The 142,214-nt window shown below is 44.3% G+C and overlaps 1 protein-coding gene across 1 annotated transcript; it reads right to left on the bottom strand.

Moving 5' to 3' along the window:
- Positions 1 to 28,680: 28,680 nt before the first annotated feature.
- Positions 28,681 to 92,646, bottom strand: LOC308673066 (telomere-associated protein RIF1-like; the record flags this gene model as incomplete). The annotated part of the gene is given in 31 exon segments (XM_081336446.1): positions 28,681 to 28,685; positions 35,273 to 35,685; positions 35,687 to 37,326; positions 37,895 to 37,952; positions 38,032 to 38,121; positions 38,974 to 39,119; positions 39,401 to 39,532; positions 39,679 to 39,778; positions 41,244 to 41,446; positions 42,590 to 42,632; positions 44,155 to 44,419; positions 44,921 to 45,020; positions 45,104 to 45,235; positions 45,314 to 45,418; positions 53,238 to 53,418; positions 53,695 to 53,768; positions 55,504 to 55,590; positions 56,252 to 56,352; positions 56,621 to 56,683; positions 57,426 to 57,536; positions 57,647 to 57,820; positions 58,409 to 58,526; positions 58,902 to 59,053; positions 65,465 to 65,603; positions 65,679 to 65,771; positions 70,081 to 70,267; positions 72,711 to 72,802; positions 72,883 to 73,004; positions 74,299 to 74,395; positions 86,520 to 86,613; positions 92,543 to 92,646. Coding segments are annotated over 31 exon segments (5,421 nt in total).
- Positions 92,647 to 142,214: the final 49,568 nt, after the last annotated feature.

The following is a 142,214-nucleotide window of genomic DNA, read 5'->3' as shown; positions in this document are numbered from 1 at the left end:
CCCTAACCCTAACCCTAACCCTAACCCTAACCCTAACCCTAACCCTAACCCTAACCCTAACCCTAACCCTAACCCTAACCCTAACCCTAACCCTAACCCTAACCCTAACCCTAACCCTAACCCTAACCCTAACCCTAACCCTAACCCTAACCCTAACCCTAACCCTAACCCTAACCCTAACCCTAACCCTAACCCTAACCCTAACCCTAACCCTAACCCTAACCCTAACCCTAACCCTAACCCTAACCCTAACCCTAACCCTAACCCTAACCCTAACCCTAACCCTAACCCTAACCCTAACCCTAACCCTAACCTAACCCTAACCCTAACCCTAACCCTAACCCTAACCCTAACCCTAACCCTAACCCTAACCCTAACCCTAACCCTAACCCTAACCCTAACCCTAACCCTAACCCTAACCCTAACCCTAACCCTAACCCTAACCCTAACCCTAACCCTAACCCTAACCCTAACCCTAACCCTAACCCTAACCCTAACCCTAACCCTAACCCTACCCTAACCCTAACCCTAACCCTAACCCTAACCCTAACCCTAACCCTAACCCTAACCCTAACCCTAACCCTAACCCTAACCCTAACCCTAACCCTAACCCTAACCCTAACCCTAACCCTAACCCTAACCCTAACCCTAACCCTAACCCCTAACCCTAACCCTAACCCTAACCCTAACCCTAACCCTAACCCTAACCCTAACCCTAACCCTAACCCTAACCCTAACCCTAACCCTAACCCTAACCCTAACCCTAACCCTAACCCTAACCCTAACCCTAACCCTAACCCTAACCCTAACCCTAACCCTAACCCTAACCCTAACCCTAACCCTAACCCTAACCCTAACCCTAACCCTAACCCTAACCCTAACCCTAACCCTAACCCTAACCCTAACCCTAACCCTAACCCTAACCCTAACCCTAACCCTAACCCTAACCCTAACCCTAACCCTAACCCTAACCCTAACCCTAACCCTAACCCTAACCCTAACCCTAACCCTAACCCTAACCCTAACCCTAACCCTAACCCTAACCCTAACCCTAACCCTAACCCTAACCCTAACCCTAACCCTAACCCTAACCCTAACCCTAACCCTAACCCTAACCCTAACCCTAACCCTAACCCTAACCCTAACCCTAACCCTAACCCTAACCCTAACCCTAACCCTAACCCTAACCCTAACCCTAACCCTAACCCTAACCCTAACCCTAACCCTAACCCTAACCCTAACCCTAACCCTAACCCTAACCCTAACCCTAACCCTAACCCTAACCCTAACCCTAACCCTAACCCTAACCCTAACCCTAACCCTAACCCTAACCCTAACCCTAACCCTAACCCTAACCCTAACCCTAACCCTAACCCTAACCCTAACCCTAACCCTAACCCTAACCCTAACCCTAACCCTAACCCTAACCCTAACCCTAACCCTAACCCTAACCCTAACCCTAACCCTAACCCTAACCCTAACCCTAACCCTAACCCTAACCCTAACCCTAACCCTAACCCTAACCCTAACCCTAACCCTAACCCTAACCCTAACCCTAACCCTAACCCTAACCCTAACCCTAACCCTAACCCTAACCCTAACCCTAACCCTAACCCTAACCCTAACCCTAACCCTAACCCTAACCCTAACCCTAACCCTAACCCTAACCCTAACCCTAACCCTAACCCTAACCCTAACCCTAACCCTAACCCTAACCCTAACCCTAACCCTAACCCTAACCCTAACCCTAACCCTAACCCTAACCCTAACCCTAACCCTAACCCTAACCCTAACCCTAACCCTAACCCTAACCCTAACCCTAACCCTAACCCTAACCCTAACCCTAACCCTAACCCTAACCCTAACCCTAACCCTAACCCTAACCCTAACCCTAACCCTAACCCTAACCCTAACCCTAACCCTAACCCTAACCCTAACCCTAACCCTAACCCTAACCCTAACCCTAACCCTAACCCTAACCCTAACCCTAACCCTAACCCTAACCCTAACCCTAACCCTAACCCTAACCCTAACCCTAACCCTAACCCTAACCCTAACCCTAACCCTAACCCTAACCCTAACCCTAACCCTAACCCTAACCCTAACCCTAACCCTAACCCTAACCCTAACCCTAACCCTAACCCTAACCCTAACCCTAACCCTAACCCTAACCCTAACCCTAACCCTAACCCTAACCCTAACCCTAACCCTAACCCTAACCCTAACCCTAACCCTAACCCTAACCCTAACCCTAACCCTAACCCTAACCCTAACCCTAACCCTAACCCTAACCCTAACCCTAACCCTAACCCTAACCCTAACCCTAACCCTAACCCTAACCCTAACCCTAACCCTAACCCTAACCCTAACCCTAACCCTAACCCTAACCCTAACCCTAACCCTAACCCTAACCCTAACCCTAACCCTAACCCTAACCCTAACCCTAACCCTAACCCTAACCCTAACCCTAACCCTAACCCTAACCCTAACCCTAACCCTAACCCTAACCCTAACCCTAACCCTAACCCTAACCCTAACCCTAACCCTAACCCTAACCCTAACCCTAACCCTAACCCTAACCCTAACCCTAACCCTAACCCTAACCCTAACCCTAACCCTAACCCTAACCCTAACCCTAACCCTAACCCTAACCCTAACCCTAACCCTAACCCTAACCCTAACCCTAACCCTAACCCTAACCCTAACCCTAACCCTAACCCTAACCCTAACCCTAACCCTAACCCTAACCCTAACCCTAACCCTAACCCTAACCCTAACCCTAACCCTAACCCTAACCCTAACCCTAACCCTAACCCTAACCCTAACCCTAACCCTAACCCTAACCCTAACCCTAACCCTAACCCTAACCCTAACCCTAACCCTAACCCTAACCCTAACCCTAACCCTAACCCTAACCCTAACCCTAACCCTAACCCTAACCCTAACCCTAACCCTAACCCTAACCCTAACCCTAACCCTAACCCTAACCCTAACCCTAACCCTAACCCTAACCCTAACCCTAACCCTAACCCTAACCCTAACCCTAACCCTAACCCTAACCCTAACCCTAACCCTAACCCTAACCCTAACCCTAACCCTAACCCTAACCCTAACCCTAACCCTAACCCTAACCCTAACCCTAACCCTAACCCTAACCCTAACCCTAACCCTAACCCTAACCCTAACCCTAACCCTAACCCTAACCCTAACCCTAACCCTAACCCTAACCCTAACCCTAACCCTAACCCTAACCCTAACCCTAACCCTAACCCTAACCCTAACCCTAACCCTAACCCTAACCCTAACCCTAACCCTAACCCTAACCCTAACCCTAACCCTAACCCTAACCCTAACCCTAACCCTAACCCTAACCCTAACCCTAACCCTAACCCTAACCCTAACCCTAACCCTAACCCTAACCCTAACCCTAACCCTAACCCTAACCCTAACCCTAACCCTAACCCTAACCCTAACCCTAACCCTAACCCTAACCCTAACCCTAACCCTAACCCTAACCCTAACCCTAACCCTAACCCTAACCCTAACCCTAACCCTAACCCTAACCCTAACCCTAACCCTAACCCTAACCCTAACCCTAACCCTAACCCTAACCCTAACCCTAACCCTAACCCTAACCCTAACCCTAACCCTAACCCTAACCCTAACCCTAACCCTAACCCTAACCCTAACCCTAACCCTAACCCTAACCCTAACCCTAACCCTAACCCTAACCCTAACCCTAACCCTAACCCTAACCCTAACCCTAACCCTAACCCTAACCCTAACCCTAACCCTAACCCTAACCCTAACCCTAACCCTAACCCTAACCCTAACCCTAACCCTAACCCTAACCCTAACCCTAACCCTAACCCTAACCCTAACCCTAACCCTAACCCTAACCCTAACCCTAACCCTAACCCTAACCCTAACCCTAACCCTAACCCTAACCCTAACCCTAACCCTAACCCTAACCCTAACCCTAACCCTAACCCTAACCCTAACCCTAACCCTAACCCTAACCCTAACCCTAACCCTAACCCTAACCCTAACCCTAACCCTAACCCTAACCCTAACCCTAACCCTAACCCTAACCCTAACCCTAACCCTAACCCTAACCCTAACCCTAACCCTAACCCTAACCCTAACCCTAACCCTAACCCTAACCCTAACCCTAACCCTAACCCTAACCCTAACCCTAACCCTAACCCTAACCCTAACCCTAACCCTAACCCTAACCCTAACCCTAACCCTAACCCTAACCCTAACCCTAACCCTAACCCTAACCCTAACCCTAACCCTAACCCTAACCCTAACCCTAACCCTAACCCTAACCCTAACCCTAACCCTAACCCTAACCCTAACCCTAACCCTAACCCTAACCCTAACCCTAACCCTAACCCTAACCCTAACCCTAACCCTAACCCTAACCCTAACCCTAACCCTAACCCTAACCCTAACCCTAACCCTAACCCTAACCCTAACCCTAACCCTAACCCTAACCCTAACCCTAACCCTAACCCTAACCCTAACCCTAACCCTAACCCTAACCCTAACCCTAACCCTAACCCTAACCCTAACCCTAACCCTAACCCTAACCCTAACCCTAACCCTAACCCTAACCCTAACCCTAACCCTAACCCTAACCCTAACCCTAACCCTAACCCTAACCCTAACCCTAACCCTAACCCTAACCCTAACCCTAACCCTAACCCTAACCCTAACCCTAACCCTAACCCTAACCCTAACCCTAACCCTAACCCTAACCCTAACCCTAACCCTAACCCTAACCCTAACCCTAACCCTAACCCTAACCCTAACCCTAACCCTAACCCTAACCCTAACCCTAACCCTAACCCTAACCCTAACCCTAACCCTAACCCTAACCCTAACCCTAACCCTAACCCTAACCCTAACCCTAACCCTAACCCTAACCCTAACCCTAACCCTAACCCTAACCCTAACCCTAACCCTAACCCTAACCCTAACCCTAACCCTAACCCTAACCCTAACCCTAACCCTAACCCTAACCCTAACCCTAACCCTAACCCTAACCCTAACCCTAACCCTAACCCTAACCCTAACCCTAACCCTAACCCTAACCCTAACCCTAACCCTAACCCTAACCCTAACCCTAACCCTAACCCTAACCCTAACCCTAACCCTAACCCTAACCCTAACCCTAACCCTAACCCTAACCCTAACCCTAACCCTAACCCTAACCCTAACCCTAACCCTAACCCTAACCCTAACCCTAACCCTAACCCTAACCCTAACCCTAACCCTAACCCTAACCCTAACCCTAACCCTAACCCTAACCCTAACCCTAACCCTAACCCTAACCCTAACCCTAACCCTAACCCTAACCCTAACCCTAACCCTAACCCTAACCCTAACCCTAACCCTAACCCTAACCCTAACCCTAACCCTAACCCTAACCCTAACCCTAACCCTAACCCTAACCCTAACCCTAACCCTAACCCTAACCCTAACCCTAACCCTAACCCTAACCCTAACCCTAACCCTAACCCTAACCCTAACCCTAACCCTAACCCTAACCCTAACCCTAACCCTAACCCTAACCCTAACCCTAACCCTAACCCTAACCCTAACCCTAACCCTAACCCTAACCCTAACCCTAACCCTAACCCTAACCCTAACCCTAACCCTAACCCTAACCCTAACCCTAACCCTAACCCTAACCCTAACCCTAACCCTAACCCTAACCCTAACCCTAACCCTAACCCTAACCCTAACCCTAACCCTAACCCTAACCCTAACCCTAACCCTAACCCTAACCCTAACCCTAACCCTAACCCTAACCCTAACCCTAACCCTAACCCTAACCCTAACCCTAACCCTAACCCTAACCCTAACCCTAACCCCTAACCCCTAACCCTAACCCTAACCCTAACCCTAACCCTAACCCTAACCCTAACCCTAACCCTAACCCTAACCCTAACCCTAACCCTAACCCTAACCCTAACCCTAACCCTAACCCTAACCCTAACCCTAACCCTAACCCTAACCCTAACCCTAACCCTAACCCTAACCCTAACCCTAACCCTAACCCTAACCCTAACCCTAACCCTAACCCTAACCCTAACCCTAACCCTAACCCTAACCCTAACCCTAACCCTAACCCTAACCCTAACCCTAACCCTAACCCTAACCCTAACCCTAACCCTAACCCTAACCCTAACCCTAACCCTAACCCTAACCCTAACCCTAACCCTAACCCTAACCCTAACCCTAACCCTAACCCTAACCCTAACCCTAACCCTAACCCTAACCCTAACCCTAACCCTAACCCTAACCCTAACCCTAACCCTAACCCTAACCCTAACCCTAACCCTAACCCTAACCCTAACCCTAACCCTAACCCTAACCCTAACCCTAACCCTAACCCTAACCCTAACCCTAACCCTAACCCTAACCCTAACCCTAACCCTAACCCTAACCCTAACCCTAACCCTAACCCTAACCCTAACCCTAACCCTAACCCTAACCCTAACCCTAACCCTAACCCTAACCCTAACCCTAACCCTAACCCTAACCCTAACCCTAACCCTAACCCTAACCCTAACCCTAACCCTAACCCTAACCCTAACCCTAACCCTAACCCTAACCCTAACCCTAACCCTAACCCTAACCCTAACCCTAACCCTAACCCTAACCCTAACCCTAACCCTAACCCTAACCCTAACCCCTGTTCTTGAGAACATATAACTGCCAAAATTTATTTAATGTACAATATCAGAGTGATTCTTTTCGTTTCTTTTTTTGTAAAAGTTTTATTGGTTTTTTACAATAACGTTAGTGCGTGTTGTCTTGATTCATAATTTTTTTAGAAAAAAATATACAATTAATAATTAATAAACAATCAATAGTAATTAATTTTTATATTTCCATAACTATATCAATTGAAAATATATTTCCTTGATCTTCTCTTCACCCAATAGTATTCTCCATCTATAATATTAAACAAATATAATTTCTAATATTTGACATTTTGCATATTTAAATGATTAAATAAAACATTTTCTTCTATATTTATACCAACAATAGTAGCGTCCATATATAGCATTTTTTATCAGCTTATGTTATATAGTCAACAATGCCAGCAAAGACTGTGATGTGGATGCCATTGTACTAATGATCTGTCCCAAAACGATGTACAGAATGATTTCCAGAGCTTGGGGCAGGAACTCAGCAGAATAGGCTGTAGGCTTACTTTTTCAGAGGTTATACTAGTGTATAAGGAGCAAAATGGAAAAGCAGAATTTAATATGTGGCTAAAGGAGTGGTGTAAAGGAGAAGGCTTTGGTTATATAAGTCACGATGTCTGTAGCTGGTCCAATGAAAAAATGTACAAAAGAGATGGTCTGCATCCATCCAAGAAAGGGACTGAGTTACTTGGCAATAAATTCACAGCTTTTCTGGAGGAACATTTAAATTAAACAACGGGGACAGTGAGTTAATTGATACAGAACATCACTGTCCCCGGCAATCTAAGAAAATAGGGGAAGCCAGGCACCACACAAGTTATGCAGCAAGTAAACACAGGGTCAGTCATAAAGGACTCAAATGTCTATACACCAATGCACAGAGTATGAACAGTAAGCAGGGTGAACTAGAAATTCAGGTAAATGAGGGCGGATATGATATTGTTGCCATTACGGAAACATGGTGGGACAAAACCCACAAATGGAACACACAGCTAGAGGGATTTAAATTATTTAAAAGAAACAGACTAAACAAAAGAGGAGGTGGAGTTGCTCTCTCTATAAGAAATAACTTTACAGAAATAGAGCACAACAATGATGAAAACAGTAAACTTGAATGTATTTGGGTCAATATAAAAGGGGAAAAAATGACATTGCCATAGGTGTATACTATAGGCCGCCCTCATTGCGTCCGCAGATAATTGCCCGGCCGCCCTGTTCAGGGTGACCCGCTCCCTCCTCAATCAGGAGGTGAGGGAGGAGCACTTGCAGGGTTGTGCCGAGGAGTTTAGCCAACATCTGGAGGACAAAATCGCTCAGATTCAGGCTGGTCTGGACTCCGACTGGGCAGTCTGACGGAGGTGACATGAGCAGTCTTGGTGATGTTATCTGGGAAGAGTTCGACCCTGTGACTCTGGAAGATGTGGACAGGATCATGGGGAAGCTGAGCTCCACCATGTGTTTATTGGACCCTCCTGGCTGGTCTATGCGGCTCGGGAGGGGACACGAGGCTGGCTCCAGGCCTCACTTCTTTGAGTGAGGGTACCTTTCCTGCTGCCCTGAAGGAGGCGGTGGTGAGGCCCCTCCTCAAGAAGCCTGCCCTGGACCCGGCTATTTTAGATAACTATCGTCCGGTCTCCAACCTTCGCTTTCTTGCGAAGGTTGTTGAGAGTGTGGTGGCGGATCAGCTCCCTCTGTTCCTGGAGGAAGCTGATTATCTGGACCCATACCAAATGGGCTTTAGGCCCGGGTACAGCATGGAGACGGTGAATGATCTCTGGAGGGCTCGGGACAGGGGTTGTTCCTCTGTCCTAGTCGTATTAGACCTCTCAGCAGCTTTCAATACCATCGACCATGGTATCTTACTGCGGCGTCTCAGGGGGTTGGGAGTGGGGGGCACTGTTCTCCAGTGGTTCTCCTCCTACCTCCTGGGACATTTGCAGTCGGTGCTGACAGGAGGGCAGAGGTCGGCCCAGAGGCCTCTCGTTTGTGGAGTTCCTCAGGGGTCGGTCCTCTCGCCTCTCCTGTTCAACATCTATATGAAGCCGCTGGGTGAGATTATTCGTAGTTTTGGAGTGGGGTATTATCAGTACACTGATGCTACCCAGTTTTTCATCTCTACCCCAAACCACCCCAGTGATGCCCTCAATGTGATGTCCCGTTGCCTAGAGACGGTTCGGGTCTGGATGGGGAGGAACAGTTTTCGGCTCAATCCCGACAAGACTGAGTGGTTGTACGTTCTGGCATCTTGGGAAATTCGGTCCATTCCATCTTTAACCATGGGGGGTGAGGTGTTACCCCCTGTAGATAGGGCTTGCAACTTGGGTGTCACAGCTCAGTTTGGAAGACCATGTAGGAGCTGTGACCAGGGGGGCTTTTGCCCAGGTTCGCCTGGTGCACCAGTTGCGACCCTATCTGGACCAGGATGCCCTGCGTACAGTCACTCATGCGCTCGTGACCTCTCGTATAGACTACTGCAATGCTCTGTACATGGGGCTGCCCTTGAGGACCACTCGGAGGCTACAGCTGGTGCAGAATGCGGCTGCGCGAGTTGTGATTGGGGTCTCCCTTTACTCCCATGTAACACCTCTTCTCCGTGAGCTGCATTGGCTTCCAGTTGCCCTCTGGGTGAGATTCAAGGTGCTGGTGATTACCTATAAAGCCCTAAATGGCATGGGTCTGGATTACTTACGGGAGCACCTGCTGCCGGCGTCATCTTCCCTTCGTCCTGTGCGCTCCCACAGAGAGGGCCTCCTCAGGGTGCCGTCGGTCAGAGAGTGTCGGCTTGCGGCCCCCAGGGGGAGAGCATTCTCTGTGGGCGTGCCAGCCCTTTGGAATAAATTACCGGTTGAGCTCCGGATGGCTCCCGACCTTCGCTCTTTCCGCCGTGATCTGAAAACCTATTTATTTGAACAGGCCGGCCTGGTTTAAGGGTTTGGGGTATTTTTAATTATTTATTGTTAGGGCTTAAATTAATTTAATATTACTTTTAACTTTTGTATGTAGTGCTTTTATTGCCCTGCACATCGCCCTGAGTCCTTCGGGAGAAGGGCGGTATAGAAATTCAATTAAATAAAATAAATAAAATTAGTATTAGTATTAGTATTAGTATTATTAACTTGTAGAAAGGAAAGGCCCACACTGATAAATTAAAAATCTTTGTGATCTGCAAAGGAATGCTGGTGGGCTAATCAATGATTTGGTGACTAGAGGAGCATCTACAGTGTTGGAGCTTGTGGTCATGGTAAGCCATGGAGGCACTAGGCAACATGACTTTCAGGGCAGTGGTGGTGATTTTATTACTTTAAAAAAAAAGTCTGTGCTCTGTCCAAGGGTGCTTGGTAGGCTGCATGTACAGGCCTGGTCTAGAATTTATTTTGGAGCATTCAACTATCTAGAGCAGGCATGTCAAACTCATTTTGTTTGAGGCAACTTTTTATAAAAGAATTGCCATTAATTTGTTTTAATAAAATAATTTAAATCAATTTTTCACTTGATTTCAAATTAAATGAATGAGATTTTTTTAGTACAATTGCCAAATGCAATAAACTGGTTTTAGGTATATGTTACTGGAAGGAAAAAGCAATCGCTGTTGCGTTACTGATCCCAGAGAAACATTTGCATGTATGCAGGTATCCTTAGGGTGCCATAGTTATGGATGAGAAATATTGGTTGCAAAGTTGGCATTTCTGGATGTAATACAGATATTTTGGACTTATTTTTGTTTCTTTGCATGTTTGATATTTTTAAAAAGGCATATGCTACTTGTCCAAAATTTTACTATACAGATAATACCCCCAGAAATTATTTTAGCCTTTGTAATAAATGTTGTTATTGATGTTAAGCTCACCAGGGAAAACATTATGTATATACTAGGTTAATTATTTAAAGACTGAAGTGCAACATAACTAGATTCTAAATAATCTATTTTTCAAAACACACAACAGTCCAAACAGTAAAAGTAAAGTCCAAATTAAGAATATTTCATTCTTAATTGTTTAGATTCAAAATAGTTTTCAAGAGTGTACAAAAGATACTATTTTTTTCTAGAATCAGCTAAATTAGACATATTACATTGAGAAAAATGTTTCTCATTTCTTTCCTGTTACCTTTGATTTCATTGCAGAGATGTTAACATAAGAAATAGATTATTTTGTTATCTAATTTTACCTTCCAAAAGACAGAAGCAGATGAAAAATGTGAGGTTCTTTCCTGTTGGCTTTTCTGAATTAGCTGTTTTAGATTCTAAAAGTTTAGTTCCTAAAGAAGTAATCCTGTAAATAATTTTAATGTCCTCCTCTAGTGCAGGCTCTTTTATGACTCAAGGACTTCAACTCCCAGAATTCCTGAGCCAGCATGGCTCAGCTTGGAAACCTCTCCCTTTCCCCTCAGCATGGCTGGCTCAGGATTTCTGGGAGTTGAAGTCCACAAGTCATAAAAAAGAGCCAAGATTGCTAGCCCTGCAATAGGCTTAGGAAAACCAATAAGGGAGCTGGGTTGTTGTTGTTGTTGTTGTTGTTGTTGTTTTGCAAAAAAAAAAGTTCCAGAATGCCGTTCTGAGCGTTCTATGAGAAAAAAAGCCCTGCTTATATTCTAGAGATACCATACTACTTATCTATCATAACATCTATCCATAACATCTTTCTAGTCAGATTATATTTCACTTCTATTTGTAGAAATTAGTTAAATCACTATACAGCCTTTTTTCAGAATTCTTATTAAACCTAATTTCCCCTCAATATTTCAATCTTTCCTTAATCCTAAATCTTTTCAAACTTAATTTGTCTTTAAAATTCAAACTTTCCCTTCACTTACTAATATTTTTACATTTTGTACCTTATCAAAAATACTATATTACTTATGTCTCTTATCCAACTTATTATAAAGTGCTTTTGTGAGCAAAGTTGTTAATTTATTTAGCCATATTCAAACAGGTGTTTACTCATATAGTATTCCATGTGGTAGGGCAAATCCAGTCTCTTCAGCCCTATTCAGAGTGATTCTTTTCAATCAATAAATGCAACAAAACCCTTGTATGCCAAAAAGAAAAAGAAAAAACATGTTACTACCATCTCTGTGGGCAGATATTGTTTTACCATTTTTTTTACAAAGAGATGTTCTAACAATGCATACATCAGTGCTAGAGGTAATGTATAGCCCAACTACTAACAAAATTTAAAAACATACCCAGTGTTCAAGCACCATTTAACTGTATTTTGAAAATATACCAGGTTTTTGTTGTTGTTGTGTTTGCTTCTTCTGATATATTTCAACTTCGTTTCCTTCCTTAGTGGATTACAAACATGCAAAAACTGTAGAGCTGCCACAACAAAGATCATCTTCTGTTGTGACTCAACAGACTACAGTATCTTCCATCCCCTCTCATCCGTCCACTGCAGGGGTAAGCAAAACTATCCATCAAAAGTATCTATAAAAATGAAGTTTTCTGTTGGCAGAGGGTATTTCTGAATGGAGCCTGTGTACAGGTGAGTCTGACCTCATCAAAATGGTGGAACCTGGTTCATGACATCAAGCTTTGCTCCTTACATGCTTACATGGTCCGATCATTATCTCCTGTGGCTGGTCTTCCACTATGTCACCCCCCGCTGCTGGGCTGCGGAACCGACCAGGTGGTTCCACCCCAGGCGCCTAATGGACCCTGATCGGTTCCAGATGGCGCTTGGGTCTGTTCCTATCTCCCTCACTGACAGCTCGGCCGACGCCTTAGTGGATGCCTGGGAAAGGGCTGCCACTGAGGCGCTCGACCATGTTGTCCCCTTGCGACCCCTAACCCGACGCAGATCCCGGTGGGCTCCATGGTTTTCTTCAGAGCTCTGGGAGATGAAACGTCGGAGATGGGGTCTAGAGTGCTGTTGGAGATCCAGCCGATCTGAGCCTGACCGATTGCGACTAAGAGCCTTTACAAGGTCTTATCTCGCTGCAATGAGGACGGCGAAGTCTAATTACTTCGCTACCCTCATCGCATCCACAGATAATCGCCCAGCCGCCCTGTTTCGGGTTACTCGCTCCCTCCTTCATCGGGAGGAGAGGGAGGATCCCTTGCAGTGACAGGCCAAGGAGTTCAGTTGTCATCTTGCGGATAAAATTGCTCAGATTCGGGCTGGCTTGGACTCTGACTGGACAGAATCTGACAGGGAGGATTCAAGTGGTCTTGAAAGTGTTATCTGGACTGAGTTCGATCCTATGACCCCCCGATGAGGTGGACAGGATCATGAGGAGGCTGAGCTCTACCACCTGTTTATTGGACCCATGCCCCTCCTGGCTGGTTTATGCAGCCCGGGAGAAAACACGAGGCTGGTTCCAGGCAGTAATAACTGCTTCTTTGAGCAAGGGTGTTTTCCCTTCTGCCTTGAAAGAGGCAGTGGTGAGGCCCCTCCTCAAGAAGCCCACCCTGGACTCGGCGATTTTGAATAACTATCGTCCTGTCTCCAACCTTCGCTTTTTGGTGAAGGTTGTTGAGAGTGTGGTAGCGCATCAGCTTCCTCTGTTCCTGGAGGAAACTGATTATCTCGACCTGTACCAATCGGGTTTCAGACCTGGGCATAGCACAGAGACGGCATTGGTCGCACTGGTGAATGATCTCTGGCGGGCTCGGGACAGGGGTTGTTCCTCTGTCCTAGTTCTATTAGACCTTTCAGTGGCTTTTGATACCATCGACCATGGTATCCTGCTGCAGCGTCTCAGGGGACTGGGAGTGGGAGGCACCGTTTTTACAGTGGTTCTCCTCCTACCTCCTGGGCCGCTCGCAGTTGGTGTTGACAGGAGGACAGAGGTCCACCCTGAGATCTCTCGTTTGTGGAGTCCCTCAGGGGTCGGTCCTCTCTCCCCTCCTGTTCAACATCTACATGAAGCCGCTGGGTGAGCTCATTCGTGGTTTCGGGGTGGGGTATCACCAGTACGCTGATGATACCCAACTTTTTCTTTCCACCCTGACCCAACCCAGTGATGCCCTCACTGTGATGTTCCGTTGCCTGGAAGCGGTCTGGGTTTGGATGGGGAGAAACAGGCTTCGTCTCAATCCTGACAAGACTGAGTGGCTGTTCATACTGGCATCTCGGGCTGACCAGCCTTCTCCATCATTAACAATAGGGGATGAGGTTGTTAGATGATTAGTGCCAGCCATGGCAGTTCCCCAAAAAGGTCATCAGATGGGAGCAAAGAGGCTTCTTTGCTTCCACTGATGAGCCAAGGGTCTCAGACCCCGACAGCCCCATTGGCGAGAGAGTTTTATGGTCAGGGAGGGACCAAGACCCCCCATAAATACCTCTGCACGAGGGGCTGCTCTTTGTCTTAAGATTCTCTTCAGCTTAGTTCTTGTTCTGTTCCAGTTATGCTATGCTAGCTTTCTTTCTTTCTTTTGTTCTCTCTCACATGCAGGCATGAATGCCTTCATGCCAAGTATTTCTTTCTCTTTAATCTATCAATGAATAAAGCTTATATGATTGCATCTCTGCGTGATGCTTTTTACTTGGAAGCACCTTAACGATCCATCGACCTCGTGAGATCATCTCACAAGTTGGTAGCAAGAGCATGGTTTAAAGGAACGCTTCCAAGCCAGCCAAGTACTATACTACAAGATGTCTTGGAGATCCAGCACAAATCCATTTATAACAGATGGCAGGATCTCCCCCATCGTGACCAGGAGTCATCGATCAAAGACGGCATCCCTGCCTACAGCCAAGCCTTCAGCCCCTGAAGCAATCTCCGCTGCAGGTGAGAGCACAGATGACCTCCATCCCGTCAGAGGATCCAGCAGAGCATCTAGGACCCCTTCGCATGCCTCTCTACCCCTGAACGCCACAGAGGAAAGCATAGAAGGCTTGCAGACTGCCCAAGACTGCTCAGATGCTGCAGAAACGGACCTGGCTGAAGCCAAATGCCGCGTGAGCAAGATGACAGAACAGGAACGTGAAGAGCTGCTTGTAAAGCTACTTGCAACGAAAAAGAGGAGGACACCAGCGCAGAAAGCCTCTAAACACCTGGTGAGTCTTTCCCTAGCGACCACGAGGCCTCCAAATATGGCGCCCGCCACCCTTAGTGACCCCGGGACCCCAGGGCTTTTGGCGCAACCTGTCAAGGTAAAAATCACCTTTGTAGAGGGCGACGGACCGTGCTTCAGAGAATGCATGATGTGCATGCAGGAAGGCAAGAAAAACACGACGCATAATCTTACTAAATACCTTTTACTTACAAAAATATAAAAACTAAATATATATTATACAGAGAGCTGGCTAGCTACATCCTAACATAACAGACAGTAACAGCAAAGAGAATAAAACAATAAGAAAATAACTGGGAACTTTTTCTAGACATGCGCACTAAACAGACTGAAACCATAACATAACTAGTCATATGGGATTCACTATGGTTACCAGATAAGTTATCACAACAGGTGCAGAGAGCAGGGGAAAATGTACAGTTAGAAATGAACTTTTCTGACGAACAAAAAAACGTGCAGTGACATTCCCCTTCTTTCGTCCGCAAAGTGAAGACTCAAGTAAGGCACATCTTCTCACGCAGATACTCATGCTGGGCTGTAGGAAGTGGTTTGTTCAGCATGTCAGCAATTTGATCACGTGTAGGCACATACTGTAACGTCACAAAACCTTGTTTAACCAGTTGCCTTATGTTTTGATATCGGATGTCAATGTGTCTGGACCTTGAACCTGTAAAACGTGTTTCAGAAATATAAACCACAGATTCATTATCTTCCATCACTGTGATCGGTCGAATCGGATGTGTCCAGATATCTGTGACTAAAGCATCAAACCAGGTTAAAAAATTGCATGCATCAGACACACAAGCATACTCAGCTTCTGTAGAGGAACAAGAAACAAAATTCTGTTTACGCACATGCCAGTTAACAGGACATCCATTCAAAAACATCATATAACCTGATGTATTTTTCCGTGACTTCTTATCACTCGCCCAATCTGAATCTGCAAAACGACATAACTCTGCATAGTCAGTATGTGTGGGTTCCAACAACAACTTCATGTCTTTGGTGTGTTTTAGATACCTCAATAACTTTTTAACACATGTCCAATGAAACTGTTTTGCCTTGCCTACGTGTCGTGATAAAAGATTAACACTAAGTGCAATGTCAGGTCTAGTCCAACTACTAATATATAGCAGTGACCCAATGACTGAGCGATATAGTGTTTGATCTTCGAACTCAGGACTTGGTTCATGTGCCAAAATGTGAAAGTCGGTTTGCATGGGTATACTCACAGGCTTAGCGTCCTCCATGTTACAGTGATGTAACAGTTGTTCAATCTTCTCTTCTTGTGTGAGACTAAACCCCTTCTGAGTTTTGGCAATTTGAACACCTAAATAAGTGTTAATACATCCTAAAGACTTCAATGTGAAAAACTTTTGTAAAGCTTTAGCAAAAACCTCACTCATCTGCTTATTTGGACCAATATAAACAATATCATCGACATAAACAAGAATTATCTCATACCTATTACCGGATCTTTTCGTAAACACGCATTCATCTGTTTCGGACTTAATAAAGCCCATTGAATTTAGTTTGTCAGAAAGACATAAGTACCACATTAAACCAGACTGTTTCAGACCATAAAGACTTTTGTGTAGAAACCAGGTATCTCCTTCTTGCTGTCTGAAACCTGGAGGACCTTTCACGTAGATGTCCTCGTCAAGATCAGCGTGTAGATAAGCCGTTTCAACGTCGAACTGGAAAACCTCTAGGCCAAGGATAGTTGCAGTGGCTAAAGCAATTTTCACACTTTCAGTCCGCACTGTGGGTGAGTATGTATTTGTATAGTCCTCAGGATAACGTTGAGCGAAACCCTGGGGTACGAGTCTGGCCTTGTACAACGACTCACCATTTGGCTTCTTTTTGATCCTGTAGACCCATCGAGTACCAATAACTTTCTTGTTTGCTGGAGGGCTTGCAGGCGTAAACACTTGAAGTTTCTTTAGACTGTCCATTTCAGCCTGCATCGCCTCAAACCATTTATCTTGTTCTGATTCAGGAAGATGTTTGATCTGTGTGAACTTCTCAGGTGGAAGTGTAACATTACAAATCAAAGGTACAGGTGTTTTTGTTACTTGCCACGAATACCGATTTGGAGGGATTCCCTTTGTGGTCCTCTTGGAACGTCTCGGGCCAACCGTCCATTCTTCTTCCGTGTCGTCCTCGTCTTCATCATCGTCGCCAGCAGCAACATCGGCGGCTTGCGAAGACGGAACAGTAGGTTGAGAAGAACTCGTGGAAGGAACATTATCCTGTGAATCTTGATCATCAGGTTGTGTGGCATCAGCAACATCATCTCTAGGAAAATAAACTCCAGGATCGTTAGAATGAATCCTGGACCAGTCAGCATCTTCCTCAAAAGTAGCAGATTGTGAAACCACAATAACATGATGAGAGTCAATGTATTTGCTCCATTTTGAATTATCATCAATGCCCATAAATCTCATCCTTTTTATTGCAGGACCACCTTTCTTTCTTTGGGCTAAAGGAATATTCACCATAGCATATGAACCAAAAATATGGAGATGTGAGAGATCAGGCTTGTGTCCATACAACATGAAATAAGGGGTCTGATTTATCACACTACTCCAAGTGCGGTTGATGATATGGTTAGCATATTTGATAGCTTCACCCCAGTATTGAAGACTGAGGTTAGCATCTTCAAGAAGGCAACGCATCATGGTTTGCAGAACTCCATTTCTGCGTTCTGCCACTCCATTCTGAGCTGGAGTGTAAGGAGCTGAGGTCTGGTGTAGTATCCCACTCTTACGCATCCAGTCCTGGAAATGCTGAGACATGAATTCAGCACCGCGATCACTCTGGATTCTGGCAATGTTGACCTCGAATTGGGTATAGACAAGACTAGCAAAGTCTTTAAAGATCTGAAAGGTCTCAGATTTTTCTTTCATAGGATATACATATCCATATCTAGAATAATTATCAACGATTGGCAAGAAATATCTTTTACCACCAAGTGTTGGTGCAAAAGGACCAACTATGTCAGTGTGTACCAAATCAAAAATGCGTGTTGACAGGCGTGTAGCGTGTTTTGGAATTGCTGCTGCCTTGGATTTGGCTTTCTTGCAGACAGCACAGTCCAAAAACACCTTACACCCCTTTAGATCCAAACCTCTTGCGAACTCTGGCATCTTCTTCAGAACACGGAAACTGGCATGACCCAATCTTCTGTGCCACTTATGGATACACCTGGAATGCAAAGGTTTACCTGTTAGTGAATTCTCAACATTAGCATTTTTATTAGGAACCCCAGGCTTGCTGTGAGCAACCTGTGTCTTTTTTGTATTTTTATCATTATTAGGAACCTTTGGAGTAGCAACAGGATCTCTCTCTGGGACGTCTCTCTCTGGGCCTGTGCTTTTTGGAACGTGTATACTTGCCTGCTCTTGCTGCTTAGACTTTGGTTTTAAGTAATAAACACCACCAATCAACATGGTTTCAGCAACAATATCTCCGTCTTTGACTATATAACTTGCTTTTTCAAGATGGTGGACCTGAAAATGAGAAAACCTAGACAAATGACTCTGACTAAGCAAATTACTACTGGCAGACGGAACATAATAAACGTTTGGAATGAGAGCACCGAGCTCTTCAATGTAGACAGTTCCTTTTCCCATGACCTGAACAGGATGATTGGAAAAAGAATAAAGTTCACGAAGTTCAGGTTCAGGCTCGTGCATCTCTGTGTAAAGCTCTTTTCTGTAGGTAACATGTAATGCTGCTCCGCTGTCCAAAGTCCAAAGAAGTCGTCTGTCATACTCTGGTTGAGGCTGTGGATCGTTGGTCACAACCAATGTGAAAAGTGGAGCTTGTGGATGACGCCTGGAACCACGACCACGACCTTGTCGTCCGCCTCTACCTCTGCCTCCTCTGGAATCTGTTCCTCTGGGCTGGTATGTGACGGGCGCTGGAACTCGTTGGGGACAATCCCGGGTGGCATGTCCCACACGATTGCAGATGTAGCATCTTGGCATCCCTGGAACGTAGGTCCTTCCACGGAAGGCACGCCTCGCTGAAGCTCTTGATGCAGGTGGTTCCCTTAAATGTGGCGCAGCTTGCATAAGTGCCTCTTCTTTGGCTAAAATTCTGCATACATGATCCACTGTGCGTTGAGCAATAGGCACTTGATTGATCTTGGAAATAGCATCTTTCCACTCATGATTCAAAGAATTGATGATAATGCTGATCATTTGAAAATCATCGATAGCCTTGTTCACCCAGTTCTTTTCTAATACCTTTCATTTTAGTCAAATGTGCTCCAATATGTTCACCAGGTTTTAATCTGGAACCATGGAACTCAGACAAAAGCAAACATGTAGACTCAATTGATGTAGGCCGATAACATGTCTCTAACTGAGTCCAAATTTGTTGGGCAGTTGCATCTTGTGAAAACGTGAGCTGCAATTCAGTGTCCATTGACATCAATAATGTTGTGCATGCTCTAGTATCCAAGTCCCATATGTCAGGAGTCCATGGCTGGGCAGGAGGATTAAACACCATCATGTGAGTACCTTCTCTGCGTAGCAAAAGTCCAACCTCACTGACCCATGCCCTGTAATTCTGTCCTGACTTCTTTAATTTTGAATCACCAGCCAGTGGTACAATGGAAGGTGTTTGATGAGGAATATACAATTGAGGTACTGGCTGTGCAGGTTGTGCAATCTGACCATAACCTGCAGGGGGCACCAGTGGCGTCTGTGCCTGTGCCTGGACATGCGGCAGTTGCATTGAAGCTGCCGGTAGTCTTGGTGCTGGCTGTGACTGTCTTTGAGCTGCTATTCCACCCTGGCCAGCAGGAGGCGCTGGCGCTGGGGCTGGTGCATTAGCATAATCTGCAGATGACACTGGCCTTCGCATATAAGAACCCGGTGGCAATCGCATGTGGGTTAAATATGGCTGTGTTCTGCCAGGTAGAGGGGCTTGCATAGAAGCAATATTAACAGGAGAAGCAATAGTAACAGGAATCCTAGCACCATCAGGGACTGGAGCCTCAGATAACGGCAGAAATCTTGTATCTCTGAGCAAAGACTCCTCCATAGACAATTGCGAGAGTGAGAGCTCCAATTCATGCCTTAATGCAGCTTCACCAGTAGATGGTGCTATAACATTTGCTTCAGGCATCACTGTGGCTCTGTATGTCCTTTGGGACAGCCCATAATCATGTGACATAGGAGCCTCCGGTTCCCATTCGTCTTGCATGACACTCAATGATGGGCGTGACTTTGGCTTTGGGGAAGAAGGAAGCAATATGGCTTCTCCTTGTGGGTGTGGCAATATGGCCGGATCATGCTCATAATTCCTCTCATATTGCTGAACCATTGACACATATTCCTTTGCCTGCTGCAAATGCCTTTCAAAAACCCCAATTTGTTCACAGTAGCCTTGCATAGCCCTATCTCGCATAGTTTGCTTGGGGCTTGAAGGAGCGGAAGGAATATTCTTCGGCTGAACTTTAGGTTTCGCTCCAAGCCTTTGCAATTCATCTTGAGCCCCTGGAGTGTGAACATTTCCAAAAACAGCTGCCAGGGAGCTTGGAAAAGTAGAAAAAGGAGTGACTGACCTTGCATCGTCGACAGGAGCAGGTGCGTCTTCTCCAAGGCGTGTGGCCGAAGCTATCGAAGGGAGCTGCCCCACAGAAAGACTCCTTTTCAGCCGTGGCTTCCTTCCTGACATGTTTCAGCAGTTAATCACCGCTGCCTCACTAGCACTAACTAACTGATAACAGCCGCAGAAACATGCATCTCCAAAAACATAAATCAAACCATCCTCTGCTACCAAAATGTCAAGGTAAAAATCACCTTTGTAGAGGGCGACGGACCGTGCTTCAGAGAATGCATGATGTGCATGCAGGAAGGCAAGAAAAACACGACGCATAATCTTACTAAATACCTTTTACTTACAAAAATATAAAAACTAAATATATATTATACAGAGAGCTGGCTAGCTACATCCTAACATAACAGACAGTAACAGCAAAGAGAATAAAACAATAAGAAAATAACTGGGAACTTTTTCTAGACATGCGCACTAAACAGACTGAAACCATAACATAACTAGTCATATGGGATTCACTATGGTTACCAGATAAGTTATCACAACAGGTGCAGAGAGCAGGGGAAAATGTACAGTTAGAAATGAACTTTTCTGACGAACAAAAAAACGTGCAGTGACACAACCCCCCCCACCCAGCTGTGAGCTACAGCTTCCTGGGGCAAGCAAAAACAAGATGGCTCCTCCCACAGCGCCCACATGGTCTGGCACAGGAAACAAGATGGCGGCCCCCAGTAACCCCACACGGTCTAACAAAGACAAGCCTCAATTAAGCCTGGAAGGCCAGAAATCCCTGGCATCCAGCCGAAATAGCATGCAATCCCTGACATCCAGCCGAAATGGCATGCAATCCCTGGCATCCGGCCAAAGTAGCATGCAAATTTCTGGGTCCTCCCCACCACAAAGCCTAAAGTCCTATGATGACAATGAGGTCTGCCCAGCCGAGACTAATACAAATACAGAAGCAATTGAAACAGCCATCCAGGTCCTAACTGCACCCCTGGAGGCCAAAAAGACATTGAGAGCGACCAGCCTCCCTCCAAGGCCTCCTACCCTCTCCCCAGGGCCCAACTGCCGGGGGGGGTCCAGCCTGGAGCCTCCCAACAATCAACCCCCGCGGCCTCCCACCTTCTCTTCAGGTCTTCAGGACCAGCGATGGGCTTCTCAAGGCAAATCAGGCAATTCAGGCAATCCATGTGCTTGCAATCCTCAGGAGGAATCAATGCAGGCCGGCAAATCTGGGCTCCGCCCCCCCCATGCCTCACGGGAAGAAGGGAAAAATCCTGAACAACGCCCTCCCCCGGATCACATGGTTTCCGGGCACGCCCATTTAGATTTAATAAATAATCAAGGAAAAATCCCCTCCTCGACCACTAGAGGGATTCCTTTCCCTTTACCTTTTATGTCGATGGACACCTCTGAGATGTATGCTAATGGGAGGGACTGAGAGGGACTTTTACCCAGCAACCAATCTTCCGAGTGACTTTAAAAAGCTGCAACTTGGGGGGGAGAATTACAACAGTTGGAGTAGAGATATACAGGTATATCTCTTAAAGAATGGGACTCTAGAAATGGTTCAGAAACCTCCTTCTCTCCCGTGGGGACCCCGAGAAGAATGGAGGCACCTGCAGGCTTACTCCACTCTGCTCAGTTTTCTGGATAATAACCTATTCTCCAGCATTCCAGTAGGACTCAGAGCTGGTGAAGTTTGGCAGTTATTATACAATTTATTCAACAGCGATACCATTGGTTCCATCACCAGACATACAACTGAGTTTTATACAACCAGACTGAGGTTTGGTGCCAGCATGCCTGAACATCTTGCAAAATTAAAGGCACTCAGGGCAGAATTGATGTCCAGAAATTACCCAGTAACTGATGCGAACATGGTCGCGGTCATTATTGCTTCCCTGGACAGGAGTTGGAGCAATTTCATTGTTTCACTCGAAGCGGCCAGGAGGGACGACATAAATCTGTCCTACCTCACAGGGAGACTCATCGAGGAAGATAGAAGGAGACGAGATGCAGGAGAATACGCCAGAGTCACCACTCAGCAAGCCAGAAGGGGGCGCCACAACTCAGAGCAAATTAATGCTCTACTTAAGTGTTTCATCTGTGGCTCTGAGGAGCACCTCAAGAAAGACTGCCCCCATCAACAACAAGCCCCCAAACGTGGTCCCAATCAAGTAAGGGGCAAGGGGCAAGGAAGGGGGCGTGGCAGGGGCAAAGGAAATTTTCTGCATACTTGTTCCCTCACCCCCACAACAAAGGCTGATAGCTCCACTGACTTATGGTTACTGGACTCTGGAGCTTCTTCTCACATTACTAATATGAGTCAAGGTTTTAAAAGGTTAAAGAAAATTAACTCATCTGTCAAAGTGGCAAATGGTGATAAGGCTTTAGTTGTTGGCGAGGGCTTTGTTTCTGTACCTGGACTTGGAAAAGTTGAAGGTGTTTTACATGCCCCCTCCATTACCAACAACCTATTAAGCATTATCAAATTATGTGACGATGACAAGGTGGAAGTTTTATTTCGAAAGGGGGGAGGTCATGTCACCCGGAACCAGAGGGTCATTGGAAATATCGCCATCATAAATGGCTTACCATATTTTTCTCCTGAGAGCCCACCCACCTCAGAAGGGGCCCCAAGGCTTTCCAAGGGCAGTGTGGGCAAGGAACCTGAATCTCAGCAGGCACCTACAGCACCACTCAAAGCAACTAGAGCCAAGAGGGTGTCAGTGGGGAAGCCGCTCCACGATAAGTGTGCCCATATATTACACAGAAGATTAGGTCATGTGAGCTTCCCTGTAGTTAAAAAGATGGGAGAATTTGTTGAGGGAGTCCAGCTCAAAGATTGCGACGTGTTTCTGGACTGTGCCATTTGCAAGAAAACAAAGTGGAAGGCTGCCCCTACCCCAAAGGTGTCATTGCGTAAGGCTCAATACCCGTACCAACTAGTACATGTTGATCTGGTTGGGCCTTTTACACCATCCCTAGGAAAGAAAAAGTATTTTCTCACTGCCGTTGATGATTTTTCACGATACGGCCACGTGTATACCCTCACAGAAAAATCCGAAGCCTTTGACGCCATAAAGTCACTGTACAACTTTATAGAGACCCAGTATAAGACCAAGATCGCACAATTGCAGAGCGATCGCGGGGCTGAGTTCATGTCCCGAAAGTTCCAGGACTGGGTAAGGCATAAGGGCATCCGCCATTTTCTGACTGCACCTTTCACCCCCGCTCAGAATGGCGTAGCTGAGAAAAGAAATGGAATCCTGCAAACCATGATGCATAGTCTGATTGCAGACGCTGGAGTCGCAGAATCATACTGGGGGGAGGCAGTCCACTACACCAATTACACCTTAAACCGCACCTGGAGCAGTGTTGTGAACCAGACCCCATATTTCCTGGTTCACGGTAGGAAACCAAATCTGGGACATTTGCGTGTTTTTGGTTCCTACGCATGGGTGCACATCCCCAAGCAGCTGCGGAAGAAGGGGAGATCTGTCTCCCAGAGACTAAGGTTCTTGGGCTATGCTCCTGGCTCCAAGGCCTATCGTTTCCTGGGAGAAGGGGGCAGGCCTGTGACCTCCCAATCTGCCTCTTTCGAAGAGGACTCCAATTGGACCCAGATCCACTCCAGTTTCTGATCCCAATTGTAGTCATTATGTGGTGACTATCTGTAGCAAATGAGGGTTGTTATAAATTTAGCACATCTTTGACAAACATACAGATACTGGAATTTCAAAAACTTAACTGAAACATTACACTTCATTAATTTTATTCATTTGAATCTTTAAATAAAGCCCTGACAAAACTGCAGATACCAGTAGAGAGAAACAAAATACTATTTAAGTATGTAAACTCTATATGTAAACCAATATTCACTAACAATGGTGTCAACTGAAGGTATATTTTTATATAACCAAATCCATTAAAGAACTAAATTATTTGGGGTTATGTCCAATGCATTGTTGTTTGAGTGCCATTAGCACTTCATATAGTCTCTGCATGAATTACTTTAAATGCCCAATGTAGTGTATGCGACTAAAAGCATACACAGGATGTCAGCACAGCGGGGGGCTGGACAGCTCTAGGCTATAACCGTTTTTGGCGGGAAAGCCTGAATGGAGAAAAGCCTGACAGCTCCGAGGCATGGTCAGCTCTGGCGGGAAGCCAGGGTTTAAATCTATTGGCCACCTGCACTGGCGGGAAGCCCAGGTTTGAATCCATTGGATGGTATTCACCTGGGCAGGTATAAAGATACGCCAGGTAAACCCTTTTCCCCAGCTTCGTTCCTGACCTCAATAAAGAAGTTACTACCCAGCTTAGTGTCCATCTCTCTGTGCGACCACGCGACATTGCACTGGCGACGAGGATGGGATCCTGCACTGGACATCACTAGCCGTGGACGAACCCCCATTGTCCAGCACGCAGGACGACCCGAGACAGCGGAATGGCACAACTGGGTCAGTACCCCCTTTTTAATAGTAACCGCCCCGAAGAGTGGGAAGCCTTCGTGGGACAGCTCGAGTGCTACCTAAGGGCGAACGGGGTTAAAGATGACCGGCAGAGAGCGGCGGCGCTACTCTGCAGCTGCAGGATGGAAACGTACCAGCTGGCGGTCAGTCTCTGCTCACCTGACGACGTCAACACCATCGGGTACAGCGAGCTGCTGGCGAAGCTCACCGAGCACTTCAGGCCAGAAACGTCCGAGATCGCGTGGAGGTATCGTTTCGAGAAACGGGACCAATGGCCGGGTGAGTCTGCCAAACAATACATGGCCGCCCTAAGGCAAGTAGCCCATCTCTGCAATTTTGAGAATTTAGAGATCAGGCTATGGGATTGGATCGTCTGTGGGTTGCGGGATCGGAAGCTGTGGCAGAAGATATTCGTGAAGCAAAAGCTAACCCTGAGACACGTCCAAGAGGAATTCCTAGCCTGGGACGTGGCTGAGGAGTCCGACGCGAGGGAGGGCGGCACCATCCACCAGCTGAGTGGGGCAGAAGAGTCAGCATGCGAAGTATTATTTATTTATTATTTATTAATTTAATTTGTATACCGCCCTTCTCCCGAAGGACTCAGGGCGGTGAACAGGGCAATACATAATAAAAAGCAAGATACAAAAATTAAAAAGTAATTAAATAGCAATGCCCGTAATAAATTAATACAGATTAAAAAGGTTAAGATCAGTTTATAAAACCCAACCCCATCCCATCAGGCCAGGCCAGCTTGTTCAAAGAGGTAGGTTTTAAGATCGCGCCGGAAGGAGCGGAGATCAGGCACCATCCAGAGCTCGACCGGAAGATGGTTCCATAAATCCGGCACGCCCACAGAGAATGCCCTCCCCCTGGGGGCCACCAGTCGGCATTCTTTGACCGGTGGCACCCTGAGGAGGCCCTCTCTGTGGGAGCGTACTGGGCGGAGGGAAGTTGACGCCGGCCGCAGGTGCTCCCCAAGGTATTCCAGACCCATGCCATGTAGGGCTTTGTAGGTCATTACTAACACCTTGAATCTCACCCGGAAGACAACTGGAAGCCAATGCAGCTCACGGAGCAGAGGTGTGACATGGGAGTGTCAGGAAACTCCCAACACAACTCTTGCGGCTGCATTCTGTACCAGTTGGAACCTCCGAGTGGTCTTCAAGGTAGCCCCATGTAGAGAGCGTTGCAGTAGTCAAGACGAGAGGTCACGAGCGTGTGAGTGACCGTACGTAGGGCATCCCGGTCTAGATAGGGCCGCAACTGGTGCACCAGGCGAACCTGGGCGAAGGCCCCCCTAGTCACAGCTATTATATTGTCTTCTAGGGAAAGCTGTGAGTCTAGGAGGACTCCCAAGTTGCGAGCCCTATCTACGGGGGGTAATAACTCACCCCCCATGGCAAGGGGTGGAATATCCTGGATATCCCGAGATGCCGGTACGCACAGCCACTCAGTCTTGTCAGGGTTGAGTCGAAGCCTGTTCCTCCCCATCCAGACCCGAACCGCCTCCAGGCAACGGGACATCATGTCGAGGGCATCACGTCGAGGGTCGAAATGAAAAGCTGGGTATCATCAGCATACTGATGGTACCCAACTCCAAAACCACGAATGATCTCACCCAGCGGTTTCATGTAGATGTTGAACAGGAGAGGCGAGAGGACCGACCCCTGAGGGACCCCACAAACGAGAGGCATCGAGGTCGACCTCTGCCCCCCTGCCAACACCAACTGCAAACGTCCCAGGAGATAGGAGGAGAACCACTGCAAAACCGTGCCTCCCACTCCCAATCCCCTGAGGCGCCGCAGCAGGATACCATGGTCGATGGTATCGAAAGCCGCTGAGAGGTCTAATAGGACTAGGACAGAGGAATATCCCCTGTCCCAAGCCCTCCAGAGATCATTCACCAGCGCGACCAAGTAGACGCTATACACCGGACCCCTCAACAATTCACCACAACCCGAGGCAACTCGAGAGAGCCAGGACCAGCCGCGACGGACCTGAAGTGCCAGGAGTGCAGGTGCAGAGGAAACACACCCCCGGGCTACCCAACTCCCTGGTTACGGTGCGGACCGGCCCCGGTCTACCCAGCACGGTGGCTGCAGACAACCCCAGTCTACCCAGTGCTCCGGCTGCCGCGCGAACGGCTCCCGCTGTGCGAGTTGCGGAGGACAGCATCCCCGATCTACCTGCCGGTTCAAATCGGTGAAGTGCCGGGTGTGTGGGAAGACCGGGCACATCGCCTCGGTCTGCAGGAGCAAGCAACGGGACAGCCTGCACGAAGTGGGAGCAGAGTTCCAGTCTGCTACAGGTACTGGGGAGCGGTTGCAGAGACTGACGGTCAGCCACACGGAGGGACGGGCAGCTGTTTGCTCAACAGGGGGACCCCTGACACTCACCCCAAAAATAAAATTAAGGGTGAAACTGCAAGGAATCCCCTGCACGATGGAGCTGGACTCAGGGTCAGCCGTGTCAATCATCTCCGCCAGAACGTTTAAAGAAATTTGCGGGCGGAGCGGCCAACGGGTTCCCTTACTCCAGGACCCTATCAGCTGCAGAAAGAAATTACGCACAGATAGATAAGGAGGCGCGGGCAGTGGTTGCAGGAGTAAAGAAATTTCATGACTACCTATATGGTAGGGAATTCCTAATATATACGGACCATACGCCATTGTTGGGGCTGTTTACAACGGAGAAGCAGACACCACAAATCCTGTCACCCAGGATGCTACGCTGGTCCATCTTTCTGTCAGCATACACATGCAAGTTGGTACACAGGCCAGGCAGGGAGATGGGGCACGCAGATGGCCTCAGCAGACTTCCTTTAAGGGACACGGAGCCAGACCCTGCTCCTGCTGTCCAAATATTGGCAATGCAGGAGCTGCCAGAATGCCCCCTCAACGCTAAGGACGTAGCCACAGAGACCCCCAAGGACAAAGTCCTGAGCAGGGTACAATCGTGGGTGAGCAGTGGGTGGCAGGACAAATCACCAGGGCAAGAGTTCATTGCATATTTCTCCAGGAGGCATGAACTGTCAACACACAAGTGGTGCCTGTTGTGGGGGAGTAGAGTAATAATTCCACAGGGTCTAAGAGGAAGGGTCCTGAAATCACTGCATGAGGGCCACCCAGGGGTCGTAAGGATGAAAGCTCTGGCAAGGAGCTACCTGTGGTGGCCAGGGTTAGACAAGGAAATAGAAGGGTTAGTCGCTGTATGCTACACATGCCAAAGGTCATGACCAGAACAACCACATGCACCAGTACACAAGTGGGAGGAAACACACACCCCATGGTCCAGGGTGCATATAGATTATGCGGGGCCATTCCAGGGACACACATTCTTAGTAGCGGTAGACAGCCACTCTAAGTGGTTGGAGGTGGTGCCCGTAGGTAACATGACTTCAGCAGGAACCATTCAGGCATTAAGGGGGTTGTTTGCAACACATGGTCTGCCAGATGTAATTGTGTCGGATAACGGAATGCAATTTACTTCATCGGATTTCCAGGTGTTCCTGAGGACCTTGGTGATTAGACACGCCACCTCAGCCCCTTTCCACCCGGCCAGTAATGGGTTGGCAGAACGATTTGTGCGAACAACAAAGGACGCCCTCAAGCGCATAGTTCAGGGGGAATGGAAGCAAAGACTGGCCACCTTCCTCCTTCACCAACACTCAACACCCTGCTCTGCCACAGGCAAAAGCCCAGCGGAACTCAGATGGAGCAGACGCCTGATAACAACACTGGACAGGCTCCACCCAGACAGAGTAGCAGCAGACGCCGGGACCCCAAATATCAAAACAGTTTTTAACATGGGGGACCCTATCTGGGCAAGGAACTATAGCTCAGGTCACCCATGGGTGCCAGGGGACATACTAGATCAAACAGGACCCCTATCCTACAAGGTAAGGGTGGAGGGGGGACTTCTGTGGAAAAGGCACCTGGACCAGCTAAGGTCCTGGCTCCTGAAAGGGTTTTTGAGGACACACTGGGGGCTGAGGAGGAAGAGGCAACACTAACACAAGCATCCAGGAGGGTTACCAGACGGTCACAGAGGCAACCCTACTCCAGGCAGGAAACTAACAGGGGAAACACGCAATCACTGGACCCAAGCGAAGGAAGGACACAGCTATACCATCGAGGCACTCAACCAAAGTCCAGCATAACACAAACCCCAGGCACCTCAGCACACACACACACACACACCACAATCCACCACAACAACCACAACAAGCAAGAGAGACTAGAGACAGCACCACACCACCGGGGGAACCAGTCCCAAGGAGGTCAAGCAGGCCCCACAAGGCTCCAAGCTATCTCGCTGACTATGTGCGTTCTTAAGGGGGGGTGGAAGGTGGAAGAGTAACTACAGAAATAAGCAAATAAAAGTATTGTATATATATGTTAATAGTGTATATAGTTAGGGAGATGGAATGAACAGAGCTTAACCCCTCACTATGGGGGAAGGGGTGTAGTGTATGCGACTAAAAGCATACACAGGATGTCAGCACAGCAGGGGGCTGGACAGCTCCAGGCTATAACCGTTTTTGGCAGGAAAGCCTGAATGGAGAAAAGCCTGACAGCTTCGGGGCATGGTCAGCTCTGGCGGGAAGCCAGGGTTTAAATCTATTGGCCACCTGCACTGGCGGGAATCCCAGGTTTGAATCCATTGGATGGTATTCACCTGGGCAGGTATAAAGATACGCCAGGTAAACCCTTTTCCCCAGCTTCGTTCCTGACCTCAATAAAGAAGTTACTACCCAGCTTAGTGTCCGTCTCTCTGTGCGACCACGCGACATTGCACCCAACATCAGGCATAAGAAATAATTTGATGAATAAAAAAATATGTAAGTAGGATATAAATGTTCAAGTGGCTATATACAATTACATTAATATAATGTAACCTGTAAGCCAACCAAGATATGAAGACAACATTTCAGTGCTGATCAAAACATCTCCCTTCATCCAACAATATTGCTTCAGGCATGCCACATAGACTTTAATAGCTTAAGAGGCTGGCAAATTGTGGATTTAATATGGCCAAGAAGCTGAACATATATTTAGGGTTTCAAGGAGCTTGTGTAATTTGCAAATAATCACATGTAGAATGGCACAAATTGCTTAAAAATACCTTGTTTGGAGGTGAAGATAAATCAAGTTCCGTTTTTATTACTCTTTTTAGAATGCTAGTCGAAGGAGAAGTTGTTGGGGACCACAGACAGCGAGTCTGTGTCCCAGGACTTTCAGCGACCTTGGCTAAAGAGAGAATATCAATCTCTTTAAATTTTGGTGGAGAATCCAAGACTAAGGTTGGAGGTTCATTTGGTGCGTATGCTGCATTATCTTCTGCACCTTCTTCATTCATCTCATTTTCCTGCATCTCTGCTACCTCAATTGCAGATGTTACCCTCGTTTCTCCTACAGTGTTCTGAACGACCTTTGCATGAGGCTCCGTTCCCATAATTTGGATAATTTTGAACTCTGTATCAGTTTTGCTTTCCAACTGACCATTCTGGTTGCTACTGCCTTTCATTACATCCTCTGCTTCTACATCTGGTTCTTGTTAGGCATATGGTGTTAGCCTACAATGTTGGGTTGAAAATATATTAACCATAATGCTATGTCTTTAAGAAGTTAATTGGCCAATGGGTGTGTAAGTGTTCTCATGGCCATAAGAGGAAGCTAGGAACGTAGCTTCTTTCTCTCTCTGAATTCACTGATCTCCACTATTACTGATTTTGCTCTGCTGTTGGTTTACTACTGTTGTAAACCTGAACTGTGTATTGACCTCTGGATCGGTAAGAAGACTTTGTAGTTTGGATTGCTACTTGGACTGTTGCTATTGTTTATGACCTGGACTGTTTATTTTTTGACTGTGCATTTTTGTTTTTAAACCACCTCAAAAGTAAACTACTTTTTGTTTTTATAACTCAGTGTATTCTTGTGTGACTTTTACTGCTCTCAGTGCCCTTCCTTGTCTGTGCAACTCTTTGGTAGCACAAGGAGACCTCTGCACAACAAATTCTTTAACACTGGTTATGGGCCCAGGCCTGTACTGAGAGTAAGTACACACAGTATTCCTAGCTGAGTTTGTGTTAGCTTTTTGGTGTAAAATGGCACAGGAACTGTTGTCAGGCATCTCCTGGATAACCCGGTTGGATGGGACAAACTATGTTTCCTGGTCCACGAAATGCTGATTGCTTTTGCGCAAGGAAGGACTATGGACTGTTGTAAATAACCCACCAGATACTACTGCTTGGGATCCAGATGACGAAGAGGATGCAAAGAAGATAGATGACTTTAAACGTAGCAATGAGAAAGCTCTTTGCATTATTGGACTAACACTGAATGACCAGCAGCTTGTCCATATTCGTGGTGAGGAGTCTGCTGCTAGGTGTTGGGGCGTTTTGCGAAGGCTTTATGTTCGAGACAGTGTGGGTGCACATATACACCTTACACGTAAGCTGTTTAGGGCTCGTTTGCAGAAGAATGGAGATATGCTGACCCATTTAAACTACATGAAGGCAACTTTTCAAGAGCTTCATGAAAAGGAGCTGATTTTTTCAGAGTTGCATCAGGTCTACATTATTCTGTCATCTTTGGATGAGAGTTATGATGGGTATGTTTCTTCTTTGGAAGTCCTGACCAGAGAGGAACTGACATTGACTAACATTACTGGGAGACTGCTGGAAGAGTCCAGAAGGAGGCGTGACAGAGACCAGCTGAGAGAGACACAGCCACGAGAGGAGCAGCCATTTACCACTGCTTACAACGTCAAGAAATGTTATTCTTGTGGGGCTAGAGGGCATATAGCCAAGTTCTGTAGAAAGGGTAAAAAACAGATTGTGAATAGCAGTGGGAAGGCTAAAAAGGGCATTGGTTTGGCTATTTCTGGTGAACCAACATCTAGAAATAATGAATTGTGGGTTGTTGATAGTGGGGCTTCACAATGCATTACCAAAGTGAAAAAGAGGTTTGTTAATATGAAAAACAGCAACCAATATGTTTCACTAGCAAACGGTTGGAGGATGAAGGCCTCTGGTGAAGGTAATTCCTATTGTCCATGCATAGATGAACAGTTACCTATGTTATATATACCTAAACTAAGATTCAACCTGTTATTTGTAAGGGAATTGGTTAAAGTTGGGTTTGTGGTAACATTCAGAGGGGAGCAATGCACTATTGAGAGGAATGGAACCTGTGTAACTGCTAATTTGAAAAATGGTTTATTCTTTCTCACAAGTAACCAGGTTAGTACAGTTAAAGCTAACTCGATATGTGAGAACAAGAAGCCACATGATGAGTGTATACATTTATTGCATAGGCGGTTAGGGCATGTAAACTTTAACTCACTACGTAAAACAGTTGAGTTAGTAGAAGGAATTAAACTGAAGCCATGTAGTAAGTATTTGAACTGCAATGCCTGTAATCAGGAAAATAGTAAGGCAACTCCTGCAAACAGGTTAAACGGCTTCAAAACAACTGTACCTTTGGAAGTTGTGTTTGCTGATTTAATTGGACCCATGAAACCAAGTTTAGGAGGATCTTGTTATATTTTAAGTATCCTTGACCACTACTCTAGATATGGTTTTTGTTATCTGCTTAAGTCAAAGGCAGACACTTTCCAACAATTTGCAAACTGGCTGAAGTTTGTGGAGAGAAAAACAAAGAGAAAGGTTCAGTGCATAATTACTGATAATGGCACTGAATTTACAAACAAGCGTTTTGTTGATATGTTAGAATCTGCTGGCATTGAGCATAAACGTTCAGCCCCTTATAGGCCTCAACATAATGCATTTGTTGAGAGACGTGGGCAAACGTTACAAGCCATGATGAGAACCATGTTAAAAGATTCTGGCTTAACAGATAGACTGTGGGGGGAGGCAGCAAAATGTGCAAACCATGTTCTGAATATAGTTGTTAATACTTCTACTGGTAAAATACCATATACTATATGGCATGGTAGAAGACCAAACCTTGATTACCTGCACACATTTGGCACCCCAGCTTGGGTCCACATTCCTGCACAACTCAGGAGTAAAGGCCAACATAGGGCTAGGCAATTATACTTCGTAGGTTACGAAGCTAACCATAGATCCTATCGTTTCTGGGAACGAGGCACAACTAATGTATATAACAGTTCTAGTGCAAAATTCCTTGAGCATGTTGGTTGGGATAGGTTAGAGCAAGAAACTGTTAATACTGATCCTCTAGTGTTTGAGGACTCTTCTGATAACGTAACTAGTAATGATAATACATTTCCTGTAAATATAAAAGATGAAGAGGAGATAGGGGAGATAAAAGATGAATCAGAGAAAGAGGAAGAAAAGGAGTCAGAAATTCAAAGCCCTGTAATTCCTTGGCGTTCAATGCGCATCAGACGTCCACCTGATCGCTATGAAGCAAGTGTAATATGTCAAGTTAGTGTAGAACCTTCTAACTATGATGAGATCAGGATGTATCCTGAAAAGGAACAGGCATCATGGAAAGCTGCAATGAACAGGGAGTTGAAGTCTTTGCAGGATCTTAAGGTCTATGAGAAAGCAAAACTGCCACCTGGTGAGCAAGCTATAGTTTGTAAATGGATATATAAAATAAAGAAGGGTGTAGATGGAACTATAACCCATAAGGCACGTTTGGTTGCACAAGGTTTTGCCCAAACTACTGAGGATTATGACGAGTTGTTTGCACCCAGTCTGAGGGCAACTACTTTAAGAGCAGCTTTAGTATGGGCAGCTAAAAACCAATATATGGTTACCCATGTAGATGTTGAAACTGCATACCTATATGCTCCATTGCAACATACTATTTATTTAAGAATACCACCAGGAGTGACCAATGATAGAGACCATGATTGTTGGGAATTAAAGAAAAGCCTCTATGGATTGAAACAATCAGGCTATGAGTGGAATAAATGTATAGTTAATGAGTTGAGTGCATTAGGTTTTGTAGCCAGTAATGCTGATCCTTGTTTGTTTAGAAGAGATCACAACGGAGCATTATCTTTTCTTTTATTATTCACAGATGATATTGCAATAATAACAAAAACTGAGTTAGAAGCACAAACTATCATTTCAAGATTGCAAAATAAATTCACAATTAGAAATCTTGGAGGAATAAGCCACTATTTGGGGTTAGATATTGTGAAAACGAATAGGGGTTTTAAGGTTTCGCAAGCCAGTAAAATATCTCAGTTATTAAAGAGATACAATATGGAAATGTGTAAACCAGCAAAAATTCCGATGGCTATGGATTTCAAGGACACTAATGTTGAGAGTCCTGTATTTGATAAGACTATGTACCAATCTTTGATAGGAAGCCTTATGTATCTTAGTAATTGGACTAGACCTGATATTTCTTACTGTGTAAACCAATTGGCTAGGTACAACAATAATCCAACTGTTAGACACTGGCAATCAGCTAAACGAGTATTAAGGTATTTGAAGCAGACTATTCACTACTCGTTATATCTAGAGCCAAATCATGAGTTAATCCTTACTGCATATGCAGATGCGAGTTTTGCATCTGATACAAACACTCGTAAATCTACTTCAGGATTGGCTGTTATGTTGGGTGATTCTTTGATTGGATGGAAGTCCATTAGACAAAAACACATAAGCTTGTCTACAATGGAGGCTGAATTTTCATGTCTATCAGTGTTATGTACAGAACTGCTAGTGTACAAACAATTATTGTTAGATATGGGTTTAAATGTAAATGATCCATTCATTGTATATGAGGACAATCAAGCTGCGATAAAGATGGCTAATAATGCTGCAGTAAGAACAAGATCTAAACATACTGATCTTTGTTATTTAAATGTCAGACAATGTATCAAGGATAAATTAATATAGCTAGAGTATTGTTCATCTGATGTAAATATTGCAGACCATTTTATGAAGGTACAAAGTGCTGTGAAACACAATGCTAATTGTGAAAGAATGTGCATAAGATTGTAAGAGTTATATATTATTCTACCCAAAGGGGAGAATGTTAGGCATATGGTGTTAGCCTACAATGTTGGGTTGAAAATATATTAACCATAATGCTATGTCTTTAAGAAGTTAATTGGCCAATGGGTGTGTAAGTGTTCTCATGGCCATAAGAGGAAGCTAGGAACGTAGCTTCTTTCTCTCTCTGAATTCACTGATCTCCACTATTACTGTTTTTGCTCTGCTGTTGGTTTACTACTGTTGTAAACCTGAACTGTGTATTGACCTCTGGATCGGTAAGAAGACTTTGTAGTTTGGATTGCTACTTGGACTGTTGCTATTGTTTATGACCTGGACTGTTTATTTTTGACTGTGCATTTTTGTTTTTAAACCACCTCAAAAGTAAACTACTTTTTGTTTTTATAACTCAGTGTATTCTTGTGTGACTTTTACTGCTCTCAGTGCCCTTCCTTGTCTGTGCAACACTTTGGTAGCACAAGGAGACCTCTGCACAACAAATTCCTTAACAGTTCTAAATCCTGATCCTGAGCACTGAGCTCTTCTAAAGGAGAATCCTTTGAAGCTGATTCTAAACCCTGATCCTGAGCACTGAGCTCTTCTAAATGAGAATCCTTTGAAGCTGATTCTAAACCCTGATCCTGAGCACTGAGCTCTTCTAAATGAGAATCCACTGAACTTGGTTCTGAATACTGATCCTGAGGACTGACTTCTGAATGAGAATCCATTGACCTTGGTTCTGAAAAATGATCCTCAGCACTGACATCTTCGGAATGAGAATCCACTGAACTGGATTCTGAAATTGTTTCAGAGGAAGGAAGATCTAGAATCCCTGCAACTGGCTGGTCCCATTGAGTTTGGACCCATGCTAATTTCTCCAGTTCAGCATTGGGCGCACTGTCTCTTGGTATGCCACTGACATATTCAGAAACAGTGCTGGCCTCTTTCACCATCCTCAACGAAAGGCAGCAGGGTGCTTGTGGCACAAGGCACTGCGCTCGGCCTCTCTGCCAAATGAATCTCATCGGCATTAGGAATCAAGGTCAGGGCCACGGTTCCTTTGCTAAGGACCTTCTTTTGTTCTTTTAACTTTGGTTCTGGAGCGCTTGCCTTTTTCGGCTCAGGGGACAACTTTTCCACTTGGGGAGACAGTTTTTCATCACAGCATTCGCAGCTCCTGGATTTCCTTGCCTGCTTGCTTCTTTTGTGCTGGCATTCAGACAGATCTAGAAATGTCTTGGGTGAAGTAAAGGCACTGACAGCAGTAGAAGCAGCATCGTCTTCTGAAACGCCACTTGGGTTGTTAGGTACCACAGAACGTGTATCAAGAGTACTAGGTTCCTGCCTGTTTTCCAAAATAGGCTCCGAAGTGGATTTTCTCCTGTTAGCAGGCTTTCTTCTCCCTGTATCTGAAGAGGCTCTAGGATGTGAAGGGCCTGCATCTTCCTTAAGGTCCACACGGGGACTTATTGGGAGAGTACTTTTTTCTTCCTTTGTACCGATTTCCTTTGTATTACTACACATGGAAGGCATTTCTGTCTCTCTGCCAGGAGGCATTTTCTGTTGTCCTACTGACCTGGTTTGGATTTCTACTGCAGCTTGGGAACAAAGCTCTTGGCTCTCTGGCTCTTCCTTAACTTGGTTCCCAGGGGAATCGTATTTTCTCAGTTTCCCAAACCTTTTCCTCTTCGCTCCTTCCTCTCTTGTTTCACCGCTATCAGATCCAGACTTTTCCAAATTGGTCAGTAATCCTTGTGAAGCTGCTCTTCTTGTATGATAACGTGGAAATACTTTTAGTTTCTCCACGGGCACATCGCGGCCTGATTCTTCAAGGTTCTGAGACTGATTATCTAGCAAATGTTCTACTGCTTGCGTGTCCACAGATAATTCATGCTTATCCTCGCAATGGGTGTCAGAAATCTGAATTTTTTCCTCTTGATCCGACGGCATTTGTTCTGAGGTTTTGTCTTCTGAAGTTTTATTTTGTCCAAGGCTTGACTTCTTTATCTCAACTGTGTCGACAGACTCCTGTTTTGGCTCCGCAGTGTTTTCTTCTTTACTTCTTTTTGCTTTGACACACATCTCTAGAGCATTTAAGATTTCTGAGCGTGACCTCTTTGTGCCAGTGACGGGTTTTCTTGCTCTGAGTTTTAAGCCACTTTTATTCTCCAGGTCTGGCTTTCCTTTCGGAGAGACATCGGAAACAACCGTGCTTTCCTTCTGGATAAAGGGGCTTGTTAATGTTACAGAAATATTGCTGGAAACCGAAGGACCAAAAGGTCCGTTGTGGAAGTCATCAATTTTTTCCAGAGTTACAAAAGCCTGCCTTCTGTTCACCACTACCTGTGGTGTGGCTGAAATTATATCACTGGAAGCTGAGGAGTTGCTGCTGCCATTAGGGGGTTTTTCATTCAAAGTGGAATCTGATGTTGATTGTAGTGGAATACCGACATCCAGCTCCTCATTTTTCTGATCCAGCTTCTCTTTCTTAAGGGTATCAGAAATACTTTTCTCCTGAGATACATTTGATTTGTAATGTCCAGTTACTGCATGTGGAATGAAAAGCTGATGACTTCTTGCCTCTTTTTTCTGCAATTAAACAGTTTGCAACATTAAATATTATGAGTTTTCTGCTTGCATTGTTAATACACCACCCTCCCTACAAAATGATGACATTAAGCATTCTGCGAGATTTCTAGTCACCCATCCATGTATCTGTTTAACAAGATTATAATACTGTAATAACTTGAGAAGACATTGGTTTTGGTAAAAAAATTTCTATCCCGTCTCTAAACGTGTTCAGTATTGCTTTAATGAAAATGATAAGAACACAATGACATTAAATTGCTCTATCAAGAATGGAATGAATTTTTCTCCAATTGAACATCGAAAACCACAGGATTACCAAACACAATCTATGCACGCCTAAATAATTCTACTTGTATCTTACTATGTTATAAGCTCAAATATAATGCTATGTTTCTTCCACAATATTTCAGAAAGCCTGCTTTATTGCTTAAGTTTTGTAAAAGAAAACAAAACAAAAAAAATTAACAGATTTATTTCTGGTAATATCCTTTCATACAAATCCTTTATCAAGAAAGCTCTAAAAATGCCATTACCCCAAACACAAATAACATTAAACGTAGAAATATACCTGGGCTGTTAATTTGTCCTCTTTCTCTTCATGTTCTTCCTTTATGATTGGTTTCTCCCTACAACAAAAATCACTGGTTAAGATGCAGTAAAAATACAAAACCCTTTTAGAATTCTCTTCTGGTACTTATTACTTACAAAGAATCCTCCTGGTGCTCAGTGTCTTGGGAAAACAGTACAGCATCTTGAGATTTATCCAAATTATTATACATGACAGGTATATCATCCCTAAAAAAATGTACAGAAAGAAACACACAATAAACCAAACTTTTATTTCTGAAGATACTCTTCAGAAATAAAAGTTTGGTTTATTGTGTGTTTCTTTCTGTACATTTTTTTAGGGATGATATACCTGTCATGTATAATAATTTGGATAAATCTCAAGATGCTGTACTGTTTTGGAGGAAATTGGAGGAAATTGAATTCTTTCTTTTTCAAAGCACCAGAGTGCAGGACAAGAAACAATGGTTGAAAACTGATCAAAGAGAGAAGCAACCTGAAATTAAGGAAAGACTTTCTGTGTGAGGACAATTAACCAGTGGAACAGCTTTGCCTCCAGAAATTGTGGACTGGAGATTTTTAAGAAGAGGGTAGACAGTCACTTGTCTGAGATGGTATAAGTCCTCCTGCTTGAGCAGGGGGCTGGACTAGAAGACCTCCAAGGTCCCTTCCAGTTCTGTTCTATTTTGTTCTGTTCTATTCTCCATCCTTTTAAAAAATAATTCTAGCTGAGAATTCTGGAAAATTTCTAGATCCAAAACCTCTAGAGGACACCATGTGGAGAAGGGTGTTTTATGGTAAATTCTTTTTTACACAAAAGTCTGGTTTAGAAAGCCCCTTGCTAGTTATGGAGAGGATATGCAGAAAAAAAGTATGGGAAACTATATTTTTAGTTCCTTCGAGGCCATGAAAGCAGAACCTCCTTCAAGTATTTCCTGGCCACAAAAAAGTAAATTTTAAAGTCAGAAGCTGGCTGGCAAAATAGAATGGGTGTTACGACTCCTAAACATAAAAGGGGGGGGGAGGGAGGGAGAAAATACAGACAGAAACTGTTAATATGATGAATAAAATTTTACAAACCTTTTAGTTCTCAGAACTTCTTTTTGGTGCTCTGTTAAGACTCTTTCTTTTGTTTCTAGAGGAACGCACACAAAATCCATAGTGTTTTCTTCTTCCAAAGGAATGTTTTTGGGATTTGATTTTGACCCTGAGAATTCTAGTTTTATCTTATATGAGGAAAAAATATCAAAAAGAGATTAGCATGGAGTCTGTATCTTGGGCATAACACAAGAAAAAAATGATGCCCACCCTGTCTACAGATGAGGAGACCTTTCTGTTCATGAGAAGGAGAACAAGTTTAAATTCTAAATTTAACCACAATTTTAAATGAAAGGCCCCATATCTAGACTACCATGATATGCCTGTGTCTCCTCATTGATACTTCCTGTAACTACTAGAGATACAACTGCCAAAACTGTAATTTGATCAGTAAACTTCTATGACTTACTTTTTTAGGTGCAATGTGAAAATTAACACTTTCTTCCTCTGGCTCATTGATTTGGGCGAGGAAGGAGTCCCTTTTTCCATTAGGATTTACAGTCATCCCACTGATGTTTGCATCCCACTGGGAATTCTCTGTCTGTTTTAACATATTTAAGCATAACTTAATAAAAATAAATTAAAATATCAATAATGCAGCTTAAGTAAAGTTATATAAGTTGGTATTTACTCAAAGAAAACTGCTAATAAAATTCCAAAATGGAATTTTAAAAAATCAGAACTTACACAATCGGAATATGCAGTACTACATCCCTCCATTATCTCACAGCTTTCAAAAGCAGGCAGTAAGAGTATGAATTTTTGTTTTGCTATATATAAAACAGACCTGCAAGGAAGCATAAGATAGCAGTGAAAATTTGGAAATTGTGGTGATATTTAAAAATGTGTTTTTGTCACAATGCTGATAGTTGAAGTTTAAAAAGCAGAATTACACTTTTTCGTTAGTATTTATTCCACATCTTCAATTTCTGCTACCTAATATTCATATTAAAATAAAAAAGTACTAATACAAATGGAAAACCTGCCTGTTTTGCCTGAATGATAAAGTAATATAATAATGTATATATTGCTCATATAAATTTGTAATTTTGGAGATTTATCCAAGTAAATATGTTATTAAGAATAGATTTACTACATTGAGTAAATCTATGTTGAGATACAGTATTACTGCAATTCCAGGCCAGATGATATTTCAATAAAATATGCTCAGAATTCAAACAGAGGTTATCTTTCACATATACTTTTCTCAAATAAGTACACCTAGCTAAAGGAGTGGCTGCTGAAGCAGTTTTGTGGTGAAGGAGAGGCACATGGGTGGCTGCTCTGGCATGGTGCACGTATGGCCAGGAGCACACGCTGCAAACGGCATGCAAATAGTTGCTGTGGTGAGACTATGGCCAGGTGGCTGCTGCAGCCTGGTGTTCACATGACAAGGCACTATCGAATATGAATGGGGGAATGCTGCAGACATACACAGCATGGAGAACTACATCCCCGGGACCTCGTACCCCATAGCAGGGCTCCTCAGGAGGAAAAATATCGGGACCAGGAGTGACTGACAGGAGCGATTTGTGACCCTTGCTGCTGACTTTGCTTGCAAAAAACTGGCAGGGAAGATTGCAAATGGCAATGATGTGATGGTGGGATGCAGCAACTGTCTTAAATGCAAGTTGGCTGCCAAGTGATTACATAACTGTCGGGGTCCTGAGATAGCCAGAATTTCAAGGACTATTATGAGTACCAACAGTTCAGCACTGTTGAAACTTTGAATGGTCACTGAATGAGTCTGGTTGAAATATTAGAAAAAGTGATGTTATGGAAATGGTTTGTACTTGTTGAAGAGGAAAATCATTTCTTTATATATCCTTTTTCTTATTCTTTCATTTCTCTCTCTCTCTCTTCTTTCTCTCCCCCTTTTCTCTGCACATTTTTTCACTTTATATTTTATATATCTTATATTTTTCTTGGATCCATATTAGTTTTTAATTTTTGCATTTTTAAACTTTAATAAAATTATTGATAAAACCAAGATGTGATCCATCCTTCCTATCAGTTTTGGCTCCTGGGTGCTCAATTGAATGAAGCAACTGGCAGAAATAATAATGAATTTCTTCTTTCTTGTACTGCATCTTTGCACATGACTACAGAGGGATGCATCAAGCACAGGAGAAACTTACTGTGTCATAAATATAAGGAATGTCTAAATTCAAATTATGCCGTGTTATGTGATGGCATGTCTGTTTCCAGGTTGCAAAATGTTATAATAAGCACAAGAATAAAAGATGTCTTACTTTAATTCTTCAGGGTATGTCAGGGTTACCGCTTTCCCAAATGTTGCATTCCAAAACCGAGCAGCATGGCTACGTATCTGTTTATTCTTATTTAAAAACATTAAGGTTAATAATGGAGAAAGCTCTTCCAAGAGCTCACTGTTAAAGGATCCAGTATAGTTTGACTGCACACAAGTAAGGCTGTCTGCCAGTAACTTTTCACACTGAAAGCAAAAATGGTGCAAGAAACATTATTAATTTAAATATACATATGATGTATTAATCTCATTTGTATTTACATAACAAACATATTGCACTTTCTAATTTATATCCCACTCTGATTACATTTATAACAATTAAAACCCAAAACAAGTTATTTTCCAAAAGCAATTAGGCAATCGGCAACTTGGTAGAATTGTGACAGCTAGATGGACACACCTGTGCAGTGTGATTTATTTACTTACTTATTTACAAACCATATATGCAATAAGCCTAGGTGGTTCATTGCATCACCAGTAGAAATAACAATAAAAACAGCTCACCCATATATGAAGCAGCACATTTCCCATCATGTCACTATAGTGGACCCCCAGCAATTGGCCCTTCCCCATCCTATCCTGATGCCTTTGTAAAAATAAGGAGATAGTTTGTCATTGCATAAACCTATAGGACCTTGAGTTCTCAGTCTTACTCAATTAGCAGGAGAATAACCATCGACTGAACCTTCCCAAGGCAGAGATTTGCATGCATGAAGGAAGGTATTACGCTTATCCCTAACTATATAGAATATCTCCTCCAGAGTTGGAGATGCAGATCTGGCCTTATCATCCCCATTTGGAATGGATATAGAAAGCCACTGGTAACCAGGGCAGCCCTTGAAGGACTTGTAACCATCCTGCCTGTAAAAATCTACTTCAAAGCATTTTCTGCTGCCTAACCCAACTGCAATTTCTGAAGGCCGTTCAAATGGCAATAATTTTGTTTTGACAAAACTTGACCACGCTATTGATTAATCAAGGTAAAAAGATGACAATCTGATATTGTTGTCAGTATTGTTGTCTGTGCAAGTGTATGCTAAGCTAGAAATGCCACTGCAGTCTGCAGTACTCTCCCAGCCAAATCTGCATTTCTATTCCAGAATGTGTCTGAATTGGGAATAACCCTCATAAAGAAATGTGATATCTATCTATCTATCTATCTATCTATCTATCTATCTATCTATCTATCTATCTATCTATCTATCTATCTATCTAATGTTTCTTATATGTATTAATACTGTATTTATTCTAAAAATTGCTCCAGAACAGGATATTGAATATTGTTAGCATCTAAAAGACAGAAAAATAGTTTTTCCAGAAATAAAGTACCTTGCTATCGAGTCCATAACTCATTCCAGATGGATTAGCAGACCTTGTAGAAAAAAATTATTTTCATGTAAGTATTTATTCATCAATAAAGTAACAACTGCAGTTCGATTACAATCTTAAGCTGAAATACTGCAAAGATATACAGGAGATACTGGTTTAGTTAATAGGATATCCTAAATATATTAAGGAAAGGCTACACTGAATACATTAAGAAATTATCTAAGTGCTGAGCACCAGTACTATTCAACTATGATATATATTTTATATCCTGCCTTTTTATCCCAAATGTTCGTCAAGGTAACACCAAAAATGAAAATAAAAACAGAATTACAACACTAAGCTACCCAAGTCCATTAAAAAACAGCAAAGAGCATCCCAGGAAAGTAAAGCACATCTCAATGAATGAATGGAAAATGCTTTTTCATTTTTTTTAGAAAGCAAAACAAAATTCTTTGCTTGCTGTCAGAAGGTAACAGGGACAGTGGGGGAATAGTCACTGAGAATGCCTTCCTGTACCAAATATGTTTGTGATGGCAAAAAGATCAAGAGTAGGGACTCACCTAAAGAAGTTAAAAATTAATGTTTCTGTATAAAACTTCACAGTGCTTTGACAGTCACATAAAAACAGGTTGCTAGACAGCTTATCTTTGTTATGAAAGTTACTTATTGTCTGTAACCCCCCAATCAAGAATCTGGACTGATATCTTCAACTGGCTGAGCCTTCTAAACAATTTTTAAAGGCAGCCCAGCACTTTCAAATGAGATGCAGCTAGGGTAAATATAATTATGTCCATATTGAATGGGCCAATATAATTAAAAAGAATCCTTAGAGAAGAGTTAAAATTAAATTGTAGTCTTGTACATACTTCCAGTCTGTAGCAATTAAGAAAGCTGCAAAATCCTGCAATTTTTTTAACAGATCTGTTAATGAGCATATGAGTAAAAAAAACTGCAATCAACACCCCCAAATCACATTTCTGTTTTAAGACAAAGTATTTCTGTAATGTAATTGTCTTTCCTTTCTTAGCAGAAAAATGAGCAGTTTTCCTTGGTGAAGCTTTCATATTGTGGTTGTAATAAATGCTTGATTATAAAGCTACTTGGTTCAAGTAATTTAAAAATTGATATAAAACTGGATTTAAAATGTGATGTTTTAATTACAGAGCTTTAAATTAGGATTCCACCAATTAAGTATATCTAGAAAGTTAAGAGCAGTAGTAGTCAAGGGGTTTCCCATGATTGTGATTACATGCTCTCAAATCATTGTCACCTGTTAGGAACCACAGATATGCATTTTCTCTGGAATGATCTTTCACTAACTTGGTCCTTCAAGAGGTTTCCCAAGGGTGCATGTATCACCCCTGTACCTTGTCCACCCTGTCCACCCATCTTTAATCTGCTCTTGACCTCTTAATTTGCGGCCTTTATGAAAGGCCATTCAAAGCCACATGGATAACCTTCCACAATTACTTCAAATTACTTGTATGAAACAATTTCATCACAGTAACATCGGCGTGCAACTGCTGCGTCAGCGAAACCCAACCCTATAATGTACAAATGCTTACGTTATTTTTTCATATAATGCCTCTAAGGGTTTTGCAATAAATCCAAAGACAGATCTGATGACAGAAGGCAAAGAGATGTGGCCGATGATACTTTGAAGGACATTGACAATCACAAAACCCACACGGGCTAATTCTTCAAAACCAGATTGCTCAGATGCAAGCCTCTGAAGAGAGTTTGTCAATATTATCAGAAGTTTAATTAAAGAGGACAGCTTGACAAGAGGATCTTTCTTCTTTTTGGCCCAGTCCATTTGTGTCTGTGGAGCTAAAGAACAATTTGACATTAATTTTGTTTGAAACATAAAAATGTAGTAGCATTTTAAAATGAAAAGTTATTCAGATTCCATCATACCTCAATATCTACTAGTTGCAATATCATTTGTTGAGGGCAAAAGGCCATGCTTCTCTGTAACCTTGTTCCAAAGCCTAGCTTGTTTTTATTAAAAGCACAAGTTTATGAGCAATGGGGGACTGGAAGGAGTAAAGCATGTAATCCTGGGGTCATGTGATTGCCATTTGTGACCTTTCCAGCCAGCTTCTGACAAGCAAAGTTAATAGGAGAATTTGGATTTTGGCAAAAAGGGCACAAAATTGGTTCAGGGCCATGTGATAGCTCAATAACTGCATTGCTGAGCATCAGATATACTGGTTGCAACCGTGGTTGTAAGGTTGTGGAAGGTTGTGGAAGAGGTGAAAAAAATATAAAAGGAAGAGAAAAAGAGCTAGTCCATTCAATATTGCAACATTTCATACTAGCAAATCTTACATCTATTTGCTGGCTGATATTTCTTATCATAAGGTGCAAAATTGATACATTCAACCATGACTTCAGTAATGTAAGAGAGCGCATCCAACATAGATTGATTCTGAAATAGAAATAAAATATTGTCAAGACAACATAAAAAGAGACAAAGAAATACATGTATACTGGATAAGGGCCTCCACTTACAAGATGTGCTTCATCTTCTAATCCAGATATTATTTTGGCACAGAGATAATCACAACATACGTTATCTTCTGCACAACGGGCAAATGCTTTATACAGTTCTGACCAGGAATGCAATAGTATTTTCACTGTAGACTGTAGCAAAACAAATTACATTTTAACAAATCAGATTCTAAACGGCAAGTACTACTAAAGATATTCAAAGTTTCCTACCTGTGGAAGTTCAGATGAAAATATACAGTTTACTGGTAGCAACAGTGCACTGTAAATTGCATTGAAATTATGCTCCAAAGCATCACCTTGATTTACATCATTAGTCTAAGGGGGGAAAAAGTAGTTCAAGTTGAAAAATCTTCAAAATTTTTAACATTCAAAGTATTTGAAACATTGTAGACACATTTCGCTTTCGCTGTGTCCCTGCACAACAGATACAGTGCCCTTTCTGACCTTAATAGGGACATTAAGGAGACAGGTAAAGGTATCTGTGATAATAACTCAAATAAGCAGGGGATCGTGGTCCAAGATGAAAAACTTGTTTTTGACAGGGAGAAGTGTGAATCTGGTATTACACACCAGTCATGCAAGAACAGAAAGGCATCCAAAAAGAGAAGGAGGTCAGGTGTCTTCCAGGTGCTACTGCCAGTAGGGACAAGAAGCGTATTTCTAAAATAATCAAGAATGCCAGCAAGGACTGTGATGTGGATGCTATTGTACATGCTATTGCTCAAAAGAAACCAGCATGGCTGCATAAAGAACTCTGATAAACTGAAACATAAAAAGGACAAGTATAAGAATTGGAAAGAGGGGCACATAACTAAGTCAGAATATCAGCAAACAGCCCGTGCCTGCAAAGATGAAGTGAGGAAAGCTAAGGTTCAAAATGAACTAAGGCTTGCGACCAAAGTCAAAAATAACAAAAAATGCTTCTTTCAACATATAAAAAACAAGAAAAAAGTTAAGGAAATGATTGGTCCATTAGTGGGGGAAAGTGGCAAGAAGGTGACAAGCAATAGGGAGAAAGCAGAACTATTTAACTCGTTTTTTGCATCTGTCTTTACACAAAGGGGAAAAACAGTCCAACCTACCAAAACCAGTGCCATAAAAAACAGAATAGAAATGCAAGTTAAGATAGGCAAAAAAATGGTAAGTGAACACCTGTCCAGCCTAGATGAGTTCAAATCCCCAGGACCAGATGGATTACACCCCAAAGTTCTCAAGGAACTGGCAGACGTGATCTCAGAACCACTGAACTATATTTTTCAAAGGTCCTGGAGCACTGGGGAACTACCAGAGGACTGGAAGAGAGCTGATGTAGTTCCCATCTTCAAAAAAGGGAAAAAAATAGATCCAGAAAACTACAGACCTATCAGCCTGACCTCAATACCTGGGAAGATTCTGGAAAAGATAATCAAACAACAAATCAGCGAACACCTTGATGCAAACAAAGTCATCACTAAAAGTCAACATGGGTTTGTCAAAAACAGATCATGCCAGACAAATCTTATTATATTCTTTGACCAAGTGACAAAATTAGTGGACCAGAGGAATGCTGTAGATATAATTTACCCTAATAAGCAGGCATATACCTAGAATGAAGGCTACTGCTAAGCTTGTAAGCCGCCCTGAGTCTTCAGAGAAGGGCGGGATATAAATGGAATTAAAATAAAAAAATACTTGGACCTCAGTAAGGCATTTGATAAAGTAGATCACAACCTACTACTTGATAGGATAGAAAAATGTGGGTTAGATTGCTATCTAACCCACATGGATTCACCACCAGATGGATTCGTAGCTGGCTGACAGGCTGTACTCAATGTGTGGTCCTCAATGGAACTGCATCTACATGGAAGGAAGTGTGTAGTGGGGTGCCCCAGCGCTCTGTTCTGAGCCCAGTGCTCTTCAATATCTTTATTAACGATTTGGATGAGGGGATAGATGGGGAACTCATCAAATTTGCAGATGACACCAAGCTGGCAGGAATAGCCAATACTCCAGAAGATAGGCTTAAAATACAGGAGGATCTGGACAGACTCGAACACTGGGCGCTATCTAACAAAATGAAATTCAATGGTGAAAAAAGGAAGGTTCTACATTTAGGCAGGAAAAATCAAATGCAAAGGTATAGTATAGGTGGTACCTTGCTCAACAGTAGTAACTGTGAGAGGGATCTCGGAGTCCTAGTAGACAATCACTTCAATATGAGCCACCAGTGTGCTGCAGCTGCCAAAAAAGCCAACACAGTGCTTGAAGTAGCCGAAGGACCACTCGGGACGACAGGCTAATAACAACAGATTTATTTAAGAGCAAGGCAAACAAAGAATAACTTGTCCGGCTTTTATAGCCGGCAGCTGGTAGCGAGGACCAATCAGCGGTGTCCATTTTGGCGCCCTGTCAGGCAGGGACCAATCCGCGTCGTCTTTTGTTGACAGCTCCGGCTTCCGCGTGTCTTAGTGTTTTGACAGCCGCGAGCTGTCAGTGGTTGCGCCTGCGCTGTACGGTGGACGCTTTGACAGCTCAGGCTTCTTCGTAGTCCGGCGTTTGACAGCCGCGAGCTGTCAGTGGTGGCGCCTGCGCGGTGCGGGGAACTTTGACAGCTGTCAAAGTTCCCGCGTGTTTTCCTGTCAGGCTGCGTTTAGTCTATACGCTTGCTGCTGCCGCTTTGATTGAACAGTTAACATATATACATCATATCAAGGGATTGTTTACATATATAACACACCCCTTACCCCTCCCCTGGTGCGTTTCTGCCGTCTTGGATGTTTGAACCTGCCCACTGATAGTCTTTTAGGTAGGTGGGTGGTCTCCGATTCCTGGTTGAGCGGCGAAGGGGTGGAGGGTGCTCAGGTTCCGGGTCTTCGTTTTGGTGTTCTTCTTCCTGGTTTGGAATAGGCAGCATTTCCGGTGGGAGCTGTATGCTGGCATTGGTTGGTTGCCCAGAAGTGTGTGGTGGTTGTCTGGGTCTGAGCTGATCAATATGGCGGCGTATGTTGCCGTGTGCTTGCGTAGCTATAAGGTATGAGATGGGCCCCGTTTGTTTTATTACTGTCCCTTGGACCCACTTGTTTTTATCTGTGTATGATCGCGCCCAAATTAATTGACCTGGGTTGAGTGTGCGGGCGGGGTGGGGGTGCGGTTCTTCTTCTGGATACGTGTCAGGGTGCAGTCTGTCCAGACGTGTTATTAGTCTTCTCCCCCATCTTAATTCGGCTGGTGATTTGCCGGTCGTGGAACAAGGTGTTGTGTGTTGTGCTAAGAGGAACTGGCTGATGCGCCTCTGCCAGTTTCCTTTAACGAATTTTTTTAATGCTTCTTTTGTGGATCGTACCATAATTTCAGCCATCCCGTTTGACGATGGGTGGAACGGCGCCGACGTGACCAACCTAATACAATTCTTCGTAGCGAAGATCTGAAATTCACGAGAGGTGAATTGAGGTCCGTTGTCAGAAACTATGGTGTCAGGTAGGCCGTGCGTAGCGAATATTTTTCGTAAAGCTTGTATAGTGGCTTGGGACGTTGTTTTTCTAAGGGGAGTGACTTCCAGCCATTTTGAGTGGCTGTCTACTACAATTAAGAAACTTTGGCCTTGGATGGGTCCCGCAAAATCTATATGTATACGTGACCAAGGGTTCCTTGTTGTTTCCCATTTATGGATTGGAGCCTGGGGTGGTTCATTCCTGGTCCCTTGACAGGTATAACACCCACCCACGTACTTTTCTATTTGTTTATCTATGCCTGGCCACCACACATAACTTCTAGCCATCGCCTTCATTTTTACAATTCCAGGGTGTCCTTCGTGTAAGATTTGTAATGTTTGGTCTATGTTTCTTTCTGGTATGATGACCCTATTTCCCCACAGCAGGCATCCTCTATGTGTTGAGATCTCATTTTTTCTGTTATAATAGGGTTGGAATTGAGGTTGTGGATTTTGAGCTGGCCATCCTGTTGTGGCCCATTTGTGGATTCTGGCAAGTATTTTATCTTTGGCAGAATTAGTAGCTATGATGTTTGCAGTCAGGGGGCATTCTGGAAGTTGGGAGATTGCTAAAATCTGGCTGGCTGGGGCTGGGTCTGGGTCCCTGGTTTGTATGGGCAGTCTGCTGAGGCAGTCAGCATGACCTAATTCTTTACCTGGTTTATGTATTAGTTGATAGGAATAGGCTGCTAAGAAGGTTGACCATCTTAGCATTCTCGGGGAGAGAATTTGTGGAGTAGTTTTGTTCCACGTGAATATGCCTAGCAGGGGTTTGTGATCTGTAATTATAGTGAATGGTCTTCCATATAGGTAATCATGAAATTTTTTGACCCCTGCTACTATTGCTAGGGCTTCCCTGTCGATTTGGGCGTAGTTTCTTTCAGCTTTGGTTAGAGTGCATGAATAGAAGGCTATGGGTCTTTGTGTGCCGTCCTTGAATATGTGACTTAAAACAGCCCCGATTCCATAGGGAGAGGCATCGCAAGCGATGCATATTGGGGTGTCCTCCCTGAAAAGGGTGATAGTTGAACTGTGACAGATAATCTTTTTTAATGAATGGAAGCTATTCTCATGTTCTTTGGTCCAGGACCAAGTTGTACCCTTGTCTAGGAGTCTATGCAGAGGCTCCGCAATAGTGGCCTTATGGGGGATGAAGGCATGGTAAAAATTTAACAATCCTAAAAAGGATTGCAGCTCTTGCTTATTCCTAGGACTGGGTGCGGTTTGAATAGCCTGTAGTTTTTCTGAGGTGGGGTGAATGCCCTGGCTATCTATTTTGTACCCTAGGAATTCAGTGGAGGTGACTCCAATAGAGCACTTTTCCCGCTTAAGTTTGAGGCCGGCTTCTCTGAGCCGGCTTAGCACAGCTGACAGCCTGTCAGCTAAGTTCGCTTCGTTTTCTCCGGCGATGAGAACATCGTCAAAGTAGGGGCAGACCCCGGGTATTCCTTTCAGGGTCTTCTCCATGATACCCTGAAATATACCCGGGGCCGCCGATATGCCAAATTGGAGCCTCTTTACCTTAAAGGCGCCGCGGTGGGTAACAATTGTCTGGGCCTCCGCAGTGTCCTCAGTGACAGGTAGCTGTAAGTACGCCTGTGAGAGATCGAGCTTGGCGAAAAGGGTGCCAGAGCGGATGGAAGCAAATACGTCCCTTACCGCTGGCACTGGGTAGGCATGGGGGCTGAGGGCTAAGTTGACTGTCGCCTTATAATCAGCGCACAGTCTCACCTCCCCATTAGGTTTGATTGGGGTGACGATTGGGGTCTCCCAGGTTCCCCCTTCTGTTGGCTCAAGCACCCCTAGTCCTACGAGGCGATCAAGTTCGTTTTCGATTTTTTCTTTAAGGGCAAAAGGTACCCTCCTGGCTCTTATCTTAACTGGTTGGATTGCAGGGTTTAACTGTAAGGAGATGGGGGGACCCGTGTATTTCCCTAAAGTGCCATCGAAAACGTCGGCGAACTTATCGCAAACGGCTTCTAGGCTGGGTGTTAGGATGGTGTTAACCCCTGTTAAAGCGATACCTAGTGGACTGAACCAGTTTAGTCCTATCAAATTGGTGCGGTTCCCTGGCGTAACTAAAACCTCCAGGGGACCCTTGAACCCCTTGTACTGCACTACGACCTTGGCTTTTCCTTCCACCGGAATGGGGGTTTTCTGGAAGTCCGCTAGGTGTACCTGAGTTCGTTTCAGGGAAATTTGTCCTCGGCCCTTCTGACAGATCTCCTGATAGGTTGTTAGAGAAATTAAGGAAACTGCCGACCCGGAATCTACTTCCATGTGGCAGGGCACCCCCTGAATTCTGACCCAGATCTTAACCTTGGAGCTTATGCTGTTTACCCTGTCCACAGTCTCTACCAGGGGCCCTGGGTGGGGTTCTCTGCTGGCCTGGGCGGCTGGCCTACCTGGGGGTTTTGCCTCCACCTCATTGATGTTGTCCCGGCCTTTGCTGCGGCACACCGGCTTGATGTGGCCAGTCTTCCCGCAATTGTGGCATTTCGCGTTCCTAAAACGGCAACTTCCTCGGGCATGATTGCCTCCGCAGCTGGCACAGGCGGCTCGTTGCTCGTAACGCGGTGGTGGCGGTGGAGGGTTCCTGGACCCCCGGCGGTCCGACGTCTTTCCCCTTTTTGGCTGTCTGTGCTCCATTCGGCGTTGTAGGGCTTCTCCGTCGGTGAAATCTACCGACTCTCCGCTGTCGCTGAAGGCTGCGCTTTCCTGGTAGACTGTCGCGGGGGTCTCTGGGGTCGTGTTGGTCGGCTTCTTCTTGTGGCTGTGTTCGTATGCCATGATCTCCCTGGTCAGCTCGGCCAGGTTCATGTCGGGTTTGGACGTCAGTTTTTTTTGTAGCTTCTCGTCCCTCAGACCGATCACCACCTGGTCTCTGATGCGATCTTCCAGGTCGGGGAAGCAGCAGTTCCTTGCGGCATGTCTGACCCCGGCGATGAATTCGTTGGCGGGCTCGTCCTGCCGTTGTTTCTTTTGCGCGAATTGCACCCGCCAGTATAGTTCTGATCGAGCCGGCATGTAGTATTTGCTCAGCTGGTCCACCAAGTCCGCGTATGAGACTTCAGTGATGGGCACTGGGCTGAACAACCCGACGGCTGCATCGTACACCGGGGGCCCGCTGATGTACAGCAGAGCGGCGGCCTTTGCTCGGTCGTCAGTGATCTTACTGACGAGGAGGAATCCCTCGACTTGGCCGAGGTGTGATTGCCATCTCTCGGGATGGCGTGTATCAAACTCCCTCACACGGCCGAAGTTTGCCATGTCGTCCGGTCCTGGGTTGCTCCGATGGAAGTTAAAACTCCCGTGACAGCTCTTGCCGGGAACTCCCTTCCTCGGCCGTGACTTCAGCTCCGGAGCGATCCCACCTTCGTCGCCAGTGAAGTAGCCGAAGGACCACTCGGGACGACAGGCTAATAACAACAGATTTATTTAAGAGCAAGGCAAACAAAGAATAACTTGTCCGGCTTTTATAGCCGGCAGCTGGTAGCGAGGACCAATCAGCGGTGTCCATTTTGGCGCCCTGTCAGGCAGGGACCAATCCGCGTCGTCTTTTGTTGACAGCTCCGGCTTCCGCGTGTCTTAGTGTTTTGACAGCCGCGAGCTGTCAGTGGTTGCGCCTGCGCTGTACGGTGGACGCTTTGACAGCTCAGGCTTCTTCGTAGTCCGGCGTTTGACAGCCGCGAGCTGTCAGTGGTGGCGCCTGCGCGGTGCGGGGAACTTTGACAGCTGTCAAAGTTCCCGCGTGTTTTCCTGTCAGGCTGCGTTTAGTCTATACGCTTGCTGCTGCCGCTTTGATTGAACAGTTAACATATATACATCATATCAAGGGATTGTTTACATATATAACACAGTGCTAGGCTGCATGAACAGAGGGATAGAATCAAGATGAAGTGAAGTACTAATACCACTTTACAATGCTTTGGTAAGGCCACACCTGGAATACTGCATCCAGTTTTGGTCACCACAATGTAAAAAAGATGTCGAGACTCTAGAAAGGGTACAGAGAAGAGCAACAAAGATGTTTGGGGGACTGGAGGCTAAAACATATAGGGAACGGTTGCTGGAATTGGGTATGTGTAGTTTAACGAAGAGAAGAGTGAGGGGTGACATGATAGCAGTGTTCCAATATCTCAGGGGCCGCCACAGAGAAGAGGGAGTCAAGCTATTCTCCAAAGCACCTGAAAGCAGGACAAGAAGCAATGGATGGAAACTAGTCAAGGAGAGAAGCAACCTAGAACTAAGGAGAAACTTCCTGACAGTTAGAACAATTAACCAGTGGAACAACATGCCTCCAGAAGTGGTGAATGCTCCAACACTGGAAGTTTTTAAGAAGAGACTGGAGAGCCATTTGCCTGACATGGTATAGGGTTTCCTGCCTGAGCAGGGGGTTGGACTAGATGACCTCCAAGGTCCCTTCCAACTTATTATTATTATTATTATTATTATTATTATTATTATTATTATTATTATTATTATTATTATTATTATTATTATTATTATTGCTGACAAAATCTGAACTTTATATATTTAAGACACACTGAAACCTTAATATTCTTGTTTATTTTTTAAATCCAGTTCTGAAAATTATTTTTATTTCTGTAGTAACATTTTGGTATCTCTAATTGATACTTAACTAGATAAACTGGTTCACTATACCTTTTTAATCCATTCAGTTAATGGGTTAACTATAATACTCCACATTCGCCACAGATAATTCTTATTTTCCAAGTACATGGCACTCTGACTCATAATTGTGAGTACAGACTCGGTAAAAGACAGAGGAGACATGGAACCCGATAAGCCAATTTCCACAAGAGATTCGTAGTTCAAAAAGAATCTAGTTAAGAAAAAGCAATGAGAATCAAAATTAAAGAGATGTATTTTAGCAACTAAATATCCAGTTGGACAGTCAAATTAATTGTGGTAGTTTTAACTTTTAGAAACGGGAAGAGTAGTGAAGTTATACCATTTGTTAATGTATTATTGTACTTCACAAGGGTAATTTTAAATAAAGTAGCATTTTCAAATAAATTCTGGTACTAGGATACAGAATTTTAAAAACTATTCTTTATTATCATATAGAATTAAAAAAAACCTGTTCTGGAGTACCTACATTTCACTCTGAACTCCATATTCCAGAAGTTCTTCGAAGAATAGCAGTTGAAGCAGGAATAGTCCTGGTGTTCCCTATCAAGAAAAGAAAACCTAAGTCTACTATTCACTGGTGTATTTCAGAAATGTAAAGTCTATTCTGCCTTACCAACCCTATCCATCGTCATCAGTTTCAAGACTCAATTTCTGTTTTACAAATGTCAATCAACATACTTTTATTCAATTTTATTCAATTCCTAGATATTACCGTGACATTATAAAGATTTACTATGTGCCCAGGCATTCTTCCTAGCAAATTGGCTGGCAAAATTATGTAAATTCAACTGCCCAATCTTTAGAGCTTCCTGCTTTTAACTAATATGTGAATTGTGTCTAAATTCATACTGCCTTTAAAATAATATTCACCTTCTTTCAGGATTTATGAAAGTTTGCACATACTCTCCACTGAACTTTATTTGAGCTTCATGTGGATCCTACTAATATTTAAAGGGAATCTAGGTGACAAAATAACACAGAAGCCTGGTGCCTGTTTTGCAAGTAATCCAATGGGAAATATGTCAGTATGAGAATATAATTACTTCCTTTGAATCATGAACGGTTTGAATTAATTTTAGTTACGATAACTGCACCTACGTTTATCCTGTAATCAAAGATCAGTCTCTCATGTTACTCTGCAGGAAGTTTAATCCACTTTTCCATGGTAGATTCCTTTAACTCAGTAACATCTGAAAATTCCCTAACATGAATTGCTCTTTCCAGGGCTTGCCCTACTATTATGATAGGGTTTGGGTAGGACTTTTTCTGCATTTAATAGCAAGCAAACTATTCTTAAAAATAAGTATGTTTGGATAATTAATATAGAAGAGAGAATCTCCTGTGTGAATGTTGCAATTAATACACAAATATTTGGATCAAATTACCGGAATTCTTTTCCTTCAAAAAGAAAAATACTCAATCACGGCAATGCAACTTAGGGAGCAGTAGGAACCTTTATGTCCATTCCTAACCTAGTTAGTTCTTTCTTTCTCTATGCAAAAAATGAATTCCAAGCAATGTGCAACGTATTTCACCTTCCTGACCCTATGGGAAAGAATACCATTTTTGTGGCACCGGAGTATGTTTCTCATTTGTGCAGCTTCAGATTTTTAACTGAGAATTAGTACATAGTATATTTGATATGCTGCTGCTCTGGTGGAATAAAGTTATAATATACAGAAGGATGGGGTCAACTGTTGGGATTAGATACTCCTTTCCTAATGGATATACATATATATCCATTATATATATATATATATAAGCCGCCCTGAGTCTTCGGAGAAGGGCGGGATATAAATGTAATAAAAAAAAATTGAAGACATTTTTGTTTACAGTGATTATTTGTTGAATCTAAATTATGAGTGCATTTCTATAAAGGGAAAAAAAACAATTAAAAACAGTTCCTGGTTTTTGAACAGTACGAAAGCTCAACCAACGTGTTAATCTTTATCTGACTGACATGATAATCTTTATCAGGGAATATCTAAATTTCCACTCAATGTTTTAGACTTAAGCAGATGGATGTGACATTCTGACTCATCAGCTTTTGATTTCTGCTTTAGGAGAGGGTCACCTCCAATGTGTAGAAATTCCATATCCATTCTTGTAATAGTTTAGGAATTTAGGATCTAGTAGGATTAAGAGAACCATTTATAAATATCTATGACTGAAACCTTACCAGTTATATCTCTTTTAGGAAATAAGGCTCATGTGGCATACCATGCTTTGTGTAACTAATCTGAGCCGTATCACACATCATATGCATTATGCTTACATTCATAAGATCCTTGTCAGCAATCAGATAGGCTGGTGATCCCAATACGTTTGGAGGCAGTTCTTTAATAGCCACTTCTAACAAAGACTAAAACAGAAAGCAAAGTATTTTATTTAACAAGTAACAAGGTAAAACAATTAATTGGTCTTTATATCAAATCAACACTAAAATTAGAAAATACTATTCTCCTTTGATAATACATTAATGTTTATTTGAAAACTATATTATAATGAAAAAAGTCAAGATTACCCAAAGCAGCATTCTGCTGCACAGGGAATAAACATTATTTATAGCTTATATCTTATCATATAAATATGACATCCAAAGTATTCTGTTGTATATGTGTACATATAATAGCAAAATTTGCCCTTGAGCTTTAATAAATAAATAAAATACTGGAATCACTCTTGTAAGTATATAAACCAATAAAGGAGAATATTTATAGCTCAGGGTTGAAATGAGGGGGGAGGGTCCTTGGTGTTCTCATAAGCATTAATGATTTTACCTAGTTTGGCTAATGGAACATCTTGAAGAAAACAACCAAAGTCACAGCATCAAGGACCCCTCAAGTATATAAACTTCTAAATAGCAAAATATTGCCTTGAGCTCTAATACATAAATACCAGAACCACTCTTATAAATATATAAACCCCTAAAAAGGGTATCTAATTTAGGGTTCATTTTATATAAGAATGTTGAATATTATCAATTTAAAATTCACACATGTAAAAACTCTATCAATACTTACCAATGAGTTTAATACTGGCAATTCTTTTGACATAATAATGTTTTTTAAAGTCTGCAGCAACATAGTTAAAACTTCTGAATTTGGCTGCTCTTTTTCGTTGCCTAGGAATAAGTTATGCATGCAGTGGTCAATAAGATCTTATAAAACTAGACCCAGTAACCAGCTTCATAGATTAATTGCATTTTTACCCAGATCCCATTTTGGGCAAATCACTTCTAAATATTAAAATTTAACTGCAAACTGTGTTCAAACATGGTATGTATATGGTACACCAATTTATTTAGATAGCCATAAGTGTAAATGAATAAATTCAGTATCTTCTCACTTTCATACGTCTCTGTACAGTTGAATCATATAAACAATTATTACCTGGTTCAATTGCAGCTTTCACAAAACCAACTAATTCTTTCCATATAGCAGTGAGCATACAATCTGCAAGGCATGATGTTTAACAAAAGGAAAATCAAGTGGAAAATCAGTAAGTAGATTTATATTAATAAACACTGGAACAGGTACCTGAAAGATGCTGACTACTGCACTATAAGCTTTTTATTTATTTATTTATTTATTTATTTATTTATTTATTTATTTATTTATTTATTTATTTATTTATTTATTTTATTTAGATTTATATACCGCCCTTTTGTTTTAGAACAAAAAATGCCCACTGTGAGTAGAAGAAAAAAGCTACACAAAGCTTCGTAAGCTGTTAACATCCAAATCACCATGGCAGCCATTTCCTCCCTTTTAAAAGTCAGCAAAAGGGTTTCTGGGGCTTATCTTGTCTGGAGGGAGACAAGGAACTAATTCAGTTTACTTTTCAGGAATGGTAAGGGGCAAAGGAGAAAAAATGGAATGAGTCTGCAAGGAACAGTCCAACCAAAGACTCAAAATACAGTCCCAACAGAGTACAGTCAGTAAAATGCTCAGCTCCATCTATCTGAGCAATTAAAACGGACTGTGATTATCAATTTTTTCCTCATCTTTTTTTCTTATGACTTGCCTCTTTTCCACTTTAAGCCTGATGGCGAGAGCTGATTTATTTTTGATTCATTTAGTTATATTTGTATAGCATTCCTATAATTAATGGCTTTTGTCTTTAGAGTTGTAGATACCTGCTTTCAATAAATACCTAACTTGCAGAGAAAAACCCCAACCCCCCAAAAAAACTTACCAGAAATCTGCTTCCAACTATTAATGAAGCCATCCTGAGCTGCATTCATGAAAACACTGGCATGTTTGCAGAAGAAGGAAAGACTGGTAATTACTGGGTACTGAAGAGGTTCTATATAAGAAGGCAGTAAAGAACTATTATCACGAACAAAAGGTTTTTAAAATTAAAACTAAGGTTGCAGTATTTTACCTTGTTAAAAAAATATTTTACCAAACAGTTACCTAAACTAAGTACAATATTATTTTCCTTGGCAAAAGTCAATACTTCCTGTCCCTTAAAGAAGTGAAGTAGCATTTCAATTCCGAGAATCTGAATAGATGAAATGACAGCAGCTCCTTCAATGCTAGTATTCTGAGTCATCCATGGATTGGCAAGAGTTTCAAAAGGGAAAACTCCTGAAATAAAAAGTTGCATTTTTCGTCTCTCACTTCTAGCAGAGAAAATTATTCATACGGGGGGGGGGGGAAGACACCCCACCCCAGTAGGAGTAGCTTGAAAAGATGGTTGATGGCAATGAGGTTGAAGATCTGATTATGTCTCATGCTTCTAACAATAGGATTGTACTAGCCAGTGTATTTTATTTAGAAAGTTTCCCCAAATGTGTATGACAGCATCTTCCATTATGGACCTACGGTGTGCTTAAACTATAGCTACACAATTTTAAAGTGCAGTGCTTGTTATTATCATAACAAACACCAAACTTTCAAAATACCCTACTTTGCAAGGCAAATGCCTTAGGACAGATTAGGAGGGTGGAACAAATGGAGAAATATATATTTTTTTAAAACCCAGAACAAACCAACACATTTTGTGGGTTGTGCTGAACTATTTCAGGTCAGTGGTAGAATTGAGATTGTCCTCTTCCTCCTCCTCCCCCACAATGGCATATCCCACCAGTGTAATCATCACCTCCCAACCTTCCCAGTGCTTCCCCACCCTCCCTCCCCTCAGCCACCAATGCGCTTGTACTGCTTGCTTCATACCTGATTTTTGTGAACAACTTGGTATAGCTAAACTCTGATTAGAAATGAACCGTGATGAATTTCCTTGTAGCTGAGAGGCATCCAGGCATAAAGTGTTCTGAATTAATGGTACGCCAACCTAAAAAAGAAATACTGAAGCATAAGCCCAAAAATAAAATAAATGGGCAGATCAGTTCTATTTAATTCAACAGAGCAAAATTCCCTAGAGCTTTTAATACTTCGTTATTACTTAGTAATTACTAATTTAATTCATTTCATTATAATAAATCAATAAGTAATATAAATCAATAAATTATACATTCAAATATTCTAACCTGAACAAAGTTCACTGACTACAAAGATGATCATGAAATATTAGGATATGTAAAAACTTTAAAACTGTTAAATCTTTTGTGAGAAAATAGAAATCAAATAGAAATCTAGGTCAAAGAGCCTTTCCGAACCTTATTTTAACTAATGCTCAATATTAGTTCAACAACAAATATTAAGTTACCTGTTCAAAGTGGACTGGAAGCTGAGATCCAAGCCTAATTAATAAATACCACCAAACTTCAAACTTGGTCAGTGCCAGAGTTTCAGTTCTTACATGAATAGATGTCAGTGGTTGCATTAACAATCTCAGCCTTTTTGCACTGCATAATATATCTTGAAAAATAGAAATAAAAATTATTATTATATCCAATAGAATGAGAAGCAGAGTTTAAATTCTTTTTGCTTCACTGGGTTGCCATTAATTGAAAATGGATTTGTCTAAAAAATATAGCATCATCCCCTTTTAAAAAATATTTTTATTGAAGATTTCAACAATTCTAAAAGGTAACCCAAACTGATATCAGAAAGAAAATATAAAATATAAATATAAATACAAAATGCAAGAAAAACAAAGAAAACAGAAAACCAACAGAAAAACAAGAAGTACAAATAAGCCACTCCTTTCATATGAATGTCTCAGAAATATAATAATTCTCTTACGCTTGGGTAATGATTATGTATTTGAATTCTATGCTCCCTACCCATCTCCTTAAAGCCAAAGAAGTATTGTAGACACCTGTCTCTGAGGAACAGAGAAAAGAAAGATTACCTCTGATTTCTCACCAAAAAAAAGCCACTGCAGAAAAGGGACTTGCTTAACAACAGCTGCAAAAAGTCACATAGTGATTTGCTTAATGATCAGCACAACTTACAATCATAATTCCAGGCTAATTAGTTTTAACTTGAGGACTTCCTAGACTGGGTTGAGGAATGTCTTTCAGTCTCTCATGGCCTAGTCCTCTCAATGCTTGACTACTGCAACACTATAGTCTATAGGGGATGCCTCTGAAGACCACCTGGAAGTTGAAGCTGGCCCAAGATGCAACAGTGCTGGCAATGATGGGCACAGTTCAATATGCCCATTTAATATCTCTGCTTTGTGAACTGTACTGTTTGCCAGCTTGCCTCCAGGTGCAATTCAGGGTGCTGATTACTATAATAAACCCCAACATGGCATAGGGCCTGGTTACCTAAGGAACTGATTGTCTCCCATAGTATTTGCCCAGCTGATCAGGGCTGGTTGGTTGTTTTAATTAAACAATGCCATCTATTGTGATCCAGGATGCATGCCACAGGGCAGCTCTTGCCTCCTGGAATAAGGGTCTTCCTGAGAGTCAAATGACCTTCACGCTACAGGTATTTTGATGGGCCTTTGGCAAGCATGATTGAGGACCATTTTCCTCTTTTTCTTCCTTCCCATCCAGGTGTCTGTGGGGATTTTCAACCATTCAGGTCAGGGTTGTCCCAAAGGTGCTTTTCAAAAGGCAACTGGACATTCTTGTTTCTTTTCATTGAAAACATTTCACTTCTCATCCAAGAAGCTTCTTCAGTTCTGGACCTGTTCTCAGAACTGAAAAAGCTTTTTGGATAAGAAATTAAAAAAATTCAAAGAAAAAAAACCCCAAGAAAGTCCAATTGCCTTTCAAAAAGCATCTTTGGGGCTTCCTGTTATGTCCGGATCGACGACGCGTACAGCGAGGTATTTGTAACAGTGATGTTTATTAGTACATGTGGAGCCAACTGGGGATCCCCGTCCGGGTGGCTCAATATAAGTCCAGCAGCCGCTGGACGCTGGCCAACCCCCAGCCGGGAATCTCCCGCCAAAGAAACAACACCCAACCCAGGCTCGTGGATTTCCCGCCGGTGGGAAACCACTCCCCTGCTAATCTACCTATACAACACCCCTTCCCCCCCAGATAAGAGTTATTATCTAACATAATCTTTTAAGTAATTAGGTGGCTTATGAACCCTGGCAGGGTATCTCCCCGTTGGACTGTCTGCTCTGTGGTTGAGATCCCCGTTAGGCCTTGCTGTCTGTTGGGGTGTCGCTGCTGGTGGAGGTCCTATGGGCTGTTGCGTTACGATGATGGCCGTTGACTGCGGAGGCGAGTTCCCCTGAGGTGATGGTCCCGACCCCCTTGGTTGTGTTTCTGGTCCCCCGCCAGATGGTGTGATGACCCGCCAGTCAAGTCTATTGTTATTGTCTTGTGTTAGGGAGTCCCCGCCGGTCGACCTTTTCCTCAACTGATCAATGTGCCTCCTGATCTGCCGTTCCCCTTCCCCCTCTATGATGTAGGACAGTGGCCCCGCTTTGTCAATGACTATCCCTTGTGTCCACTTTTCCCCCAGTCCATAGTTCCTGGCCCACACTAAATCCCCAATGTTCAAAGACCTGGTTGCACTGTCCTGTTCTGCTTCCGCGGGCAGTCGGTCAGGGTGGAGTCTGTCTAATTTAGTTGTCAATCTTCTGCCCCACTTCATTTCAGCTGGACTTTTCCCCGTTGCAGTGCATGGTGTTGTGTGTTGAGCCAACAAGAACTGGGCCAGCCTCTGGTGCCAATCACCCTGGATGATTCTTTTTAACGCCTCCTTGTTGTCCTGACGTTCCTCTCGGCCAATCCGTTGGAGGAGGGGTGGAAGGGGGCCGACGTCGCGTGCCTAATCCAGTTGGCCTTGAGGAAATCCTGAAATTTATTAGATGTGAATTGCGGGCCATTGTCAGAGACCAGTACGTCAGGTAACCCGTGGGTGGCAAAGAGTCCCCGCAAGACCTGTATTGTCTTGGCGGATGTCATGGTCTTTACAGGCACTACCTCCAACCACCGGGAGTAACTGTCTACCACAACCAAGAAGATCTGGTCTTGGAATGGCCCCGCAAAATCTATGTGTATGCGGGACCAAGGGTTGCGAGCCACCTCCCACTTGTGTACTGGATTGTGTGCCTGTTCTGGCCTAGACTTCTGGCACTGGTAACACCCAGCTACTCTGTCCTCAATTGCCTTGTCCAGCCCCGGCCACTATAAATGACTTCTGGCTAGGGCTTTCATGCGCACAATCCCTGGGTGCCCCTCATGATGACTGTGTTCCTTTGTTCCTCTGGTATAACTACCCTGTTTCCCCACAGTAGGCACCCGTGATGTGACGACATTTCATCCTTCCTTCTGTAGTATGGTGTGAATTTGGGGTCTGGGTTCTCATTAGGCCACCCCCCTTGGACCCAAGTTGCTATCCTGCTGAGTATATGGTCCTTGCTAGTGGCTTTGACAATGTCCCGAGCTGTCAGTGGGCATTCTGGCAGTTCTTGCAGTGATAGGATTTGCCCCGCTGGCGCTGGGTCTGGCCCTGTATCTAATAGGGGCAGTCTACTAAGAGCATCCGTGTGACCCATCTCTTTCCCTGGTCTGTGCTTAATGGTGAAAGTGTAAGCTGCTAAAAAGATGGACCATCTGAGCATCCTTGGCGACATGATTTGGGGTGTCTGTCTGTCTGTAGTGAACAGGCCTAAAAGGGGTTTATGGTCTGTCAGTATTGTAAAGTTCCTGCCATAGAGATAGTCGTGGAACTTTTTTACACCAGCCACTATGGCTAGTGCTTCCTGGTCGATTTGCGCATAATTCCTCTCTGCTTTGGTTAGGGTTCTGGAATAATATGCGATTGGCCTCTGCACCCCCTGGTCATCCATGTGGCTTATCACTGCTCCCACCCCGTAAGGTGATGCATCACATGCAAGGTAAATTGGTTTGCCCTCGATGAAATGTGTGACTGTGGATCTGCTGGACAATATGTCCTTCAGCATTTGGAAACTCTGTTTGTGTTTTTCCTGCCACTGCCACGGGGTCTTTTTATCCAAAAGCCTGTGTAGGGGTTCAGCTAAAGCTGCAAGAATGAGTGGTAGAAATTTATGAGACCTAAGAATGCTTGGAGTTCTTGCCTTGTATTTAGGTTCTGGTGCTAATTTAATTGCTTTTATTTTTCCCTCAGTAGGATGTATGCCCTGGGCATCTATCCCGTATCCTAAAAATTCAGTGGATTTTACTCCAATGAAACACTTTTCCCTTTTTAACTTAAGTCCTGCCTCTCTAAATTTCCCCAGTACCTTTTCCAGCCTGTCAGCAAGGATTTCTTTAGTTTTTCCAGCAATCAGGACATCGTCAAAGTAAGGGCATACTCCAGGTATGCCCTTTAATGTCCTCTCCATCACTTCTTGGAAGATGCCTGGAGCTGCAGCAATTCCAAATTGCAGTCTGTGGACTCGAAACGCCCCCTTGTGGGTAACTATCGTTTGAGCCTCGGCGGCTTCCTTAGAAACAGTGAGTTGCAAATACGCCTGCGCCAAGTCGAGCTTGGCAAAGATGGCTTTACAATACTGACTTTACAATACTGACAGGACCTGCTTCACTGTTGGGACCGGGTAAGCATGTTTTTTCATTGCTAAGTTTAGAGTAGCCTTATAATCGGCACAAATCCTCACATCCCCGTTCGGTTTAAGGGGAGTGACGATTGGTGTCTCCCAGGGGCCCCCTTCTACAGGTTCTAGCACCCCCTGGCCTACTAACTTTTCTAGCTCGGCCTTGATTTTTTGTTTCAGTGCGAAGGGTACCCACCGGGCCTTAAGCCTGATGGGTTTAACCTCAGGATCCAAATTAAAGTTAATGGGAGGGCCATTATATTTCCCTAATGAGCCCTCAAATACGTCTGCGAAATTATCACAGACGGATTTGAGGGTTCGGTGGTGTACAGTGTTAATTCCCCCCACCCAAATGCCGAGGGCCTTGAACCAATTGAGGCCTACTAGGCTGGTTCTCTGGCCCTTGGTGACCAGTAGGTCTAAGTGGCCCTTAAAACTCTTATAACTGACGGGGACGGTGACTTTCCCTCTGATGTTTATGGGCGATCTTTGGAAGTCGGCTAAGTGGATTTGTGTTTGTTTAAGAGGAATTTTCTGCCCGCTCCTAGCTTCGATGTCTGCCAAGGTGTTGTCTGAAATAATTGATACCGATGCCCCCGAGTCCACTTCCATCTTGCAGGGGATACCCTGCAACCGGACTTCAATATTTAATTTAGGGCTCAGTAGGTGGTTGACCCCCACCCCCTTCCCGCGGTTGGAGGGTTGTGCCTTTGGCCTGGGGGTCTCTCTGCCACTATGTCGGGGGGTTACCTTACCTGGGGCCCACACGTCGATATTGTGCAGTTGGCTGTCGCGGGGTCTGCTGCGGCAGATTGATTGAATATGACCCGTTTTTCCGCAGTTCCTACATTTAGCGTTCCGGAACCTGCAGGTTGTTCGGGGGTGGCCGCCTCTGCAGCTGCCGCATCTAGCGTCGGGGTCTCTCGGTCGGGTTGAGTTCTCCCTCTGAGGTCTTTGTTGCGGCGGTGGTTGTTGCCTTCTGAATCGGTCTGTGCCCTCTGGGCGGTTGGTCCTTGCAGGCATTCTTCCGACCCTCCGGGTGATCTCATCAATGTCGGCTTTCCACGTGTAGTCCTCCTCCCCACCGTCCACATGGCACTCCTGATTGATCTCTGCGGCGGCGCCATTGCTGTTGTGGGGGGGTCGCGTCTCCCTGTATTTTCATACGTGAGAAGCTCATCTAGAACCTCCTGCAAGTTTCCTGTGGGCTTTGCAATTATTCTATTTTGTAGCTGTTCGTCTCGCAGCCCCAAGACCACCCTATCGCAGATTCGGATCTCTAGATTATCATACTTGCAGCGCAGGGCAGCTTCTCTCACGGCGGCCACGAATTGGGTAATTGATTTGCCCGGCTTCTGGTTCCTTTTTTCGAATATCCATCTCCAGTACAGTTCCGATCGTTTGGGGGTGAAGTGAACTTTCAGCTTAGCCAGTAGATCGGCGTACGATACGCTGGCCACCGGCAACGGTTGACACAGTCCCACGGTGACCCGGTAAACCGGTGTGCCGCTGATGGTGAGAAGTGCTGCCGCCTTTTTCCAGTCGTCCGTTATGCCATTCACGAGCATAAACCCTTCAACCTGGCCGACGTACTCCTCCCAGTCTTCAGGGAAGTTTGGGTCGAATTCCTTCAGGGATCCTACTTGTGCCATGCTCACTGTTTAGTTCGCGGCGATCGGTTGCTCTCGGTTGACGGCGATTTGAAATTCCCACTTCGCGTGTTGCTTGCTTCTGCCTCTTCCGCTGTTCCGCCGTACGATCCCACCTTCGTCGCCACTTGTTATGTCTGGATCGACGACGCGTACAGCGAGGTATTTGTAACAGTGATGTTTATTAGTACATGTGGAGCCAACTGGGGATCCCCAGCCGGGAATCTCCCGCCAAAGAAACAACACCCAACCCAGGCTCGTGGATTTCCCGCCAGTGGGAAACCACTCCCCTGCTAATCTACCTATACAACACTTCCTATCCAGGTTTCTTATCTCTTGACACCTTTGTTCTTTTTGATTTGTGTTCTTTGTTTTTAAATATTTTTAACAATCTGAAAATTGCCCAGAGTTGCTGGGAATCAGGTAGAATTTAAATTTGAGTAAATGCTTTATAGTGGATGAACAGCACATTCTCATAAGAGATATCTGGCATCTGGTAACAACTATGTAAATCTTATATTAACTATAGTCAGTATGTGACAAGATGGCAACTAATTTAATTTAAACTATCAACATCACTAATAACTTCCTATGTTTTGTGTGTCAGTTTTATAACTGATTTTCCCTCTGCATGTGCATGTGAGAAACAAGAGTATATTCATTGCTGATACATTACTGTTAGTGTACCTGGATTTAAAGCAAAGTTGTCAATCAGACTTTTCCACGCAATGAAAGCTATTTTGTTCACCACCAGGGAGCCACTACGAAATCCAAGTTCTTCTAAATGGAGCAAGGAATTGATAAAGCTTCCACTATGGTGCAGTGTCTAAAGGGAAAAATGCAGCATCACTGTAATGTACTTCCAGTATCATAGGTTAAAAAGAATTTTTCTCCAACTTACTTTTCCAAGCAGCTTTACAAAGAGGGGCCACAGTTTCAGAATATATGCTCCACGTTTAAAAAAAAACAGCTTTTGGAGTTCTGGAATTACTTTCTGTAGGATTATAATAGAGAACACTTATTAAAATGTTGTATTAAGGTAGATAAAAATGCACATTAATGAGATTTTTGGGGGTTTGTTCAGAGATGGCCAGCTAAGGTCATTGAACAGCCTTCTGAATTATTTTAAATGAATAGGAATAGTTTGTCAAATATCTAGAAGGAATCTGCAGTTATGCCCCACTCCGAAAAATGCCAAAGCAATTTTAAAATTCCATGGGATGCAAGAAGGAATGATTAAATTGCTTCTGGCAAATCCACTGCATAATTACCACACGAAGCAGTATTCAGCAATTTATTCTCTGAGATTAGAAACTGGGTTGCTAAGAATAAAAATTAATGTGTTTTGAATAGGTTTAAATTGACTCGAGCAACAAGGCTACCATTATTTATTTATTTATTTATTTATTTATTTATTTATTTATTTATTTATTTATTTATTATTTAAATTTATATACCGCCCTATTTCCGTAGGACTCAGGGCGGTTTACAGGGAAAATTAAAATACATAGCATACAAAATTAAAATCAATTAAAACTATTAATTAAATTACAGTCCCTGAAGTTAACTAAAACCCAATTAAATTAAATTAAATTAAAACCCCTCAGTCTGGGCCAAACAACTTGAAAAACCAGGTTTTCAAGTCCCGGCGAAATGAGCGAAGATCGGCCCAGGAGGTAGGAGGAGAACCACCGTAAAACAGTGCCTCCCACTCCCAACCCCCTGAGACACCGCAGTAGTCGATGGTATCGAAAGCCGCTGAGAGGTCTAAAAGGACTAGGACAGAGGAACATCCCCTGTCCCGAGCCCAGCAGAGATCATTCACCAGTGCGACCAATGCCGTACCAGGGCCTGAAACCCGATTGGTATGGGTCCAGATAATCAGTTTCCTCCACCACACTCTCAACAACCTTCGCCAAGAAGCGGTAGTTATTTAAAACAGCCGGGTCCAGGGCAGGCTTCTTGAGGAGGGGTCTCACCACCGCCTCCTTCAAGGCAGTGGGAAAGATACCCTCCTTCAAGGAAGCAGTTATTACGGCCTGGAACCAGCCTCGTGTCTCCTCCCGGGCCGCATACCAGGAGGGGCATGGGTCCAGTAAACAAGTGGTGGAGCTCAGTCTCCTCATGATCCTGTCCACGTCATTGGGGGAAACGGGGTCAAACTCAGTCCTGATAACATGCTCAAGACCGCTTGATTCCTCCATGTCAGACTCTGCCCAGTCAGAGTCCAAACTGGTTTGGATCTGAGCGATTTTGTCCACCAGATGATGACTAAACTCCTCAGCCTGCCCCTGTAAGGGTTCCTCCCTCGTCTCCCGATCAAGGAGAGAGCGAGTCACCCTAAACAGGGCAGCTGGGCGATTATCTGCGGATGCAATGAGGGCAGCGAAATAATTAGACTTTGCCGTCCTCATCGCAGCAAGGTAAGACCTTGTGAAGGCTCTTAGTCGCAATTGGTCAGATTCAGACCGGGTGACCCTGTCTCCGACGCTTCATCTCCCAGAGCTCCACAGAAAACCATGGGGCCCAATGGGATCTGTGCCGGGTCTGGGGTCACAAGGGTACAATATGGTTGAGTGCCTTGGTGGCCCCCCTTTCCCAGGCATCCACCAAGGCATCAACCGGGCTGTGAGTGAGGGAGATAGGTAAGGACCCAAGCACCATCTGGAACCGTTCTGGGTCCATTAGACGCCTGGGACGGAACCACCTGGTCGGTTCCACAGCCCGGCGGCGGGGGTGACATAGTGGAAGACCAGCCGCAGGAGATAATGATCAGACCATGACAGGGGGACAATAGTTGGCAAGCCCCCTCCCAAATCATCCAACCATTACCCAGATAGAAAAATCAGGTCGAGAGTGTCACCCGCCCCATGAGTCAGGCCCTGAATTACTTGGGTCAGGTCCTTGGCCGACCTAACTCTGACGACTCTCCCAGGGAAGGCAGGTTGAAGTCGCCCAGAACTATGAGTCTGGGAAACAATACATTAATAGTATTGTGTGTTTATAGATCAAAATGATGGAAGAGTGTTACAAACAAACTGCCCTCCTACAGATTGTCACCCTAGTATTCACTATCCTTAAGGCTCAATAATGAAAATATGTAAAAAAAACAGTGGATCTGGGACAGAGCCACTAAATAATCTAAGAGGATTTTCAACTTTTATCAACTTTTCATAAAATCTCAGAGACCCTCTTCTGACGCCTGTTTTTTCTCTTATTCCATGTTATCAATGGACATTTTTTAGAGCTTGCCTTAATGCCACACCCTCAGTATTTTTTTTGAAGATGCTGTAATATCCCAGGTCCCAAAAGGACTTTCCTATGAGAATGAGGTAAGATAGAGAAAACTGAATGTGTTCTTTTATATTGTGAAATTAATCCAGACTTTTATAAAATGCTAATATGGTCTTTATTTTAAAAAATCCAAGTTACCGTATTTTCCGGTGTATAAGACGACCCGGCGTATAAGACGACCCCCTACTTTTAAGAAGTTTTTCAAGGTTTTTTGTCTTATACGCCGGAAAATACTTACATGCCCTGCCCTCCCTGTCCATCGCAGAGGAGGCGAAGGCCTGACTGGCCCCGCTGGCCCTCCCACTGCTCCCGCGCTTCTGCTGGCCCACGAGAACGCAGCGTTTCCTGGGCGGCAGGCAGCGCCGGAGGGCAGCTGCCACCCCGCCACGGCCGGTGCCCCTCCTGCTTTCCCCCCCCAGGCCTTGAACTTCTCCCATTTGGCGCAGGGCGGGGCAGCTCTGCCCGCAGCCTCTTTTTCATGTGCTGCTTCCCTCTCACCGTCGGCCGAGGTGCGCTCGGCCCGGGCTCCCGGTCCCTCTTCCCGGCCGGCTTCCCGCCCTGCCCCTCATGGAGCTGGACTGGGCGTGCAGCCTCTCGGTGTGGCTGCTTTTCCTGGGCAGCCTGGCGGTGCGGCTCCTGCGCTCGGACCTGTTGCTGAGCCGGCGGCTGCTGCTGCGCGTGGGGCTGCTGCCCCTCAGCGCCGCGCTCACGGCGGCTGCCTGCTGGCTCGTCTCGGCCAGCACCGCCCGGTGGAAGCGCAGCGTCGGACGGGAGCAGGACTTCCCTGCCGGCTCCCGTCCGACGCTCTTCCCTCTTGAGGCAGCTGCTGCCTCAAGAGGGAAGAGCGAGCCGGCAGGGAAGTCCTGCAAACGCACGCACACGCAGGACTTCCCTGCCAGCTCCACACTCTTCCCTCTTGAGGCAGCTGCTGCCTCAAGAGGGAAGAGCGAGCTGGCAGGGAAGTCCTGCAAATGCACGCGCACGCAGGACTTCCCTGCCGGCTCCACGCTCTTCCCTCTTGAGGCAGCTGCTGCCTCAAGAGGGAAGAGCGAGCCGGCTCTTCCCTCCTGAGGCAACAGCTGCCTCAAGAGGGGAGAGCATCGGACGGGAGTCGGCAGGGCAGTCCTGCACACGCGCGCACTCCCCAGCTGCTAAGGAGCAGCCGGGGAGTGCGCGCGTGTGCAGGACTGCCCTGCCGGCTCCCGCCAGACGCCACCCACTGATTTTCCGGCGTATAAGGCGACTGGGCGTATAAGACAACCCCCCAACTTTTGAGGTGATTTTCATGGGTTAAAAAGTCGTCTTATACGTCGGAAAATACGGTATTCAGATGGATTTTACATTAAATATCAATTGGCTGACAGAGACTCCATAATTACATACTATACACAATTGTAAAATTTTACTGTGCAGCTATAAAGATTATTTGCATTCTTGTAACCCTTACAGAATTGATCTTTAACAATCGTATGAAATTTGACTTAGGTTTTTAAACACTGGATTGACATACTATTTTATTGCTATCTTTTATCTATTGTTTTATATCAATTGTCCTTTAGTTTGCATGTTTTAAGACTACAAAAGGTATACATACATTCATTTATTCAATTCAGAATAAATGTATTAATAACATCTAAATAATCTAAAGGATTATAGTGAAAAACACCTGAACATACAGTTTCATATGGAAAAATATAAATTTTAAGGTATTATATTAGAAATTACAAATAGCAGTCAATTATCATTTTAATACTCTTTCAAAATAATACATTTCAGTTCAGGCTTCATTTGTATTTATCTTCCTATATTTAAAGTACGACTCTGGTATTTATTATATAATATTTGTACAGATTTCAATGATTTCTATTCTAGATTTTTAATTTATTCCAAAAATATACATGACTGAAAATCAAGTAAAATAGCTGTATGGGAACCGAATAAAGGTCATGCAAGAAATATGTCTGGCTCTATGGTGCTCTGCAAACACATTTAAGATATATTTGACTTACAGTGGCCATGATTTGTTCAGTGACTCTTATCACCTCTTGGTGCTGCTGAAGAAGTGGTAGACCCATTTCCAAAGCACTAGCAGCTCTTAATTGTACTTTATGAGCTGAGTGAACCACCAAAGGAATTATTATCTTAGCCCACTTCACAGCCTGTTGCTCCATGTCAGATGGAGCCTGTTTTATCAGCCTAGATTTTAGAAACACAAATATGAATAAGTTTTGCAAACATAAATATGAATAGGTTTTGCAAAGTTTTTGCAAGTTTGTCAAAAGAACTGGGTATGCAGGTATGTGTAAATCTCTTGCTTTCACATGGCACTGGTTTGCAGTCTATTCTGAATAACATTACAGTGCTTCAAAGGCTAATTGAAGGTGTCTACAGACCAGAGACAAGATAACTTAATCCACTGTCAATTATCCAACTGGTGTCAGTGCAATAATATGTCCATTTCAGCTGATTTGGACCACAAATAAACTAAAATCACTTTAGATTAAGTAAATCCTAGAATATGATCCAGAATTCTTTGCTCAATAGACTGTTGACAGTTGAAGTAATATGGAAAACCTTCCCCAAACTAACTCTTACAAGCAGCCATTGCCTATCTACTACATTATGTTGTTGTTAGTTGCGAAGTCGTGTCCGACCCATCGCGACCCTATGGACAATGTTCCTCCAGGCCTTCCTGTCCTCTACATTATACATTATAGAACTACCATTTATGATACATTGCTGCCACTGGTGTGCTCCAATTATAATATGAAATACAATATCAATAAAGATCTAATATAAAGTTAGTAGCTTAAATGGAAAGTAGAACATATTTGTGCAAAGGTTGGGTTGAAACTTAACATTAAGAAAACCAAGATCATGGCATCCGGCCCTCTCAATTCCTGGCAAATAGATGAGGAAGAAATGGAGGTAGTGACAGATTTTATTTTCCTGGGCTCCAAGATCACTGCACATGGGGACTGTAGCCAAGAAATTAAAAGATGCTTGTTCCTGGGGAGGAAAGCCATGGCAAATCTAGACAGCACACTAAAAAGCAGAGACATCACCCTGTCAACAAAAGTGTGTATAGTCAAGGCGATGGTCTTTCCAGTTGCAACATATGGCTGTGAAAGTTGGACCATAAGAAAGGCTGAGCGCCAAAGAATTGAGGCCTTTGAACTCTGGTGCTGGAGAAGACTCCTGCAAGTCCCTTGGACTGCAAGGCGATCAAATTGGTCAGTTCCAGAGGAGATCAACCCTGACTGCTCTTTAGAAGGCCAGATCCTGAAGTTGAAACTCAAATACTTTGGCCACCTAATAAGGAGGAAGGACTCACTGGAGAAGAGCCTAATGCTTGGAAAGATTGAGGGAAATAGAAGAACGGGATGACAGAATGAGGTGGCTGGATGGAGTCACTGAAGCTGTTGTGGCCCCGACCCCCGCGCCTGTCCTAACCGAGGAATAGGACTCTGAGGATGATGGGGAGGAACTGGCAAGGCCTCCCTCTCCGGGGCCCTCCTCTCTGGCAAGGCCTCCGTCTCCATCTGGAGGTCGAGAGGAGCAGCCTGGGAGTAGCCAGGTTGGCTACAGCAGTCTAGCGAAGATGATTCATGGCTAGACCCTCAAGAAAGAGCCTTGGTGGAGCAGTGGGCTAATGCCTCCTTAAGTAACACCAGCTGCCTGCAATTAGTGCAGGTTCACATCCCACCAGGCTCAAGGTTGACTCAGCCTTCCATCCTTCCGAGGTAGGTAAAATGAGGACCCAGATTGTTGGGGGCAATTAAGCTGACTTTGTAATAATGCCGCTTGTGGGGTGTATGAAAGCCCTAATAAGCAGGCATATACATAGAATGAAGGCTACTGCTAAGCTTGTAAGCCGCCCTGAATCTTCGGAGAAGGGCGGGATATAAATGGAATTTAAAAAAAAAAAAAGACACAGGGCCAAGCGTTTGCAGCAACATAGGTTGGGTAGGAGGGCCAGGGAGTAGCTGAGTCATTGAGACACACCCCATAAGGTATAAAAGGGGGTATGGCTGCTCTCAGAACTTTGTGATGAACAATACTTTAAACAACTTCTGGTCACATCTTTGGAACTCTGCTTCTTGTTTGAAACCCTGGTCTGAATTCTTGGCAATGCTTCTGTACATCTGCTACTGGACTGTTTGCTTGGATGTTATCTCATTCCAGCTGAAGTTTGAGGTAAGGAGCCTATTTTGCTGCCAAGGCCTTATCAGTAGGCAATTAATTAAAGCCTGTAGAATTAACTCTTGCTAGTCCTGTCTGTTTGTACAGACACGGGGGGGGGGAAGGAGGGGGAAACAGAACAGAAGCAGTAGGCGTGAGCCTAAATGGACTCCAGAAGATGGTAGAGGACAGGAAGGCCTGGAGGAATGTTGTCCATGGGATTGCGATGGGTCGGACACGACTTCGCAGCTAACAACAACAGAACAAATTTCCAGAAAACTATAAACACATATACAATTTCTCTGACGCATAATGCGATAAATTCAAAACATAAATATTACTGAGCATGCAGTACAATCATAACAACAGTGCAATAGTTTACAATGTAAAGAGGCAACATTTAAACAGAAGTCTTTCTCCTCTTCTAATTTTTAACCAATATATAACTGACACGTACCGGATGATAACATTTAGAGCTTCGTATTCAATCACCATGGAATGTAAATCTCTTTCTAGTACTGTTTCTAGCATAGCAATAATACTGGGTACCTGAAAAGATATAATGAGTTAAGTACAGCAACATTTTTATCAACTTTTATTTATAGGTGATGAAAACAAATCATACTCACCAACTTTCCAACAGTATCAGGAGAAAAGGACTGCTTTGAGATCACCCAAAGTGCTCTTGTGCAAGTGTGTTTGTCTCCTGAATTTAAAGCAACATTGTTTAATGTAGAAAGTAGTTCTCTTTCTGTTAAAAACGACAACAGAAAAACCAGAAATTATTGTTAGAGGTATTACCACCATGTAATAATTGAGTGTAACAATTTTCCTGGTCTGTATGAAATTCAGACTAATTTCCCTGCTAAGACAATTCTCCGATGGCTGCAGACATGCGGTGTCTAATTTTCCCTAAAGACCATAACACTAACTGCCCTGGGATTAGAGATATAGGATTTATTTTTGACAAAAGTCAAAACATAAAGCATGCTACAGTTTTTCATTCATGTTTCACAGAAATGGTATGCAGAAACATTCACCTGCGGCCGGCGTCAACTTCCCTCCGTCCAGTGCGCTCCCACAGAGAGGGCCTCCTCAGGGTGCCTCCGATCAAAGAATGTCGATTGGTGGCCCCCAGGGGGAGAGCGTTCTCTGTGGGCACGCCAGACCTATGGAACCGCTTGCCGGTTGAGCTCCGGACGGCCCCCGACTTTCGCTCCTTCCGGCGCGATCTAAAAACGTATCTATTTGAGCAGTCGGACCTGGTCTGATGGGTTAGGGTTGAGGTTTTAAATACGTCTTAATTATTGTTTTAACCTTGGGCATTTATTTAATTGCTTTTAACTTTTGTATCCTTTTTTGTATTTATTGCCCTGTACACCGCCCTGAGTCCTTCGGGAGAAGGGCGGTATAAAAATATAATAAATAAATATAAATAAATAAACTATATGTCCTAGCAACTCAAATATACTTACATTAAATAATCCTAAATAACCCTAAATAAAAGTATGTGGATACAAAACAATTCACTTCCACATATACATCAATGTGCATAAAGGGATGGCTCGACTGTTCTGTACAGAAACAGTTCTGGATAGGGGTTTCTTTAATAATGATGTATACCTCTGGCAGAATGCCAACAGGTAGCAAAAAATATGCCAAAGAACTGCTCATGTGAGTATTTGATGTCCGGGAAGTCCACAGGTTATTTGTATTCATCTTTCGTATTTTTAAACTTTGATTAAAAATTATGATTTAAAAAAACCATTCTTGGATCTCTGCAGATTTTATTTTGGCTGAAACATGGACCAATTAAAAGATTTATGCTGAAATTTAGCCAATGGGAAACACATTTAAAAGTAACACATTCCATTTCATGTGACATTTCTGTGACTATTAATTCTGTTAGTATATACATAAGTGTCTGTATGTCCAATATTTACACATATACACATAGACTATGAATACCAGTCACTGGAAGAAACTGGCTAGTCAAACTGATTAGATATAGTTTATCAATGTTTATAATACAGAAAGGTATTTACCACATAACCATGAAGAAAACTTTGGATTAACCACGCAGTATCCTAAAGCTTGTAAAGCTGCACTGCTCAACTCTGCATTTTTAGAAGGAGCATATGTCTAAACAAGAAAAAAACAAATCTAAAGTCATACAACAGAAGACTGACCACTTAAATTACTTCAATTTGTCAAGATCTGAAACTGGTATCATTCTCTAATCCAGAGCTGAAGAAGCTTCTTGGATGAGAAGAGAAACGTCTTCAAAGAAAAACAAGAAAGTTCAGTTGCCTCATGAAAAAACATCTTTGGGACAACCATGACCTGGATGACTGAGAATCTCCAAGAAATCTCTAATCCAACTTTACCCAATCTGGTAAATCTCTAGTGTAGTATGAAAGGAGACTCACATGAATCTTGAGCAGCTGTGCTGTGTTCTTTATTGGTTAATATTCACTCATATATATATGTCTTAAACAATAGCTTTAGCAGTTTACATGCCATCCCGAAACTGGTTGTTTTTCCTTATCTATTGTTTATCCCTTTCAATTAACACAAGGATTAATATATGATCCAGTTTCCTGCATTCCATAAGCTTATCTTTCTAATTTAAGATCTTGTTTCTTGCATGTTATCTCAAGCCCACTCTGTACACATCCTTTGCAATCCCTGTCTGAGGTTTGCCATCCAAAACAGGAACATACATAATGTTGGACTCAGAAAACATCCTACATTTCCTTGCTTTTTATTTTAAATTGAGGAAACAAAGCTTTTTGAAGATTTTGAAGCTGAATGTGATGGAGAGAAACTGGAGTAGGGCGAAATAAGGCAATGAAAGAAGGTATACATTGAGCAAAGCAACAGCAAGCAATACAAAATCCAATGACCAAGAGGCCATAGAAAAACAGTTGATGGAGCCAAGTCCAATCAGGAAGCCAATTAGTCAACCATTCAAAAGGGGAGGGAGTATGAATATTATCCAAAATATATGTTTGGAGTTTAGCTCAATGGTTTTATTCAAAGAATGGTAATGCACAGCACAATCACGATTACCCACAAGCTTACAAAATCCTCCCTGATGTGCTAACAAATAATCAATTGCAAAGCGCTGTTGAATCATGTCTTGGTTGAGTTCTTCAATTTCAGCCTGCAAATCACGCACAATGGCAGCACTGGCATTGATAGTCTTCTCCAAGCGACAAGTGAGCCCTAGAATAGAATGGTGATTTTCTTGTGCTATGATGCCAGGATAAGAACCTAAGGTGATAATGCCAGTAATGGCACCAGCAATAGCACGGCCAAAGGTGGAACCTCCAGAAAGCTGTTTGTCAATGATAACATTATCCTCACACATGGGACCCATGAGATCTCGATGACGCCGGGAGGAAGAAACTGCAGGGGCAACTTGAACAGGTAGAGAAGGATAACCTATAGCAGCACACTGATAATTTTGAGGGTGCACATTTGTGGCATATTTATCAAAAAAGAACCACATATTAGGATCCTTCAGCTGCCATCCAGCACAAATGGAGCCTGGATTAGAGCTATCAGTGGCATTGAACAAGGGAAAATCTTGCGGATATGATTCAGGGGCAATATTATGGCCATAAAGAGAGGTGTTAAAGGTTCCCCATAACCAATAGTAGTCAGAACAATAGGTATAATTTCCAAGTATATTGAGAATTTTACGAGCTTTACTTATATCCTTCCAGTTGTTAAGCCAAGTATGACCGGCATGGCAACAAAAACAAACCCCTTTTGTGAAATGGGTAATTATAAAATAACGCCACTGAACATTGTTCAGCTGAGTAGGAGGTTTTGAAAAGATCCAAGAATTCTGAATATTCTGTAGTTAGGAGACCACAAATGCAGTGGACACTATAAGATTCAGTATAAATGCCACTTGGCCAAGGGCCATAGGCAGCTCATAATATAGCACAACCCCTGGACCATGTACAGTGAACATGTATTGAGCGTGACGCACCCATAAATTGGGACTCGGGGCAACATATGTGGTATTGCAATCCTCAAGCTCAGTGGTAGCTATAGCAGAAGGAAACAGCAAACAAAGGAATAATAAAACAGTGACAGAATTAGCTGTTATGATGGCAAATACAGCAGCTACCAAATTCTCTGGTGTCTGAGGCAAGGCTGCCTTATCTAATTGCTGTTGGGCTTGATAAGTAGTAGCCTTCACCTGGCCCCATGTGAGTGCGCCAGTCTGTTCAGTTTTAACTTTTGGAAGCTGAGTCTCCGTTTTCAGCTGAAGATTGAAGTTCGGAATTGGAATTGGATAGACCCTGATGCCATGCCATGATACGGACGAATACCGCTGGCACCCACATAGCATGTTTAGTGTCAGGATCTTCTATCGCACCATAGCCACGTCCCCAGGTAATCAATCGAGCAGGGCCTTTCCACTTTGGATCAGGGCTTTGACGATAGTGCACCAAAGGTCTCTCCAATAACTTTTCTACTTGAAAATGATAATGAACAGGGGGTTCTGAAAAAGAATCTGAGACAGTTAGATAATTCCAAGTAAATAGCATGACTGCTAAGAAATCATTAATCCTTCGAAGATGGATTAATTTCATTTGTTTTTCAAGTAAGCCCTTAAAGGTACGATGTGCACGCTCAATGATAGCCTGGCCCTGGGAATTGTATAGTATACCATGAGTTAAAGAAACATGCCATCGAAGGCAAAACTGTGAGAAATCCTTGCTGACATATGCAGGCCCATTGTCAGTTTTCAACTGAGCTGGATGACCCATCACAGAAAAAGCAGACAAACAATGAGAAATAACGTCCGCTGAACGCTCGTGACAAGAAGCAGTAACCCACAAAAAGCGAGAGTAAGTGTCAATAGAAGAATGTAAATAAATATAAGCTTTAAAAGGAGGAAACTGGGTAACATCCATTTGCCAGAGCTGATTGGCTGATGTGCCATGAGGATTAACCCCCATAGGAAAAGGAACAGCAGACTGTTGACAAGCAGGACAAGCACGAACAATGTCCTGGGTATGTGAAAAAGGAATATGAAATTGCTTCATAAGAGATTTTGCTGACTGATGAAAGAAGGAGTGACTATCAATTGGATTGGAAAAAAGGGAAGCAACATTCTGTAACACGTTATCAGCTACAGCATTCCCTTGTGTGAGAGCATTATCAAAAGGAGAATGGCTTCGAATGTGTTCAACATAAAGAGGACAAGAGCGCTGTTCTAAGTGTAAGAAAGTTTAAGTGTAAGAAACAAAGATAGCAAGTTAACCGCGGCGACGGCGGCGGTGCTGCTGCTTCGTTTGCCTTGTTCCGGCCTCCGACGGTGATGGCGACGACGGCGTTTTCGGGGCTTGCTGGCCCGTTCCATCGGCAGCGATATGGCGGTGGTCGGTGCTTTCATCTGGTCTGCGGTGGCCGTAGCAGCTCCGGTGGACTGCCAATTACTAACTTTCCATCTGCCTCCCTATTCCCCTTTGGACTGGGACGGACCTGGGTGCAAGCCGCAGTGGGAGAGCGGCTTGTTTTACATCGGCACTCCCATAGAGGTGGGAGCTCTATGGGTTATGCCCCACCCAGGGTGTACATTCTGGACCATCCCCTGGATCAGACTTTCGACCTGTCGTGGGAGGACGGGTTGGGGTCTGCCCCCGGGAGCACCCAACCGGGTGGCAGTAGGTTGGTTGATGGCCCGAATGTTTCACTCCCTCCCTTTAGAACCTCCTACTGGACTTTTCCATTACGGGACTGCCTTATCTGGACTTGTTGGACTTATGTATAGATACTCCAGCACGGACTTGCTCGCCCTCAGGGGTGCCCCCCTCTCCTGGGTGCGTTCCGCCTTTTTTGCCACTCCCAGTCTCAATTATTGGGACCCTGAGAGATGGCCGGGTAAGGTCAGGGGCTCTCGATTCAAATTTAATAGGAGGCCCCTGGTTAATTTTTTAGTTAAATTTTTTAGGGGGTTAGGGAGAGGGGTGGGGGGTAATGGTTGTTTGACTATGGGGGGTGGCCATACAACCATGGTGCAGGCCAGGCCTGGGTCCGACTGCGTTCGGGGGGAGCGGGGTGTGGTTACATCTGGGGCTCTGGAGCGGGTCGTGGGATTACCGATTCCCACGACACTGGGGTATGGCAGCAGGCGTATGGACAGAGGGCCGTATCGTTACCGGGAGGGCCGTCCCCGCTGCTTACAAGCGGTGAGGCGCTCCGACCCTCTGTTTCTTCCCCGAGGTGCCGGGAGCGAGGATGTGCAGCCTCCTGAGCTCCGGCTGGTTTACCTGAATGCCAGGTCCGTGGTTAACAAGGCTCCCCTTGTGCGGGATTTGGTGGAGGGTGAGCATGCGGACCTGGCTTGTATCACCGAAACCTGGTTGGGCCCAGAGGGTGGGGTCCCTTTGGTTGATCTTTGCCCACCAGGTTTCCGAGCGTTACACCGGCCTCGGGCTCAAGGTAGGGGCGGGGGAGTGGCGGTAGTTATCAGGGAGACCTTATGTCCGCGGGAGACCACCGTCCCTCAGATAGTCGGGTGTGAGTCTCTCTTTTTGAGGTTTGGTTCGGGGGCGCAGTTGGGCTTGCTGCTGGTGTACGTTTCGCCTAGTCACACAGTGGCAGCCCTGCCTGAGCTACTCGATGTCCTCTCCGGTTTGGTGATTGAGTTCCCCAAACTTTTAGTTTTGGGTGACTTCAATCTACCATCCCTGGGAGGGTCATCTGAGTTAGCTCGGGAGTTCATGGCTTCCATGACGGCCATGGACCTGACGCAGGTAATTTCTGAACCAACTCATGAGGGAGGCCACACCCTGGACCTAGTTTTTTTATCTGGACGATGGTTGGATGATCTTGGTGGGAGCTCTCCATTTATTATGCCCCTGTCATGGACCGATCATCACCTCCTGCGGCTGGTCTTCCGTTTTACCACCCCCCGCCGTGGGGATACGGAACCAATTAGATGGTACCGCCCCAGGCGCTTAATGGACCCTGACGGGTTCCAGGCAGCGCTGGGATCCCCACCTGCCTCCGTCGCTCACAACTCGGCGGATGCCTTAGTGGAAGCCTGGGAAAGGGCAGCCACTGAGGCACTGGACCGAGTTGTACCCTTGCGGCCCCTGACCCGGTGCAGATCCCAACGAGCTCCATGGTTTTCTGCGGAGCTCCGGGAGATGAAGCGTCGGAAACGGGGCCTAGAGAGCTGCTGGAGGTCCAGCCGATCTGAATCCGACCGGTTGCGGTTAAGAACCTATATTAGGTCTTATCTCGCAGCGATGAGGGCGGCGAGATGTAATTACTTCTCCGCCCTCATCGCGTCCACAGATAATCGCCCGGCCGCCCTGTTTAGGGTGACTCGCTCACTTCTTAATCAGGAGGTGAGGGGGGATCCCTTGCAGGGTCGTGCCGAGGAGTTTGGTCAGCATCTGTCGGATAAAATCGCTCGGATTCGGACCGGTCTGGACTCCAGCTGGGCAGAGTCTGACGATCAGGACATGGGCGGTCTTGTCAATGTTATCTGGGAGGAGTTTGATTCTGTGACCCCTGATGAAGTGGACAGGATTATGGGGAGGCTGAGCTCCACCACATGTTTATTGGACCCGTGCCCTTCCTGGCTGGTTTATGCAGCTAGGGAGAGGACACGAGGCTGGTTCCAGGCGGTGATATCTGCTTCTTTGAGTGAGGGTAATTTCCCCACCGTCTTGAAGGAGGCGGTGGTGAGACCCCTCCTCAAGAAGCCAGCCTTGGACCCAGCTGTGTTGAACAACTTTTGTCTAGTCTCCAACCTTCGCTTTCTTGCGAAGGTTGTTGAGAGTGTGGTGGCGCATCAGCTCCCTCTGGTCCTGGATGAAGCGGATTATCTGGATCCGTACCAATCGGGTTTCAGGCCCGGGTACAGCACGGAGACGGCATTGGTCGCTCTGGTGAATGATCTCTGGAGGGCTCGGGATAGGGGATGTTCCTCTGTCCTAGTCCTATTAGACCTCTCAGCGGCTTTCGATACCATCGACCATGGTATCCTGCTGCGGCATCTCAGGGGATTGGGAGTGGGAGGCACGGTTCTTCGGTGGTTCTCCTCCTATCTCCTGGGACGTTCGCAGTCGGTGTTGGCAGGGGGGCAGAGATCGGCCCCTAGGTCTCTCGTTTGTGGAGTTCCTCAGGGGTCGGTTCTCTCGCCTCTCCTGTTCAACATCTACATGAAACCGCTGGGTGAGATCATTCGTGGTTTTGGAGTTGGGTATCATCAATATGCTGATGATACCCAACTTTTTATTTCGACCCCAAACCACCCCAGTGATGCCCTCGCTGTGATGTCCCGTTGCCTGGAGGCGGTTCGGGTCTGGATGGGGAGGAACAGACTTCAACTCAACCCTGACAAGACTGAGTGGCTGTACATTCCGGCATCCCGGGACATTCAAAATGTTCCATCTCTTTTTATGGGGGGTGAGTCTTTACCCCCCGTGGATAGGGCGCGCAACTTGGGAGTCCTCCTAGATTCGCGGCTTACCTTAGAAGATCATATAGTAGCCGTGACTAGGGGGGCTTTCGCTCAGGTTCGCCTGGTGCGTCAGTTGCGGCCCTATCTAGACGGGGAGGCCTTGTGTACGGTCACTCATGCGCTCGTGACCTCTCGTCTTGACTACTGCAATGCTCTCTACATGGGGCTTCCCTTGAAGACCACTCGGAGGCTCCAACTGGTACAGAATGCGGCCGCGAGAGTTGTCTTGGGAGTTTCCCGGTACTCCCATGTTACACCTTTGCTCCGCGAGCTGCATTGGTTACCAGTTGTCTTCCGGGTGAGGTTCAAGGTCTTAGTGATGGTTTTTAAGTCCTTACATGGCATGGGTCCGGAATACCTCGGGGACCACCTGCTGCCGGCGTCAACTCCCCTCCGCCCTGTGCGTTCCCACAGAGAGGGCCTCCTCAGGGTGCCTCCGGTCAGAGAATGCCGGCTGGTGGCCCCCAGGGGGAGGGCCTTCTCTGTGGGCGCCCCGGCTCTGTGGAATCAACTGCCGGTTGAGCTCCGGATGGCACCGGATCTCCGCTCCTTCCGGCGCGGGTTAAAGACCCACCTATTCGAACAAGCTGGCCTGGCCTGATGGGGAGTTAATTTAGGGTTTTAAATATTTGTATATTTTATTGTTTTATTTTGGGCATTAATTTAATTCTATTTTAACTTTTGTATTTTTGTATTTTTATTATATGCCCTGTTCACCGCCCTGAGTCCTTCGGGAGAAGGGTGGTATAAAAATTTAATAAAACTAAACTAAAACTAAACTAATGTCCAAATGAAGAGCACAATAAGCATAGGGCAAAGTTTGCATGGCAAGATTTATTTATTTCAATTTATATACCGCCCTTTTCCTGAGGGACTCAGGGCGGTTTACAGGGCAAATTAAAACAATACAATATATACAGGTTAAAATAAAATAAAATAAAATAGCCCCAAAATAATTAAAAATTACAACCTTAACCCAAAACCCTCAGTCGAGGCCGGCAAGCTTGAATAGCCAAGTTTTTAGGTCCAGGCGAAACGCGTGAAGGTCGGGGGCCATCCGGAGTTCCACAGGCAGCTGATTCCAAAGGGCAGGTGCACCCACAGAGAATGCTCTCCCCCTGGGGGCCACCAGCCGGCACTCCCTGACTGGCGGCACCCTGAGGAGGCCCTCCCTGTGGGAGCGCACAGGACGATGGGAAGTTGATGCTGGCAGCAGGTGCTCCCGAAGATAGTCCGGACTCATGCCACTTAGGGCTCTATAGGTCATCACCAGCACCTTGAATCTCACCCGGAGGGCAACTGGAAGCCAATGCAGCTCGTGGAGAAGAGGCGTTACATGGGGGTATCAGGAAACCCCCATCACAACTCGCGCGGCCGCATTCTGCACCAGCTGAAGCCTCCGAATGGTCCTCAAGGGCAGCCCCATGTAGAGAACATTGCAGTAGTCTATCCGGGAGGTTACAAGCGCATGACTGACTGTACGTAGGGCGTCTCGGTCCAGATAGGGCCGCAACTGGCGCACCAGGTGAACCTGGGCAAAAGCCCCCCTGGCCACGGCTCCTATATGATCTTCCAAAGTGAGCCGAGTCCAGGAGGATGCCCAAGTTGCGGACCCTATCTACAGGGGATAACACCTCACCCCCCATAGTTAACGATGGAATAGACTGGTTAATCCGAGATGCCGGTATGCACAGCCACTCAGTCTTGGCGGGATTAAGTCAAAGCCTGTTTCTCCCCATCCAGACCCGGACCGCCTCCAGGCAACAGGACATCACGTCGAGGGCATCACTGGGTTGTTTCGGGATGGAGAGAAAAACCTGGGTATCATCAGCATACTGATGATACCCCACCCCAAAACCACAAATGATCTCACCCAGCGGCTTCATATAGATTTATTTTATTTTTATTTTATTAAACTTATATACTGCCCTTCTCCCGTAGGACTCAGGGCAGTTCACAAGGTTTTTTAAAACAGTCCAACAAATTACATAAATTAAAACAATTAAAATGATTAAACTAACCTTGAAACTAAAAAACCCAATAACAATTAAAATACAATTAAAAACCCCAGTTAATATTCTCAGTCTAGGCCAGAAAGCTCGAAAGATGTTGAACAAGAGGGGAGAGAGGACCAACCCCTGAGGAACTCCACAAACGAGAGGCCTCGGGGCCGACCTCTGCCCTCCTGCCAACACCAACTCCGAGCTGCCCAGGAGGTAGGAGGAGAACCACTGTAGAATAGTGCCCCCCACTCCCAACCCCCTGAGACGCTGCAGCAAGATACCATGGTCGATGGTATCGAAAGCCGCTGAGAGGTCTAATAGGACTAGGACAGAGGAACAACCCCTGTCCCGAGCCTGCCAGAGATCATTCACCAGCGTGACCAATGCCATCTCTGTGCTGTACCCTGGCCTGAAGCCCGATTGGTACGGGTCCAGGTAATCAGTTTCCTCCAGGAACAGAGGGAGCTGATGTGCCACCACGCTCTCAACAACCTTTGCCACGAAGCGAAGGTTGGAGACAGGACGATAGTAGTTCAAAACAGTTGGATCCAGGACAGGCTTCTTGAGGAGGGGCCTCACCACCGCCTCCTTCAAGGTGGCAGGGAAGCTACCCTCCCTCAAAGAAGCAGTTATTACTGCATGGATCCAGCCTCGTGTCCCCTCCCGAGCTGCATACACCAGCCAGGAGGGGCACGGGTCCAACAAACATGTGTTGGAACTCCCCATGATCCTGTCTACCTCTTCCGGAGTCACAGGATCGAATTCATCCCAGATAATATTTCCAAGACCGCTCATCTCCCCCCCGTCCGACTGCCCAGTCGGAGTCCAGACCGGCCCGGATCTGAATGATTTTATCGATCAGATGCTGACTAAACTCTTCGGCCCGCCCCTGCAAGGGCTCCTCCCTCACCTCCTGATTAAGGAGGGAGCGAGTGACCCTAAACAGGGTGGCCAGGCGATTATCTTCGGAAGCGATGAGGGCAGCGAAGTAGTTAGACTTTGCCACCTCCATTGCGGCGAGATAAGACCTCGTTGAGGTTCTTAACCGCAATCAATCAGATTCGGACCAGGTGGATCTCCAACAGCTCTCCAGACCCTGTCTCCGGCCGCCCTTTCCCAGGCATCCACCAAGGCGTCAGCTGGGCTGTGAGTGAGGGAGATAGGTATAGACCCAAGCGCCATCTGGAACCGTTCCAGATCCATTAGGCGCCTGGGGTGGAACCACTTGGTCGGCTCTGCAGCCCAGCGGCGAGGGGTGGCAAAGCAGAAGACCAACCGCAGGAGATAATGATCAGTCCATGACAGGGGGACAATAGTTGGCGAACCCCCTCCCAGATCATCAAACCACTGTCCAGATAAGAAGACAAGGTCAAGTGTGTGACCCCCTCCATGAGTTGGACCCTGAATTACTTGGATAAACATACTGTAGGTAAGGGGAATGTTGGAATAAGCGCAAGCTGAGAGGTAGCACAGGGCAGGCAATCAACAAACCTCCCTTTAAGCTTGGCAAACAATGTAGCCAAACAATCTCGTTGTTTGTCAGAGAGATAAACCAGATCTCCTGGCTGCTTAGGACCCTTAAGTAATTGAAAGAGAGGAAGCATTTCTCCTGTGGTGATAGAAAAGAAAGGTTTTCTATAGCCAGCTGCCGCAACAATTCCCCAGCAGTTTCAGCATTATCAAACGGCTGTTTAATGGCCTTTGACAATCTTTCTACAAAATCTGCGTATGGTTCATTAGCAGCCTGCCGTATGCTGGAGAAACTTACTTTGCTTTCTCCAGTCTGGGGAACTTTCAGAAAGGCACGAAAGGCACATTCTGATACCATTGCCAAGGTGGCTTGGGGTAAAGCAAGCTGATCTGGTATGGTAGCAAAGGGTGCAACCCCTGCTAACTGCTCAGTGGTATATGCCCCCCCACCAGCCAAGGCAGCAGCCTGAGCATGACGAATGTACTCGCTCTCCCAGACTACATATTGCATTGATGTTAACATCATGCGACATAACTGCTTCCAATCTTCTGGTACCATAATATATCCATTCTTAATTTCTTCCAGAAGACCTTTTGTGAAATTACTAGTTAAACCATACTCAGTGATAGCTTTTTTAAGTTTCCTCAGAATCTGATAAGGTAACCCTTCCCATTCTGCTATCTGCTGCCCCAATAGTTGACCTTGCCCCTCTCTATATTGAACAGGGCAAACAGCCAAAAGCTCAGCGAGTTCTGCACCAGATAAGGATGGATCCTTTTTACAGGATTCAACCATTTTTAGAAAAGAAGACCTTGCAGGACAAGGTTGACCAGTATCTGTGGGAGCAGTGGGACTAATATAAGCCTCAGGGGCTGCTGGTGGACAAATAACTGGAGAAGTATAAGTTGGAGGGGGAGGTGGTGACACTAATGATACTACATTGTTGCCAAATTTTTCTATAGCATGCCGACATAAATGCCAGAGCTGTAGAATTTCAACAGCAGCCCTAGGCTCCGCATGTAAAGTAGTTCCAATTTTTCCCCAATCTGTTAATTTTAAAGATCCCTTTTCTGGCTACCATAAACATTGAGCAGAAACCTCCTGAACCAGCCGGGAAAGGCTTCGCTGAGATACCTCATGACTGTCCTTTTTTAATAAAAACCCGAGTTCCTCAACATGCTTCCTTTGCAAATCAGAAAGCAAAGACCGCCATACTTACAGAAACCCGAAGAAAGGGTTGACGGTGCACCAAGTCCTTGCCGGACGAAGTATTGGGGTCCCTGTTCGGGCACCACGTGTAGTATGAAAGGAGACTCACATGAATCTTGAGCAGCTGTGCTGTGTTCTTTATTGGTTAACATTCACTCATATATATATGTCTTAAACAATAGCTTTAGCGATTAAACATTAGCAGTTTACATGCCATCCCGAAACTGGTTGTTTTTCCTTATCGATTGCTTATCCCTTTCAATAAATACAGGGATTAATATATGATCCACTTTCCTGCATTCCATAAGCTTATCCTTCTAATTTAAGATCTTGTTTTTCGCATGTTATCTCAAGCGCACTTTGTACACTTCCTCTGAAGTCCCTATCTGAGGTTTGCCATCCAAGAAAGGAATTTGCAGAGTGTGTACTTCAAGATGGACTCAGGAAACATGCCTACATTCTAGATCAGGGGTGTCAAACTGCTGACCCAAGGGCTGGTTGCATCATACGAAGGCCATGCCCCCCCCCAGCTCTGACAATGTAAAAAGTCACAACACGTCACATGACACGGCGAGTTTGACACCCGTGCTCTAGATGTTCTCAATCACCATCCATAGTCACTTTACTGGAAGGTAGGAAAGTGGACTTCCAGCTAATATGAAGGGTGACCAAATTGGAGAAGGTTGCTATATTTACTTAAGATTAGATTATTTAATATAATATTTCATCTTACCCTCAAAATACAAAAGCTAGTTAATTTTCAGGTTATTTCTCTAATCCACACACCAAAGCTGATATATATCAGTAATTTAGTGATCTTGATAATGAAAAATGAATAAATTTATTTCTCTTAACAGGCAAACCTGATAGTACATTAAATTTATCTTCGATAAAAAAAAATCAATAGCGATTTTTGACATGATTCAAATTGTTAAAAACTTAAAAAAGTATACACTTCTTCAAATTAAGAGTTTCAACTGCTAATCTTGCCCAATTCTGGTGAGAGGAAGCAACTTAGCCTGAAGTATTTAGATAACAAAACAGGGCAATAAAGACTAAGCACAGAAGTGAAATACATACCATAATTTTTTTGTAAAGTTGGGGAAAACACTTTTCAATCTCATCTGCCAATTCCCTTCCTTTGTCTTCATCCTCTTCATCCTCAGTCAGACGACTTAATATTGAAAAACAAACAGGCTTTTGGTTAAAAGGTGCTCAAATGCAGACAAATACATAGCTATTTAAAGGCTAACCAATACAACCCATGACTAGGTATGAATTTGATGATAGACATTTATCAGTTATCAGGCTTTCCTTATAAGAACCTCAAGTACGTCAAGTTTTCTGTTAATACCCAAATAAAATATTTGGGGATAAATGTAAAAGGAATGCTGATAGTGATGTTAAAGGTTTGTCTGGCACGACAAATGCTGTTAGAATCTTAATTGTTTCTAGCAAATGTTAGATTATGATATTGTAAAGATTATGGATCTGAAAAATAATGTATTAAAGACCAAGATCTGATAAAGTGGCAAATGATTTCATGTTGTACAGTATATTAATGGGGAAAACTACAGCAAATAAATGGATTTATTTATTTATTTATTTAATATTACCTTCATGTAATATTTATTGACAATGCAAAAATAAGTAGAAAAATATCAAGATCACAAATACAAAATAGTGAGTAGTTAAGTGGCCTACTGATAAAATAAAAATGTACTGACAAAAGTAAAAACAGCTCTGTAGAAAACTGTTCTTCTATGACTTTGTTACATGGAACAAATAATCATGTCATGAGAAGTTGAACCCAGTGGGAATGCAGTATTTAAGTCCATGTGTTAAATAAGGAACGGGCACCCCAAAGGTGCTTTTCAAAAGGCAACTGGTGTAAACCACATTTCCCTTTTTATCTTATGCTTTCAATATATTTGGCTTAATATTTTTAATTCCTTTTTCTGTACTCTGCATAACATTAAGGTAAAGGTAAAGGTTCCCCCGCACATGTGTGCTAGTCGTTTCCAACTCTAGGGGCCGGTGCTCATCTCCGTTTCAAAGCCGAAGAGCCAGCGCTTGTCCGAGGACGTCTCCGTGGTCATGTGGCCGGCATGACTAGATGCCAAAGGCGCACGGAACGCTGTTACCTTCCCACCGCAGTGGTCCCTATTTTTCTACTTGCATTTTTACGTGCTTTCGAACTGCTAGGTTGGCAGAAGCTGGAACGAGTAACAGGCGCTCACTCTGTTACACGGCACTCGGGATTTGACCCACCAAACTGCTGACCTTCTGATCGACAAGCTCAGCGTCCTAACCCACTGAGCCACCGTGCCCTGCATAACATTACCTATGCCAAAAGAAACAGAGGGAATGAAAAAAACGGACTTTTATGTTGCAGATCATGAACTGCTCAAGCTAAACAGAATAAAAAAGCTAACCATTTTCCACAATATGGTCTTGAACATATATCCATCACTTTCAAGAACATCAGAAATCACACTGAAGTCCTGGATGTCACTACTAGAGAACTGATGAATTGTGACTAAATGAAATGTAGTTTAAAAAACTGAGGATGGGAGTAGAAAGAGACTGCCAAAAAAAAAAGAAAGCAAACTGGAAGTCAGAACAAACAGTGAAAATTACTAAAAGAGAAGCCAAAGCCAAGAAAGACAAAAATCTCAGAAAAGAGTTTAACAAGTAACTTTCAGAGAGCTGTTGAAAGAGATAAGCAGCAGTATTGCAAATGGCAGTAAATTTATTCATTTTAATTTTTAATATGGTAAATATTGATAAATAAAACTCATCCAGGGAAACCTTGGTACTCAACTGATTTGAAACTCATTGAATTTGGTACTCAATGCATTTGGATGCGAAAAGAGTGTACAAACTATCATTCTTAGTGGACTACTGTAATGTGCTCTCTTTTAAGAATTATCAGGCAGCTTCAACTGATTTAGGATGCAACAGTGCAGGCAGTTGTGTGTGCTCCTAATAGAACATATATTACATCTCCATACTAAGAGCTGCATTAACTGCCAGTTTGTTTCTGGGTCCAATTCAAAGTGCTAGTTTTAACTTTTAAAGTCCTTTATGGCATGGGACCAGGTGATCTGGATCCCCTGGATCATCTCTCCCGATTACATCAGCCCATCTCATTAGATCTGGCAGAAAAGGCATACTGTGAGCACCATCTACCAGGGACCCGTTTTTGGTAGATCCCAGAGAGCGGGCCTTATTTGCTATGGTGCCCGCCCTATGGAATATCCTCCCCCCCAATTCAGATTAGGTTTATCATTTTGGAAATCCCTCAAGGCCTGGTTGTGCCAGCAAATCTCGGGATTCCAGGGAACTGGAAACATTTTTAGGTTGATTTGTTTTAATCTCTCCGTGTGGTTTGTATATTTTACATTTCTCAGGTTTTTTCAATTTTTTTTAATAATGACTATTATTATTATTATTTTATATTCATTCTTTCTACTGATTGTTGTATGCTGCTCAGAATCATTTCTTGAAAGATGGACAGTCATATAAATCTGTTAAAGAAAATCATACAATACTCTTACTTTCATGTGTTAACAAAATGAAGATTACGAAGATTACAGCCCTACTGGGAAAAGAAGATGACAAGACAGCTTTAGAAAAAGTTAAGGAACATAAGGCATTATTGCTGATATTCTCTGGATCAGGGCTTTTCAACCAGTGTTACGGATACCACCTGTGGCACACTGGCACCTGGCAGGTGGTACGTGACCATCCTAGAAAAGTGGTAGTGGGGGAGGGGAATGAGCTGAACCGGTGGCAGCACCACACAAGCCTGAGCAAGAGATGGCTGGAGCTGCAGGGCTGACAGAACTCAGCAGAAGTGCCAGGATCAATGCTTCTTTGGGGCTTCAGGGCTGAGATGGAGCTCAGCACTGATCCTGGCGCTTCTGAGCCTAGAAGAAGCACCAATCAGCTGGAATGTTGCAGCATCTCCAGGGTCTTGTGATTTACATTCAAATGCTTGGCAACTGATTCATATTTATGATGGTCAGTGTCCCAGGGTCATGTGAAGTGACCAAAACCTGCTGCAACCACCCAGCAGAGGGGGGAAAATAAAAACCAAACACCCCCCCACCCCACCCCACCCCCACTGCCAATCCTCAACAGAAATGCTCACAATGAAAACCTCGGACAGGAGGAAGAGCGCCTCTGGGCGGGCAGGCAAGTGTCTTGCTTGCCTATGGCTTGGGGGGCACTTTTTTCAGTGCCAGTGTAACTTCGAACAGTCACTAAGCGAACTGTTGTAAGTCGAGGAATACCTGTACTTCATCACTTTTTTCCTTTTTTTTTGTTATCAAGTTTTTGACACCTTGCTAGGCGACTGGTGGTACTTGGATGTTACCATATCCTAAAAGTGGTACAATGGGTGAAAAGGTTGAAAAGCCCTGCCCTAGATAACTGAGAAAGCCAAAGAACCAAAAGGAAGTCTCTGTGTGTTTCATTCATTGCAGAAGGGCCTTTGATTAGGTTGTTCACGTGAGACTGATTGCCAAAGGAGTGTGGCAAGCCTGCATATTCTTATTTTATTCAACTTATATGTTGAATATATATTAAAAGAAAGTGGATTGAAAAAAGATGAGCATGGTTTTAAAACTGGAGAAATAAGTATCCACTCGGAGGCTTCAACTGGTGCAGAATGCGGCCGCGTGAGTTGTGATGGGGGTTTCCCAATACTCCCATGTAACACCTCTGCTCCGCGAGCTGCATTGGCTTCCAGTTGCCCTCCGGGTGAGATTCAAGGTGCTGGTGATGACCTATAAAGCCCTAAATGGCATGGGTCCGATTACTTACGGGAGCACCTGCTGCCGGCGTCAACTTCCCTTCGTCCTGTGCGCTCCCACAGAGAGGGCCTCCTCAGGGTGCCGTCGGTCAGGGACTGCCGGCTGGCGGCCCCCAGGGGGAGAGCATTCTCTGTGGGCACGCCAGCCCTCTGGAATCAACTGCCTGTTGAGCTCCGGATGGCTCCCGACCTTTGCTCTTTCCGCTGTGATCTGAAGACCTGGTTGTTTGAACAGGCCAGCCTGGACTAAGCGGTTGGGTTTATTTTTAACTATTTATTGTTAGGGCTAAATTAATTTAATTTTACTTTTAACTTTTGTATGTTGTATTTTATTGCCCTGTACACTGCCCTGAGTCCTTTGGGAGAAGGGCGGTATAGAAATTCTAATAATAATAATAATAATAATAATAATAATAATAATAATAATAATAATAATAATAATAATAATAATAATAAATGCACTGCTGATGATAGATAGCCAAAAATGCAAAGAATCTCTAAGCTCTACTAATAAGTCAGAGCAAAAAAAAATGAAACTGAAATTAAAGACACAAAACCAATGACAATAGGTACAACCAGTCTTACAATAGGAAATGAAGACACAAGCAGACTTGTATAGTGACTGCAGTTAGATGTTGATGAAAAAGTAACTTTGTGACCAATGCTGAAGGAAAAGCATAACTTTGGTTTTACTTAGTGACCACTTTGCTTTACAGAATAATGGAGTTGGAAGGGATCTTGGAGGTTTTCTAGTCCAACTCCCTGCTCAAGCAGAAAACCCTCTACCATTTTAGATAAATGGTTATCCAATATCTTCTTAAAAACTTCCAGTGTTGTAGCACCCACAACTTCTGGAGGCAACTTGTTCCACTGATTAATTGTTCTGTCAGGAAATGTTTCCTTAGTTCTAAGTTGGTTCTCTCCTTGATTAGTTTCCAGCCATTGCTTCTTGTCCTGCCTTCAGGTGCTTTGGAGGATTTACGCTCAAGCTGCTAGCCCTAACTATGGTCAATAAATGAGGACTATCTATACTGAAGTTATCGATAGCTTGTCTTTTAAGATCAATTAGCAACAGTACAGAACCTAGCAGTCAAGAAACACTTCTCAATTCAGCTCTTAGTAGAGTAGCCATGATGACCTTGGAAAAGATATTCAGATGTATCTTCAAAGATCAGAACTGGGCAGGGAAATCTTCCCTGTGACACTATGGAAGTGAAAGTTGGATTTTGAAGAATCAAGAGAGGAAAGGAAGTGATACTTTTGAACTTTTGTGTGGGAGAAGGCTCCTGAGAGTCCCTTGGATAGCAAGGGAAAAAACCCTCCAAAATAAATGTATCACAGAATAAACCTAGATTTTCCCACTACATTGTGATCAAATTATCATATTCTGGACACATTGTGTGAATAACTAGTTTCCTAGAGAAGTCTGCAGTGCTGGGAAAGTGGAAGGAAAAAGAAGAGGATGACCAGCATCAAAATGGATGGACTCAATTACATTGATGATAGGTACACCATTGGAAGACCCTGAAGAACTAGATCGGGAACAGATCATCCTGGTGAAAATCTGTGGAATCTACTCGATGGCACATAACCAATGGTACCTTTTTTTAAAAAAAGCTGTATTGGGAGATGGCACTAATACCTTTTCCCTATGCCATTTTTGCCTTCAATTGTGCAGCAAACCAACATCCCTTAAGAAAGTGATCCCTTCACCAAAAGCTTCCCCAGTCGAATTGCTGCGATTCAGAAGAGAAAAACTAATTCGAATAGTATGTCAGAAAATTTCCTGCAACCATGTCAAAAAAAAAAGCCACCCTTAAAAACTTGCTTTTCTACAGCATTTTACAAAAAGCACCGAATCCCTGTTGGCACGTTTAAAAATCGAAGAAATAAAAAATGAACAGAAAGCGCGAGAGTTGTAGAACTTTTGGCAGCCCCAAGGGGATAAAGTTTTAACCTCTCCCCCTTTTTCATTAAAGAACGAAAGACCAAAAAACAAAAAAACACCCCAATTTCCGAGGAGGACATTGGGCAAAAGAAAAGAAATCCGAGGTGGCGATTTGCTCAGGATGCTGCGCTGCAATAGTCACCCGTTGGATTCGGCAAAGAGGTGCCTGGATTACGTGCACCATTTGGTCAATGTATCGCCTTCCCGGACAGTCCGTAGGGGCACCAAGAAGAGCGCCACCCCCTAAACAAACAAAAATATCCGGTACAGCCGTGGTCAGAGGGACGCCGCCGGCACGTCTCGCGGCCAACACAAGGAGTCACGGTCGGGACTCACTTCGCCAGGGTCAGCAACGCATCAGTCAGCGCCCCCAGCGAAGCGGCCGGGTCCTCGAGCTTCTCCAGCAAGGCCCGCAGGCTCGCACCCTCGCAGGGTCCCATCGCTGACTAACAGTTCCAGGGGAGAAAATGGCTATTATCTAGCCGCCCGTCCCCGTTCTCGAACGCGGCTCCAGCGCTCGCGTTCCTTTCCTCGCGGGCTAAGATGGCGAAGCGCGGAGCCGGAGCCTCGGGGGCAGCTCTCGCCCAATCAACGCGCGCAAAAAGCGGGAGGACTTAGGTTTTCTTTTCTTGATAGGGAACGCCAGGACTATTCCTGCTTCAGCTGCTTTTCTTCGAAGATCTTCTGGAATATGGAGTTCAGAGTGAAATGTAGGTACTCCAGAACAGGGTTTTTTAAAAAAAATTCTATATGATAATAAAGAATAGTTTTTAAAATTCTGTATCCTAGTACCGGAATTTATTTAAAAATGCTACTTTATTTAAAATTACACTTGTGAAGTACAATAATGCATTAACAAATGGTATAACTTCACTACTCTTCCCGTCTCTAAAAGTTAAGACTACCACAATTAATTTGACTGTCCAACTGTGTTGACCGTCTGGTGATGTCCATGTGTAGAGCCGTCTCTTGGGTTGTTGGAAAAGAGTGTTTGCTATGACCATCGTATTCTCTTGACAAAATTCTATCTGCCTGTGCCCTGCTTCATTTTGTACTCCAAGGCCAAACTTGCCTGTTATTCCAGTTATCTTTTGGCTTCCTACTTTAGCATTCCAATCCCCCATGATCATAAGGACATCATTTTTGGGTGTTAGTTCTATAAGGTGTTGTAGGGCTTCATAGAACCGGTCAATTTCATCCTCTTCAGCACCGGTGGTTGGGGCATAGCCTTGGACTACTGTGATATTGAATGGTTTGCTTTGGATTCGAACTGAGATCATTCTGTCTTTTTGGGGATGGTATCCCAGTATTGCTTTTCCTACTCTTTTAATGACTATGAAGGCTACTCCATTTCTTCTGAGGGATTCTTGCCCGCAGTAGTATACCTGATGGTCATCTGAATTAAATTCACCCATTCCTGTCCATTTTAGTTCGCTGATACCTAAGATGTCGATGTTCAGTCTTGTCATCTCTTGTTTGACCACGTTCAGCTTTCCTTGATTCATAGATCTTACATTCCATGTTCCTATGGAGAAAAAATCTTTACAGCATCAGACTTTCCTTTCACCACCAGACATATCCACAGCTGAGCGTCCTTTCGGCTTTGGCTTCATTCTTTCTGGCGCTACTAGTACTAGCCCTCTGCTCTTCCCCAGTAGCATATTGGACGCCTTCCGACCTGAGGGGCTCATCTTCCAGCGTCATATCGTTTTGCCTTTTGGTACTGTCCATAGGGTTTTCATGGCAAAGATACTGGAGTGGGTTGCCATTTCCTTCTCCAGTGGATCACGTTTTGTCAGAACTCACTGCTATGACCTGTCCGTCTTGGGTGGCCCTGCACGGCATAGCTTCATTGAATTATGCAAGCCCCTTCGCCACGACAAGGCAGTAATCCATGAAGGGGGAGAAGCTCTATACAGTCAGTAAAAACAAGACCAGGAGCTGACTGTGGCTCAGACCATGAGCTTCTTGTTGCAAAGTTTAGGCTTAAATTAAAGAAAGTAGGGAAAAGCGCTAGGCCAGTCAGGTATGAATTAAATCATATCCCTGTTCAATATACAGTAGAGGTGACAAATAGATTTAAGGAATTAGATCTGATAGACAGAGTGCCTGAAGAACTATGGATGGAGGTTCACAAGATTGTACAAGAAGTAGCAACCAAAACCATTCCAAAGAAAAAGAAATGCAAGAAAGCAAAATGGCTGTCTGAGGAAGCTTTGCAAATAGCTGAGGAAAGGAGGAAAGCGAAAGGCAAGGGAGAAAAAGAAAGATACGCCCAATTAAATGCAGAATTCCAAAGAATAGCTAGAAGAGATAAGAATGCCTTCTTAAATGAACAATGCAAAGAAATGGAAGAAAACAATAGAATAGGGAGGACCAGAGATCTTTTCAAGAAAATTGGAGAGATGAAGGGAACGTTTAATGCAAAAATGGGCATGATAAAGGACCAAAATGGCAGGGACCTAACAGAGGCAGAAGAGATTAAGAAGAGGTGGCAAAATTACACAGAAGAACTATACAAGAATGCGCTTAACGTCCCTGATAATCACAATGAGGTGGTCACTGACCTCAAGCCAGACATCCTAGAATGTGAAGTGAAGTGGGCCTTAGAAAAGCTGAGCAACAACAAAGGTGACAGTATTCCAGCTGAGCTATTCAAAATCTTAAAAGACGATGCAGTAAAAGTGCTACACTCAATTTGCCAGCAAATTTGGAAAACACAACAGTGGCCACAGGATTGGAAAAGATCAGTTTACATTCCAATTCCAAAGAAAGGCAGTGCCAAAGAATGTTCAAACTATCGCACCATTGCACTCATTTCTCATGCTAGTAAAGTTATGCTTAAAATTCTACAGCAGTATGTGGATCGAGAACTACCAGAAGTACAGGCAGGATTTCAAAGAGGCAGAGGAACTAGAGATCAAATTGCTAACATACACTGGATCATGGAGAAAGCTAGAGAGTTCCAGAAAAACATCTACTTCTGCTTCATTGACTATGCTAAAGCCTTTGATTGTGTGGATCATAACAAACTGTGGCAAGTCCTCAAAGAGATGGGCATACCAGACCATCTTAAATATAACATAAATATAACATAAATCTTATTTGTCTCTTGAGAAACCTATATGTGGGCCAAGAAGCAACAGTGAGAACTGGACACAGAACCACTGATTGGTTCAAAATTGGGAAAGGAGTCCGGCAAGGCTGTATACTGTCACCTTGCCTATTTAACTCATGAGAAAGGCAGGGCTAGATGAATCAAAAGTTGGAATTAAGATTGCCGGAAGAAACATCAACAACCTAAGGTATGCAGATGATACCACTCTAATGGCAGAAATTGAAGAGGAACTAAAGAGCCTCTTGTTGCGAGTGAAGAAGGAGAGTGCAAAACTTGGGTTGAAACTAAACATTAAGAAAACCAAGATCATGGCATCTGGCCCTCTCAATTCCTGGCAAATAGATGGGGAAGAAATGGAGGTAGTGACAGATTTTATTTTCCTGGGCTCCAAGATCACTGCAGATGGGGACTGTAGCCAAGAAATTAAAAGACGCTTGCTCCTTGGGAGGAAAGCCATGGCAAATCTAGACAGCACACTAAAAAGCAGAGACATCACCCTGTCAACAAAAGTGCGTATAGTCAAGGCTATGGTCTTCCCAGTTGCAATGTATGGCAGTGAAAGCTGGACCATAAGAAAGGCTGAGCGCCAAAGAATTGAAGCCTTTGAACTATGGTGCTGGAGAAGACTCCTGCAAGTCCCTTGGACTGCAAGGCGATCAAACCGGTCAGTCCTAGAGGAGATCGACCCTGACTGCTCTTTAGAAGGCCAGATCCTGAAGCTAAAACTCAAATACTTTGGCCACCTAATGAGAAGGAAGGACTCACTGGAGAAGAGCCTAATGCTTGGAAAGATTGAGGGCAATAGAAGAAGGGGACGACAGAGAATGAGGTGGCTGGATGGAGTCACTGAAGCAGTAGGCATGAGCTTAAATGGACTCCAGAAGATGGTAGAGGACAGGAAAGCCTGGAGGAACGTTGTCCATAGGGTCGCAATGGGTTGGACACGACTTCGTAACTAACAACAACAAAAATTTTGATTCTCATTGCTTTTTCTTAACTAGATTCTTTTTGAACTACGAATCTCTTGTGGAAAGTGGCTTATCGAGTTCCATGTCTCCTCTGTCTTTTACTGAATCTGTACTCACAATTATGAGTCAGAGTGCCATGTACTTGGCAAATAAGAATTATCTGTGGCGAATGTGGAGTATTATAGTTAACCCATTAATTGCTGCAGGATGAACCGAACGCCGGGTTAAGGTGCCCGATGCCGACGCTCATCAGACCCCAGAAAAGGTGTTGGTTGATATAGACAGCAGGACGGTGGCCATGGAAGTCGGAATCCGCTAAGGAGTGTGTAACAACTCACCTGCCGAATCAACTAGCCCTGAAAATGGATGGCGCTGGAGCGTCAAGCCCATACCCAGCTGTCGCTTGCAAAACACACCCTGGGGGCTAGGCCGCGATGAGGAGGGCCGCCGCGGTGGGCTTTGAAGCTTAAGGCGCGGCCCCGGGTGGAGCTGCCGCTGGCGCAGATCTTGGTGGTAGTAGCAAATATTCAAGCGAGAACTTTGAAGGCCGAAGTGGAGAAGGGTTCCATGTGAACAGCAGTTGAACATGGGTCAGGCGAGCACCATTCCAAAGGGACAAGCGATGGCCTCCGTCGCCCTCGGCCTATCGAAAGGGAATCGGGTTCAGATCCCCGAATCCTGTTGTGATTCAGTGTCAGCCTGTGGGTTCGGCAGTTGAATTGGACAATTCTGAGGAGGAGGAGGAGGGGATTGGAGAGCCTGCAGAGGACAGTTCTGAGGCATCGCAGAGCTCTCAGCCAGGCCCCTCCCATCTGGTTCAGACCCAGCTGTGTGAGCCTGACAGCTTGGACAAAGATGACCCACAATTGGCCTTGTTCAAGGACGCCCGAAGCAGGAGGCAGACAAGCAGGAGTAAACAAAGGAAGGCAATGGGGCACCTTGGGAGGAGGCAAAGAGAAGCCACGCCTTGAAACTGTTTAAAAGGGGAATGTGTGGGAGATGCTGGTTGCTGAAGGCAACCGTTTGAACAGCTTCTGATTTAGTTGTGGTTTGTATTTGTTTTGCTCTGTTTTGGATCTGTTTTGCGTAAATAAATTTGGCTGGCTTACTTTCAGCCTATTGACTTTTGAAAAGGGGTTGACCCTGACATTTCTGCAGGGCCGGTAGTAGGCTGGAACAGAACAGTTTGCCTTCAGCCTCCCACCCCTTATTATTATTATGGAGCAGCTACGTGCTGAGAATGCCCAGCTCACCCAGCAACTCGCTTTGTTGGCAGCTCAGGTGGCTCAATTGCAAGCTCAGGTCCATGCTGCACCCCCACCATCACCCCCACCCAGGAGAAAATGCCAAGTTGCGATGCCGGATAAATTTAATGGCAATCCAGAACTGTTTCCTGCTTTCCTGGGATAATACCAGCTCTTTATCAGCGTGAGAGCATCAGATTTCCCCACTGACGGGGATAAGGTGGGCTTTGTGTTAAGCCTTCTTTCTGGTGATGGGGCACACCTCTGCTGGCTCAACCTAGTCCATTGTTGGACAACTTTGTGGGGTTTTGTGATCATATGCGTCTGATGTATGAGGACCCTATAAAGACGCAGACCGCTACTTGATGCTTGAAAGCTCTGAGGCAGGGTCAATGCCCCCTACAGGGCTATATCAGCGATTTTCGGCTGCTTAGCCAGGATTCCGCCTGGAATGAGGCTGCGCTTGTGGATGCCTTCCAGGATGGATTGTCAGAGGAGATGTTGGATGAGCTGGCCCGTGTGGATATTCCCTCAGACCTCAATGGGCTGATCCATCTCTGCCTGCGGATTGACGCTCGGTTGCAGCAGCGAAGGAGTCGCCGTGCCACCCCAAAGACCCCTGCAGCCCCTGCTGTGCATGAGACTCCAGTTCAAATTCCTGCCAATGGAGCTGGGTGCTGCCAGGTCTCGTCTATCGGTGACTGAAATGAACAGACGACGATCGGGTGGGTTGTGTTTTTACTGTGGGGACCCTGGGTATTTGACTTTTTGCCCAAAGATGTGACAATGGGCATCAGTGACCAAGTCTGCCCCGAGAAAGTCCCCTACTTTTTCTGTCGGGAAACGCCCTGAGCCCGATCTAGACAGTGTGATAGGTCGGGCGTCCCACACCACTGAGCGATGTCTTTCCGATGCTGCCTGTGGACCTCCACGGCATCTGATATTGGAGGCACGTCTGATCCTTCCTGGCAAGCCAAAGGGGATTCCAGTCCATGCCTTAATTGACTCTGGGGCCACCACAAATTTTATGGACTTAGCATTTGTGGCCAAGTGCCCGCCTATGTTAGTGGAGACTATTGATGGTCGAGTGCTCCTGTCTGGGCCAATTAAGGCTGCCATGCAACCATTATGTATGGCCATCAGTTCCCATGTGGAGGCCATCCAGTTCTATATCACCTCTGCATTTCCCTGTGGTCTTGGGACTGGCGTGGCTCCGGGTGCATGACCCACAGATCTATTGGTCACAGAACTTGGTCACCTTCCCAAGCTTGCAGTGTGTGGACCACACCCGCCATATCTGTGCCGGTCAGGTGGAGGGTTCCCCAGGGGTTTCCTTGCCTCCCAAACTGTCTGACTTTGCTGATGTGTTCAGCGAGACAGAGGCGGATCAATTACCCCCGCACAGGCCCTATGACTGCCCCATTGATTTAGTCCCTGATGCGCCTCTCCCAGTGGGGCGTTTGTACTCCATGTCGGACCCCGAGTTGGCTGCATTGCAGGACTTTCTGGAGAAGAATTTGGCTCAAGGTTTCATCCGGCCCTCGTCCTCGCCAGTGTCTGCACCCGTGCTCTTCGTTAAAAAGAAGTTGGGCGAATAGCGGCTTTGCTGCGATTATAGGAAACTCAACACCATCATGGTGCGCAATCGTTACCTGCTGCCCCTCATCCCCGAACTCTTGGACCGACTCTGGGAGGCTAAGATCTTCACGAAACTGGACCTGCGTGGAGCTTACAACCTTGTCAGGGTTCGGCAGGGTGATGAGTGGAAGACGGCATTTGGTACTTGTTACGGACGCTTTGAGTACATGGTGATGCCATTTGGCCTGACCAACACCCCCGCTGTGTTTCAGCATTACATGAACGATATTTTCTGGGATTTGTTAGATCAGTTTGTCGTGATCTACTTGGATGACATCCTGATCTACTCCCCGTCGTGAGACGTGCACCATCAGCATCTCCGTCAGGTCCTGCAGCGACTCTGAGAACATTGGCTGTTTGTCAAATTGGAGAAGTGCCAGTTCTACCGGGTGACTATCGATTTCCTGGGTCACCAGATTTCTCCTGAGGGCATCGCCATGGAGCTGAGTAAGGTTGAGTCTTTGTAGAGTTGGCATCCGCCACGTGTGAAGGATGTTCAGCGACTTCTTGGGTTCGCCAACTATTATCGAGCTTTCATCCCTGGGTTTGCTGCCTTGACAGCCCCCCTCACCTGGCTCCTGCAGAAGAAGACTTGGTTTCAGTGGAACGCTCCAGAACAACGGGCTTTCCAGACTTTGAAGGAAGCCTTCATGAAGGAGCCCATCTTGAAGCATCCTGACCTGCAACGGCCATTTGTTGTGGAGGCAGACGCCTCCGACATTTCCATTGGGGCGGTGTTACTCCAGGCAACGACGCCCAGCGGTACCCTCTTCCCTTACGCGTACCATTCACGAAAACTGAACCCTTTGGAGTACAATTATACAACCTAGGAGAAGGAGCTGCTGGCCATGAAAGTGGCGTTCGAGGCCTGGAGGCATCATCTGGAGGGAGCGCGGCATCAAATCAAGGTCCGGATGGACCATAAGAATTTGGAAAGCATGCAGACCGCTTGGAATTTGAACCAACGCCAGATCCAGTGGTCTCTTTTCTTTGCGAGGTTCGACTTCCGAGTTAAGTACATACCTAGCAAGCACAATCAAAGAGCGGATGCTCTGTTCAGGAAGCCCGAATATTCCCGAGTGGAAGACAAGCTTCTACCCAGGACAGTGATCCCTGGTGAGTCTTTTGCTGCGGTGCAGGAGCCGGTTGATATACGGGCTTGGATCCGGGAGGCACAGCAGCAGGATGTGTGGGTGGCTCAGCGAAAGGAGGAGGTGGGGCCAGATTCTCCTTGGACGGTCACAGATGGACTCTTGTATTATTGTGACCGGCTCTACGTTCCGGAAGGGCCACTCAGGGGACTCATCCTCAGCCAGTGTCACGATAACCCGGCGGCGGGGCATTTTGGCCTGTCCAAGACCCTGAACCTGGTCTCCCATACCTTCTGGTGGCCCCGAGTACGACATGACGTCCAGACCTATGTCACTTCCTGTATCCCACGTAGGCAGGCCAGGTCAGCGACAGAGGCCCCGCCTGGATTACTGCAGCCCTTACCGACACCCAAAAGACCCTGGGGGGCTGTGTCCTTGGACTTTCTGACAGATTTACCCCCATCTTCTGGTTTTACGACAGTGTATGTGGTGGTGGACATGCTGACCAAGATGGCGCATTTCATCCCCTGTCATGGTTTACCGTCAGCCCGCACCACTAGTCGTATGTTCATTCAGCAGGTGTTTTGGCTGCACAGCCTCCCTGATAGAGTCGTCTCTGATAGAGGGGCCCAGTTTACAGCCCGTTTCTGGCAGGAGTTGATGCATGCGCTGGATATCAAGATTTGCCTCTCGTCCGCACATCATCCTCAGACTGACGGGGGAACCGAGAAGGTCATCGGTATTCTGGAACGATATCTGCAATTTAGTATGTTAATGGCTGACCAAGTAGCAATTAATTTGCGTTATGCTAAGCATAATGCTTTTTGTAACGCTAATAAGCCTGGTAGGTGGTTGGCTTATCAATTAAGGAAGAAACAGAAATTGCGTACTATAGATAAGATAGAATATAAAGGAAAAGAAGTCTATCAACAAAAATTGATTAAGAGGAGTTTCTTAGATTTTTACTCAAAATTATATTCAAGCTTTAGATATAGATAAATACCTACAGGAAGCACATTTTCCTCGGCTTTCAGACGAGCAACAGCTTGAGATGAACTGTTTAATAGCATCAGAGGAAATCTCTTTAGCTATTAAACAGTTGAAAGTGGGCAAGGCCCCGGGAACAGATGGATTAACAGCAATTTATTATAAAACATTGTTGGTTGAAATGATTGAACCTTTAAAGATGTTGTTTAATGAAATTCAGACTGGAGGAACAGTTCCTCCATCTTGTATCATTGATTCCAAAGGAGGATCAAGACCTTACTCAACCTAAAAATTATAGACCTATATTGCTTTTGAATATAGATTATAAGATTTTTGCTAAAGTATTGGCTAATAGATTAATGCAAGTTTTAAAGCAAATGATTCATAGTGATCAATCGGGATTTATATCTGGAAGGTATATGAAATATAATGTAAGACAAATTGTAAATTTGCTTGAATATTTGGATAAGAACAACCAAGTCCCTGCAGCATTGATATTTTTGGATGCAGAGAAAGCTTTTGATCAATTGAATTGGCAATTCTTATTGAGAGTTGTTGAGGAAATGAATTTTGGAGAAGGATTCCTACATTCTAATTAAAGCTATATATCAACAACAAACTGCACAAATTATAATTAATGGGGGACTAACAGAGACGTTTAAAATTGAAAAAGGTACAAGACAGGGATGCCCCCTATCACCATTGTTGTTTGTATTAACGTTAGAGATTTTATTAATTAAAATTTGAGAGTCTTCTATGATAAAGTCTTCTAAAATAAAACAGAATGATTATAGATTGAGAGCTTTTGCTGATGACTTGGTTGTGACATTATCTCAACCGATACAATCGGTTATAGATTTGATGGAAATTATAACCCAGTATGGCAAGGTTTCATGGTTTAAGGTAAATAGTAATAAGACTAAGATATTGTCTAAGAATATGTCTATGAGTGAAAAGGAAATTTATTTTATTTATTTTATTACATTTATATACCGCCCTTTCCCTGAGGACTCAGGGCGGTTTACAGGGAATTAAAAACCAACAATACAATACAAGTTAAAACCAATTTTAAAAAGATTAAACTTAACCCTGTGCAATTAAAACCCCAATTAAAATAAATTACTCCTCAGCCTGGGCCAGAGAGCTCGAAGAGCCAGGTCTTCAGGCCCCGGCGGAATGAACGGAGGTCGGGGGCAGTCCTCAGCTCCACTGGCAGCTGGTTCCAGAGGGCAGGCGCCCCCACTGAGAAGGCCCTATCCCTGGGTGTTACCCGCCGGCAATCTCTTACCGGTGGGACCCTGAGCAGACCCTCCCTGTGGGAGCGCACTGGACGAAGGGCACTTGATGCTGGCAGCAGGTGTTCCCTCAAATACCCCGGACCCAAGCCATGTAGGGCTTTATAGGTAATGACCAGCACCTTGAATTTCACCCGGAGGGCAACCGGAAGCCAATGCAGCTCGCGGAGTAGAGGTGTTACATGGGAGTATCGGGAGACCCCCATTACAACTCGCGCGGCTGCATTCTGCACCAGTTGAAGCCTCCGAGTGGTCCTCAAGGGCAGCCCCATGTAGAGAGCGTTGCAGTAGTCCAAACGGGAGGTCACGAGCGCATGAGTAACTGTGCGTAGGGCATCTCGGTCCAGATAGGGACGCAACTGGCGCACCAGGCGAACCTGGGCAAAAGCCCCCCTGGTCACGGCTCCTATGTGGTCTTCAAAATTGAGTTGTGAATCCAGGAGGACGCCCAAGTTGCGAGCCCTATCAATGGGGGGTAACACCTCACCCCCCATCGTTAGAGATGGAATAGTCTGGTTGACCCGAGATGCCGATATGCACAGCCACTCAGTCTTGGCGGGATTGAGATGAAGCCTGTTTCTCCCCATCCAGACCTGGACCGCCTCCAGGCACCGGGACATCACGGCAAGGGCATCACTGGGTTGGTTCGGGGTGGAAAGAAAAAGTTGGGTATCATCAGCGTACTGATGATACCCCACCCCGAAACCACGAATGATCTCGCCCAGCAGCTTCATATAGATGTTGAACAGGAGGGGCGAGAGAACCGACCCCTGAGGAACTCCACAAATGAGAGGCCTTGGGGTGGATCTCTGCCCTCCCGTCAACACCGACTGCAAGCGGCCCAGGAGATAGGAGGAGAACCACCGTAAAACGGTGCCTCCCAATGTTAACAGGTTTTGAAATAGTAAAAAAGGTTAAGTGTTTAGGAGTGTATATTGCAGCTTCAAATGCAAAATTATATAAGAATAACTATGAAACACTATGGTTGAAGATACAAAAGGATTTAAATAATTGGAAAAAATTACAATTATCTCTATTGGGAAGAATTGCAGCTGTTAAAATGAATGTTCTGCCGAAGTTTCTTTTTTTGCTTCAAATGATACCTATATTGAAAAAGGATGCCAACCTTGATGAATGGCAGAAGGGTATTAATAAATTTATCTGGGTGGGGAAGAAACCAAGAGTTAAATTTAAGATTCTGCAAGATGCAGAGGGGGACTCAAGGTGCCTAACTTGAAATTGTATTATGAAGCGGTGGCTTAATGTAACTAACAAAAGAATACTCCACCTTGAGGGTTGGGATTTGGTATATGGATGGCATGCATATTTGCTTTATGATAAAAAGGTAGACGGGTTTTTAAATCTCATATTCTTAGAAGTGCTTTGTTGCGTGTCTGGAAAAAGTATTATTATAAGTTAAATTATAAAATACCAATTTGGGGAATTCCTGGACACGCGATAGAAGGTGTATCTATCATGTGTCCAGGAAGGTGAGTTTGGATATGTTTTCCTATAAGGAATTACTTAGATTGGAAGGGAATGATTGGCAACTTAAATCATTAGATGAGTTAAGACAAGAAAACATGTTACTCTTGGTTTTAATATACCCAATTGAAAGCTAGGTGGAAGTTGGACCAGAAGGTTGGCATCACAATTACAGATGAAAATTTAGTAAAACAAATTAGAGATTTAAATTGTGCACATATAAAGAGGATATATAAGGAAAGAACAGGCTCCGGCTCAACCCGGCCAAGACTGAGTGGCTTTACGTACCGACATCTCGTTTAGTCCAAGAGGTTCCATCTTTGATTATAGGAGGAGAGATGTTACCTCCAGTTGATAAAGCACGCAATCTGGGCGTCCTCCTGGATTCACGACTCAGTTTTGAAGATTATATCGGAGTCGTGGCTAGGGGGGCATTTGCCCAGATTCGCCTGGTACACCAGTTGCGCCCCTTTCTGGACCAAAATGCCCTACGTACAGTCACCCACGCACTCGTTACCTCCCGTATAGACTACTGCAACGCTCTCTACATGGGGCTGCCCTTGAAGACCACCCGGAGGCTTCAGCTGGTGCAGAATGCGGCTGCACTGGTAGTGATGGGAGCACCCCGATACTCCCATACTACACCCCTCCTGCATGAGCTGTATTGGTTACCAGTTGCCCTCCGGGTGAGATTTAAGGTGCTTACCTTTAAAGCCCTACATGGCTTAGGCCCGGGATACTTGCAGGACCACCTGCTGCCGGGAACGAATTCCCATCGCCCAGTTCGCCCACACAGAGAAGGTCTCCTCAAGGTACCGTCGGCTAGACAATGTCGGCTGGCAACCCCCAGGAGAAGGGCCTTCTCTGTGGGAGCGCCAGCCCTGTGGAACCAGCTCCCCCCTGAGCTTTGGATGGCCCAAGATCTCCAGTCCTTTCGCCGCGGCCTCAAAACACTCCTTTTCCACCTGGCTGACCTGGACTGAAAGGGGTTTTTAATTATGTTTACAATTTTTAACTCTAATTTTTAATTTAATTTAATTTTTAATTTTAATTTCTTGTACAGAGGCCTTTAATTTTAATCTTATCTTAATTTCTGTATTTACTGTATGTTATTGTTGTTAGCCGCCCTGAGTCCTTCTGGAGATAGGGCGGGATATAAGTCCCATTAATAAATAAAATAAATATATAATGTTTTAATTGAATTGGAAACGGAAACGGAATTGGTAAAAGATTGTATGATAAAGTGGGCACAAAACATACAGGAACCAATTCCGTTGAACCATGATTTTTGCAGATCCGATGTCTTTTTGCGGAGATAGCCCATGTTATATCTTGCATTTGTTAGGAAAAACTGCTTATAGAATAAAAAGTGCCCATTTCAGATAGAGATGAAATTCGAAAAACAAACACATATTCATGTTCCCCTGGCTAAGCGAAGACCAAAAAACCATGATTTTTGAACATCCGATGTCTTTTTGCGGAGATAGCCCATGTTATATCTTGCATTTGTTAGGAAAAACTGCATGAAAAGTGCCCATTTCAGATAGAGCTCAAATTCTCAAAAGAAACACATATTCATGTTCCCCCGCCTCCCCAAAGACCAAAAAACCATGACTTTTGCAAATCTGATGTTTCCTTGCGTAGATAGCCCATCCTATATCTTGCATTTGTTAGGAAAAACTGCTTATAGCATGAAAAGTGCCCATTGCAGATAGAGCTCAAATTTGAAAAACAAACACATATTCATGTTCCCCCGCCTCCCCGAAGACCAAAAAACCATGACTTTTGCAGATCTGATGTCTCCTTGCGGAGATAGCCCATGTTGTATCTTGCATTTGTTAGGAAAAACTGCTTATAGCATGAAAAGTGCCCATTGCAGATAGAGCTCAAATTCGAAAAACAAACACATATTCCTGTTCCCCTGCCTCCCCGAAGACCAAAAAACCATGAGTTTTGCAGATCTGATGTCTCCTTGCGCAGATAGCCCATGCTATATCTTGCATTTGTTAGGAAAAACTGCTTATAGCATGAAAAGTGCCCATTGCAGATAGAGCTCAAATTCTCAAAAGAAACACATATTCATGTTCCCCCGCCTCCCCGAAGACCAAAAAACCATGACTTTTGCAGATCTGATGTCTCCTTGCGGAGATAGCCCATGTTATATCTTGCATTTGTTAGGAAAAACTGCTTATAGCATGAAAGCTGCCCATTGCAGATAGAGCTCAAATTCTCAAAAGAAACATATATTCATGTTCCCCGGCCTCTCCGAAGACCAAAAAACAATGGGTTTTGCAGATCCGATGTCTCCTTGCGGAGATAGCCAATGTTATATCTTGCATTTGTTAGGAAAAACTGCTTGTAGCATGAAAAGTGCCCATTGCAGATAGAGCTCAAATTCGCAAAACAAACACATATTCATGTTCCCCCGCCTCCCCGAAGACCAAAAAACCATACCTTTTGCAGATCTGATGTCTCCTTGCGGAGATAGCCCATGCTATATCTTGCATTTGTTAGGTATAACTGCTTATAGCATGAAAAGTGCCCATTGCAGATAGAGCTCAAATTCGAAAAACAAACACATATTCCTGTTCCCCTGCCTCCCCGAAGACCAAAAAACCATGAGTTTTGCAGATCTGAAGTTTCCTTGCGGAGATAGCCCATGCTATATCTTGCATTTGTTAGGAAAAACTGCTTAGAGCATGAAAAGTGCCCATTGCAGAAAGAGCTCAAATTCGAAAAACAAACACGTATTCATGTTCCCCCGGCTCACTGAACACCAAAAAACCATGGGTTTTGCAGATCTGAAGTTTCCTTGCGGAGATAGCCCATGCTATATCTTGCATTTGTTAGGAAAAACTGCTTATAGTATGAAAAGTGCCCATTGCAGAAAGAGCTCAAATTCGCAAAACAAACACATATTCCTGTTCCCCTGCCTCCCCGAAGACGAAAAAACCATGACTTTTGCAGATCTGAAGTTTGCTTGCGGAGATAGCCCATGCTATATCTTGCATTTGTTAGGAAAAACTGCTTATAGAATGAAAAGTGCCCATTGCAGAAAGAGCTCAAATTCGAAAAACAAACACATATTCCTGTTCCCCTGCCTCCCCGAAGACCAAAAAACCATGACTTTTGCAGATGTGAAGTTTCCTTGCGGAGATAGCCCATGCTATATCTTGCATTTGTTAGGAAAAACTGCTTAGAGCATGAAAAGTGCCCATTGCAGAAAGAGCTCAAATTCGAAAAACAAACACGTATTCATGTTCCCCCGGCTCACTGAACACCAAAAAACCATGACTTTTGCAGATCTGAAGTTTCCTTGCGGAGATAGCCCATGTTATATCTTGCATTTGTTAGGAAAAACTGCTTATAGAATGAAAAGTGCCCATTGCAGATAGAGCTCAAATTCGAAAAACAAACACATATTCCTGTTCCCCTGCCTCCCCGAAGACCAAAAAACCATGAGTTTTGCAGATCTGAAGTTTCCTTGCGGAGATAGCCCATGCTATATCTTGCATTTGTTAGGAAAAACTGCTTAGAGCATGAAAAGTGCCCATTGCAGAAAGAGCTCAAATTCGAAAAACAAACACGTATTCATGTTCCCCCGGCTCACTGAACACCAAAAAACCATGGGTTTTGCAGATCTGAAGTTTCCTTGCGGAGATAGCCCATGCTATATCTTGCATTTGTTAGGAAAAACTGCTTATAGTATGAAAAGTGCCCATTGCAGAAAGAGCTCAAATTCGCAAAACAAACACGTATTCCTGTTCCCCTGCCTCCCCGAAGACGAAAAAACCATGACTTTTGCAGATCTGAAGTTTGCTTGCGGAGATAGCCCATGCTATATCTTGCATTTGTTAGGAAAAACTGCTTATAGAATGAAAAGTGCCCATTGCAGAAAGAGCTCAAATTCGAAAAACAAACACGTATTCATGTTCCCCCGGCTCACTGAACACCAAAAAACCATGGGTTTTGCAGATCTGATGTTTCCTTGCGGAGATAGCCCATGCAATATCTTGCATTTGTTAGGAAAACCTGCTTATAGCATGAAAAGTGCCCATTGCAGAAAGAGCTCAAATTCGAAAAACAAACACGTATTCATGTTCCCCCGCCTCCCCGAAGACCAAAAAACCATGACTTTTGCAGATCTGATGTCTCCTTGCGGAGATAGCCCATGTTGTATCTTGCATTTGTTAGGAAAAACTGCTTATAGCATGAAAAGTGCGCATTGCAGATAGAGCTCAAATTCTCAAAAGAAACACATATTCATGTTCCCCCGCCTCCCCGAAGACCAAAAAACCATGACTTTTGCAGATCTGATGTCTCCTTGCGGAGATAGCCCATGTTATATCTTGCATTTGTTAGGAAAAACTGCTTATAGCATGAAAGCTGCCCATTGCAGATAGAGCTCAAATTCTCAAAAGAAACATATATTCATGTTCCCCGGCCTCTCCGAAGACCAAAAAACAATGGGTTTTGCAGATCCGATGTCTCCTTGCGGAGATAGCCAATGTTATATCTTGCATTTGTTAGGAAAAACTGCTTGTAGCATGAAAAGTGCCCATTGCAGAAAGAGCTCAAATTTGAAAAACAAACACATATTCATGTTCCCCCGCCTCCCCGAAGACCAAAAAACCATGACTTTTGCAGATCTGATGTCTCCTTGCGGAGATAGCCCATGTTGTATCTTGCATTTGTTAGGAAAAACTGCTTATAGCATGAAAAGTGCCCATTGCAGATAGAGCTCAAATTCTCAAAAGAAACACATATTCATGTTCCCCCGCCTCCCCGAAGACCAAAAAACCATGACTTTTGCAAATCTGATGTCTCCTTGCGGAGATAGCCCATGTTATATCTTGCATTTGTTAGGAAAAACTGCTTATAGCATGAAAGCTGCCCATTGCAGATAGAGCTCAAATTCTCAAAAGAAACATATATTCATGTTCCCCGGCCTCTCCGAAGACCAAAAAACCATGAGTTTTGCAGATCCGATGTCTCCTTGCGGAGATAGCCCATGCTATATCTTGCATTTGTTAGGAAAAACTGCTTAGAGCATGAAAAGTGCCCATTGCAGAAAGAGCTCAAATTCGCAAAACAAACACGTATTCATGTTCCCCCGCCTCCCCGAAGACCAAAAAACCATACCTTTTGCAGATCTGATGTCTCCTTGCGGAGATAGCCCATGCTATATCTTGCATTTGTTAGGTATAACTGCTTATAGCATGAAAAGTGCCCATTGCAGATAGAGCTCAAATTCGAAAAACAAACACATATTCCTGTTCCCCCGCCTCCCCAAAGACCAAAAAACCATGACTTTTGCAAATCTGATGTTTCCTTGCGTAGATAGCCCATCCTATATCTTGCATTTGTTAGGAAAAACTGCTTATAGCATGAAAAGTGCCCATTGCAGATAGAGCTCAAATTCGAAAAACAAACACATATTCCTGTTCCCCTGCCTCCCCGAAGACCAAAAAACCATGACTTTTGCAGATGTGAAGTTTCCTTGCGGAGATAGCCCATGCTATATCTTGCATTTGTTAGGAAAAACTGCTTAGAGCATGAAAAGTGCCCATTGCAGAAAGAGCTCAAATTCGAAAAACAAACACGTATTCATGTTCCCCCGGCTCACTGAACACCAAAAAACCATGGGTTTTGCAGATCTGAAGTTTCCTTGCGGAGATAGCCCATGCTATATCTTGCATTTGTTAGGAAAAACTGCTTATAGTATGAAAAGTGCCCATTGCAGAAAGAGCTCAAATTCGCAAAACAAACACATATTCCTGTTCCCCTGCCTCCCCGAAGACGAAAAAACCATGACTTTTGCAGATCTGAAGTTTGCTTGCGGAGATAGCCCATGCTATATCTTGCATTTGTTAGGAAAAACTGCTTATAGAATGAAAAGTGCCCATTGCAGAAAGAGCTCAAATTCGAAAAACAAACACATATTCCTGTTCCCCTGCCTCCCCGAAGACCAAAAAACCATGACTTTTGCAGATGTGAAGTTTCCTTGCGGAGATAGCCCATGCTCTTGCAAGTGAAGAAGAACTAAAGAGCCTCTTGTTGCGGGTGAAGAAGGAGAGTGCAAAAGTTGGGTTGAAACTTAACATTAAGAAAACCAAGATCATGGCATCTGGCCCTCTCAATTCCTGGCAAATAGATGGGGAAGAAATGGAGGTAGTGACAGATTTTGTTTTCCTGGGCTCCAAGATCACTGCAGATGGGGACTGTAGCCAAGAAATTAAAAGACGCTTGCTCCTGGGGAGGAAAGCCATGGCAAATCTAGACAGCACACTAAAAAGCAGAGACATCACCCTGTCAACAAAAGTGCGTATAGTCAAGGCTATGGTCTTCCCAGTTGCAATGTATGGCAGTGAAAGTTGGACCATAAGAAAGGCTGAGCGCCAAAGAATTGAGGCCTTTGAACTATGGTGCTGGAGAAGACTCCTGCGAGTCCCTTGGACTGCAAGGCGATCAAACCGGTCAGTCCTAGAGGAGATCAATCCTGACTGCTCTTTAGAAGGCCAGATCATGAAGCTAAAACTCAAATACTTTGGCCACCTAATGAGAAGGAAGGACTCACTGGAGAAGAGCCTAATGCTGGGAAAGATCGAGGGCAATAGAAGAAGGGGACGACAGAGAATGAGGTGGCTGGATGGAGTCACTGAAGCAGTAGGTGTGAGCTTAAATGGACTCCAGAAGATGGTAGAAGACAGGAAGGCCTGGAGGAATGTTGTCCATAGGGTCGCGATGGGTCGGACACGACTTCGCAGCTAACAACAACAACAACAACAATATCTTGCATTTGTTAGGAAAAACTGCTTAGAGCATGAAAAGTGCCCATTGCAGAAAGAGCTCAAATTCGAAAAACAAACACGTATTCATGTTCCCCTGGCTCACTGAACACCAAAAAACCATGACTTTTGCAGATCTGAAGTTTCCTTGCGGAGATAGCCCATGTTATATCTTGCATTTGTTAGGAAAAACTGCTTATAGAATGAAAAGTGCCCATTGCAGATAGAGCTCAAATTCGAAAAACAAACACATATTCCTGTTCCCCTGCCTCCCCGAAGACCAAAAAACCATGAGTTTTGCAGATCTGAAGTTTCCTTGCGGAGATAGCCCATGCTATATCTTGCATTTGTTAGGAAAAACTGCTTAGAGCATGAAAAGTGCCCATTGCAGAAAGAGCTCAAATTCGAAAAACAAACACGTATTCATGTTCCCCCGGCTCACTGAACACCAAAAAACCATGGGTTTTGCAGATCTGAAGTTTCCTTGCGGAGATAGCCCATGCTATATCTTGCATTTGTTAGGAAAAACTGCTTATAGTATGAAAAGTGCCCATTGCAGAAAGAGCTCAAATTCGCAAAACAAACACATATTCCTGTTCCCCTGCCTCCCCGAAGACGAAAAAACCATGACTTTTGCAGATCTGAAGTTTGCTTGCGGAGATAGCCCATGCTATATCTTGCATTTGTTAGGAAAAACTGCTTATAGAATGAAAAGTGCCCATTGCAGAAAGAGCTCAAATTCGAAAAACAAACACGTATTCATGTTCCCCCGGCTCACTGAACACCAAAAAACCATGGGTTTTGCAGATCTGATGTTTCCTTGCGGAGATAGCCCATGCAATATCTTGCATTTGTTAGGAAAACCTGCTTATAGCATGAAAAGTGCCCATTGCAGAAAGAGCTCAAATTCGAAAAACAAACACATATTCATGTTCCCCCGCCTCCCCGAAGACCAAAAAACCATGACTTTTGCAGATCTGAAGTTTGCTTGCGGAGATAGCCCATGCTATATCTTGCATTTGTTAGGAAAAACTGCTTATAGAATGAAAAGTGCCCATTGCAGAAAGAGCTCAAATTCGAAAAACAAACACATATTCCTGTTCCCCTGCCTCCCCGAAGACCAAAAAACCATGACTTTTGCAGATGTGAAGTTTCCTTGCGGAGATAGCCCATGCTATATCTTGCATTTGTTAGGAAAAACTGCTTAGAGCATGAAAAGTGCCCATTGCAGATAGAGCTCAAATTCGAAAAACAAACACGTATTCATGTTCCCCCGGCTCACTGAACACCAAAAAACCATGACTTTTGCAGATCTGAAGTTTCCTTGCGGAGATAGCCCATGTTATATCTTGCATTTGTTAGGAAAAACTGCTTATAGAATGAAAAGTGCCCATTGCAGATAGAGCTCAAATTCGAAAAACAAACACATATTCCTGTTCCCCTGCCTCCCCGAAGACCAAAAAACCATGAGTTTTGCAGATCTGAAGTTTCCTTGCGGAGATAGCCCATGCTATATCTTGCATTTGTTAGGAAAAACTGCTTATAGTATGAAAAGTGCCCATTGCAGAAAGAGCTCAAATTCGCAAAACAAACACGTATTCCTGTTCCCCTGCCTCCCCGAAGACGAAAAAACCATGACTTTTGCAGATCTGAAGTTTGCTTGCGGAGATAGCCCATGCTATATCTTGCATTTGTTAGGAAAAACTGCTTATAGAATGAAAAGTGCCCATTGCAGAAAGAGCTCAAATTCGAAAAACAAACACGTATTCATGTTCCCCCGGCTCACTGAACACCAAAAAACCATGGGTTTTGCAGATCTGATGTTTCCTTGCGGAGATAGCCCATGCAATATCTTGCATTTGTTAGGAAAACCTGCTTATAGCATGAAAAGTGCCCATTGCAGAAAGAGCTCAAATTCGAAAAACAAACACGTATTCATGTTCCCCCGCCTCCCCGAAGACCAAAAAACCATGACTTTTGCAGATCTGATGTCTCCTTGCGGAGATAGCCCATGTTGTATCTTGCATTTGTTAGGAAAAACTGCTTATAGCATGAAAAGTGCGCATTGCAGATAGAGCTCAAATTCTCAAAAGAAACACATATTCATGTTCCCCCGCCTCCCCGAAGACCAAAAAACCATGACTTTTGCAGATCTGATGTCTCCTTGCGGAGATAGCCCATGTTATATCTTGCATTTGTTAGGAAAAACTGCTTATAGCATGAAAGCTGCCCATTGCAGATAGAGCTCAAATTCTCAAAAGAAACATATATTCATGTTCCCCGGCCTCTCCGAAGACCAAAAAACAATGGGTTTTGCAGATCCGATGTCTCCTTGCGGAGATAGCCAATGTTATATCTTGCATTTGTTAGGAAAAACTGCTTGTAGCATGAAAAGTGCCCATTGCAGAAAGAGCTCAAATTCGAAAAACAAACACATATTCATGTTCCCCCGCCTCCCCGAAGACCAAAAAACCATGACTTTTGCAGATCTGATGTCTCCTTGCGGAGATAGCCCATGTTGTATCTTGCATTTGTTAGGAAAAACTGCTTATAGCATGAAAAGTGCCCATTGCAGATAGAGCTCAAATTCTCAAAAGAAACACATATTCATGTTCCCCCGCCTCCCCGAAGACCAAAAAACCATGACTTTTGCAAATCTGATGTCTCCTTGCGGAGATAGCCCATGTTATATCTTGCATTTGTTAGGAAAAACTGCTTATAGCATGAAAGCTGCCCATTGCAGATAGAGCTCAAATTCTCAAAAGAAACATATATTCATGTTCCCCGGCCTCTCCGAAGACCAAAAAACCATGAGTTTTGCAGATCCGATGTCTCCTTGCGGAGATAGCCCATGCTATATCTTGCATTTGTTAGGAAAAACTGCTTAGAGCATGAAAAGTGCCCATTGCAGAAAGAGCTCAAATTCGCAAAACAAACACGTATTCATGTTCCCCCGCCTCCCCGAAGACCAAAAAACCATACCTTTTGCAGATCTGATGTCTCCTTGCGGAGATAGCCCATGCTATATCTTGCATTTGTTAGGTATAACTGCTTATAGCATGAAAAGTGCCCATTGCAGATAGAGCTCAAATTCGAAAAACAAACACATATTCCTGTTCCCCCGCCTCCCCAAAGACCAAAAAACCATGACTTTTGCAAATCTGATGTTTCCTTGCGTAGATAGCCCATCCTATATCTTGCATTTGTTAGGAAAAACTGCTTATAGCATGAAAAGTGCCCATTGCAGATAGAGCTCAAATTCGAAAAACAAACACATATTCCTGTTCCCCTGCCTCCCCGAAGACCAAAAAACCATGACTTTTGCAGATGTGAAGTTTCCTTGCGGAGATAGCCCATGCTATATCTTGCATTTGTTAGGAAAAACTGCTTAGAGCATGAAAAGTGCCCATTGCAGAAAGAGCTCAAATTCGAAAAACAAACACGTATTCATGTTCCCCCGGCTCACTGAACACCAAAAAACCATGGGTTTTGCAGATCTGAAGTTTCCTTGCGGAGATAGCCCATGCTATATCTTGCATTTGTTAGGAAAAACTGCTTATAGTATGAAAAGTGCCCATTGCAGAAAGAGCTCAAATTCGCAAAACAAACACATATTCCTGTTCCCCTGCCTCCCCGAAGACGAAAAAACCATGACTTTTGCAGATCTGAAGTTTGCTTGCGGAGATAGCCCATGCTATATCTTGCATTTGTTAGGAAAAACTGCTTATAGAATGAAAAGTGCCCATTGCAGAAAGAGCTCAAATTCGAAAAACAAACACATATTCCTGTTCCCCTGCCTCCCCGAAGACCAAAAAACCATGACTTTTGCAGATGTGAAGTTTCCTTGCGGAGATAGCCCATGCTATATCTTGCATTTGTTAGGAAAAACTGCTTAGAGCATGAAAAGTGCCCATTGCAGAAAGAGCTCAAATTCGAAAAACAAACACGTATTCATGTTCCCCCGGCTCACTGAACACCAAAAAACCATGACTTTTGCAGATCTGAAGTTTCCTTGCGGAGATAGCCCATGTTATATCTTGCATTTGTTAGGAAAAACTGCTTATAGAATGAAAAGTGCCCATTGCAGATAGAGCTCAAATTCGAAAAACAAACACATATTCCTGTTCCCCTGCCTCCCCGAAGACCAAAAAACCATGAGTTTTGCAGATCTGAAGTTTCCTTGCGGAGATAGCCCATGCTATATCTTGCATTTGTTAGGAAAAACTGCTTAGAGCATGAAAAGTGCCCATTGCAGAAAGAGCTCAAATTCGAAAAACAAACACGTATTCATGTTCCCCCGGCTCACTGAACACCAAAAAACCATGGGTTTTGCAGATCTGAAGTTTCCTTGCGGAGATAGCCCATGCTATATCTTGCATTTGTTAGGAAAAACTGCTTATAGTATGAAAAGTGCCCATTGCAGAAAGAGCTCAAATTCGCAAAACAAACACATATTCCTGTTCCCCTGCCTCCCCGAAGACGAAAAAACCATGACTTTTGCAGATCTGAAGTTTGCTTGCGGAGATAGCCCATGCTATATCTTGCATTTGTTAGGAAAAACTGCTTATAGAATGAAAAGTGCCCATTGCAGAAAGAGCTCAAATTCGAAAAACAAACACGTATTCATGTTCCCCCGGCTCACTGAACACCAAAAAACCATGGGTTTTGCAGATCTGATGTTTCCTTGCGGAGATAGCCCATGCAATATCTTGCATTTGTTAGGAAAACCTGCTTATAGCATGAAAAGTGCCCATTGCAGAAAGAGCTCAAATTCGAAAAACAAACACATATTCATGTTCCCCCGCCTCCCCGAAGACCAAAAAACCATGACTTTTGCAGATCTGAAGTTTGCTTGCGGAGATAGCCCATGCTATATCTTGCATTTGTTAGGAAAAACTGCTTATAGCATGAAAAGTGCCCATTGCAGAAAGAGCTCAAATTCGAAAAACAAACACATATTCCTGTTCCCCTGCCTCCCCGAAGACCAAAAAACCATGACTTTTGCAGATGTGAAGTTTCCTTGCGGAGATAGCCCATGCTATATCTTGCATTTGTTAGGAAAAACTGCTTAGAGCATGAAAAGTGCCCATTGCAGAAAGAGCTCAAATTCGAAAAACAAACACGTATTCATGTTCCCCCGGCTCACTGAACACCAAAAAACCATGACTTTTGCAGATCTGAAGTTTCCTTGCGTAGATAGCCCATGTTATATCTTGCATTTGTTAGGAAAAACTGCTTATAGAATGAAAAGTGCCCATTGCAGATAGAGCTCAAATTCGAAAAACAAACACATATTCCTGTTCCCCTGCCTCCCCGAAGACCAAAAAACCATGAGTTTTGCAGATCTGAAGTTTCCTTGCGGAGATAGCCCATGCTATATCTTGCATTTGTTAGGAAAAACTGCTTAGAGCATGAAAAGTGCCCATTGCAGAAAGAGCTCAAATTCGAAAAACAAACACGTATTCATGTTCCCCCGGCTCACTGAACACCAAAAAACCATGGGTTTTGCAGATCTGAAGTTTCCTTGCGGAGATAGCCCATGCTATATCTTGCATTTGTTAGGAAAAACTGCTTATAGTATGAAAAGTGCCCATTGCAGAAAGAGCTCAAATTCGCAAAACAAACACATATTCCTGTTCCCCTGCCTCCCCGAAGACGAAAAAACCATGACTTTTGCAGATCTGAAGTTTGCTTGCGGAGATAGCCCATGCTATATCTTGCATTTGTTAGGAAAAACTGCTTATAGAATGAAAAGTGCCCATTGCAGAAAGAGCTCAAATTCGAAAAACAAACACGTATTCATGTTCCCCCGGCTCACTGAACACCAAAAAACCATGGGTTTTGCAGATCTGATGTTTCCTTGCGGAGATAGCCCATGCAATATCTTGCATTTGTTAGGAAAACCTGCTTATAGCATGAAAAGTGCCCATTGCAGAAAGAGCTCAAATGCGAAAAACAAACACATATTCATGTTCCCCCGCCTCCCCGAAGACCAAAAAACCATGACTTTTGCAGATCTGATGTCTCCTTGCGGAGATAGCCCATGTTGTATCTTGCATTTGTTAGGAAAAACTGCTTATAGCATGAAAAGTGCCCATTGCAGATAGAGCTCAAATTCGAAAAACAAACACATATTCCTGTTCCCCTGCCTCCCCGAAGACCAAAAAACCATGAGTTTTGCACCTCCCCAAACCTCCCCAAACATCGGCAGGTCTCCGGATCTCCGTGACCTGCCTGCCTGCTTCTTTCCGCAGCGGAAAGAAGCAGGCAGGCAAGGCACGGAGATCCGGAGACCTGCCGACGTTTGGGGAGGAGATCCGGAGACCTGCTGACGTTTGGGGAGGTTTGGGCACCTCCCCAAACCTCCCCAAACGTCGGCAGGTCTCCGTTCCTCCTGCCGACGTTTGGGGAGGTTTGGGTGCCTCCCCAAACGTCGGCAGGTCTCCGTTCCTCCTGCCGACGTTTGGGGAGGTTTGGGCGCCTCCCCAAACCTCCCCAAACGTCGGCAGGTCTCTGTTCCTCCTGCCGACGTATGGGGAGGTTTGGGGAGGCGCCCAAACCTCCCCAAACGTCGGCAGGTCTCCGTTCCTCCGCGCCCTGCCTGCCTGCTTCTTTCTGCTGCGTTTGGGGAGGTTTGGGGAGGCGCCCAAAGCTCCCCAAACGTCGGCAGGAGGAACGGAGACCTGCCGACGTTTGGGGAGGTTTGGGGAGGCGCCCAAACCTCCCCAAACATCGGCAGGTCTGCGCGGAGGAACGGAGACCTGCCGACATTTGGGGAGGTTTGGGGAGGCGCCCAAACTGTCACTACACGTTTTTTTTTTGTTCGTCAGAAAGTTCATTTCTAACTGTACATTTCCCCTGTTCTCTGCACCTGTTGTGATAACTTATCTGGTAACCATAGTGAATCCCATTTGACTAGCTATGTTATGGTTTCAGTCTGTTTAGTGCGCATGTCTAGAGAAAGTTCTGAGTTGTTATCTGTATTGTTTTATTCACTTTGCTGTTACTGACTATTACGTTAGGATGTAGTGAGCTAGCTCTGTATAATATATATTTAGTTTTTATATTTTTGTAAGTAAAAGGTATTTAGTAAGATTATGCGTCTTGTTTTTATTGCCTTCCTGCATGCACATCATGCATTCTCTGAAGCACGGTCCGTCGCCCTCTACAAAGGTGATTTTTACCTTGACATTTTGGTAGCAGAGGATGGTTTGATTTATGTTTTTGGAGATGCATGTTTTCTGCGGCTGTTATCAGTTAGTTAGTGCTAGTGAGGCAGCGGTGATTAACTGCTGAAACATGTCAGGAAGGAAGCCACGGCTGAAAAGGAGTTTTTCTGTGGGCCAGCTCCCTTCAACTTTAAGAACTCCGATAGCTTCGGCCACATGCCTTGGAGAAGACGCACCTGCTCCTGTCTACGATGCAAGGTCAGTCACTCCTTTTTCTACTTTTCCAAGCTCCCTGGCAGCTGCTCTTGGAAATGTTCACACTCCAGGGGCTCAAGATGAATTTCAAAGGCTTGGAGCAAAACCTAAAGTTCAGCCGAAGAAAATTCCTTCTGCTCCTTCAAGCCCCAAGCAAACTATGCGAGATAGGGCTATGCAAGGCTACTGTGAACAAATTGGGGTTTTTGAAAGGCATTTGCAGCAGGCAAAGAAATATGTGTCAATGGTTCAGCAATATGAGAGGAATTATGAGCATGAACCGGCCATATTGCCACACCCACAAGGAGAAGCCATATTGCCTCCTTCTTCCCCAAAGCCAAAGTCACGCCCATCATTGAGTGTCATGCAAGACGAATGGGAACCGGAGGCTCCTATGTCACATGATTATGGGCTGTCCCAAAGGGCATACAGAGCCACAGTGATGCCTGAAGCAAATGTTATAGCACCATCTACTGGTGAAGCTGCATTAAGACATAAATTGGAGCTCTCACTCTCGCAATTGTCCATGGAGGAGTCTTTGCTCAGAGATACAAGATTTCTGCCATCATCTGAGGCTCCAGTCCCTGATGGTGCTAGGATTCCTGTTACTATTGCTTCTCCTGTTAATATTGCTTCTATGCAAGCCCCTCTACCTGGCAGAGCACAGCCATATTTAACCCACATGCAATTGCCACCGGGTTCTTATATGCGAAGGCCAGTGTCATCTGCAGATTATGCTAATGCACCAGCCCCAGCGCCAGCGTCTCCTGCTGGCCAGGGTGGAATAGCAGCTCAAAGACAGTCACAGCCAGCACCAAGACTACCGGCAGCTTCAATGCAACTGCCGCATGTCCAGGCACAGACACCACTGGTGCCCCCTGCAGGTTATGGTCGGATTTCCCAACCTGCACAGCCAGTCCCTCAATTGTATATTCCTCATCAAACACCTTCCATTGTACCACTGGCTGGTGATTCAAAATTAAAGAAGTCAGGACAGAATTACAGGGCATGGGTCAGTGAGGTTGGACTTTTGTTACGCAGAGAAGGTACTCACATGATGGTGTTTAATCCTCCTGCCCAGCCATGGACTCCTGACATATGGGACCTGGATAATAGAGCATGCACAACATTATTGATGTCAATGGACATTGAATTGCAGCTCACGTTTTCACATGATGCAACTGCCCAACAAATTTGGACTCAGTTAGAGACATGTTATCGGCCTACATCAATTGAGTCTACATGTTTACTTTTGTCTGAGTTCCATGGTTCCAGATTAAAACCTGGTGAACATATTGGAGCACATTTGACTAAAATGAAAGGTATTAGAAAAGAACTGAGTGAACAAGGCTATCCTATTGATGATTTTCAAATGATCAGCATTATCATCAATTCTTTGAATCATGAGTGGAAAGATGCTATTTCCAAGATCAATCAAGTGCCTATTGCTCAACGCACAGTGGATCATGTATGCAGAATTTTAGCCGAAGAAGAGGCACTTATGCAAGCTGCGCCACATTTAAGGGAACCACCTGCATCAAGAGCTTCAGCGAGGCGTGCCTTCCGTGGAAGGACCTACGTTCCAAGAATGCCAAGATGCTACATCTGCAATCGTGTGGGACATGCCACCCGGGATTGTCCCCAACGAGTTCCAGCGCCCGTCACATACCAGCCCAGAGGAACAGATTCCAGAGGAGGCAGAGGTAGAGGCGGACGACAAGGTCGTGGTCGTGGTTCCAGGCGTCATCCACAAGCTCCACTTGTCACATTGGTTGTGACCAACGATCCACAGCCTCAACCAGAGTACGACAGACGACTTCTTTGGACTTTGGACAGTGGAGCAGCATTACATGTTACCTACAGAAAAGAGCTTTACACTGAGATGCACGAGCCTGAACCTGAACTTCGTGAACTTTACTCTTTTTCCAATCATCCTGTTCAGGTCATGGGAAAAGGAACTGTCTACATTGAAGAGCTCGGTGCTCTCATTCCAAATGTTTACTATGTTCCGTCTGCCAGTAGTAATTTGCTTAGTCAGAGTCATTTGTCTAGGTTTTCTCATTTTCAGGTCCACCATCTTGAAAAAGCAAGTTATATAGTCAAAGACGGAGATATTGTTGCTGAAACCATGTTGATTGGTGGTGTTTATTACTTAAAACCAAAGTCTAAGCAGCAAGAGCAGGCAAGTATACACGTTCCAAAAAGTACAGGCCCAGAGAGAGACGTCCCAGAGAGAGATCCTGTTGCTATTCCAAAGGTTCCTAATAATGATAAAAAGACAAAAAAGACACAGGTTGCTCACAGCACGCCTGAGGTTCCTACCAAAAATGCTAATGTTGAGAATTCACTAACAGGTAAACCTTTGCATTCCAGGTGTATCCATAAGTGGCACAGAAGATTGGGTCATGCCAGTTTCCGTGTTCTGAAGAAGATGACAGAGTTCGCAAGAGGTTTGGATCTAAAGGGGTGTAAGGTGTTCTTGGACTGTGCTGTCTGCAAGAAAGCCAAATCCAAGGCAGCAGCAATTCCAAAACGCGCTACACGCCTGTCAACACGCATTTTTGATTTGGTACACACTGACATAGTTGGTCCTTTTGCACCAACACTTGGTGGTAAAAGATATTTCTTGACAATCGTTGACAATTATTCTAGATATGGATATGTATATCCTATGAAAGAAAAATCTGAGACCTTTCAGATCTTTAAAGACTTTGCTAGTCTTGTCTATACCCAATTCGAGGTCAACATTGCCAGAATCCAGAGTGATCGCGGTGCTGAATTCATGTCTCAGCGTTTCCAGGACTGGATGCGTGAGAATGGGATAGTACATCAGACATCTGCTCCTTATACTCCAGCTGAAAATGGGGTGGCAGAACGCAGAAATGGGGTTTTGCAAACCATGATGCGTTGCCTCCTTGAAGATGCTAACCTCAGTCTTCCATACTGGGGTGAAGCTATCAAGTATGCTAACCATATCATCAACCGCACTTGGAGTAGTGTGATAAATCAGACCCCTTATTTCATGTTGTATGGACACAAGCCTGATCTCTCACATCTCCATATTTTTGGTTCCTATGCTATGGTGAATATTCCTTTAGCCCAAAGAAAGAAAGGGGGTCCTGCAGCAAAAAGGATGAGATTTATGGGCATTGATGATAATTCAAAATGGAGCAAATACATTGACTCTCATCATGTTATTGTGGTTTCTCAATCTGCTACTTTTGAGGAAGATGCTGACTGGTCCAGGATTCATTCTAACGATCCTGGAGTTTATTTTCCTAGAGATGATGTTGCTGATGCCACACAACCTGATGATCAAGATTCACAGGATATTGTTCCTTCCACGAGTTCTTCTCAACCTACAGTTCCGTCTTCGCAAGCCGCCGATGTTGCTGCTGGCGACGATGATGAAGACGAGGACGACACGGAAGAAGAATGGACGGTTGGCCCGAGATGTTCCAAGAGGTCCACAAAGGGAATTCCTCCAAAACGGTATTCGTGGCAAGTAACAAAAACACCTGTACCTTTGATTTGTAATGTTACACTTCCACCTGAGAAGTTCACACAGATCAAACATCTTCCTGAATCAGAACAAGATAAATGGTTTGAGGCAATGCAGGCTGAAATGGACAGTCTAAAGAAACTTCAAGTGTTTACGCCTGCAAGCCCTCCAGCAAACAAGAAAGTTATTGGTACTCGATGGGTCTACAGGATCAAAAAGAAGCCGAATGGTGAGTCGTTGTACAAGGCCAGACTCGTAGCCCAGGGTTTCGCTCAACGTTATCCTGAGGACTATACAAATACATACTCACCCACGGTGCGAACTGAAAGTGTGAAAATTGCTTTAGCCACTGCAACTATCCTTGGCCTGGAAGTTTTCCAGTTCGACGTTGAAACGGCTTATCTTCACGCTGATCTTGATGAGGACATCTACGTGAAAGGTCCTCCAGGTTTCAGACAGCAAGAAGGGGATACCTGGTTTCTACACAAAAGTCTTTATGGTCTGAAACAGTCTGGTTTAATGTGGTACTTATGTCTTTCTGACAAACTAAATTCAATGGGCTTTATTAAGTCCGAAACAGATGAATGCGTGTTTACCAAAAGATCCGGTAATAGGTATGAGATAATTCTTGTTTATGTCGATGATATTGTTTATATTGGTCCAAATAAGCAGATGAGTGAGTTTTTTGCTAAAGCTCTACAAAGGTTTTTCACATTGAAGTGTTTAGGGTGTATTAACACTTATTTAGGTGTTCAAATTGCCAAAACTCAGAAGGGGTTTAGTCTCACACAAGAAGAGAAGATTGAACAACTGTTACATCACTGTAACATGGAGGACGCTAAGCCTGTGAGTATACCCATGCAAACTGATTTTCACATTTTGGCACATGAACCAAGTCCTGAGTTCGAAGATCAAACACTATATCGCTCAGTCATTGGGTCGCTGCTGTATATTAGTAGTTGGACTAGACCCGACATTGCACTTAGTGTTAATCTTTTATCACGACACGTAGGCAAGGCAAAACAGTTTCATTGGTCATGTGTTAAAAAGTTATTGAGGTATCTAAAACACACCAAAGACATGAAGTTGTTGTTGGAACCCACACATACTGACAATGCAGAGTTATGTTGTTTTGCAGATTCAGATTGGGCGAGTGATAAGAAGTCACGGAAAAGTACATCAGGTTACATGATGTTTTTAAATGGATGTCCTGTTTACTGGCATGTGCGTAAACAGAATTTTGTTTCTTGTTCCTCTACAGAAGCTGAGTATGCTTGTGTGTCTGATGCATGCAATTCTTTAACCTGGTTTGATGCTTTAGTCACATATATCTGGACACATCCGATTCGACCAATCACAGTGATGGAAGATAATGAATCTGTGGTTTATATTTCTGAAACACGTTTTACAGGTTCAAGGTCCAGACACATTGACATCCGATATCAAAACATAAGGCAACTGGTGAAACAAGGTTTTGTGACATTACAGTATGTGCCTACACGTGATCAAATTGCTGACATGCTGAACAAACCACTTCCTACAGCTCAGCATGAGTATCTGCGTGAGAAGATGTGCCTTACTTGAGTCTTCACTTTGCTGACGAAAGAAGGGGAATGTCACTACACGTTTTTTTTTTGTTTGTCAGAAAGTTCATTTCTAACTGTACATTTCCCCTGTTCTCTGCACCTGTTGTGATAACTTATCTGGTAACCATAGTGAATCCCATTTGACTAGCTATGTTATGGTTTCAGTCTGTTTAGTGCGCATGTCTAGAGAAAGTTCTGAGTTGTTATCTGTATTGTTTTATTCACTTTGCTGTTACTGACTATTACGTTAGGATGTAGTGAGCTAGCTCTGTATAATATATATTTAGTTTTTATATTTTTGTAAGTAAAAGGTATTTAGTAAGATTATGCGTCTTGTTTTTATTGCCTTCCTGCATGCACATCATGCATTCTCTGAAGCACGGTCCGTCGCCCTCTACAAAGGTGATTTTTACCTTGACACAAACCTCCCCAAACGTCGGCAGGAGGAACGGAGACCTGCCGACGTTTGGGGAGGTTTGGGGAGGCGCCCAAACCTCCCCAAACGTCGGCAGGTCTGCGCGGAGGAACGGAGACCTGCCGACGTTTGGGGAGGTTTGGGGAGGCGCCCAAACCTCCCCAAACGTCGGCAGGAGGAACGGAGACCTACCGACGTTTGGGGAGGTTTGGGGAGGCGCCCAAACCTCCCCAAATGTCGGCAGGTCTGCGCGGAGGAACGGAGACCTGCCGACGTTTGGGGAGGCGCCCAAACCTCCCCAAACGTCGGCAGGAGGAACGGAGACCTACCGACGTTTGGGGAGGTTTGGGGAGGCGCCCAAACCTCCCCAAACGTCGGCAGGTCTGCGCGGAGGAACGGAGACCTGCCGACGTTTGGGGAGGTTTGGGGAGGCGCCCAAACCTCCCCAAACGTCGGCAGGAGGAACGGAGACCTGCCGACGTTTGGGGAGGTTTGGGGAGGCGCCCAAACCTCCCCAAACGTCGGCAGGTCTGCGTGGAGGAACGGAGACCTGCCGACGTTTGGGGAGGTTTGGGGAGGCGCCCAAACCTCCCCAAACGTCGGCAGGTCTCCGTTCCTCCGCGCCCTGCCTGCCTGCTTCTTTCCGCTGCGGAAAGAAGCAGGCAGGCAAGGCGCGGAGGTCTGGAGACCTGCCGACGTTTGGGGAGGTTTGGGGAGGTGCGCGCGCACCTCCCCAAACCTCCCCAAACTTCGGCAGGTCTCCGGATGGCGGTTTTTTTGTTGACTGGAGTATAAGCCGAAGTGGAATTTTTCAGCCCAAAAAGTGGGCTGAAAAATTCGGCTTATACTCAAGTATATACGGTATATCTTGCATTTGTTAGGTATAACTGCTTATAGCATGAAAAGTGCCCATTGCAGATAGAGCTCAAATTCGAAAAACAAACACATATTCATGCTCCACCTCCTCCCTGAAGACCAAAAAACCATGACTTTTGCAGATCTGATGTTTCCTTGCGGACATAGCCCATGTTATATCTTGCATTTGTTAGGAAAAACTGCTTATAGCATGAAAAGTGCACATTGCAGATAGAGCTCAAATTCTCAAAAGAAACACATATTCATGTTCCCCCGCCTCCCCGAAGACCAAAAAACCATGAGTTTTGCAGATCCGATGTCTCCTTGCGGAGACAGCCCATGTTATATCTTGCATTTGTTAGGGAAAACTGCTTATAGCATGAAAAGTGCCCATTGCAGATAGAGCTCAAATTTGAAAAACAAACACATATTCATGTTCCCCTGCCTCCCCGAAGACCAAAAAACCATGAGTTTTGCAGATCTGATGTGTCCTTGCGCAGATAGCCCATGCTATATCTTGAATTTGTTAGGAAAAACTGCTTATAGCATGAAAAGTGCCCATTGCAGATAGAGCTCAAATTCGAAAAACAAACACATATTCCTGTTCCCCCGCCTCCCCGAAGACCAAAAAACCATGACTTTTGCAAATCTGATGTTTCCTTGCGTAGATAGCCCATCCTATATCTTGCATTTGTTAGGAAAAACTGCTTATAGCATGAAAAGTGCCCATTGCAGATAGAGCTCAAATTCGAAAAACAAACACATATTCCTGTTCCCCTGCCTCCCCGAAGACCAAAAAACCATGAGTTTTGCAGATCTGAAGTTTCCTTGCGGAGATAGCCCATGCTATATCTTGCATTTGTTAGGAAAAACTGCTTAGAGCATGAAAAGTGCCCATTGCAGAAAGAGCTCAAATTCTCAAAAGAAACACATATTCATGTTCCCCCGCCTCCCCGAAGACCAAAAAACCATGAGTTTTGCAGATCCGATGTCTCCTTGCGGAGACAGCCCATGTTATATCTTGCATTTGTTAGGGAAAACTGCTTATAGCATGAAAAGTGCCCATTGCAGATAGAGCTCAAATTTGAAAAACAAACACATATTCATGTTCCCCTGCCTCCCCGAAGATCAAAAAACCATGACTTTTGCAGATCTGAAGTTTCCTTGCAGAGATAGCCCATGCTATATCTTGCATTTGTTAGGAAAAACTGCTTATAGTATGAAAAGTGCCCATTGCACAAAGAGCTCAAATTCAAAAAACAAACACATATTCATGTTCCCCTGCCTCCCCGAAGACCAAAAAACCATGACTTTTGCAGATCTGAAGTTTCCTTGCGGAGATAGCCCATGTTATATCTTGCATTTGTTAGGAAAAACTGCTTATAGCATGAAAAGTGCCCATTGCAGAAAGAGCTCAAATTCGAAAAACAAACACGTATTCATGTTCCCCCAGCTCACTGAACACCAAAAAACCATGACTTTTGCAGATGTGAAGTTTCCTTGCGGAGATAGCCCATGCTATAACTTGCATTTGTTAGGAAAAACTGCTTAGAGCATGAAAAGTGCCCATTGCAGAAAGAGCTCAAATTCGAAAAACAAACACGTATTCATGTTCCCCCAGCTCACTGAACACCAAAAAACCATGAGTTTTGCAGATCTGAAGTTTCCTTGCAGAGATAGCCCATGCTATATCTTGCATTTGTTAGGAAAAACTGCTTAGAGCATGAAAAGTGCCCTTTGCAGAAAGAGCTCAAATTCGAAAAACAAACACGTATTCATGTTCCCCCAGCTCACTGAACACCAAAAAACCATGACTTTTGCAGATGTGAAGTTTCCTTGCGGAGATAGCCCATGCTATAACTTGCATTTGTTAGGAAAAACTGCTTAGAGCATGAAAAGTGCCCATTGCAGAAAGAGCTCAAATTCGAAAAACAAACACGTATTCATGTTCCCCCAGCTCACTGAACACCAAAAAACCATGAGTTTTGCAGATCGGATGTCTCCTTGCGGAGATAGCCCATGTTGTATCTTGCATTTGTTAGGAAAAACTGCTTATAGCATGAAAAGTGCGCATTGCAGATAGAGCTCAAATTCGCAAAACAAACACATATTCCTGTTCCCCTGCCTCACCGAAGACGAAAAAACCATGACTTTTGCAGATCTGAAGTTTGCTTGCGGAGATAGCCCATGCTATATCTTGCATTTGTTAGGAAAAACTGCTTATAGTATGAAAAGTGCCCATTGCAGAAAGAGCTCAAATTCGAAAAACAAACACATATTCCTGTTCCCCTGCCTCCCCGAAGACCAAAAAACCATGACTTTTGCAGATGTGAAGTTTCCTTGCGGAGATAGCCCATGCTATATCTTGCATTTGTTAGGAAAAACTGCTTAGAGCATGAAAAGTGCCCATTGCAGAAAGAGCTCAAATTCGAAAAACAAACACGTATTCATGTTCCCCCGGCTCACTGAACACCAAAAAACCATGACTTTTGCAGATCTGAAGTTTTCTTGCGGAGATAGCCCATGTTATATCTTGCATTTGTTAGGAAAAACTGCTTATAGTATGAAAAGTGCCCATTGCAGAAAGAGCTCAAATTCGAAAAACAAACACATATTCCTGTTCCCCTGCCTCCCCGAAGATCAAAAAACCATGACTTTTGCAGATCTGAAGTTTCCTTGCAGAGATAGCCCATGCTATATCTTGCATTTGTTAGGAAAAACTGCTTATAGTATGAAAAGTGCCCATTGCACAAAGAGCTCAAATTCAAAAAACAAACACATATTCCTGTTCCCCTGCCTCCCCGAAGATCAAAAAACCATGACTTTTGCAGATCTGAAGTTTCCTTGCAGAGATAGCCCATGCTATATCTTGCATTTGTTAGGAAAAACTGCTTATAGTATGAAAAGTGTCCATTGCAGAAAGAGCTCAAATTCGAAAAACAAACACATATTCCTGTTCCCCTGCCTCCCCGAAGACCAAAAAACCATGACTTTTGCAGATGTGAAGTTTCCTTGCGGAGATAGCCCATGCTATATCTTGCATTTGTTAGGAAAAACTGCTTAGAGCATGAAAAGTGCCCATTGCAGAAAGAGCTCAAATTCGAAAAACAAACACGTATTCATGTTCCCCCGGCTCACTGAACACCAAAAAACCATGACTTTTGCAGATCTGAAGTTTTCTTGCGGAGATAGCCCATGTTATATCTTGCATTTGTTAGGAAAAACTGCTTATAGTATGAAAAGTGCCCATTGCAGAAAGAGCTCAAATTCGAAAAACAAACACATATTCCTGTTCCCCTGCCTCCCCGAAGATCAAAAAACCATGACTTTTGCAGATCTGAAGTTTCCTTGCAGAGATAGCCCATGCTATATCTTGCATTTGTTAGGAAAAACTGCTTATAGTATGAAAAGTGCCCATTGCACAAAGAGCTCAAATTCAAAAAACAAACACATATTCCTGTTCCCCTGCCTCCCCGAAGATCAAAAAACCATGACTTTTGCAGATCTGAAGTTTCCTTGCAGAGATAGCCCATGCTATATCTTGCATTTGTTAGGAAAAACTGCTTATAGTATGAAAAGTGCCCATTGCAGAAAGAGCTCAAATTCGAAAAACAAACACATATTCCTGTTCCCCTGCCTCCCCGAAGACCAAAAAACCATGACTTTTGCAGATGTGAAGTTTCCTTGCGGAGATAGCCCATGCTATATCTTGCATTTGTTAGGAAAAACTGCTTAGAGCATGAAAAGTGCCCATTGCAGAAAGAGCTCAAATTCGAAAAACAAACACGTATTCATGTTCCCCCGCCTCCCCGAAGACCAAAAAACCATGACTTTTGCAGATCTGAAGTTTCCTTGCGGAGATAGCCCATGTTATATCTTGCATTTGTTAGGAAAAACTGCTTATAGAATGAAAAGTGCCCATTGCAGATAGAGCTCAAATTCGAAAAACAAACACATATTCCTGTTCCCCTGCCTCCCCGAAGACCAAAAAACCATGAGTTTTGCAGATCTGAAGTTTCCTTGCGGAGATAGCCCATGCTATATCTTGCATTTGTTAGGAAAAACTGCTTAGAGCATGAAAAGTGCCCATTGCAGAAAGAGCTCAAATTCGAAAAACAAACACGTATTCATGTTCCCCCGGCTCACTGAACACCAAAAAACCATGGGTTTTGCAGATCTGAAGTTTCCTTGCGGAGATAGCCCATGCTATATCTTGCATTTGTTAGGAAAAACTGCTTATAGTATGAAAAGTGCCCATTGCAGAAAGAGCTCAAATTCGCAAAACAAACACGTATTCCTGTTCCCCTGCCTCCCCGAAGACGAAAAAACCATGACTTTTGCAGATCTGAAGTTTGCTTGCGGAGATAGCCCATGCTATATCTTGCATTTGTTAGGAAAAACTGCTTATAGAATGAAAAGTGCCCATTGCAGAAAGAGCTCAAATTCGAAAAACAAACACGTATTCATGTTCCCCCGGCTCACTGAACACCAAAAAACCATGGGTTTTGCAGATCTGATGTTTCCTTGCGGAGATAGCCCATGCAATATCTTGCATTTGTTAGGAAAACCTGCTTATAGCATGAAAAGTGCCCATTGCAGAAAGAGCTCAAATTCGAAAAACAAACACGTATTCATGTTCCCCCGCCTCCCCGAAGACCAAAAAACCATGACTTTTGCAGATCTGATGTCTCCTTGCGGAGATAGCCCATGTTGTATCTTGCATTTGTTAGGAAAAACTGCTTATAGCATGAAAAGTGCGCATTGCAGATAGAGCTCAAATTCTCAAAAGAAACACATATTCATGTTCCCCCGCCTCCCCGAAGACCAAAAAACCATGACTTTTGCAGATCTGATGTCTCCTTGCGGAGATAGCCCATGTTATATCTTGCATTTGTTAGGAAAAACTGCTTATAGCATGAAAGCTGCCCATTGCAGATAGAGCTCAAATTCTCAAAAGAAACATATATTCATGTTCCCCGGCCTCTCCGAAGACCAAAAAACAATGGGTTTTGCAGATCCGATGTCTCCTTGCGGAGATAGCCAATGTTATATCTTGCATTTGTTAGGAAAAACTGCTTGTAGCATGAAAAGTGCCCATTGCAGAAAGAGCTCAAATTCGAAAAACAAACACATATTCATGTTCCCCCGCCTCCCCGAAGACCAAAAAACCATGACTTTTGCAGATCTGATGTCTCCTTGCGGAGATAGCCCATGTTGTATCTTGCATTTGTTAGGAAAAACTGCTTATAGCATGAAAAGTGCCCATTGCAGATAGAGCTCAAATTCTCAAAAGAAACACATATTCATGTTCCCCCGCCTCCCCGAAGACCAAAAAACCATGACTTTTGCAAATCTGATGTCTCCTTGCGGAGATAGCCCATGTTATATCTTGCATTTGTTAGGAAAAACTGCTTATAGCATGAAAGCTGCCCATTGCAGATAGAGCTCAAATTCTCAAAAGAAACATATATTCATGTTCCCCGGCCTCTCCGAAGACCAAAAAACCATGAGTTTTGCAGATCCGATGTCTCCTTGCGGAGATAGCCCATGCTATATCTTGCATTTGTTAGGAAAAACTGCTTAGAGCATGAAAAGTGCCCATTGCAGAAAGAGCTCAAATTCGCAAAACAAACACGTATTCCTGTTCCCCCGCCTCCCCGAAGACCAAAAAACCATACCTTTTGCAGATCTGATGTCTCCTTGCGGAGATAGCCCATGCTATATCTTGCATTTGTTAGGTATAACTGCTTATAGCATGAAAAGTGCCCATTGCAGATAGAGCTCAAATTCGAAAAACAAACACATATTCCTGTTCCCCCGCCTCCCCGAAGACCAAAAAACCATGACTTTTGCAAATCTGATGTTTCCTTGCGTAGATAGCCCATCCTATATCTTGCATTTGTTAGGAAAAACTGCTTATAGCATGAAAAGTGCCCATTGCAGATAGAGCTCAAATTCGAAAAACAAACACATATTCCTGTTCCCCTGCCTCCCCGAAGACCAAAAAACCATGAGTTTTGCAGATCTGAAGTTTCCTTGCGGAGATAGCCCATGCTATATCTTGCATTTGTTAGGAAAAACTGCTTAGAGCATGAAAAGTGCCCATTGCAGAAAGAGCTCAAATTCGAAAAACAAACACGTATTCATGTTCCCCCGGCTCACTGAACACCAAAAAACCATGGGTTTTGCAGATCTGAAGTTTCCTTGCGGAGATAGCCCATGCTATATCTTGCATTTGTTAGGAAAAACTGCTTATAGTATGAAAAGTGCCCATTGCAGAAAGAGCTCAAATTCGCAAAACAAACACATATTCCTGTTCCCCTGCCTCCCCGAAGACGAAAAAACCATGACTTTTGCAGATCTGAAGTTTGCTTGCGGAGATAGCCCATGCTATATCTTGCATTTGTTAGGAAAAACTGCTTATAGAATGAAAAGTGCCCATTGCAGAAAGAGCTCAAATTCGAAAAACAAACACATATTCCTGTTCCCCTGCCTCCCCGAAGACCAAAAAACCATGACTTTTGCAGATGTGAAGTTTCCTTGCGGAGATAGCCCATGCTATATCTTGCATTTGTTAGGAAAAACTGCTTAGAGCATGAAAAGTGCCCATTGCAGAAAGAGCTCAAATTCGAAAAACAAACACGTATTCATGTTCCCCCGGCTCACTGAACACCAAAAAACCATGACTTTTGCAGATCTGAAGTTTCCTTGCGGAGATAGCCCATGTTATATCTTGCATTTGTTAGGAAAAACTGCTTGTAGCATGAAAAGTGCCCATTGCAGAAAGAGCTCAAATTCGAAAAACAAACACATATTCCTGTTCCCCTGCCTCCCCGAAGATCAAAAAACCATGACTTTTGCAGATGTGAAGTTTCCTTGCGGAGATATCCCATGCTATATCTTGCATTTGTTAGGAAAAACTGCTTAGAGCATGAAAAGTGCCCATTGCAGAAAGAGCTCAAATTCGAAAAACAAACACGTATTCATGTTCCCCCAGCTCACTGAACACCAAAAAACCATGAGTTTTGCAGATCTGAAGTTTCCTTGCAGAGATAGCCCATGCTATATCTTGCATTTGTTAGGAAAAACTGCTTAGAGCATGAAAAGTGCCCTTTGCAGAAAGAGCTCAAATTCGAAAAACAAACACGTATTCATGTTCCCCCAGCTCACTGAACACCAAAAAACCATGACTTTTGCAGATGTGAAGTTTCCTTGCGGAGATAGCCCATGCTATAACTTGCATTTGTTAGGAAAAACTGCTTAGAGCATGAAAAGTGCCCATTGCAGAAAGAGCTCAAATTCGAAAAACAAACACGTATTCATGTTCCCCCAGCTCACTGAACACCAAAAAACCATGAGTTTTGCAGATCGGATGTCTCCTTGCGGAGATAGCCCATGTTGTATCTTGCATTTGTTAGGAAAAACTGCTTATAGCATGAAAAGTGCGCATTGCAGATAGAGCTCAAATTCGCAAAACAAACACATATTCCTGTTCCCCTGCCTCACCGAAGACGAAAAAACCATGACTTTTGCAGATCTGAAGTTTGCTTGCGGAGATAGCCCATGCTATATCTTGCATTTGTTAGGAAAAACTGCTTATAGTATGAAAAGTGCCCATTGCAGAAAGAGCTCAAATTCGAAAAACAAACACATATTCCTGTTCCCCTGCCTCCCCGAAGACCAAAAAACCATGACTTTTGCAGATGTGAAGTTTCCTTGCGGAGATAGCCCATGCTATATCTTGCATTTGTTAGGAAAAACTGCTTAGAGCATGAAAAGTGCCCATTGCAGAAAGAGCTCAAATTCGAAAAACAAACACGTATTCATGTTCCCCCGGCTCACTGAACACCAAAAAACCATGACTTTTGCAGATCTGAAGTTTTCTTGCGGAGATAGCCCATGTTATATCTTGCATTTGTTAGGAAAAACTGCTTATAGTATGAAAAGTGCCCATTGCAGAAAGAGCTCAAATTCGAAAAACAAACACATATTCCTGTTCCCCTGCCTCCCCGAAGATCAAAAAACCATGACTTTTGCAGATCTGAAGTTTCCTTGCAGAGATAGCCCATGCTATATCTTGCATTTGTTAGGAAAAACTGCTTATAGTATGAAAAGTGCCCATTGCACAAAGAGCTCAAATTCAAAAAACAAACACATATTCATGTTCCCCTGCCTCCCCGAAGACCAAAAAACCATGACTTTTGCAGATCTGAAGTTTCCTTGCGGAGATAGCCCATGTTATATCTTGCATTTGTTAGGAAAAACTGCTTATAGCATGAAAAGTGCCCATTGCAGAAAGAGCTCAAATTCGAAAAACAAACACGTATTCATGTTCCCCCAGCTCACTGAACACCAAAAAACCATGACTTTTGCAGATGTGAAGTTTCCTTGCGGAGATAGCCCATGCTATAACTTGCATTTGTTAGGAAAAACTGCTTAGAGCATGAAAAGTGCCCATTGCAGAAAGAGCTCAAATTCGAAAAACAAACACGTATTCATGTTCCCCCAGCTCACTGAACACCAAAAAACCATGAGTTTTGCAGATCTGAAGTTTCCTTGCAGAGATAGCCCATGCTATATCTTGCATTTGTTAGGAAAAACTGCTTAGAGCATGAAAAGTGCCCTTTGCAGAAAGAGCTCAAATTCGAAAAACAAACACGTATTCATGTTCCCCCAGCTCACTGAACACCAAAAAACCATGACTTTTGCAGATGTGAAGTTTCCTTGCGGAGATAGCCCATGCTATAACTTGCATTTGTTAGGAAAAACTGCTTAGAGCATGAAAAGTGCCCATTGCAGAAAGAGCTCAAATTCGAAAAACAAACACGTATTCATGTTCCCCCAGCTCACTGAACACCAAAAAACCATGAGTTTTGCAGATCGGATGTCTCCTTGCGGAGATAGCCCATGTTGTATCTTGCATTTGTTAGGAAAAACTGCTTATAGCATGAAAAGTGCGCATTGCAGATAGAGCTCAAATTCGCAAAACAAACACATATTCCTGTTCCCCTGCCTCACCGAAGACGAAAAAACCATGACTTTTGCAGATCTGAAGTTTGCTTGCGGAGATAGCCCATGCTATATCTTGCATTTGTTAGGAAAAACTGCTTATAGTATGAAAAGTGCCCATTGCAGAAAGAGCTCAAATTCGAAAAACAAACACATATTCCTGTTCCCCTGCCTCCCCGAAGACCAAAAAACCATGACTTTTGCAGATGTGAAGTTTCCTTGCGGAGATAGCCCATGCTATATCTTGCATTTGTTAGGAAAAACTGCTTAGAGCATGAAAAGTGCCCATTGCAGAAAGAGCTCAAATTCGAAAAACAAACACGTATTCATGTTCCCCCGGCTCACTGAACACCAAAAAACCATGACTTTTGCAGATCTGAAGTTTTCTTGCGGAGATAGCCCATGTTATATCTTGCATTTGTTAGGAAAAACTGCTTATAGTATGAAAAGTGCCCATTGCAGAAAGAGCTCAAATTCGAAAAACAAACACATATTCCTGTTCCCCTGCCTCCCCGAAGATCAAAAAACCATGACTTTTGCAGATCTGAAGTTTCCTTGCAGAGATAGCCCATGCTATATCTTGCATTTGTTAGGAAAAACTGCTTATAGTATGAAAAGTGCCCATTGCACAAAGAGCTCAAATTCAAAAAACAAACACATATTCATGTTCCCCTGCCTCCCCGAAGACCAAAAAACCATGACTTTTGCAGATCTGAAGTTTCCTTGCGGAGATAGCCCATGTTATATCTTGCATTTGTTAGGAAAAACTGCTTATAGCATGAAAAGTGCCCATTGCAGAAAGAGCTCAAATTCGAAAAACAAACACGTATTCATGTTCCCCCAGCTCACTGAACACCAAAAAACCATGACTTTTGCAGATGTGAAGTTTCCTTGCGGAGATAGCCCATGCTATAACTTGCATTTGTTAGGAAAAACTGCTTAGAGCATGAAAAGTGCCCATTGCAGAAAGAGCTCAAATTCGAAAAACAAACACGTATTCATGTTCCCCCAGCTCACTGAACACCAAAAAACCATGAGTTTTGCAGATCTGAAGTTTCCTTGCAGAGATAGCCCATGCTATATCTTGCATTTGTTAGGAAAAACTGCTTAGAGCATGAAAAGTGCCCTTTGCAGAAAGAGCTCAAATTCGAAAAACAAACACGTATTCATGTTCCCCCAGCTCACTGAACACCAAAAAACCATGACTTTTGCAGATGTGAAGTTTCCTTGCGGAGATAGCCCATGCTATAACTTGCATTTGTTAGGAAAAACTGCTTAGAGCATGAAAAGTGCCCATTGCAGAAAGAGCTCAAATTCGAAAAACAAACACGTATTCATGTTCCCCCAGCTCACTGAACACCAAAAAACCATGAGTTTTGCAGATCGGATGTCTCCTTGCGGAGATAGCCCATGTTGTATCTTGCATTTGTTAGGAAAAACTGCTTATAGCATGAAAAGTGCGCATTGCAGATAGAGCTCAAATTCGCAAAACAAACACATATTCCTGTTCCCCTGCCTCACCGAAGACGAAAAAACCATGACTTTTGCAGATCTGAAGTTTGCTTGCGGAGATAGCCCATGCTATATCTTGCATTTGTTAGGAAAAACTGCTTATAGTATGAAAAGTGCCCATTGCAGAAAGAGCTCAAATTCGAAAAACAAACACATATTCCTGTTCCCCTGCCTCCCCGAAGACCAAAAAACCATGACTTTTGCAGATGTGAAGTTTCCTTGCGGAGATAGCCCATGCTATATCTTGCATTTGTTAGGAAAAACTGCTTAGAGCATGAAAAGTGCCCATTGCAGAAAGAGCTCAAATTCGAAAAACAAACACGTATTCATGTTCCCCCGGCTCACTGAACACCAAAAAACCATGAGTTTTGCAGATCTGAAGTTTCCTTGCGGAGATAGCTCATGCTATATCTTGCATTTGTTAGGAAAAACTGCTTAGAGCATGAAAAGTGCCCTTTGCAGAAAGAGCTCAAATTCGAAAAACAAACACGTATTCATGTTCCCCCAGCTCACTGAACACCAAAAAACCATGACTTTTGCAGATGTGAAGTTTCCTTGCGGAGATAGCCCATGCTATAACTTGCATTTGTTAGGAAAAACTGCTTAGAGCATGAAAAGTGCCCATTGCAGAAAGAGCTCAAATTCGAAAAACAAACACGTATTCATGTTCCCCCAGCTCACTGAACACCAAAAAACCATGAGTTTTGCAGATCGGATGTCTCCTTGCGGAGATAGCCCATGTTGTATCTTGCATTTGTTAGGAAAAACTGCTTATAGCATGAAAAGTGCGCATTGCAGATAGAGCTCAAATTCGCAAAACAAACACATATTCCTGTTCCCCTGCCTCCCCGAAGACCAAAAAACCATGACTTTTGCAGATCTGAAGTTTCATTGCCCATGCCAGATTAACAAGATGAGAGTTCCGGCACCTTTTTTTTTAGAAAAAAAGCACTGATCTCAGGGTTACTGTGAAATTCTGTGAACCATCAATGTGAGTGCATGTTATCTCAGCTTACAAAGCTTGGATTCATTGAATGAGTTTACCAAAAATGTAAATATTGCAGAATATACAGCCTCATGCTACATAACTTAAGTTCCATTTCATGCTGAATAAACTAAATTATTAATGTATTTTAAATAGAAAACTATATTTGGATAGATTTTTACTCCAAAAGCATTTTATTAAAATGTAAAAATACAAAAAATCCAATTTAAATTTAAAAAAATCCATTTGATTTTTCTAAAAAGTCATCGATTATTAGCCACCCGTGCGTGTGTGTAGCAGTTGCCCTTGGGCGAGCAGCAGGTGAGTACACGGGTGTGCAGCTCCATTTGTGTGAGCGCTGCCGCTCGCGCAAGTGGAACTACCTGCTGCTTGCGTAGAACCGTCCCCTCTCCTCCCCCCACCCGGTCCGCAAAGCCAGACAGGCTGGGGACGGTTGCTGCAACATCAAGGGAAGGCGTGTCCCTGCCTGGCTTCTGTTGGAGGAGGGAGGTCGCAAGGCTACATCTTTCCAGACTTGGCATCTCCTGTTCCAGGAAGACATTTGGCAAAGGAAACGCCTTTTCAGAGGGGATGCGCTTTCCCAATCTTTCAATCCTAGCGCCTTGGGCAAAAAGGAAGGAAGGACCCCAGATCCATTGGAGACTTTTCCCAGGGGAATCTTGAGCCCCAGCCACAGGCCCAATCCACCGGTCTTACAGCGGAGGTGTCTGCGTTGGGGCCCCTCTTTCAGAAGGCAATTGTGGGACCGGGGTTGCTTACCAAGGTGAAGGGCGTGTTCAGGAGGGTGATCAGGATATCAACTGCAGCCAAGTTGACAATGAAAAAGCTGGTGGCTGAGGGCATCCTCTTGTTCTTGACCACCACATGGCACACCACCACATTGCCAAGAAGAGAGATGCAAATAATGATCGAATAAGCCACAATCAGGAGAGCTTTAACCATCTGGCTCTGCGTTTCCTCTTTGTACCCCGTGTCGCTCTCGAAACCTCCTGGGCGGCTTACATCCAGGTCCTCGTGGAAGGAGGATCGATTGTGGAGTAGAAAGAGGGTGGAGTTGGTGCTGTTGGGTCTCCCCACCCAACGGAATGATTTGGAGACGTGTGGAGAAGACAACCACACGTGCCTGTTCATAGTTGGGAGAAGAAAAAGCAACGAGAAAGTTTTCTTCTCTGCAGAATCACGGGGACCTGGAGGGATGTCCCCCTTCTTTCAACTTCTCTCCTTTTAGGGCCAGTCCCGGACTGGACGTTCCTCCAGATGTTTCAGATCCAGCCTGAAATGGAGGTTGTTTCCTTCCTCTTAAGTTCTTAGAGTTACTGTCTGTTTTTTCTTTCCACTCGATTTGTCTGCTTCCTCTCTCCCCAGAAGTGTGGAGTTTGCTTTCAGTTCCTCCAGGCTGGTTAGTTTTCCCAGCAACCAAAGCCACGCATGAAGAAGGAAAGGCTAGGAGGCAAGTAAGTCCTCCTCCAGGCTTTCTCCTTCCGCGTCCTCCTCGGAAGCCAGGCTGGACGCCCGCTCTGCCTTAGGTGTCATTTGCAGGCTGCGCCGATGTTTATGCTGAGCAACAGGAGCTGTGTACGATTCTTTGCCACTTAAATAAATAAATAAATAAATAAATAAATAAATAAATAAAAAAATAAAAAAATAAATAAATAAACCTTTATTGTCAAAGTACAACATGTACTTCTTTCCAATCCCAGAAACGGCGGGGGGGGGGAGGGAGGTGCGGAGGAGAGAGAGAGGGGAAAGAGAGAGAAAATGTTAGTTGCAAGGAAAGACTTCCAGAGCCATTGCTGGGAGCTCCTTCAGGGGCTGGCTGCCCCCCTCCTCTCTTTCCATCATTTGCATGCAAGGCCCGGTGAGGAATTGTTTGTGCTTTTTGTCCACAGCTTGCAGCAAGTCACACCAGCGTGACTAAAGTGCTCGGAGACAGGTGGGGGCAACAGAAATGCCCGAGAGGAAATACTGGAACAAAGGGGGCGGCTGCTGCTTCTAACCCTTTTGTGGGCAGAGAACTTGCAGGTCGCCTTGTGGTCCACGGGGGGGGGGGAATGTCCCCTCCTTTCCTACGGAGAATTTGAGAATCAGGAAGAACTTAATCCAAGACCACACTATAAATCCCATCAGTCTACAACTGAGTCATAGGTTTGATCCAGCTTTTTCAAAAGTCACAATCTAACACACACACACACCCCAGGCCAAGAACTGGCTTCAACTAAATGCCTTTGCTTAAATCTCTGAGCAACCCCACCCCCCAAAAATCTGCCAAACTGTTCCCTCCAGAAAAGGCAGCAGCAGTTAAGGAGGCATATGACCCCCAGCCTGCTGGTTTTATTTACTATGAACTATTGCTTCGTGAGAGAGCGCTGGGTGAATCCTTGGAAGGGACCATGCGCATGTTCCAAGGGCAACGTGAAGATGGATGGACTTCAACTCCCAGAATTCCCCAGCCAGTGAAGCGCCGCTTTACAGAGACAGGATGGTTCTTTTGCCTTGTCTTGAGTCATTCAAGAGTCATTCTAGTGAACTTACCTGTTGAAGTACAATGTGAGATGGGAGCCTAACATCCAGAAAATCAGAGGCCCAAGGAAGCTGTGTGCACTTCCGCAGGCACAAGTGCACAGGGAGGGACACACACACACACACACACACACAGAGACAGAGACAGAGAGTGTGTGTGTGTGTTCTGGAGGTTATGGAATGAGAGGACTCTTCAGGCAGCTGCTTTCATGTGCTTCCCTCCTGGCCTAGATTTGTCCGGAAAGTCTGGTGACATAAATTGCAACCATGGTGTCCTAGAGATCTTAATTCAGAAGATGGAGAATTCTCCCCCATCCTTTCTTTTCACACTCAGTGTGTCACCAGCAGCAAGAAGATAAACCCAACACCACTTAGTCCCTGAGCCCATAGCAGGGCAGGGTTGAGAGTGTCTGCCAATTTGTGCTTGCTTTTCAGTTCAGGCAATTCAAACAACTCAACTTTAGAATGTCAGACTCTTTGAGAGTGATCATCCTATGGGGGAGAACCAAAAACACAAAAGTACATGTACCGACTAAGAAGAAAAACACACTTGTGCTTGTTTGAAAAGTACAACCCAGAGAAACAAAGAACCTAGCAAGGTTATTTGTTCACCTGGTTTTCCAGGAGATTGAGAGACCTGGATTATTTAAAAAATAACAATTTTGAAATGTCACTTGTAGCCTTTAACGGGAGAACAGGCTGAATTCCCAACGGGATCTGCTCCTGGTGATCCCTAGAATGAGGAAAGGAAGGTTTTCCCCCCACCCTCCCATCTTAGCTCTGCTCTTCCCAGTTTGAATGCTCTTGGCCGTACTGGATTTCATGCTCTCTTCCTGTAACTTAGCCCCCTGGGGGGTCTGTGGGCTTTGGCCCCGTGTATATATGGGTGTCTATTTGCTGCTATAACCATGTACAAAGGGGTGGTGACTTGCATCCTGGCAGCATGACACTTCTTTATTGCTGCACTGCCGATTTACAAGAATTGCGCCAGATTGACAGCATTCTCTTGGGAAGGGTCAGGTGAGGCTTTAGGGTCTCAGGGCGGTGTGTGTGTGTGTGTGTGTGTGTGTGTGTGCCACTTTCTGCTATGCAAAGTGTCAAGAATGACTCACACTTTCACCTGTATTCCGCTTCACTTGCAGCTTGACAAAGAAAAGGGGGTGTGGGGGTGTGGAATGCAAGGGTGGGGGGAATGGCATCCAACCATCGTAGGTTCCATGAGACATTGCTCCCACCTCAAGGACACCCCGAGCAGATGGCCCAGCGTGGTCGGCTGGTTCCCATAACAAAATGAACAGAAGTGATTGATGGATGTAATGGACTGTGGGTGGCCCGTGGGGAGAGGGGGAATGAACTATGCTAGCTTTTGCCGGGAAGCCCAGAGCTGGTTTCGCTTCTTTTATGCCAATGTGTTTTATTCAGTAAAGTTTTATACTCTTGGTAAAATAATGTCCCAGGAGTTTCTTTTTCTGGATTCACCAACTGGACATTCTAAGCTCGCCCCCCTCTTGGAATCTCCCCCCCCCCAACACCCTAGCCGGAGATTCCACCATATTTTTCCTAGCATTCCACCCTGATTTGCCTTCCTGTAGTAGAAGACCATTATTCTGTATTCTGAATTATGGCAGAGGAGGGAACAGGACTCAACCTTCCCCTGTATGGTACACCTTTTAGCCGTTCAGGTCTGTCATATTCCTGCCTGAGCAGGGGGTTGGACTAGAAGACTCCATGGCCCCTTCCAACTCTGTTATTCTGTCATTTGTATGTTATGGAACATATTTCCCCTTCTACTCATCTTGTTTCAAGACTCAAAATAAGCCATAAGAGTACTTGGTCCCCTGTCCTGGTTTCTCTAAAGTGTAATGCCCTAAACTGATCCTGGGTTCAAACTCAAACCTGCAATCAAGGTCACTTAGTTTTCCCTGCCTCGCCCCAAAATATCCAAGCTGAACTCTTGCACAAAGTAAAATTGTGTTCATCTTTTTTGTAGCCACTTCATACAACTAAGAAAGGGGGAAAGAGATAATGGACTGCTTATGTCTTTGCTGCTCTGTGCCCTTTGGCTGCCCACACAGGCCTCTTGCTATGTCAAGTACCAGAAGCACTTCAAAGACAGCGGCCATTAGAATTGCTCTCAAAGCCAGGCAGGGGATATTCATCTATATATAGCACATGAAATAAGGATGGAAAATCAGCATAATCCATTCCAGCTATTTTTTGTCATGCTTTACAATGAAAGATAGAATGAAATGCTACGGTTGGTTTCATAGATGCTCAACCAAGGCTTTTCACAATCAAGCTTAGTATCCTGCAATTGCCAGCAGTGATGAAATGACATTTCCTACATCCCCCCTCCTCTTGGGTGAAACTGCAAACTCTCCTTGAAACTTCCGAACTTCGGGGAGGTGACATTTTTATTTTTTATTTTAATTCCATTTATATCCCGCCCTTCTCCGAAGACTCAGGGCAGCTTACAAGCTTAGCAGTAGCCTTCATTCTATGTATATGCCTGCTTATTAGGGCTTACATACACCCCCCAAGCAGCATTACAGTATTACAAAGTCAGCTTATTGCCCCCAACAATCTGGGTCCTCATGCAACATTAATCATCTGGACCCTCTAAGCATCATTGCTGAAGGCAGGCAGACTTTGGTGCCTAACATTTGATCCTGAATTCCATGACCAGGATGTGTGTTTGACAGATTATTTCCTGTAGATTGGAAATTTGGCTGATTGATCCTGCTGGGCCGGAGAGACCCAAACTGACTTCCAATTTGTTCTGCAGCAATTTTCTTGATTGCTGAGCTCCTCCCAAATAAATGATGCAAGGACAGGTATTTTGTTACAGGTGGGGATTGTCTCAGACACTAGAAATGTCAGCAGATCCCAAGGATTTCGTTTGGAGCGAGAGGCCCCTGCTCCTTCTGGGCTTGGGAAGTTAGTTTCAGACCATCCCTGGATTAACCATTAAGCAAAATAAGAGCATTCTCAGGGCCCCAAGGGCCATCACAGAGGTTTTTCCCTTAGACAACAAGCCCTTAATTCTGTCATTGCCACTCTTGGCTTTATTACACAATAATATTTTGTATTTGTATTTTTCCATTATAACAATTTTATTAAAAATGCACTAAAAGGCTCCAAATTTTCCATTTTTTTCTGTTGCTCTATTTAAGTAAATAAGTTGTGTATATTGTTTTTGACTATCTAGTGTTAAATAGTTGAAAAAAATTAAATGTTTATATTATAATATAATTGTGGGGTCTCACTTGGGGGATGGCCTTAGAATCACCCTGAAATTTTAATTTCTTGTTTTACTTTCAGCATATTAAGTCTTAATGTCTGATCACTGAAGCAATGGAAGGGCACCATTGTGAGGCTGTGTTTAGGGCCAGGGTCCCCAACCTGTGGGCCGCAGCCCACTACCGGGTTGCGGCTGCTTGGACACCGGGCCTGCTCTAACTTTGGCACAGCCAGTTCTGTCCTTACCAGGAATGTTTTACCTTCAAAATTGTTTGTTACAAACTTTGCGGAAGAGTTCTGATCTCAAGATTAGACTTAATCTGAG

Source organism: Vipera berus (assembly GCF_964194415.1).
Source record: "Vipera berus genome assembly, chromosome: 11".
NCBI lineage: Eukaryota > Metazoa > Chordata > Lepidosauria > Squamata > Viperidae > Vipera > Vipera berus.
Note: the sequence above shows the minus strand (reverse complement) of the source record. Positions and strands in the feature narration are given on the sequence as shown.